The 144,179-nt window shown below is 35.7% G+C and overlaps 7 protein-coding genes and 1 pseudogene across 15 annotated transcripts; 3 read left to right on the top strand and 5 right to left on the bottom strand.

Moving 5' to 3' along the window:
• Positions 1 to 16,107: 16,107 nt before the first annotated feature.
• Positions 16,108 to 28,960, bottom strand: ATZW10 (centromere/kinetochore protein, putative (ZW10)). Of its 3 annotated transcripts, none has more exons than XR_015224146.1 (14): positions 27,851 to 28,925; positions 27,606 to 27,773; positions 26,151 to 26,300; positions 23,666 to 23,899; positions 23,434 to 23,523; positions 22,708 to 22,800; positions 21,932 to 22,027; positions 18,132 to 18,260; positions 17,955 to 18,032; positions 17,616 to 17,752; positions 16,863 to 17,013; positions 16,678 to 16,760; positions 16,462 to 16,546; positions 16,108 to 16,411 (listed from the first exon to the last, which is right to left on the bottom strand). XR_015224146.1 is itself a non-coding variant. In XM_086637995.1 (14 exons), exons 1-13 carry the CDS (start codon positions 28,544 to 28,546, stop codon positions 16,463 to 16,465), a joined length of 2,211 nt encoding a protein of 736 aa, XP_086494121.1. In that variant the 5' UTR covers positions 28,547 to 28,960; the 3' UTR covers positions 16,108 to 16,411; position 16,462. The 3 variants fall into 3 exon arrangements, 1 of the variants encoding a protein (XP_086494121.1); XM_086637995.1 differs by having other exon boundaries at positions 17,616 to 17,774; positions 27,851 to 28,960; XR_015224145.1 differs by having other exon boundaries at positions 16,108 to 16,546.
• A 7,581-nt stretch (positions 28,961 to 36,541) lies between these two features.
• LOC147544580 (ATP-dependent caseinolytic (Clp) protease/crotonase family protein) lies at positions 36,542 to 40,713 on the bottom strand. The gene is made up of 9 exons (XM_086635180.1): positions 40,406 to 40,713; positions 39,927 to 40,096; positions 39,650 to 39,724; positions 39,371 to 39,461; positions 39,199 to 39,250; positions 38,752 to 38,855; positions 38,591 to 38,667; positions 37,210 to 37,422; positions 36,542 to 36,786 (listed from the first exon to the last, which is right to left on the bottom strand). Exons 1-8 carry the CDS (start codon positions 40,578 to 40,580, stop codon positions 37,246 to 37,248), a joined length of 921 nt encoding a protein of 306 aa, XP_086491306.1. The 5' UTR covers positions 40,581 to 40,713; the 3' UTR covers positions 36,542 to 36,786; positions 37,210 to 37,245.
• A 3,894-nt stretch (positions 40,714 to 44,607) lies between these two features.
• On the bottom strand, positions 44,608 to 62,120 carry EMF2 (VEFS-Box of polycomb protein). Of its 5 annotated transcripts, none has more exons than XM_086633659.1 (22): positions 62,006 to 62,120; positions 61,383 to 61,503; positions 60,283 to 60,427; positions 60,066 to 60,121; positions 59,218 to 59,329; positions 58,957 to 59,101; positions 58,823 to 58,873; positions 57,230 to 57,369; positions 53,848 to 53,910; positions 53,619 to 53,728; positions 52,704 to 52,768; positions 51,821 to 51,873; positions 51,663 to 51,716; positions 51,517 to 51,576; positions 49,064 to 49,104; positions 48,844 to 48,980; positions 47,784 to 48,036; positions 47,198 to 47,246; positions 46,893 to 46,976; positions 46,474 to 46,553; positions 45,627 to 45,716; positions 44,608 to 45,033 (listed from the first exon to the last, which is right to left on the bottom strand). In XM_086633659.1, the coding sequence occupies exons 2-22, from the start codon at positions 61,415 to 61,417 to the stop codon at positions 44,922 to 44,924; spliced, it is 1,935 nt and encodes a 644-aa protein (XP_086489785.1). In that variant the 5' UTR covers positions 61,418 to 61,503; positions 62,006 to 62,120; the 3' UTR covers positions 44,608 to 44,921. The 5 variants fall into 5 exon arrangements, with proteins under 5 accessions (XP_086489785.1, XP_086489788.1, XP_086489786.1 ...); XM_086633662.1 differs by having other exon boundaries at positions 60,283 to 60,459; positions 62,006 to 62,109; XM_086633660.1 differs by having other exon boundaries at positions 61,880 to 62,019.
• Positions 62,121 to 66,908: 4,788 nt separating this feature from the next.
• On the bottom strand, positions 66,909 to 73,188 carry LOC147544578 (mediator-associated protein). Of its 2 annotated transcripts, none has more exons than XM_086633658.1 (6): positions 72,828 to 73,188; positions 72,578 to 72,711; positions 72,395 to 72,473; positions 72,229 to 72,309; positions 69,839 to 70,542; positions 66,909 to 66,996 (listed from the first exon to the last, which is right to left on the bottom strand). In XM_086633658.1, exons 2-5 carry the CDS (start codon positions 72,698 to 72,700, stop codon positions 70,082 to 70,084), a joined length of 744 nt encoding a protein of 247 aa, XP_086489784.1. In that variant the 5' UTR covers positions 72,701 to 72,711; positions 72,828 to 73,188; the 3' UTR covers positions 66,909 to 66,996; positions 69,839 to 70,081. The 2 variants fall into 2 exon arrangements, with proteins under 2 accessions (XP_086489784.1, XP_086489783.1); XM_086633657.1 differs by having other exon boundaries at positions 72,863 to 73,038.
• On the top strand, positions 73,162 to 102,285 carry EDD1 (glycine-tRNA ligase). The gene is made up of 36 exons (XM_086633656.1): positions 73,162 to 73,516; positions 74,765 to 74,815; positions 75,456 to 75,523; positions 76,308 to 76,389; positions 76,522 to 76,585; positions 79,893 to 79,948; positions 80,185 to 80,262; positions 80,387 to 80,461; positions 80,560 to 80,630; positions 80,787 to 80,903; positions 81,012 to 81,113; positions 81,719 to 81,845; positions 83,090 to 83,173; positions 86,089 to 86,175; positions 86,681 to 86,782; positions 87,513 to 87,576; positions 88,097 to 88,152; positions 90,525 to 90,596; positions 92,543 to 92,625; positions 94,454 to 94,502; positions 95,109 to 95,171; positions 95,699 to 95,788; positions 95,932 to 96,018; positions 96,113 to 96,184; positions 96,342 to 96,400; positions 96,655 to 96,748; positions 97,235 to 97,453; positions 97,676 to 97,770; positions 98,762 to 98,852; positions 99,044 to 99,148; positions 99,661 to 99,699; positions 100,252 to 100,341; positions 100,451 to 100,552; positions 101,472 to 101,553; positions 101,703 to 101,788; positions 101,967 to 102,285. The coding sequence occupies exons 1-36, from the start codon at positions 73,244 to 73,246 to the stop codon at positions 102,063 to 102,065; spliced, it is 3,234 nt and encodes a 1,077-aa protein (XP_086489782.1). The 5' UTR covers positions 73,162 to 73,243; the 3' UTR covers positions 102,066 to 102,285.
• A 5,194-nt stretch (positions 102,286 to 107,479) lies between these two features.
• On the top strand, positions 107,480 to 111,321 carry LOC147544576 (RGG repeats nuclear RNA binding protein A-like). Of its 2 annotated transcripts, none has more exons than XM_086673792.1 (7): positions 107,480 to 108,000; positions 108,524 to 108,842; positions 108,939 to 109,004; positions 109,188 to 109,320; positions 110,152 to 110,307; positions 110,398 to 110,454; positions 110,880 to 111,321. In XM_086673792.1, the coding sequence occupies exons 1-7, from the start codon at positions 107,826 to 107,828 to the stop codon at positions 111,060 to 111,062; spliced, it is 1,089 nt and encodes a 362-aa protein (XP_086529918.1). In that variant the 5' UTR covers positions 107,480 to 107,825; the 3' UTR covers positions 111,063 to 111,321. The 2 variants fall into 2 exon arrangements, with proteins under 2 accessions (XP_086529918.1, XP_086529917.1); XM_086673791.1 differs by having other exon boundaries at positions 107,575 to 108,000; positions 108,512 to 108,842.
• Positions 111,322 to 116,382: 5,061 nt separating this feature from the next.
• LOC147544575 (GTP-binding protein YPTM2) lies at positions 116,383 to 121,013 on the bottom strand. The gene is made up of 8 exons (XM_086635097.1): positions 120,575 to 121,013; positions 119,754 to 119,826; positions 119,193 to 119,240; positions 119,067 to 119,114; positions 117,759 to 117,830; positions 117,517 to 117,672; positions 117,150 to 117,253; positions 116,383 to 116,750 (listed from the first exon to the last, which is right to left on the bottom strand). Exons 1-8 carry the CDS (start codon positions 120,586 to 120,588, stop codon positions 116,654 to 116,656), a joined length of 612 nt encoding a protein of 203 aa, XP_086491223.1. The 5' UTR covers positions 120,589 to 121,013; the 3' UTR covers positions 116,383 to 116,653.
• A 19,209-nt stretch (positions 121,014 to 140,222) lies between these two features.
• LOC147544574 (flavanone 3-dioxygenase 3 pseudogene) lies at positions 140,223 to 141,959 on the top strand (annotated as a pseudogene).
• The last annotated feature ends 2,220 nt before the right edge of the window (positions 141,960 to 144,179 follow it).

The following is a 144,179-nucleotide window of genomic DNA, read 5'->3' as shown; positions in this document are numbered from 1 at the left end:
GTCGACAAGGTTGTTCTTTAAACTCTAGCAAAGCAAAGTTGTTGTTGGAAGTGTACTATTGAAGATGATGCATAGGTAGTGGCAGATGCTTGCTCGAATACTAGTCAAACCCATCCTAGGAAGATAAAGTACATTGTGGCAGAGATAATCAGAAGCACAAGTACCTCCATCGACAGTTTGCAGGCTTCCTTATGTCCACGAAAGGTGAACCAAATAGCTCATATACTCGTAAAATCCCGTTCAATTTAAATTTAAATGAGACTTGGCAATTACCCAATATTCCTAATTGCAATGTGAGTCATTCGGAGACGGAGAAAGTCAATATTACATTGGATTCTAATTCTTAATAAATTTTAGGCAAATGCCTACTTTCATCAAATATATAAAAAAAAAAAATAGGTGTCAATTTTTTTTTCATAACACTGTGCTTGATCATAGATCATTATTTATATTCTTAATAACTCAAGCGCAATAAATCATTCTTTCAACAAAAAAAAAAACGTACAATAAATCATAGATCATATTTTCGCTGTTAATTGAATTTGGGACTTTTGGAACTTCGGAGTAGATGCACTATCAACTAGACTAATCGTTGTTGACTAGCTTCATGATTTTGAATCCCGTTTAAAAAGAAAAAGGTGAAATATAACCCCATTGTGATCATTGTCAGATTCTAATTAGTGCCTTCTTGTTGTAATCTTTTGTTTTGTCTCAGCTTCTTAATCAACATAAAGTTGTTGTTTGATAAAGCAAACCTTTCCTTAAAAAAAAAAAAGGAAAAAAGATAAAGCAAACCTTGCCATGACGTGAGAATGCACTATAAAACATTTCTAGGTTACTTCTAAGAAGATCTAGCTAATACAAACGTGGGTAAATTATAATTAACCAATGATAATTAGGGTTTGATAAGTTTGAATTGAAGTATTGAAAAGATATCTATAGCTAGGCCCCAACAATGACAAAAACATTGCCAAGTGGGGAAATAAATACAGATGAACTAGTGATGTGGTTGGAAGTTTCCAAATTTAAAATGACAAGTGGGCAATTTGTGGGACCTTACTAAATAAAACTATCATCACGAATCTACTTTATATATTATTTCTTTGTCATGCCAATGTTATCCGTTTAATCAGATGATTGTTTGCTGATAATGACTCAAGAAATAATATCATTAATAGAGAGTGAACATGAATTATTTTAATCGGGTAATATCACATATTTCTTCAAAATTTAGTGGATTTAAGGGTGGTAATTGAGTCCACTAAGATCTAGCAGAGAAACATAAATGTTACTACTATTTAGTTGTCATGAGCTTCAAAGGGAGTGTGTTAATGTATACTTTTATTTCTATCGGTTAATTATGACAAAAAAAGAAATTTAATTGAGCTGGTAGTGCTCTTATTATATAAATCTCGAATTTAGTCCAGAAATATCTTTTCGAAAGACACCAAAAAGTATGTACACTAAATTTTACTTTAAACACTAAATCATATTCTATATCCTGGAAGTCATATTCTAAATTCTGGGGGCAGTTAATTTTGGTATAGGAAGAGCACTATTTAGTAAAAGCAATGCATTAGAAAGGTCAATTTGTGTATTTGCTCTTCCTTTACCAAATTAGTTTAAGGAGGACGTTATAAGGATCATTTAATAAATAGTGCCACAATAGAAGGACTTATATAAAAATTAATAATAAATCTAATATTTTATTCACTTGTAGTTTCTCTCACATAAACAACCAAAATCCTAATATCGTCACTACTATCAACATCACTATTAGTATTAGAAAACTTGCAAAGTTTACCATCATTATAGTCTTAGTTTTTTATGCCTCGGGATCTCATGGATGCAGGTCGTGGATGGGGGAGTGCGGGCCGTGTGCCCGCACAGGGCCCTCCACCACAAGGGCCCACCATTTTTAGTTTCTTTGGTTTTAGAGTTTAGCAGATTAAGCCAACTAAATCACAACTTGAACAGCAAAGTGGCACTAGCTCCACTGGTTAGATCCTTTATTCACGGATAGGAGTTCACGGGTTCGAGACCCCCTGTGTTTGCATTTTAGCATTGTTTTTTTAAAGAGAGAAATGCTACATCAAGAAAGAAGATTCCTTTGACTTAGCCGTAGATATCGACTTAAACGAAACCATCGACTTAAACAAGGGCATCGACTTAAACGAAGTTATCGACTTAAACAAAGACATTTATAATTAAGATAATATGTCTCAGGTAAAGGAAAAATCATTTTCTTGTCTTCCTCTATGGTTGAACACGTTATTTTTGTAAAGAATTTTCGGTTGGACCAACTGAAAAATACAACAAATTTTTGTAGAGTCGGCTGAAAAAGACAACAAATTTCGGTTGTAACGGCTGAAAAAGACAACAAATTTCGGTTGTAACGACTGAAAAAGATGACAAATTTCGGTTGGGTCGATTGAAAAAGATAACAAATTTCGGCCTGTCCCGCTGAAAATAGTAATAAATTTTGGCTGAGATGGCTGAAATTAGTTTGTTTTTTCAACCGCTCTGGCCCATTTTTTTTTAATTTTCAGTTGGTATTCATGAATTTTTATTTATGCTAAGCGAAATTCTTTTATGTAAATGCCACTTATATATTTTTCGAGCAACATCCTTGTTTGTATTCTTCATTGCAAAATTGATACTTGGAATCTTCAAAAGTTACTTTAATTAGTGTTAAAACCCTAAAAATCTATGGAGAAATCAAGCAATAACAAGAATTACAAACTCTATACGGAGATGAGTGTTGTGTTAATCATCTAGGGTTTAGGTTTCTATCTTTATATCTATCTTTTTGATAGAATCAAACAGATTTAGGGTTTTTCTCCTTTTCAAGATGTTTATATCTCTTCTCTCTCTTTGATTTGATCGAAGGGTTTAGGTCGAACACGATTCTCTCTTCTCTCTTGAAGGTTTTTAGTCGAACAGGAGGATACTCTCTTCTCTCTCTTTTGGTCCAAAATAGTTTGATGGGAGGGACCAAAGAATAAATTTGGGATATTTTAAAAAAAATGTTTGTCCCTCCCTATTCTAAAAAGAGTGCTCTCCCTATCTAATGCACTGCCTTTGCTAAAAAATGCTCTTACTATACCAAAACCCGCGGTTAATTGTGATTCCCCTTTGTAGTATCTAGCATGAAATTACTAATAGATTCATTAGAATTTAATAAAATTATACGCACGAATTTAATAAAGATGTGAATATTATGCACAACAACATAGTTTAGTTTCTCCACACTCTCTCTATTTGCTCTCACTTTACTCAGTACTCTATCTATTTAGATTTTCTTTCTCCTCTTGTCCATCTCTTACTATTGGCCAGCGCTTTGGGGAAAGCTAAATAGTTTCCGGGGTGTGAAATTTTAAAGGGAAATAAATTTTAAGGGGAAATAAAAAAAAACACTCCACCTCACCTCACTCTCTCTCCACCTCACCTCACTCTCTCTCCACCTCACCTCTCTCTCTTCTCCCACAAGGTCGCCGGCCGGAAAATTTTCCGGCCGGCGACCATTAAAAAAAAAACTATTTTCACTTTATCTCCCTCCTCTCTCTCTCTAAAAAACTTTTTTTTTTCTTCTTCTCTCTCTCTAGAACAAATCTAGAGAGAGAGGCTGTTGAAGGTCCTGTTCGGGACCTTCATCAGATCTGATGAAGGTCCCGAACGGACCTTCAACAGGTCCTCTCTCTCTCTCTCTAGATTTGTTCTAGAGAGAGAGAGAAGAAGCAAAAAAAAAAAATGAAAAAGTTTTTTAGAGAGAGAGAGGAGAGAGTTTCCGGCCGGCGACCTGTCGGAGAAGAGAGAGTGGTGGGGAGAGAGAAGATGAGGTGGAGAGAGAGAGAGCTGAAGTGGAGAAGCTATTTTGCTTTCCCCTTAAATAAAATAGTCAAACAAAATTGATCAATTTTTGACCAAGTCTTCACACCCCGGAAACTATTTTGCTTTCCCCAAAGAGCTGGCCCTTACTATTTTATGTCTTTGTGCATATGTGTATTTACATTGTCCAACGATCTAACAACAAATAACTATTCTCTTTCACAACTATATAGGCTGGATCCACAGTCCAGTCGAATGACTTGAGAGACTTAGTCAATTAACTACGTATCTTCACTGTTGTTTATATTATCTTTTATTCTACTATGTATACTTGTATACTTGATAACAATCAATACACAAAGAATTAAATTTAATTTCCTCTCCCTCTTTAGACCATGTGTTCTCTCTCGCTCGTCTAAGTTATGAACTTCACTCAAAGTTAGTTATGCAAGCAACGGCAGAATCAGGGTGGGGCGGTCCCTGATTGCAGCCAGGGGTAAACTTTTAATTTAGGGAAATTTGGCCAAAACTCCCTAAAAACTTTGGCCTTTGGTTAAAAAGGATTGGACAATTTTTTATGGGCTTCAGCTCCCTGTGGCATTTTTGTAAATTATCTAATATAGGGAAAAGACAAAACTGACCTTATTGCAAACTAGTCTGCAAACCAGTTTGCAAACCAATTTGCAAAGCAGTGCAAACTAGTTTGCAAGGCAAACCAGATTGCAAACTAGTGCAAACCAGTTTGCAAATCAGTTTGCAAAGCTTTGCAAGGCAAACCAGATTGCAAACCAGTTTGCAAATCAGTTTGCAAAGCTCTGCAAGGCAAACCAGATTGCAAACCAATTTGCAAAGTAGTGCAAACCAGTTTGCAAATCAGTTTGCAAACTAGTTTGCAAAGCTTCGCAAAATCAAACCCTAACAAAATAAGTAACTAAGAAGTAAGATTATATAAAATGTGAGGGTTTTTGGAAAATCTGAGGGTGTTTCTAAAATTTTCCTTTATACAAAGGTCAATTCAGGTATACAAAATTAAGGGATTTTTAGAATTGTCCTTCAAGCCTATTTCCAAACTTTTCATGGTGCCTAGAAGGAAAAAAAGATAACTTGTCTTTTTGACAAAAAAAAAACAAAAAATTGGGTCTCCAGCTCAATTTCCTGTTTAATTTAACTAAATTATAATTGGAACGATAACAAATGTGTGAGTGATAGCTCAGGTGGTTCACGATTGGTCCCCAAGTCAGGAGCTACTCACGTTGCAACTTTGAATCCCAACCGTCAGGTTCCTGGTTTTCATCTTCAAGTTTTTACATAATTCCGTATTAGCCCCTTATATTACATATAATTTCACTTTTGGTCCCAATTTCTAGACTAAATTCGTTTTTGACCCTCTCGATTTTTGCTTAGTCACGTTTTACGCCTTTTTTTGGGTTCCATCAAACTATATTCTTGTTATTTCTTTCTCTCGGAGTTACCAATGAACACACACATTATAAACCGTAAATGGTTAGTTTGTCTTAACTTCTTGATATTGGAACCATTAACTAATTTTACGTAAATCTTAATTTATTGTAATTGGAAGTTCTAAAATCACTTGTTTTAAATTGACAAGTTGAAATACATGTGACAATAATGATTGAAAATATCATATTGGGCAAAAAAATTGCTTCTAAAATACTAAATTCTGAGTGCATATACGCTACAAATGAAAATTTGGCTCTTTAAATATTTATAGATTAGTCCGGGCAAACTCAAAATCCTAGTCCTCCCATGGATGCAAGTAACCATGGGTTGTCAATGTGATAAATTTATAATAATCAAATATTTATATTATTAATTTTGTTAAGCCCACTATAGAGATTTGTTTTGTTTGTAAACAAATAACCCATTAAGATTTTTTTTCTTTTATTTTATCATAATTGGATACATATTTTTATAGTAACTTGAAATTTGGCCAAGACCAAATTTTTAATTTGAAGTTTTTTTAGTTAAAAAAACAAGTTATATTTTGTTTGGTTAAACTCATGTATTTATATTTTGTTTAGTTCAAAACTTACATATTCGTGTTTCGCTTTTCGCTAAAGCTCAAATGCAATGATAACAAAGCAAATATTTTTTTAGAATTGGCCGTTAATGCTCCTAGTGTGATGCAACCATTTTGAAACTTCATATTTTGTGAATATGATTATTGCACCCCAAAGCAATGTAACCTAACACAAATAATTTTAAAATTGACTACTATGCAGTCATTTTGCAAACTCTTGTACTCCTATTGTAAACTGTTGCAAACTATTTGTAAACTATTGCAAAGCATCTGTGAATGGTTTACAAACCATTGCGAATTGTTTGTTTGCAAACTATTGCAAGGTAAATGGTTTACAAACTATTGCAAGCGATTGCAAACTGTTGTGAAAAACCATTGCAAACCTAACAATCATATTTATCTTCTTATTCAAGCATTTTTTCAAAATTCTTATCTTCACCAAATGAATATTTGAAATTTGAAGTTGAATTTAAATTTTTCATCCTTCCTTTCTACCATTTTCTCCCTCTACAATGGCTTATCTAACTCTAGAATTTTCATCCACATACCGTTTTTGCTCCCGGGCGGAGATAGGCTTCTTAGATCAGTAGTTTTCATCGGCACCACCGATTTAGGAGGATCCCTCCTTTTTTGCAGTCAGTTATTTTTAAATTAGTCGGTTATTCTCTAATCACATTCAGTTACGGGCGGTTCTCCGCCTCTTAAAGTCAAACTGCTCGATTTGGATTTCATTAAGAAATCCTAAATCCTCTCATTCGTCGCTCTAAAGGAGTCTTAATAGTCGAGATTCAGTCTCTTTTTTGTTTTCAAATCACTGTTCTGTTTGAAGTTTAGTTATGGATCCTACAGAGAACCAAATTATTCAACAATTCGAGGCACTTACAACAGAGGAAGTCTCTCCTATAACTGTCGATGGAGGGGATAATCAAGTGGGATTAGCAGATCTCATTAAACAAGGGGTGCTTTGGTTTCAAAGTCCAAAAAAGATTGATATTGGCCAGGCAATGTACAGACTTTCGAGAATTATTCATGGACCAAATAAATATACAATTTCGGAAGTCAAAGATAACTTATTTCTCATCAAATTCCAAACGGCAACAGAATTGGAAATTGCAACGGATAGTTCTCCATGGATAGTCCAAGACGAACTTATAGTTCTTCAACAATGTGTTTCGGAACTGTCTCCTATGGATCATTCTTTTGATTTTGTGTGGTTTTGGGTACAATTCCACGGAATACCGCCTAGCCATCTTAACAGTACTATTGTCAACCGTTTAGCCGGAACTTTGGGAGTGTATATTCCGACAACACCGGATGATGCCATTAAATGGAGCCTCTTTGGGCGAGTTAGGATTAATTTGTGCATTAATAAAGCATTGACCCAGAGAGTGAATCTTAAACTCTCAAATACAAAACTTGTCTCGGTGGAAATTAGGGTTGAAAAACTCCCTAGGTTCTGCATATATTGTGGATTTATTGGCCATAATATGAAATTCTGCCCTACTATTTTGGCCTTTGGGGATCTCCTCAAACAAAATTTGACTGAGGCAGTTAGAACCCGTATCCTGAAGGAGATGATTCCTAAATACCCGGAAACTTTTAAAGTCCCTTTCACTATCAAGAATCCCCTAAAGGAATTGGGATCCTTCGGGCATGAATTAATTCCTAAATTTAATGAAATGAACTTAGATAATGATTGTGATAATCTAGTTGAAACGGTTTGTGCCAAAAATCCAAATATACGTGCTAATTATGGTACTTTGATATCTAGTCTTTGTCAGGTCAAAAGAAGCAAGATCCAGACCTCGAAAGGAATAAAGGCAGTATATTCGAACACACTATTTGCCACCCCAGAAGACCGACATGATTCAAGTGGGAAAGGAAGCACAAATGTAGTAGATTCCCTGGAGGATGATATACCGTTGGCAGATGTTCGGGTCCGAAAACAATTCAAAAAGACAACTCGATCAACTTCACAGTCCGATGTGGAAGGAAGGGTCACGGCAACCCAAATGCCGCCTGAATTATGAATACTTTAGCCTGGAATTGTCGGGGTTTAGGGAACACCCCGACAAGAGAAACTTTATCACAGTTCCTAGGAGCAATCCGGCCTTCACTGGTTTTCCTCTCTGAGACAAGAATTACTGATTATAGTCCTTTACCTTGTTTCAGTAAATTTAATCTAATTAAATATTTTTATGTACCGTCTTGTGGTCGTAGTGGTGGTTTATTATTACATTGGTCGTCCGACTTGGATGTTATAGTAAATTCACACTCTACGAATTATATTCATATAACTATTACTAACTCTATTAGTCCAAACCCTTGGGATATGTTATGTATTTATGGTCCTCCAAGGGTTCAGGACAGAGCATGTTTTTGGAATGATATTTTAAATAAAATCAGATCTATTAATAATTCCTTTTGTTGTATAGGAGATCTGAATGCTATCACTAATAGATCGGAAAAGAGCGGGGGTTCCTCAAACATTCCGTTCATGTCGCAATTTCAGAAGTTTGTTAGGGATGCAAATCTGGTTGACTTAGGATACAATGGTCCTGGATTTACCTGGACAAATAGTAAATCGATTCATCATTTAACAAGAGAACGTCTCGACAGAGTACTTTGTGATTCAAATTGGTTACTCGATTTCCCGGATTCCGGAGTATTTCACCTTCCAAGATATAACAGTGACCATGCCCCTATACTTTTGAAATTAAAGGTTCAGGGACAAATCATGAAGACAATCTCAAAGTATGAACTTTTTTGGACTAAACATGATGACTATGATTCTATTTTTTCAACAGAATGGGATAAAGCAGAAGGTAACCTCATGGACAAGTTTCAACTTATCAAGAACTCCATACAACTCTGGAGTAAAAGGGCGTTTGGGTTAATTAAAAATAGACTAGCCATCTTAAGGAAGAGACTGTCGGATATTCAAGCAATTAATCCTACTGACTCTTCTCTATCATTTGAAAGCTCTATTCAGGAACAAATCATCTACTTGGAGGAAGTCCAACGGACTAAGGCGGAACAGAGAGCACGATCGAACTGGGTTAAAAACGGAGATAGAATTACAAAAGCATTCCATCTCGCGGCATCAATTAGAAAACAGAAAAATTATATCCATCAGATAAAAACAAATTCGGGGCAGACAGTAACAAAAGAAGAAGACATTGCAAAGGAGATTATTGGGCATTTTCAGAACATATTTCAGGAGGAGCCAGTACGACATCCGCCAATCGAGATTTTAAATGCTTATAAGGTCATCTCGGATTATAATCAGGACCACTTCTCGAGGGTGCCAACAAAGGAGGAGATCAAAGATGTTGTGATGGAGATGGGATCAATAAAAAGCCCGGGGCCAGATGGTTTACCAAACTTTATTTTCCAGCGACATTGGGACATCATAGGGGACGAACTTACTCAATATATCCAATCGGCATTCCAAACAGGTTCCATCGATCCTTCTCTAAACCTTACAACTTTGGCTTTGATCCACAAGTGTCAACACCCGAGTTTGGCCTCAGACTATAGGCCGATTTCCCTTTGCAACTCGATTTATAAGTTCATCACTAAATTGATAGCAAATAGAATTCGACCTTGCTTAGAGGAATCAATAATGTGGACCCAGAACGCATTTGTACCCAACCGTCAGATTTTGGATAACATCGTAATTACTCAGGAATTATTACACTCTATGAGTCAATCCAAAGCTAAGAATGGAGCTTTCGCCCTTAAAATGGATATGGCGAAAGCTTATGACAGAGTAAATTGGGGTTTTCTTAAAAAAGTACTTATTGCCACGGGTTTTTCTGGCCGCCTCTTAGATCTTATTATGTCATGTGTTACTACTGCTAGGTTTAATATAAAATTGAACGGAAATTTAGTGGGGGATTTTCAGGCCACTAGAGGCCTGAGGCAAGGATGCCCCTTGTCCCCCTACCTGTTTATCCTTACCTCGCAGTCTCTCTCTCTCCTTATTTCTCATTATGAAATCAATAATCAGTTTACAGGTTATAGGATAAATCGGTCCAGCCCTAGCATTACACATTTGCTGTTTGCTGACGACCTCATTATCTTCGGGAGAGCTAACTTACATAATTTAGATTCAATATTACATATGATGCAAGTTTATGCAGATTTCTCGGGCCAAAAAGTTAACTTCACCAAATCATCTCTGTTCTTTAGCAAAGGAGTCCAAGATAATATCAAATCAGCTTTCATCTCCCAACTAAATGCTCCTCTAATGACAGATCAGGCTAAGTACCTTGGAGCATTAATCCTCAAGCCAGGTAACAGAATAAATAGTCATCAATGGTTAGTAGATAAATTTGATAAGAGTCTTGCAGGTTGGAAGGAAAAATTCATAACACAAACAGGTAAGACTGTCCTTATCAAATCAGTTTTGTCATCATATTGCACATACCCTTTCGGCTATCAAATACTTCCTAAGCATATCATTAACAGACTAAGCAAGGCAGAGAGAAGTTTTTGGTGGGGTCATTCTAATGACATTACTAAAATGCACTTCATTAGATGGGAGATTATTTGTTCTCCAAAGCATAAAGGTGGATTAGGTATTAGGAATCTCCAATTAGCCAATGAGTCTTTAGTGGCAAAATTGACTTGGAGACTCTTAACAAATGCAAATGCAGTTTGGGTTAAACTTCTAAAATCGAAATATTTTAAAAATGATGACTTTTGGACTACGGATAGTCCATCTTCGACATCCCCTCTCTGGAAATCGATTCAACACACTAAACCCACCATGAGACGAAATGTTTTATGGCAAATAGGAGATGGAACAAGGGTTAAAATAAAAACAGACCCTTGGATCCCAAACTTGGTGAACAAAATCCCCATTATCATAAATGAATTACCAAATAATGTATTCTGGGTGGCAGATTTGATAAACACAGAGAATAATAGTTGGAATCATGATCTTCTAACCACTTACTTTAATCAAGAAACTGTGCAGGCTATCCAAGAAATTACTATTCCTCACAGCACGAGAAGGGATAAACTAATATGGTGCCAAAATGAGAATGGGAAATTCAACACTAAGTCTTATTATACAGAGATTAATACTTTCCCTATTTTAAGTCAAGAGGCTATTGATTTTCCATGGAAGGAATTCTGGAAAATTAAAGAAATGAACCCTAATATTCATCAATTTATTTGGAAAATCGTTCATAATGGAATAGCCACTCTTACCAACATAGGAAAAAGGGTTCAAAGTATACCTCAAGAGTGTCTGTTATGCAACTCAGGAGACCCAGAAACATTGAATCACCTTTTCGGGGCTTGTCCTACATTCAACCAACTGTTACTACAAACAGGGATCTCGGATCTGCAACATATGGGCGAAGAGGTCATTAGAAATCTTGCTAGACTTCTACTTGATAAAGAAAACAGGAGTAATTGGTTCATTTACACTTATCTCATATGGGAATATTGGAAGATGAGGAATAACAAACACTTTCGTCATCAAGAAGTAGATCTCAGTCGCTGTTGGTGGAATACGAAAGAGGCACTCAGGTATGTTCCATCTCTCTTTGAATCAAATCCCTCATCATTTTCTCTAACTTCTGGAACAGAAAATTGGAACCCTCCAGCTACAGGTAAGATTAAAATAAATTGTGATGGCTCGTTCATGGAAACTAGAGCATCAGCAGCTTCGGTTGCTAGAGACTCGAGTGGAGTAATCATTGGGACAAAGAAGATGAGATTCAGACCAAAATCGGCACTTCACAGCGAGCTAATAGGGTTTCGGTTGGGAGTAGATTTGGCCGACGATCTAGGGTTAGAGGAGTTTATATTGGAGGGGGACAGTAGGGTTTTGGTGGATCTCTTATCCATCGACGGCCTGGAGACACCTTGGCGTTTAACGGCTGAGATTGAGGACTTGCGTGGGAGACTCACAAACCGCCATGTCCACATTTCATTCACTCCACGTTACTGCAACCAGCTGGCTCATTCTTTGGCGAGTGGAGTTTAGTCCCTACATTTGATTTGTTTGTGGTTTGACCCATTAAGGTTAACTTTTAATACTCTGTTTCAAGAGATGTATTACATTTGGTTTATTAAACATTTACCCTCAAAAAAAAAAAAAAAAAAAAAAAAAAAAAAAACTCTAGAATTTTCATAAAGCTTCTACAATTTATGAATATTAACATAAAAGTCTTCAAGAAAATAGATTTGTCCTTCTCATCGAAAGCACATATAAATGTACTTTCGCAAGTGTAAATAGAAAGAGAAATAAAATGGATAGCCTGTGTTTGAAAGCATGAGGATTCATGGGTTTTCATCACCTATTATATTTATTACAAGTATTTATAGTGGATGTACCCAAATGGCTCAAATTTGTGGGTTGGGTCAATTAGGTAATGGAGTTACAACAAAAAAATGTATACGGATCTCAAGTTGAATACCACAAAAGCATTTGATAAAGTCGTATCGTCTTTTCTATTAGCATCATGAAAAATTTGTGGGTTGGGTCAATTAGGTAAGGGGTTTTTTTCGAGAAAAAAAAATCTGATTTCTGTCGAGAGAGAACGTTCCGATTTCGGGCAAAGGAGGAAGAGATTTAGTGTTTCAGGCAAAGGAAGGAGGTTTTCTATTTCAGGTGCTTTAGTTTCAGTTTTGCAAAGAAGAAGAGTTTCAGGTGGACGAAGAAGAGTTTCGGTTTGAGATCTTTTAGGTGTTGTTTGTCTTTTTTTTTTTTTTTTTTTTTTTTTGCGTCTGAATCTGAATTTACTGAACTGAATTTGCTGAATCTGAATTTGCTGAATAGTTTTAGAAGTTAGCATGTTTGTTTTTTAATCTGAATTATTAGGTCTGAAATTGATTTTTTGACAGTTATACCCTTATTCAACTTATTAACTACAAAACCCTAATTTCCCTATTACTGTTTCTCTTTGTCTTTCAAGTGGCCTGGTGCTTTACTGCTCCCCGTTTCTCCATAACAAAAACCTAGAAAACTGTTGGTGCTCTCCATCTCTCCATAAGAAAACCCTAGAAAATTGTGTGTGCTCTTCATCTCTCCATAATAAAAACCTAGAAAACTGTTGGTGTTCTCCATATCTCCATCAAACAAACCATGAAAATTGTTGGTGCTCTTTATTTCTCCTTAAAAAACCCTTAAGAAACTGCTGGTATATCTCTCTCCATGAAAAAACCCTGAAGAACAGATGTTGCTCTCAATTTATCTCCAAAATGACTGGTGTTCTCTTTATCTTTCTCTCTCTCCAACGACTATTGTTGTTGTTGTTTTCTCTTTCTCTCTATACGACCCTCGATCATAATGTTAAACCCTCGCCAGATCCGACGAGGGTTTTGAGCAAGATGACCCTCGCCAGATCCGGCGAGGAAACCTTCCTGCGGTTGTTTACTTGATGTTTCTTGTGATGGTGTTCATGGTGTTTTCTATGGTGGTGGTCTGTGGTGGTGTATTTGTGGTGGTGTGGATTCAGTGGTGGTTGTTTAGGTGGTGCTGATTCTGTGGTGGTGGTGGTGGTGGTGGTGGTGGTGGTGGTAGTGATGGTGGTGGTAGTGATGGTGGTGGTGGTGGTGGTGGTGGTGGTGGTGGTGGTGGTGGTGGTGGTGGTGGCAAAGATGAAGATGAGGATAGGGAAGTATTTCCCTAAATTTCACTGGGGTATATAAGTCTTTTGGATGTTTTCAGATGGTGGAAGCCCATTTCAGACTTGTTTTAAAGTATGAAATTATTGGTCCCTTATTCAGCCAATTTAGACATATTGCTAATTCAACCCAAATTTCAGATTTTGTTAAATTAGAAAAAACAAACATCTGAAATCTGAATTCGTCTGAATTCAGATTTCAGATCTGAAAATTCTAAAAAACAACACCTTAGTGTTTCAGGCAAAGGAAGGAGGTTTTCGATTTCAGGTACCTCGTTATTTTGTCTCTGTTCTCTGTTATTTTCACATGGTATCAGAGCTCCAGGTTTCTTGAATCTTTTTCTAAGTTAGTATTATTATCACCATCGAGAGCTTTAGGATCCTTATTAATTCTTCTTAGTTTCTTATTCATATTATCACACATTTCCATCCATAAAGGGTAGTACCATTTTTTTTTGCTTTTTTTTTTTTAATTATTCAATCATCATCATTCATGTCTTGATTTCCTGTTTTTGGGAGTTTTTTCCAAAAAAAAAAAAAAATTTAATCGAGAAGACAGTCTTCTCTGATCAAACATCCCGGGTAGACCTTCTCAGTCTACCCCTTCCCGATCACCACAGTGACAACCTTTAAGGTCTAACCCTTTAGACTCGCCCTACGATTTCTTCCTCTTCCATTTCACGTGTTTATGTTCTTTTGATTTTCAGTTATTTCGTCATGACTAATCCATATGGTTTATGCCACCGAGACAGTTGCCACAGATACTTCTAATTTGGAATTAAAAAAAGAGGCGGTGATAGGGACGGCTTATATTCTAAGTAATACCAGAGGGTTAAAAATAAATAAATAAATAAAAACATCATCAAATCTTTCACCATCATCAAATCGTCAATGGCGTCGGCTCCTATTCACCCGAATTCAAATGAAGTTGTGGTTTTCCTCACAAGTGTTGGATCCTTGCTTGATGATAAATTGTGTGATTAGGGTTCATGAAGATTTGATTCTGGATGATCGAGATTGTTCCAATAACGGATCTGTCTCTTGTCTTGGTGGCCCTGCCTCTTCTGTCGAGTTCATTAGGTCTGATTTCTATGAAACATAATCAAGGTTACTTGCCCTAATTACTTCATTATGTCTGATTTCATGAGCTTAGATAGAAATTCAAGAGAAATTGATGAGTTGGTTGGATCGGCAAGGGTGAGATCTTTGATGGAAACAACTTTTAAGTAGTTTTTGTATTTTTCATTAGCTTTTCAAATGTGGGATCTCTTGGTCTGGATGAAATGACTTGAGCTGAAGTTGTTCATAGAGATTAATGAAGGAGAGAAAAATTGAAATAGAAAAGAAAGTGCATTGGGAGAAGGAATAAGATTAATAATTAGGATTAATTGATTTGACAACTTGGGAATTAATTTTGATTTGGTCAGAGGGACATTTCGAGTATAGGAAAGTATTGCTTACGCCTTGATGATGTCAATACTGCTCGAAAAATGGATCTTGAGACCAAAACGAACTGTCGTACACAATTGGAGGCCAAAACGATAAGTTAGTCAACAATCGGGGGTCAAAACGGAATGAACCCGTGGTTTAATCTAGTTATATATATGGATGTTTTCAAAGAAAAAGTCATACTCTTGTTGAATTGAGTTTTGGTCTGGCTACATAAACAGAAGACAAAAAGGTACCTATTTTAATATGGCTCAATGGTCAGCAGAAAACAACATAAAATGTACAAAAATATGATTATTTAATGATTAAGTCATAATTTTGACCAATAATGCTAAGTCATAATTTTAGAAGATAAAAACATAATTCAATGATTAACTATTGTTTATGTTTTATATAATACAAGATTGACCTATATTTTGGTCATCAATTGATACAAATTTCTTTCCACACTTCCAATCAACAAAGCTAAGTCTTAATTTCTTTTCTAGATGATATCTTTACTCATACTATTTTTTCAACTTCTTGCACTAGTACCGCATTTTTCACATGCTTATTAATTTTGTATCAGTAGCTTGAATGTTAAAGACTTGACCTATTCAAAATTTGAAAAGTTCTGTTTCTTTACATTTTTCTTACCTAATAAATTGTTGAAGAATTCATTCTCAATATTTTAGAAACATTCTCAAAATTATTTAATATTGTTCTCTTCAGCGGCAAGAGAAAATCTGAGATTTTCGAATATAACCAACACTTTTCGAATTCCTCCTCACTTTTCGGAAAAGAATGTATTGAGATGATATTTTCAAATATAATCAACCCTTTTATTGGAAAGTGAATGTATTGAGATGACCAACTACATATGATAAAACAGTAATCTGATATTGTGGATTGGATCCGTAACTTGATCATATTAGCAATCTTCGTCGTCCAAAATGTTTCCGATTAGGATTCAGAAATAAATTCTCTTTCTCATCCCGGACCACTGATGAATTCAGTCATGAATTTGAAGAAATGGTAATAATGAATTTGAAGAAATGGTAATACAAGCGTCCCGGGAGAAATAATGTAATTGACCTAATCTAATGTGAGCGGGAACCTAATTAGTGATTTCCATTCAAGAACCTAGAAGTTTCACACGTACCATGACAAATATTTTCGATTTCATTTCATTCAATAATATTTAACACATCATGATGAGCCAGAGGACCTTTCAATAGAATCTATTATATTTCAAACTGTCACATTCTGTTACAGAAATTAACAATCAACATATGTTTTATGTTCGCTTTCATGTATATGAGACTATAAACATCCATGTCAACAACGGTAGCTGAACCGAACACTAAATTTTTCTTTGTTAGTTATATTTGCACAAGAATTTGCTGTTGTAAAAGTAGTTGAAACATTTTGCATGAAGGTGTATTTCCATCTCACCAGAGTTTTAAGACTAAAAACTACCACTTTTTTTTTTTTTGAATGGTTCAGTGTGCCTCCAACCCTAAGAACTACCACTTTCTATCCTCCACAAGCATTCTTTCCTCAAAGGAGAATCAGTAAATATTGCTTTTATGAAGTTCTCTACCTGTCATAATAATAATCAACCAAAACAGTTTATGAATGGAATACGGAAAATAGAAATAAAGTTTAGATAGAGAAGAAGTAAGATTTCTATGATAAGGAAAAAAAACATATGAGCGTACAAGCGATTTTTACCTCCAATGATTTAAAACCACAATTAGCCAGTTCTCTGGATTCCCACGCTATCGTAATGGATTTTAAAGGCATATCTAATAAATCTGGAACAAAAAAAAGTGTCACGAGACGAGCTTCTACGAGCAATGAGATGACAAACTATAATACTGTCACAATCAAATTTAAGAGGGATGAAGTAATTGTACCTGCTAGTTTGCGGAGTTTACGTAAAGAGGGAATCAACGTATCAAGCTGATTAAATGTGGCATCATTTTCTGAATTCTCCTCATTGATTGGAGTTAGGGACTCAAACAAAGATGACAGATTCTCTAATGTCATATGGATTAACTTCTGAAGCTGAAACGCATCAAGAAAGTTTAAGTCGAGCACAAATATTTTGTCTCACAGATTTACATCATTTTTCATATATATATATATAAATGTTGATTTTCTGAGAGGATGGTCTCCTTGCTATCTATATCACGCCCATAAAAAAATCACATCATCCCGAAAACGTTGACCTCATCAAAAGTCGATTGGAAGTTTAGCTTTCTGAACTACCCATTTTTATTGTGCAACTTTTACCAACTTTTGAAGACGTTACGAGTTCGCATGAAATGACTTTTCATGATTAGAAGGAGATACTTCCCACGAAAATCAACCCTTCGATATTCTCCGTAAAGGCCTCTCCCAAATAGTGTAATTACTTAGACATTTTGTTGCACTGGCATGATTGCAACTGCAAGTACACACTAGATGTACATACAAGTGGCTCTAATGTTCGATACAAGTATCTGGCATAAGGAGACAAGTTGTAGTATCCAACTTTGTATGAATACTAAAAGCACTAACCATGTTAGGTAAGTAACTATCACTAGACAAGACATTGTCAATAAATTTGTTCTCTAATAACAAATGAAGTAAAGCCATTAAAGTCAGAGTTAAGAGATCAAAGAGACCTGTAATGTTTCGTCGGCAGCCATGTCATCTAACAGTAATATGTCTTTTGTAATCTCAGAAAAAACAAAATTGAGAACTCTGCACATACTTCTTCTGTAAGTTGACCGTGACAAAAGCGGCTCCCATATGATATGTACTTTTTCAAGAATAAAAACAACCTGATCACAATGCATGCCATCAAGCGATATCCTTGGAATAGCTTTAAAAGAGCATTTTCCAAGTACTACTATACGAATAAGAATAGATAAGATCTCGTAGTAGACAGTCCTTAAACCCAACAGTTGAAAGATATATAAATAAAAATAGTAAGTGAAACAATAACCTAGTATGAAACTTACTTGATCTATACTAAACTTTGCAGACTCATATTGTTGCACTTGGTGGGTATTCTGGAACCCGTCAGCCCCATCGATGGCCTGATACATCAGAATGTTAAGAAGCATGATGCAAAACTTCTTCGAAAGATATAAATAAACTGTCAAACAATTGCGGAATACAGCTATGAAAAACTCTACCTCTTTCAAGTTCATACTAACTAATTGGATTTGTTTCTGGAGTATTTGTTCTGCCAGATGATGAAATGGCGGTGCCATGTCAACAAAGAGAGCTTGTTCTCTAATACCACTTGGGAAGTTTGAACGATACTGAAAGAACAGAAGTGTAATGTTACGTCAGGAGCAGAGATCAATTGCATAATACAGGTCAAATGAACCTTTTTTTTTAAGAAATCGACTACGTTCTACGTTAGTCGTTACAAGGCATTGATACATCACGAAGATGTGATAAGCACGACAACCGCCTAAGTTAAACCAAGAAATGAAAGAGGCCTAAAGCCCAACAAGATGAGAGAGGCCTAAAGCCCGACAAATTTATTACATTATTCATACTTATAATAACTCAAGATCAATATTCCCTGGATTTGCACTTCCAATGGATCGAACCTGGGACCTCTGCATTGCAGAGTAACGCACTAACCAACTGGGCTACCAGTTGTTGGCTCAGGTCAAATGAACTTAAGAAATTAAAACAAGTGTCAAGGCATCAGTTCTGTCAACCTGCTTTGCAGTAAAGGGACGAACGGCTTTTCAAGACTTACAAGGCTCTCAGCATTTATCAATATATTTTTCAATCTGTAACTAAAAACCTATGATTGGCAAATCAGCATGCTTGAAAAATGCTGGGTGGAGGTTGGAGGAGGTTTTTGAGCCATACAATAGAATTTGAAATATCAGTGAAGATCTCTATGCCGTATGGTACAAATGAACCTACCAATAGTGGTCTAAGCAGAGCCCATTTTGAAAGCGGACGTACATCGGGGTCTCTTTTCTCAGTTCAGAAACTAACCAATGAAAAGGGGTTTGTAATGACCACTTGCTAATTACTTTCCTCGTGACTGTTCTTCTGAATATTGCATACACCAATTCGCTCGACATTTGAAGAACTACTTGTTCGTGTACTAGTTAGTAGTTACTACAACCAAAGAAAATAGATCTCGAACCAATAAAGCAACTATGGAGTTCCCCTCATCCATTATTAGGAATTTGATTCCATAAATATCTAGAGAAGTAGCTTTCTTGAGGTGTTGCAACCAACTACACTTCTACTTGGTAAAAAGTTGACAGAATGTTTGACAGAAAAAAAAAAATTATATTTAAATCAAAGTAAATGAAATTAAAAAAAAAAAGAGAATGATAAAGCCAATCTTCTAATGTTATATTGTTACTCATAGACAACTAATCCTGCCGCATAACAGTATCAAACACGGTCACGACACAGGTAAAGTATCCAACACAGGTACAAGATATCAGATACAATGAGTTGAAATAGGCCAAAAGGGGAATACAAGAAGCAGATGATATATTCTTGTGTTAGTTATGACTTATGAGTTCTTTTTTTCTTTTTAAACAAGAGCAACATTTCTATAACTTCGGAAATTTACAGTTATATGAGCCATAAATAACTTCGAAGACCATATAATAATTAATCAAACGTTGTGAGCTTCCAAATATAGCATCCCAATTATGAATAACCGATATTACACTATACAGAATAAACGCTAACCTAGACTAGTATTATTTTGGTGATAAGAAGGTTGTGTTCAGACACAAGATGTATATAGAAAATCTCACTTTATATTCCTCTAAGGTCTCATTTGGGTACACACATAGCTTATATTATGAGCTTTTCTATAAGCCCATAACTAAAAGCGTTTTTTAAAAATCTGTCTGAGTCGTTTGGTACGCTACATAAAGCGTTTTTTAAACATTAAATACTAAAATAAAATAATAGAATTTTTTAAATTTTCATAAACACATAAAGATCAAAATTTGAACCTAATGCAGTGATGATAGTGCTCAATGGTGGTGAACGTGTTATGGTGGTGCTCAATGTGGCAGAGTTATGGTAGTGATGGTGGTTGTAGAATGGAGGGGGTGTTGGTGGTTAGGGAGTAAAGTTACAACGACGGTAGTGAATTGGGGTTGGTGGAGGTGGTATAGTGTGGTGGTGGAGTGGTCGATTTGTGGCGATGGTGGTGAAGTGGTTGTGGTAGTGGTGGAGTTGCACAGAAGGTGAAGCTACGTCGGAGGTTGTGGAGTTGCGGGGGAGATGGTGAAGCGTTTGGTGATGGTGGTAGAGTGGTGACGAAGGTGGTGGAGTGGTTGTAAAAAAAAAATTTGATGATTGTAGAATAGTTGTGATGGTGATGGAGTTGCAGCGAAAGTGGTGGAGTGGTGGTGATGGAGTTGCGCTGGAGGTGGTATGGAAGTGGTGGAATGGTGGCATAAGGTGTGGGGTGATGGTCAGAGGTGGCGGAGTGATTGTGGTGGTAGAGGTGGTGGGGTGGTTGTGATGGTGGTGGATGTTTATTGATGGTGACAAAAAAAACTATTTTATTTCATTTTGATAGCTAGCTTTTAATAAGCAGTTATAAAAAAGCCACAAAATTGTGGCTTCTGCTTTTTAGAGAAAATGGGCTTTTCTAACTTAAAATAAGCTACATCTTTTTTGAACCAAACGCGTAAAGTTTTCAATAAGCGCTTAAAATATGCTAAAAGCTGACTTTTAGCTTTTTTTAAGCGGAACCAAACGAGGCCTAAGTGACTTTAGAATTTGACACCACAACCAAATACAGGTACCCGGAGGTCCTAGTACCATAAATGGCCACAAGTACTAAAAGGAGTATCCTATGTTGAAAAAGTCGGGACTAGTCCTAGACTAGTCCCAGACTAGTCCCCAGTCGCCATTGTGGCGCCTCGACTAGGGACCAGACCCCTAGTCGGGACTTATTATAAATAAAGCCCCGACTCGGCCCGACTAGGGTCGGGTCGACTAGTCGGGCCAGTCGGGCTTTATAATAGCAGGTCTATTTTTTTTTTTCTTTTTCATTCTCTAAACCGAGAAAGTCTAGGGTTCTTCCATCTTATCTTCTTCCCTCTTCTCCAAACACCAATCAACCATCATTGAAGCACTTTTTCAAGCTATTTTCTTCTCCAAACTTGATTCCAAGTAAGTTTCTCTCTCTATCTTCTCCATTTTTTCTTTTTACAACTCTTTCTCTCTCTAGAAATCATTAGTTGAGTTTTTTTTCTATATACATTGATTTTAATGTTAAGTTTGAGTTGTTATACTTCATTAATGTTTATAACAATTAGGTTTGACTTGTTATGGTTAGTTTATAATGATTTATACTCATAATATGGACTGATTTTAGGGTTTAGGGTTTGTTTTTTAGTGTTTTATACTTATAATGGGGTTATTTTAGGGTTTAAGGTTGATATTTTAGGGTTTAGGGTATGATTTGTACTGTTTTATACTCATAATGAGGTTATTTTAGGGTTTAAGGTTGATATTATACTCGTAATGAACTGATTTTATGGTTTATTGTATGATTTCTCATCATATTGATCTCAAATGTTAATATTTATGCATATATATAATTACATATAAAAAAACATCATATATTAATATTATACGACTAGTCCCGCCTAAATACGACTATTAACGACTACTCCTAGTCCCGGGTCTGGCGACTAGTCCCCGTTGCCGCCTTTTTCAACAGGGAGTATCAATGTTACCTAGCTAAAGGGGATCAACAAAGAGTTGATTTCGTGTTAACAGATAAGGTAAAATAACCTTGACACTGACGGAGTTCAATTTTTCTATTTTAATTGCCATATCATCAACTACGGGCATGTGATCATAGTCATTTTTATGTCACAAGTCAAGTAACTTATCAGAGAATAAGAAAAATATTGAATATGTTAGAAAAATAATTTTCAAGGATGAGCGCCGAGTGTTTGAACTTTGAAGTTACCTCAAATGCAAGGCCAAGAATCTCCTGAGCAAGAAAAAGACTATCATTGTGCACAAGTATAGCGATTTGGTTGACACTGTCAAGCTGCCTCTGCAACTGCATTCATAAGTAAAACAATCCAGACGCATGAGATTAACATGTTTCCTTCACTGGCTGACACATTCTTATATTATCATATTATACTGGTGTTTATTTTTTAGCCATCTGAATTCGACTAATGCATTTTACTTGATTAACTTGTTTGAAACTTTGAATATCTGTACCTCTTGGTAGACTAAGATATTTGCGAGATTTTAGCAAAAAAGTAAAAGCTTAATAAGAGATCAGCTTGAAAATACTGGATAACTGTATTTGTTTCTAGAAAAAATCCTTATGCTTGACGATCCTACCAAATTCAACGTTCGACTACAATGAATCTCAGCTGCTTACAAAACCAACCACCTAAGTTCCATGAAATTCAGTAACTATCAAATCGTACGACTCTTTACGTAGACAACGGATTCTTCATGAAGTGATGGCTCCTTTTGATCTCTATAAATATAAATTCCAAAATAATCTGAAGCACAATAGAATATTATAAATACACCTTATGATTCTCACTGGAATGGAATGACTAAAAACTTCGCCAACATCAACTACAAGTTTAGACACCTAATATTTTCTATATATCTATCGATATGCTTTTCAAGAATGAAATGTATATATATATATATATATATATATATATATATATATATATATTTCCATCATTCAAAAATGCAAGTTCATGTACAAACCTTCACAGGGATGATTGCTTCGTACAAAATTAGAGCATCTCGTGCAGCATGATAGAACTCCATGGCAACTCTCGGAGATGAGTGGCAAACATCCTACCAAATCAATAGAAAAAACAAAAAACAATTGAAAATTTGAATGAATATGCATTGAAAAGACTAAGGATGAAGTTACAGTTACATATTTGATTGGACTACTACTATGTTATGAGTTATGACATTATATTATCCCAATTTAGAACTATATCATGATAAGACATTGTTTTAGGCCCTACTATATTCCTGGTCCAATGATATAGCAACCATTTAACTTCTTCTTCTGCACTATCTATCTTGATTGTTCTCCTTAAAAATTGGGATATAGCAATGCCCCTAAAGGAAAAAAACTTATTTTGTTCCCAGAAACCACAATTAATTGGCTATTAAAATATTTAAATCACCCAATACCCCCCCCCCCCCCACCTATTCCCATGTTTGGTAAGTTGGGCCCAGATGTGACTAAAGATTTCAATACTCGTAAGGAAGTACTTTGAATAATAATTCGTATCCAAGTTTATATCAAATTTTATTTCTTTACATTTTGTACACTTTTGAATACTAATTTGATGCCGACATCTTTATTGTGATATTCATATTCATGACTAGAAAGCTCAGTGATAGGTCTATTGTTCGGTATGCCTCAATCTTTAGAAAATACTAAAAGAGTATCTCTTCTTATTTAATGATCACCTGAAGTGCTTGGTGCACTAATTCCATAAGATTAGATGCTGATTTAGAGACAACACACCTTTCTGGCAGAAAAAGTAAGTCAGCAGCAACCTGAAAAAAAAAAAGTGTCACCAACGTCAGGAGCCTTGAGAGTAGAAACATTCAGTATGAACTCCTGTGAGAAAATTCATTATTTAACTGGATATAAGACTAAATAGAGCAGAAAATAATATGATTATTGTAAGATACTCACCGAAGGACTGACAGAATCATATAGGAGAAGTAAATTTCGAGCCTTTGACAAAATTTCTTTCTTCTTCCTAGATGCAAAGTGAACCTCAGCATTCTGTAGGAAATTGCTCAATTTTTCATCATTGCTATCAGTTTCTGAAATAAACATTAAGCCCTTCAACGCTGCTTCAAACTCTCTTGTCTGCTCTATAGTCTTCTGAAACTCTGTTACATTTGGAGCATCAGCAGGAACAACCTGATATAAGCACTCAGAAAGTTAATCAGTCAAATCCATTATGAATAGGACAGGAAAAAAGATAAATAAGAACTGTAAGTTTATAGCATATTGTTGCTAACACTACATATTTTACCCCACAAAACCTGAAAGACTAAGCTTAGCTAAATCAGTACGCACAATTTAATGTCTGGCGGAAGACTTAGATCATGCTAATAAGTCATAACTATAGTAGGTCTAAAGTTTAATGATAACCCCATCTAAGGGCATAGCAAGCCGAGGGCCATGTGAAAAGATTATGGTGCAATCTAAGGTCAAATTTTATAACCTTTTAATTGGGTAATTGGGTATCAAACAGAAGTCTAAAGCAGCAGTTTCCATCAATCTATGGAGTCTCACTGACAAAGAATGGCACACTGGCAGACTTCTACAACACCTCGGGGGCAAGCACAGAATAGAATCCTCAGTTATGGAGAAGATTAAATGATTGGGGAAACCCTCTACTGACACAAATAATTCAAAATATAGAGGTCGCTCAACAAAGGAGGAGACCAAAGTATGGCGCCAAAGAGAAGAAGAGCTGATGGCTAAAGTATGCTACTACTCTAAAACAGGGAGGATGGTCAAGAGGACTTCACAGCTCACATATTAATCTGGAAGAAACCCATTCCATCCAGATAAGCTTCACCTTACAGGCAGCAAGCTTGCAAACTTCCCAAGAATTGATAACCTAAGAAGAAGAGGAGCTATAAGGATAAATAGATGTGAAATGTGTAAATTCGAAGAGGGAACTGGCAATCACCTGCTAATCCACTGCAACATGGCATCCTGAATATGGGTCTGTTTCCCTAACTCAATGCAGATGAAGTGGCGCAGGTCGGGTAGTATTGCAGAACGCATAGCACAATAGGAAGGCCTAAGGATACCTAAGTCAGGAATGGAGCCTTGGAAGCTAATCCCAGTAGCACCATTCTGGTGTATTACGAAGAGCTCAACAATCGCATCTTTTAAAGCAATAAGCAATCCAAGGAAGACCTTGTTGCAGCCACTGAAAGGAAGTTAGGGACCTTATATCATTGGAGCAGAGTGCAGAAAGGGGCAAGATTAAAGACTTTCACAGATTTTCTACACAATTGGGATGCCTTAATCAAGGAGTTAAGTTTCGAAATATTTCAGTCGTTCCGTTCAAAATATTTCGTCCGGGACGAGTGAAATATTTCCATTTCCACACCTACCGAAATTTTTCCAGAAACCTATCTCTAATTACTTGCAATTGACAAAGCCTGATCAAGGGATTAAATTTCGAAATATTTTGGCCAAGATGACCGAAATATTTTCATTGAAGTCTACAAAATATTGTCTGCAACTGAAATTTAATTCCTTAGCCTTAATTCATAACATGTAATTGTAGCATTGCCAGACTCCATAGATATCTTCAGTCTTTACTAATGGAGCCCATAGGTTCTTTGGAACCAAATATTGTACAGTTTTCTCATATCAATGCAATTCATCCGAAGTTTAAGAAAAGAGAGAGAAATGCTTTTAAATCTACAAATACAACTAGACATATAGTTCCATTCTATCGTTGAAAGAGCCTTCTGCTTTCCAGTCTTCAGAAGTTCACATCATTGTTTACTGATTTGTGCCAAACTCGTATATGAATGAAACCATATCAAATGGCCAAATGGGTTTGCTTGAGATATTTTGTACAGTAGTTGAATCATGTGAGATCATGTACCAGATAGCCAAGCCACCTGTAGGCTATATCTTTGAAAAGTTATAGACCTATATCTTTTTTCATTCTTATATGTTAACATTTTGAGATGGACTAAATGAATTAAACACGGGTGAAATCTCCTCTTAATGGTGAAAAATGTGATAGATAATGTATACTTGGAAAGGGGTCATGATATATAAAACAGGCCACCTGTAGGCTATATCTTGTGATGAGATCATGTACCAAATAGCCAAGCCACCTGTAGGCTATATCTTTGTAAAGATATAGACCTATATCTTTTTTCATTCTTATATGTTAACATTTTGAGATGGACTAAATGAATTAAACACGGGTGAAATCTCCTCTTAATGGTGAAAAATGTATACTTGGAAAGGGGTCATGATATATAAAACAGCTGGACTATAGTTCAGAATCCTAAGTTAAATATAAATATGTACGGATTTAAGGGGATTATAAACTATAGAAAACACCACTAGGACCTACATCAAGCATGCTAATTTAATACAAGCAGTAAAGGGAGGACAGAACCTAGACCTTGGAGAGGAAGTTGGAAATAACCAGCTCCGAAATTCTCGGCCAAGTCAGTCTTCCAAAACACTTCATCCATCTACCATTTTGGAAAAGAGTTTCGAAAATAAACTTGATAACCTGAATTAACCTGAAGTAAATAGTTGATTCTTCGACCTGCAAATATCCTGAGAAAATGAATTTGGCAATACATCTAAACAAATGTATCAAGTCATTAATCAATTATCTAATAACTACAACCACATTCCAAATAAATGTTTGGGTTAGTGATTCATCACTTCATAATTATAACATGTGACTATATATATGCGTAAACGAAGAAATGTTTTTAGATCCCCAAGTGAAGACCTAGTAAATTGATATGATAACACTAGAGCCGGATTGTATCGTTTTAGAGATGTGCTTTATTGAAACTCTAGAGAATAACAAAATCTAGGGTAATGTTTCTCAGGTGAACATTTTTTACTGCAAGAGGGACGGAGTTGGGCATGGTTCCCCTATTTTAGAAAATTTTGTATAAGATGTTTCCAGACTGGAGCCATACAATTTTAATGAAAAAAGTTTTCTTGCCCTAAGAAACAAGGCTAATGAAACACATCTCGCATGTCTTACAAATCCTCCTTCCAACAATGAAGAGATGTAATGATGGGAAAAAACAAACATGAAACAGAGCATGTTGAACTGACTCTCCGGTAAATTTCAAGTAGAGTGTTTGCAGATCTCTCGACATTTAAGGAGGTCATAAGATAGACCCAACAGCATGTCAGCAACAAACCAATATCAATACAAAAACGATAAGATATGAAACTGACAATAGTTTTGCCTTTTCCTGTTATAAAAACATAAATTAGAGGATTGGGGTATATAACTTACTTTTCTATGATATGAAACAATGCTTAGAACAAAAGGAAAATACAATTAAAAGAAGCTAGAAACTGTTCCACTAGAGAGAGACCTTAAACCAGAAAGTATAAAGTATAAACCTCTGATTCCTGAAACCTTAACTCGAAAAATGTACTGAAGGTCAATGTACTAAGATCTCAGTGAAAGATTAAAGGGAGGAAAATAGTGGATCCAAGAAGTTGGTGCACAGGTTGTTCCCTTTACCAAATTTTATAAGTAATAGGAAGTTGTCATGTTTGTCCAACAGACATGAGCTACTTTTCTACAAAATTCCACCCGGGCCTGCTCAAGATGCTAAAGTAGAACCCGAGCAGATTTCAATTTTACTTATGAAACCAGGCTACCACTTACTTATCGCGATATCCAACATTTAGAATTTTAAATTTCGAAAGTAGCCATACCCTGAAGACTATGACAGAGTTTCAATGTCAATGCAGATCAGTATAAGAATAAGATCCTTCTAATGTTTTCATATAAACAAATATATCGTGCTTAAACTACGGGAAAAAATAAGATTAAAAAGGATCGAATGAACTAGCTTCGAGTGGCAGATTATACCTCAGTATCAGTAGTACAAGGGACTAATTTCAGAATTGCTTCATTCATTTTATCCGGATTTATCTCTTCTACATGGAATTTACACCCATTACTTACTACTGGAATTATAATATGTTTGATCATCAAGTCTGCTATCTTGGCAAGCCCATAATCAAGTACACCTACAACCTGTACATTGCCACAAACAGAACAAACAATGAATTATTACTTTCAAAACTGAAAGTTGGAAAAAAAAAAAATCTAACCTCCATTGCTGTCAAAACCGTATGAAGCTCTACATTTTCTATCTGATCAGTGCTTAACCTAAACCTAACTCTCATTGTTCCCTTTCCAGGCTCAAACTTGAAAGCATTTTCCATAACCCTAGAAAGAATCTCTTGTAATTCATCAAAGCATTCAAACCATTCCTTCCTCAAGAAATCAAAAACCATGGGTTCTCTCTTGTCAACAACTTCATTATCCTCTTGAATTAGCAAATCCTTCTTCAAATCTCTAACAACTTCTGCTGCATCAATCAAACGCCCAACCTTTAAATTCTCCCTCCCCAACTTCAATCTCACAATTAAATTAACAATAGTTTGAACCAAACACAAAAATTCCTTCTTCTCCTTCAATTCCCTCTTTTTACTGCAAATTTCCGCTGCCTGATCACGAATCTGAATGTCAATTGGATTGTCAGAGATGAGATTCACAAGGTCGGAGATTTCAGTTGAGATTTGTTCAGTCTTGGAAACAGTAGCGGAGCAGCAAGAGAAGATCTGAGCAAAGTCATTTTGATGAGAGAGAGTGTAATTTTGAACTTTGTCTTTGATGTGGAGAGATCGAACTTGAAGACGATCAATAAGGAGACGAAGATCTGGGGCTGAAAGTGGAGATGATTCTTCAAAATCTTGTGAAGAAAGGAGTTCCCTAACATCTATTGATCCAAATAGGACATCCATTCTTGACTACTATTATACCTTGTCAAGTAAAGAAGGAAACGAGATAAAATGAATAATGTCTAATCTTATAGATGATGAAACATACTATCTATTACTGATCTCCATTTAGAAAAACCCTAATAATTGAACCATTGTTGATTGATGCCCCAATTCAAGAGATGAAGATCACAGGGACTGAATGAGAGAGGCAGAAGTAATTTGCATAAATTTAGGGTTTGTGAGAAAACAAATTTTTAAAAAGTGTAGTCTGCGGTTAGGTTTTGTGGATATCCTCTTCAAAAACGTCAATCTTCAAAATATCTTGTAGAGTGAAGAAATATGGTGAAGGAGCATCCAGAGATGGCGCAATAGTAGAGAGAGAAAGTGGCGAGATGAGAATGATGATGGGTGGGAAACGGGTGGGTACAGGTACCCACTGCTAGGGCTGGGAAAACGGTCTGAAACCCCGGGTTCCGGCCCGTTCGGCCCGAACCGTGAGAGACCGATGACCGAAGCCAACCCGAGCCGGGCTTACCCGGTCCGATGGCTCGGGTTTATAGGGCCGGGACTCGGACAGGCTCTCAAATCCGAGTCCCGGCCAGAAAAGCCCGTTCGCTACCCGCCCGATAGAGTCTGTCTGCTACCCGAGCCCGAGAACCCGCGATCCGCGTGAAATTCTTTAGATCCAACGGCTGAGATTGGGTATCTCTTAAAATTAGAGATCAACCGTTGGATCTAAACCCATTTCCCTTCATCTCTTATATAACCCCTTCCCAAACACAAACCCTAAAGCTAACCCTAATCCCTCTCACTATCTCTGCGGCTCTCCCTCTCTGCGCCTCTCCCTCTCTAACTCAAACAGAAACTTCACTTAACCCAACTTCACTTAACCCCTTCATCAACAAATGTTGAAGTTCTTGATGGTGATCTTCTCGGGCAAGCAGTAGTTCCTGATTATGTTTGGTGGGAAAACCTTATTTTGGGTTGTTGAAGCAAATTCGAGTTTGGTGGAAAAACCCTAATTTGGGTTGTTAAGCAACTAAGGGTTTGGTGGAAATGCCCTAATTTGGGTTGTTGATGATTTGTGCAAGTTCGAGTGGGATCTATAGCTTTTTTATTCCTTTTAATTAATACTTGCTTTCTTTCATTGTTCATAAAATTGTTCTAGGTTTGGGAGTGTATTAGGAGAAAGGGTTTGGATTTTTTTTCTAGGTCTTCAACTGCGATTTGATAATTATCCCGATCGGAGAGTTTGGAAATTGAATTTCAGATCTTCTGTTTAAGCTCAATAATGACGAAATGGGTATAGGGGGAAAAGGGCGATTTTGTTGTTGTCGGAGTTGTGATTGTTGATGATGATACAGGAGACAATTGTTTATTGAAAACTTGAAAAATTAGGGTTTTTTTTAGAGTTAATTCCTATATGGCCCCCTACTTTGTGACCAGCTTTCTTTATGGCCCCATTTTTTTTCGTAAATTCAAATATAGCCCCCTATTTTCAAGTAAATGTCATTACTACCCTTCTTAATTATAAATTTAAGAGTTAATTCCTATATGGCCCCCTTTTTTTCGTAAATTCAAATATGGCCCCCTTTTTTTAGGTAAATGTCCTGATTACCCTTCTTATTAATATTTTTTCAACATAAAAGAAAAAAAAAATTGAATTCCACCTCACTTCCTACTCCCACACACATATCTCTCCACATCATCTCTCTCTCTCTCTCCATCTCACCTCTCTCTCCAACTCACCTCTCTCTCTCTCTCTCCAACTCATCTCTCTCTCTAACTCACCTCTCTCTCTCTCCAAGTCACTCCTTCTTCTCCGACCAAGGTCGCCGGCCGGAAAATTTCCGGCCGGCGACCTTAAAAAAAAAAAAAAAAAAAATTTTACTTCTTCTCTCTCTCTAAAAACTCCGGCGAAGGGGTTTCCCCTTCGCCGGAATTTCTAGAGAGAGAGAGAAGAAATAAAAAAAAAAGAATATTTTTTTTTTAAGGTCGCCGGCCGGAAAACGGCGTCCTTGGTCGGAGAAGAAGGAGTGACTTGGAGAGAGAGAGAGATGAGTTGGAGAGAGAGAGAGGTGAGTTAGAGAGAGAGATGAGTTAGAGAGAGAGAGAGAGGTGAGTTAGAGAGAGAGATGAGTTAGAGAGAGAGAGAGGTGAGTTAGAGAGAGAGATGAGTTGGAGAGAGAGAGAGGTGAGTTGGAGAGAGAGGTGACGTGGAGAGAGATTAGTGGTGGAGAAGGAAGTGAGGTGGAATTTAGGTTTTGTTTTTTTTTTTTATTTTGAAAATACATTAATCAGAGGGGTAGTAATGACATTTGTCTGAAAAAAGGGGGCCATATTTGAATTTACGAAAAAAAAGGGGGCCATAAAGGAAGCTGGTCACAAAGTAGGGGGCCATATAGGAATTAACTCTAAATTTAAAACATTCAAAAAAAGTTATTTCCACCTCACCCCTCTCTCTTTCTAACTCACCTCTCTCTCTTCCCAACTCACCTCTCTCTCTCTCTCCAACTCACCCCTCTCTCTCTCCAACTCACCTTCATCTTCTCCGATTGAAGTCGCCGGCCGGGAAAATTTCCGGTCGGCGACTTCAAAAAAAAAAAATTTCTCTCATCTCTCTCCCCCTTCGCCGGATTTTTAGAGAGAGAGAGATGAGGGAAAAAAAAAATTTTTTTTTGGAAGTCGCCGGCCGAAAAAATCTCCGGCCGGCAACTTCAATCGGAGAAGATGAAGGTGAGTTGGAGAGAGAGTTGACATGGAGAGAGATGTGTGGTGGAGAGGAAATGAGGTGGAATTATAATTTTATTTTTAATTTTGAAAAAAGATTTAAAGGAAGGGTAGTTAGGACAATTACATCAAAAAAGGGGGTCATATTTGAATTTACGAAAAAAAGGGGGCCATAAAGGAAGCTGGTCACAAAGTAGGGGGCCATATAGGAATTAACTCTTTTTTTTACTTGTAATTGAATTGTGAAAGAATTTGGAACTTAGGGTTTTTTACTTGTTTATTTTACTAAATTTTTTTCACTAAAATTACCCGAGCTCGTCCGGCCCGCGTTCGATGGAGCCCGCTCGGGCAGTCGGGCTCGAACGGGTTACGGGCTCTGATATTGGGACTTCTGTCCGGCCCGATCCGCCCGACTCCCTTTCGCGGGCTCGGCTCTTCCGAGCTTGATCCGCCCGAGTCCGGCTCATAGTTGTTCGAGCCCGTCCGAACCTGCCCGATTCCCACCCCTACCCACGGCTACTAATGTCACCGGGTACGGTGGCGTACTTTTCTCTATGGCTAAATGATTATTTAGGTCAGAATATTATTAGTAATAACCAAAAAAGCATGTAACTTTTGTTATTAACTAAAGATTACCAAAATATTTTGGATAATGATGCAAAAGGTTGAAAATAATACACAAAATTATCAATCAGGTCATTTTTTTAAAAAAATCTTCCTGAAATACCCTTACCAACTAAACTCATATTCTCTCTAAAAACTCTCATAAGATTTTAGGTTTTTTTTCATTCTTCATCTTCTTCCCGATTCATCTTCTTCACGATTCATCTTCAACTAAACTCCTATCTCGATTGATGATACCTCGGATCACGAAATTCATCCACATACGACCAAGTTTCCATGGTTTCTTCTCCACCAACATCTTCCCGATCAAAGCAACAGTAAGATTTATTCTTATTTCATCTCTCGTGCTCTCTGTCTGACGGAGGAGTAAAGAATTTCTCAGTCATCCTCGACTGTGACATCAGTTTGCTGCCGTCACTGTTGGTGGTGGTAGTGGTGGTGGAGAAGGAGGTGGAGGAAATGAGAACTTTCAGAACCCATTAATGGGTAATCATCAAGTTCTTTGTTCTGGAAGTAACAACCAATCTATGTTGCAGATGGAAGTTGCCCCTTATGGAGTTAGTAACAAAGAGTACAGGTACTTTGAATTGTCACTCTCAATTATAATATCAGTCTGAATCTTTATTGCTAGAATTAGCTTTGTTTAAAGATTGAAGAATACTAAAAATGAAAAGGGATTATTTGTTATTAAGGAATTCAGACAACATGATTATGTGTTTGTCGGATAAGAGATGTTCTTGGTAACTGAGGTGATTAATCAGAAGAGCTACATATGAGATGTTTGATGAAATTACTAAGAGAGATTCATACCCCTTTTTCTGATCTATACTTCGAACAAAGGCCTGTAGGGATATCTAAAGCCGATAATTTCAGCTACTTAGTCACGCTACATATGAGATGTTTGATGAAATTACTAAGAGAGATTCATACCCCTTTTTCTGATTTATACTTCGAGCAAAGGCCTGTAGGAATATCTAAAGCCGATAATTTCAGCTAGTTAGAGCTTGTTCCAATCTTATCTCAATCACCAAGACAAAAACTTGTTGAAAGTCTATGATTACAGTAAGCAAGCATGGGTGTTCAATACTCTTGTGGCTATTAAGAGGCTTTGCCTTCCATGATGACTATGTGATTATAAAAAACCCAGTTTATGAAGTTTGTGAAAGAATGTTTTGTGATGGAAGATACTATTTGTGGTTGAGATGGATTATGGTTCTGTGTGTGAGTTTGGTAGCTTTATTAGTATCTAATTTTGTTGATTTCTTGTCATTGGTGGGGAGTAGTTTTTGTGTTGTATTAGGGTTTATATTACCATCTTTGTTTCATTTGATAGTATTCTACACTATTTAAATAGTTATTTTCTCTTTAAATTATGTGATTTTTCAATTTCAATCCATATTATGCAAACACATATTTACATATTACATTATGCAAACACATGTTTGCAGAACAGATAGTTGCAAACAAGTGTTTGCATAACTTGTTTGCAAAACAGATTGTTGCAAACACGTTTGCATAACAGATTGTTGCAAAAACGTTTGCATAACAGATTGTTGCAAACACGTTTGCAGAAAAACGTAAAGGAAAAAAACGCCGTTTTTTCTGGATTTTTTTTTTGAAAAAAAGTATTGAAAGTGGATCTTGTTAGAAAGCTAATGAAAAATCATTTCTAAATATATAATTTTTATAGAAATCCGACATCTCAAACAAAAGTTATATCGATTTAAAGTTTAATGAAAAATAAAAGAAATTAGTTATACAAAATGACAAAAAAGGGTATTTTAATATTTGCACACTTTTTGACCTGAATAATAATTTTCAAATGTTTTGTGCTTTTCTACTCATTTTCAATATTATTTTGACCTTTCTAGAAATTACCTCTTTCTCTATCCGGCTTAGGGGTGGGATAACGGCCCGGAAGCCCCGTACGCGCTTGGTTCCGCCCGGGTCCGTTAGGTACCGCGGGTACCCGATACCCGTGACGGGAAAAGCCCGACCCGTCAACTGGGTAGTTAGCAGTCGGGAAATGGTCATAGCCCTTTGACCGGGTGACCGTACCGATTAACCCGTCCGATTAAAGACCGATGGTTAATACCGATAGGCCCGACCATTAAGTACCGAATTAACTACCTACCCGACCGACTGCTCGCTGCCCGTAGTAAATTAAGGTTAATCCAACAGTTGATATTTGGAGCCAATCGAGTATGATGCACAACCGTTAGATTAAAACCCTAGAGTCCAGAACATTCTACCTTCCTCTATATAAACCATTTAAACACCTCCTTCCTTTCATTTGCCGCACCTTCATCTGAATCATCTCTCTCGCTCTCTGCCTCCATTCATCACTTTATCTGTTCTAAGTTGTAAACAACTAACCCTATTACGTTCTTCACTTCAAGTTCATCTCTTTGCCTTCCCCTTTCGTATCTCTCGACTCTCTTCTTCACTTCAAGTTCATCTCTCTGCCTTCACTTTTGTGCTTTTGTAAATTTAAGTACCCCCAATATTGTAATGTTACTTTTTTTTGTTGAAACTATTGTGATCTTACTTGTAAATTGTAAGTGACTAAGTGACATTTAAAAGTATAAGAATAGTTAATGAAATCTCAGAATTTTAACCTTTCATTTAGGTATTATTTAATTGTAAATTAGGTGGTTTGGCCCGATACCGTCCGACAGATACCGGTGAGTCCCGACCAGTCTCTCGGTCACAAGCGGGATTTTCAATGGAAATGTTTATTTTGACCGGATCGGACCGACTGAGTAAATAGGCGAACATTGATTTTGAGTGCCCGACCGAGACCGACCGATGAAGTGAAGGCCCACGGTCAGCCCGACCGGACCAATTCCCACCCCTAATCCGGCTATTAGGGTAGTGGCGGGCCTATTTTTTTTATATTGACTACCATAGTCATTACAAAGGCTTAAATTGATACGATGTGATAAGCACGATAACTGTCAAATTATCACTGGTCTAAAGTCCGACGAAATTAAATGGTCTAAAGTCTACAGAAACTTTAGTTACATCCAAGTTCAATGTTTCTGGATTTGCACCTCTGCATTACAAAGTAGATGCACTTACTAACTGGGCTTCGAATTTTCAACAATTAAAAAAAAATGGCCTACGAGTTGTTGGCGGCCGTTATAATGTTTTGTTGCCCATTGCCCACCCATGGCCCCCCATGTCCGTCCAAAAGGTCGGGCTTGTCGAGCAACGGGTAGACGGGTCGGCACACAAAATAAATCTGATTAAATTCAAAAAAGACTTTACTTCAAAGAAAAACCAGAAGAGATTTGTTTAAGATAGTTTTCATCAGATTCATACCAGAAGAGATTTGTTTAAGATAGTTGTTTGATGGAAATATATATTTCATCTAATCTGTGTCTTCATCGCCTCTCTTTTTCGTTATCTTTCCCTATCTTTCAGGATATCTTCACTAAATTCTTCTTCTCTTCATCATCTTCTTTCCTTATTGCTTTTCAAGAATAAACTCTCTCTCTCTCTCTCTCTCTCTAGAGCCCTCCTCTCTTACAATCTTTGAAAGATGAAAAGATGAGACATTTGGTCTCTATTTGGATTAGGGTTACAATGTGCCAGGAACCAACCCTACATCCAATGGTGACGGATTTGCACGTCCCTCTCATTCGACCACCTACATCGTTACTTTTCTGCGGGTTGGTAAACTTTTGGGTCGAACGCGAAGCCACACTATCTTACCCGAGCCCGACCCACTAAATCTAACGGGTTGGGCGAGTTGCTAACGCGAAGGTAATGGGCTCCCTTCTGGGTTGAACGCGAAGTTGGGCTATCTAACACGAGCCCGACCCACTAAATCTAAACGGTAGGGCAGGTTGCTAACGGGCGATTAACGAGCTCCCTTCTAGTTCGAACTAAAAGCCAAGCTATCTTACGTGAGCTCCACCCACTAAATCTAAAGGGTTGGGCAAGTTGCTAACAGGCGGTTGAACGCGAAGTTGGGCTATCTAACACGAGTCCGACCCACTAAATCTAAACGGTAGGGCAGGTTGCTAACGGGCGATTAACGAGCTCCCTTCTAGGTCGAACTAAAAGCCAAGCTATCTTACCTGAGCTCCACCCACTAAATCTAAAGGGTTGGGCAAGTTGCTAACAGGCGGTTTACGACTGGGTCAAACACGAAGCCGTGCTATCTTATCCGAGCCCAACCCACTAAATCTGACGGGCTTGGCAGGCTGCTAACGGGCGGTTAACAAGTTGAGTTCTGGGTCGAACGCAAAGCCGGGCTATCTTACCCGAGCCCAATCCACTAAATCTAACGGGGGGCAAGTTGCTAACAGGTGGTTAACGAGCTCCCTTCTGAGTCGAACTTGAAGCTGGACTATCTTACCTGAACCTGACCCACTAAATCTAAAGGGTTGGGCGGATAATACCCTCCTTCGGTTTGGGCGCCAAAAGACTTCATCGAACTCGAGTCAACAATGGCAGCCATTATACTTTTAGTCCTACAACTCATTTTCTTGTACTTTTGAGACTCATATCTATTTTTTCCGTTTTGAGTGGAGTTTTTGCTAATAAAATAAGTTATTTTTCCACAATTAACAAAATTTTTCCTAACACTATTTTACGAATGCTTCGAATTTGGAACAAAAAATTGCAGCTTGTGAACTATTATAATTGTTCTGATTTTGGAACCAAACAATTTCGATTGGCAACCACTTTCCCCTAGAGAGTTTAACTTCTTATACAGATTTATATATACAATAACCAGGAATCATAAATAATAGAACTAAAAGCACTAGATTCCTAAACAACATGGGTGACAACTGAGTGCTCGAATCAATGTAAATCCTGACCCGTTGTAGTTTATCGTTACTGTGCCCAATAGCTAGTACTTTAACACTCAAATCGAAAACAATTTGTTGCCACACCTGGAAGAAAAATATTTTAGAAAAGAAGTTAATAAAAACCGTATAAGTTCGGAGAAGAAAAATAAAATTCAAACAGGGAGAAATACAGTTTCACGGGTTTAGGCTCAAACTGTGATGTTGGAGATCGAGCTAATGACCATAACCCGAGATTATTTGGCTCTAACTCTAGTTTATGAGCTTTGAGCTCACTAAATCATGGCTCAACAGTATAAGAGACTTCCAGATTATCTGTCAAGTAATTATTTCTAGGCTTACCTTATACTTTTTTGTGTTCTTAGACTAACCTTTTTTCTAGATGAACACTAATAATGTTCTCAGTTCTCACTCACACAAACTGTATTTCAAGACTATATAATTCTTACTAGACGACAGAGTTCAATAATTGTTTTAGGTTTTTGCAGAAAATGAAGAAAATAGTAATACCTTATTAAGATTATTCTTGGCGTTCTTCGCTTGTTTTTATTCGCCTTTATATTTTGGCTTCCGCTTCTCAGAGAATGCTGCCAAGCCTTCTAATCGATCTTTTGTATTCAAGAGTGGCTCGTAACACTCTTCTTCTAATGCTAAAGCGGATTGAATATCAATCTCCATTCCTCCATCGATAGAACGTTTTGCCATCCGAATAGCTAACGGACCCTGTCAAAGATTACAAATTTATTAAATCAAAGTTTTCATAAATAACATATATGCATACAAGATTAATTGCATTACAGAACAGTTGGTACTAAAAACTCCAACAGCTATACAATAAGATTCCTATGTGGACACGGTTGTCTTCACGTAATTTTATTTATTACTTTTGTAATCCCTTGTAGATAACCAGGACCATACAAATAGTATTTGTTGAATAACTGTTGTAAGTTTATTGTATAAATAAAATACGTCGTAGTATGTTTAGAATTAACAACTTAAATATGACAGGAAAATGTCTAAAGAGAACAGGTAGAATTACAAACTAAAGTTTGCATTTGAGAAGTAAAAGAGGGAAACAGTACTTAAGAAAGACAAATGTGGAAACATTAGTGCTCCAAGACCCTCTAGTTGACCCTTTTAGATCATCTAACAGATCAATACTAACGCTTCATTGAGGTCTTCAAATATCGGAAACAGCGAGAGCAACAGTAGCGTTTGCAGAACGGGAAGGATCTATTTATCTTAGATATCTCAATGTGGAACTACTTCTTAAAATAACGGTTTCTTAGAAACGATCATAAGATCCACTAGGATCTTGTTGAACCACTGGTGGCCACGTAAACACTCTCAAACTGTCGAAGGATGATGTTAGGTTTTCAGTGATCACGTGGCAAAGTTCTCATGGTCATATAGATGGTGAATTTACAAAAGAATTCACATCTATAGCAACCAAACATCAAACATCAAACATCAAGTACTTAATGAACCAAAACTGAAGGAGTATTTAATCTTCACAACTTGAGTAATTTAGAGTTCCATTTAAGTAAATAAAATATAGCATTGACTAGACAGTTAAGATCATTCAATTAACGTGCATCAAGATTTATGCAAAATCACAGGGTGAGCGTGAACGAACAAGATATAAGTTCAGACATTACCAGCAGCAATTGAATCTTGAACTATGCCTGGGTAGAATAAAAACCGTAAAAAAACTGCCCTGCGGTGTGTAGTCTGGAAACCGGCGAGGCTGCCTTTTCGAGCTCAGCATTCAACTCTTTTATATTTTACTTTCTTTTTTATCTTGACTACAAAAACTTTGACTATATAGAGACATGTGGTGAAAATGAAAATCTAATGTTATTAAGGATGGATGATTTTGAGTTTCTGTTACCTTCTGATTTATATCTCGTGCAACTTCGAGAGCCTTCAGATGAGCCTCGCCAGAATGAACAGAGTAATTTACAAGACCTGTCTCATTTTGCACTCCGATTTTTTGAAGTAAATATGAATTGGCAGATTTTCAAACTTGGAGTTTTTGTAGTGTGTAATTACCTATTGAGATTGCTTCTTTGGCATCGATCTTTCGTCCAGTGAAAATGAGTTCCTTAGCAATTGATTTTCCGACCAGTCTAGGTAGACGTTGGGTTCCACCTGCACTGCAAGTAAATGAAAATTGCTAAGAACATTAAGTACACATGATTATATAAAACATCGTCGCATTAAAACAAAGAAAATATTAAGAAATATGTAGACAATTAAAAAACATTTTTCAATCCCAAAGAGAGTCTTCCAACTCAATTTTTTTTTGTGATGATGGGAATAAAAATTGTATTTTTGCCTTTCCAGGCTTCCTGGAAAAACATTGAATTGAATACCCACCACATTAATTAGTCAATCAGCTTCAAGAAAACTTCAAGCAAGAAGTGCAACTAAAAGTAAAGATATTCTAACAAGAAAACTGGATTTGTACTCTCGTAAGTAGCATCATTGATTACAAACCCGGGGATTATAGCAAGTCCAGTCTCTGGCAAGCCAAATACAGCAACTTCTCCTAAACTCGAAAAGATGCAAGATCCAACTTAGAAGGAATACAGAAACAGAACTCTAGAGGTAATTAAGTTAGCCAATAGAGCAGAATGAGAACATCTATTCAGTTCATCATTGATCATACCACATATCCGAAGATCGCATGAGAGAGCCATTTCAAGTCCACCACCAAGTGCTGCTCCTTCAATAACAGCAATTGTGGGAATGCAAAGTCTCTGATTAAAAGATGATTCAGTAAAACAACAACGCGGATAAAGTAAAGATTACACGGCAAAATCAGTGAAGAAGTTAAGTTAGCCAGGAAAAGGATAAATGACAGAGAAAGTAAGTATACAAGAAGAACAATGAAAAAACTAGAGAAAGAGCATCAACCTAATGACTCAACTACGTGTATAATGCATACCTCTAAAAATGAGAATGTTGACCGCAAAGAGTTGACGAAAGCCCTAGTGTCAGACATAGTCATTGTCTTGCGCTCCTGCCAAAACACTTGTTCAAAAATTAATAAATTTAAGTCGTAGAGAAAGTTGAAGCTATAAAGCAGGTACAGATTACATTTCTTGTTGAAATCAAACTGAAACCTCTCACGGGTCTTGAATGGATTCCTCTCAAACTTCAAAATCTTAAAATATTTTTCTAGCACTAGAATATTGATGATGTTGAAACTGGTTGAAATTTACCTTAAGATCAGCACCTGCACAAAATACCCTAGGAACCGAGCTGCAAACCATAACAACATTAGCTGAGGAATCCACATTAATAGCTTCCAAAGTATGTCGTAAACCTTTTAACATATCCTTTCCGATCGCATTTTTAGCTTCTGGTCTATCTAACCTCACCTCAACAATCCCTGTATATCAAAACAATCATATTGTTTTGATAGTATAAAATTTGGTGCATTCAGGAGCCAAAATGATTATGCTAAGTTACTAAATGAACCAAGTTATCAGTTTTCGTTGGCGTTAATGTATAATATATACTACGACAGACATAAATACGAGTATCATAAGTTCATAACCTAACATAGGTACCAGTTGTGGGTATCAGAATAACCCTAACTGACATTAGTAGGTTTGCTCTAGGGTTCAATAGGTTCAGCTCTCATAGCTATACTAGATAGATCCACAATTGTAAAAATGGAAGAGAGAAAGATAATTACCAGAATCAGAATCTGAGAGTTTCTCTACTTTGACAGATTGAGAAGCCGATTCCAACAAGAGACTTCTGAAAGAATGTTTTCTCCATGGATGAAAAGTTTTCCCTAATTCAAGAGAGAAGTAGGGTTTTGAATTTCTTTTGCTTATCGTTCTGGTGATCAACAATACAGAACTCATTTCTATGTTTTAGTGAGAGAGATATAGAAGAGGGAGAGGGAGAGGTATACTATGATCGATCATTCGTGCCAAATCAGTTGAAGGACCAAATAGTAATGCACGAGGCATTTCTATCTACTATATAAAATAAGAGGGGGTAGTGGAGCGGGACTTTCACAGACTTTTATAGACAAAATGTCCCGTAGACATTTCAACACATTTCGGATGAGTTATTATAGACAACATGTGTTCATAGACATTTTCAAGACATTGAGAGTTTGTAGACAAAATGTCTTTATAGATATTTCAAGACATTTGATCCATAGACAAAATGTCCTGGGGACATTTTAAGATCTTGAGTCCATTGACAAAATGTGTAATGCATATTATATTTGTGCTAATCAAAAATATATTTTCGACTTTTGTAGACATCTGTGAATATTTGTGGACATTGATGAACATTTGGTAGACATTTATTATTTTAATATTATTATTATTATTTAATCACATGAAATAATATATTAATACTAACATTTCAAAAATATATTTTTCGACTTTCGTAAACATCTGTGAATATTTGTGGACATTGATGGACATTTGGTAGATATTTATTATTTTAATATTATTATTATTTTTTAATTACATGAAATAATATATTTATACTAACATTTCAAAAATATATTTTTCGACTTTCGTAGACATCTGTAAATATTGTGGACATTGATGGACATTTGGTAGACATTTACTATTTTAATATTATTATTATTGTTTAATCACATGAAATAATATGTTAATACTAACATTTCAAAAATATATTTTTCGACTTTCGTAGACATCTGTGAATATTTGTGGACATTGATGGACATTTGGTAGACATTTATTATTTTAATATTATTATTATTGTTTAATCACATGAAATAATATATTTATACTAACATTTCAAAAATATATTTTTCGACTTTCGTAAACATCTGTGAATATTTGTGGACATTGATGGACATTTGGTAGACATTTATTATTTTAATATTATTATTGTTGTTTGATCACATGATGGACTTCAAATGTCTCTTGTTTTTTGAAAGACATTTTGGCTTCCAAATTTGTCCCAAATCCTTCACAAATTCATCAAACTATGAAGTCCACCAAAGTCTGGGACATATTTTGTCTACAATCGAATGCCTCGGACTTTCATAGACTCTCAAATGTCTGGATTTGAATGCCTCAGACTTTCGTGGACTCTCAAATGTCTGAATTTGAATGCCTCAGACTTTCGTGGACTCTCAAATGTCTGGATTTGAATGCCTCAGACTTTCGCGGACTCTCAAGAGAAATAACCGATTCTCGATAAAGAATCCAGTTCGGATTTATGTCATGACTCTATCCAAACAACAAAGAAAGATAACACTCAGATAATTATATTATTAGCCAACCACTAGTCGCTAAGTTGGTCAGTGCATATACTCTGCAATGCATAGGTCTCAGGTTTGATTTCGTGGAAGTGTAAATTCAGGAATTGTCGTGGTTATTACATCGTCTCGATATATCAATATCTTGTAACGACTTATGTAGATCGTAGTCGATTTCTTAACAAAAAAATAATAATTATATTTTAAATAATAATAATAATCATATTAAATAATTATATTTTATTATTAAATAATCAATTTGTATAATTATTTTAAATATTATTTTGACTCAAAATTCTAACACTGTACACTATTGATGTAATTATTTCTATTACCATAGCCGCGGTGGACTCTATGGGCAAGCAGACAAAGCCTCACTTCGGCCCCTAGGGCCAAAATGCCTTACACAAAGACTGCAAATAAAGAATCAAGGGGGTTCCGACTTATTTTATTTATATAACATAATTACTGAAAGCAACAAATAGTCTAATTTGGTTCAATTGGTAGAAAGCATGTTCAAGAGTTCGAAAAACCCAAATTCGATCCCACGCATAAGCCTCAGTACTTCTACCACCGACACAATCACTAAACCTCCACACTCTACCTCCACTATCACCACCATGATTACTAAACCTCTATCACTATACCTTTACTACCGCCACCATTATTAAACTTCAACACCACAACCACCACCATTAGTTATTTTAGTTTACACTTCTACCGCTACCTCAATTACTAAAACTCCACCATTGTACTTCCACTACCACCACTAAAATTACTTAACCTCTACCTTTGTACTTCCACTACCACCACTTTCACCACCATGACTAGCACCAATACTAAACCTTAACATCACAATCACCATTACTGAACCTCTACTACCGCAACCAACATTATCACCACAAGCACAAGAAAAGAGGCTGAAATATGTGGTTCTTTTCTCAGAGAATCATTTTCTAATACTTTACTTTTTTGATTTAAAAAAAAACTGAAGAAGTTACTGACTCATCGAGTTTTGAATTCGCTGAACCACTTGATTGGGAGATCGACTAAGGACCAACGAAGGCTTTCGCGAACCCGAACCACTTTCCGAGTAACTCAATCAGATCGTTCGATCCAGACTAAGTTATGTACACAAGTTTCATGTTTAAACTTCACGTATGTGTAAAGAAAATGTATAAAGTTATGATATACAATCTTTTTCTTGTAAAACGTGTGTAAGTCACATTCTTAAAACTCGTTTAGGGCCTCTAAAATCTGATCAGGACCGGCTAGGGGTGAGAATCGGTCGGACGGGCGGGAAACAGACACTAACTCAACCGGTTCGTGGGGAACGGGCAGAAGTCTTAAGTGTCCACTCGGACATCTGGAAAAAACAAGCGGACAATTCAGATTTTTTTCCAACAAAGTGTTCGTCCGTGATCGTTTTGATAGCCGGGCAAACCGGGTAACAGTCGGTCGGGCACCGGTTACTAATGAACAAATAAAGAAATTTCTTATTCGAAATTAAACAGTTTTGTAGCTAAATACAACTTTCTAAACTCCCACTTTACAATTCCAAAAAGTAAATGAATAAAATTAAAAAATAATCATCGAGATTTTTCATGGATTACGATCGGTTATATTCTTCTTCGGATTACAATCGGTGTATTGTGGATTCTAGGGTTGCTATTGAGATTTTGGAGGAGAGAGACTAGACAAGTGTAGAGGCAAAGACAAGATTAAGAAAATGATTTCTAGAATTACATATTTTTACTCCTGAAATCTAAAAGTTGTAGCTAACCCTGCAAATCTAAAGGCTTAAAATCAATCATATAAGCGGACGGGTATAATAGGTAGGATACATGGACGGGCATAACGGGTAGGATAAACGGACGAGTATAACGGGTAGGATAAACAGACGCGTTCGGTCTGCCGGACTATATAAGCGGGCGGACTCAGTCGGCACCGGGTAAAGACACATGCCCGCGTCCGTCAGCTTGAGCTCTTTCAGTCGGGCGAATACAGACCGATTCGGACATCAGATGGTCACGTACACTTCAAATTAGGACGGTCGTGGGCGGGTTCCGGGTCAAAATCCCACCTGTGGGACCGGCCCTGACCATGCCCATTTTAATATTGGTCCTCTTGTTTAAAACCGTTTGAGAAAAAGTAGCCTTAAATTCATTTAGTATAGTTATGTCAAAATCTCAACCCATATGAACAAAAGAAACAAAACGAAAACTCATTTCATCTCCACACATTTCAAGTGTATAGGGCACTTTCAACAAATAAAAAGAAGAATTTCCAAAAAAAACAAATAAAAAGAAGTAAATTGCACTAATTTTTATGGTAGACGGAATATTCCAACAAGCACCAGTGGTCTAGTGGTAGAATAGTACCCTGCCACGGTATTCCCGGCTGGTGCAATTTTCCATTTTTTTTCTTCCATAAACTATTCAATTCCATAGGAACATGGACTTTTTAATCTCTACAGAAAATTTCAAACATGGATTTATGAGTATACCGACTTTTTAATGAGTATGAAAAACTACCAAAGAAATATTCTCAGCTAGTGAGATTCCACAAAAAGAAATGAGGATAGCTGATGTGATTAACTATTAGCTCAATCGGTAATAGATAAAAAAAATAGAAAAAAGTCATTGTCACACAGATTAAATCGCATAATTAGTATTCAATTAGTATGAAAACCAGATCACTTAATTTGTCAGATCTAAAATTAGACAAAGAAGTAATGATACATAAAAATTGAGTTTCAGAATCTAAACTATAAACTTCTTCTCATGTGATTTTTCTACTTCTGGCAGATGTAGAAGAATAAGAACTTGACTTCTTGACCACTATTGAAAGATAAAACATGAGGAAGAGAAAAGCGACGAACAAAACGTAGGACATGAGATTAGTATATCATCTGATTTGCTTTTCCACGTTCTATCGGTTTGCTTGATTTCTTTGGTTAAGAACCTATTTCTCCTTCATACCTTTCAAGGATTCTGTTGCAGATGTCCATGCTTCGGCCGTCCAGGAGGCTATGATTCCATAATTTGATCATAAATAGTCTCCAGCACCTGAAATATCAATAAAAATGTTAATTAATACTCTGTTTCTGAACGATCGGTCCGGGTACTTGTATATTGTTTCTCTTTTTTTTGACAATCAGAGGGTCCAAAATATGTTGAATAAAGAACAGTATATGAGATGATAAATCGCCAAATCAAGGGCCAATGGAACTCTGGCAAAACCAGGAATACAGGACACTGGCCCGTCCTGAAGTTTGCGTGCTTGCAATTGGTTCCTTATTGTCACTAAAGATTTGTTTATGCAATATGGATCACAAGCTGACACACTAAAGTAGTATTTCTACTGCAGATTTGAATCTGACCCGAGGTCTAAGTAGACCTAATTCGGGTTATTCCGAGTCGCGGAATCTAGCTCGCTGGAAATATCTTACTTAACGCTATTTTGGACCCATGTCTGTCCTAATAATTTGAAATCTGTGTTCAGTTGAAATTACTATTTTATCTTTGATCAAATTATATGTGGATAAGAGATATTTAGATGATTAAGACTTGAGAGGAATCAAATCCGTACCAGTAAGATGCAAAAATTTGAAGGGAAAAAGCTAGCACTAGCCAAGTAAAATAAGGCAATAAAAAGGTACCAAATTAGTTTTGGAGAATGAGCAAGGTCTTTGCCATGAAGTTTCGAGAACGCTTCACAAGCCCACGGAACATGACCATCTGCCAATACCCTGCACCACAAACAAGCAACAAACATGCTTAATTATTAAATGAAAGGGAAAAGAGACAGCTTTCCCCACCGAACTGGTAATGATTATCAGCCAGTATATAAGGGCAATAGAATTAGAAATGAAAGAAACCAATTCATGGAGAGGAAAGCAGGAACAAATCTGTTTTCCCTTTATTATTTGTAATATCTACTAAAATATCATGTTTGTCTAAATGCGATTGAACATCAATAAAAACTCCAAAACTCATAACATATGATATCAATTTCTAGGAAAGCAGGAACAAATCTGTTTTCCCTTTATTATTTGTAATATCTACTAAAATATCATGTTTGTCTAAAATATCATGTTTGTCTAAATGCGATTGAACATCAATAAAAACTCCAAAACTCCAAATCTAAGCAACAGCTCCAGCATTTTAAGGGTGACACATTCTCCTTTTTCTGAAACTACAGAATCTACAGATAACACGTTCTCATGATTAGGGATTATATTTGAGCACATAAATCAGGCATCATCTTTTTCTCTGTCAATTTCATAGGGAAAAACTATAATATATTTAATCACCAAAACTTCCTTTCCCTTGAACTTGCTTCAAGATACATACCCAAATTTACTGGTTCCAAAATATGTTCTTACAGATTTGCAGATTGATGTTAAAACTTAGAGTGTGATGTTTATACAGCCACATAAGACATAAGAAAAGCTCAGATACATTAGCTTTGGGTAATTAGTAAATAGAAATATGATAAGGGTTTACCGTTGTTTCCTCACAAATGAGTTCCAGAGATGCATAATCTGTTTTTCATCTTTGGTCACGTCAACGAAATCATCAAGCATCTGCAAAATATCCAGCAGTTTCAATGGTTATTCATTTCTACTCGATACTGACTTCTTATGTAAACAACCAGCTCTGTTGCCTAGGTTACTACTTGCTATCTATGTAGTGCGAATTGCAGATTAACGATGAGCTACTCGTAACTCAGGATACAACCAATGTGACTAAGAGTTGCCTTTTGACCCAGTCCGACTAACAACTTTGACCGGTTATGCCAGCAGGCACGTAACTGAGTCACGACTCAAGTTATTAGTGACAGTTATTTAATTAATTTGTGCTGATAGAAAAAGAAAGTAGAAACAAATAAAGAAAAATTAATTAGTCGGAATGGCCAAACATACCCTTCGATCTTCAAAATCTGCGACATCGTCATCAACTTCATCCTCGCTATCTCTATCGGACAAAACTTGCTCCAATGCCATAGGCTTCAAGCATAAAAAGTATGCATTATCAGAAGATTTTATTCATGGTTAGAGCAATATAAGGTGTTAAAATCATTTCCTTGATTTCTGTGTATTATTCGCACTTTACTCTGCAACTCTTTAAAGTGTATCAATGGTAGGCTGAGTCAACTGATTCAAATTATAGTTTCTATTTATGAACAAGAGTAAAGTTATCATAAACTTGGAAACAAGTTATTTATTACCTGAGCTCTATGAGAGTGGAAGAATTGTCGCTTCTGCAGGAGTACACGGCTGCAAAAGATAATAAGATCATTTAAGTAGAAGTAAGAATCTAAATTTCAACTTAATAAGAAATTACCAAAATCAGTAACAGAAAGTGCATCAATGAAGAATAGGAACAACTGTGTGCAGTCAGTTTGGCACCTAAATGTCCAATTATCACCCTTAAGCAACATTCCATTTTATTGGTAATGATAGTGTAATTGTGCATGGGTCTGTGGAGAGAGAGAGAGTTCCGAGCTTGGAAGTTCCAATCCCAGAAGAAACCGATTTATGCACATATTGATTCCTTAATGAAGTGTTTATTAGACATGCAGGGAACAAAAAGCACTTGCTAAGTGTCAAATCCATGGTAAGCATCTGCTTAGTGTTCAAGGTTATAGAATGATAATATAGACACGATATATCTACGCAAAAGCAGCTATGGTTCATATTTCATAGACAAAAAAAAAGAGCAATTACTAAAATAGAGGTGGTCCCTATCCACGGGGCGATTAAAAAACATTCGGAACAGAAGAACTATACGCCCATATATTTAGACTCCCATACTTTCTTGGGTCAGATCGTTCAATTGATAACTTCCTCGTCTTCGCAAATTGTAGCATAGGAGGTGCTTGCTGACTGCATTCCGGAATTCCCGGAGCTGTAGCAGTTGAAACACCTGTAACATTTTGGCTCGATCCAACACGCTCCATGACCTCGGTAAAGGCAGTCTCAGAGCCATTGCTTTCTGCATTCTGCCAATCATTTCCACCGAAAAAGGGATTCGGATTCTTCACCCTTTCTTTACTTGAACTAGCATCTGAGCAAGATTTTAACGATGTTAAAGGAAGATTTTAACGATTTAGCACACTCTAAAACAGATACAGTAAAAAAGGAAGATTTCAGGATAAAACAGATACCATCCACCAAGCAAGGTAATACTGCACTATAGCAACAAAGAAAGGAAGAACACCTGCTATTTTATTGTTCTTGCAATCAAAATATTTTGGACCACAATTGCTCGTATAATGATTATCTAATCTAGATTGTACATTTCGTAGGCTCGATAAAATTGATGATTCTGAGCAAGCACGCTTGGTGCCTTAACCTAATCTTTAAGTTGAACAGAAGGCTACCATGGCTTGTACACGTTGTTAACTTGGATTTAGAGCTTTACTTGTCTATTGAGTTCTTTATCGAAATCATCATTGATCGCCAAAACAAAGAGGACAACTATAAAATAATCTTATGGAAGTATCCAACAAACTAAGTCCCAAATGAAAGAGAAAAAAGGCATTACAATACAAAATGAGAAAAGACGAGTTCCACCTATATTCATTGTGATTGCTACAAATCTACAATCCTGCCAAGTTCAAGATGTTGGGCCATAAGAATAGGTCATTATATGTTAACTAAAAAGGTGCTCTTACAACTATCTCAAATGCATTCATCTTTTTATATTGCATATATGTTTGACAGCTTGGTCACTTTTCTTGGAAACGCAAGATCATGAGATGTGTTGCTACCATTTTAGTCATCCAAATCATTCTCAACTTTTACTGAAAGAGTAGAGTTGTAGGCTTAACATCCATTAGACATGCTGTATGAATAGGATCTAGACACATACCAGCATCCATGTCCATTACAGACTTGCAGGAACGTATACCATTCACTTCAGGCGAGTCCAAATTCAAGATAAGTGGACGCACATGGTTTTCGTTTTGATATTTGTTCTTCGATCTTCTCCGTCTTCGTGAGTTGGAGCTACAAATTGACAACTAAACCATTTAACCAAATAACCATACAACCAACTTCCAAAGCCAAGTTTAGCCAACTATAGAAGTTACCAGAATTTAAATGGTTCTAACTTCGGGTCGTCCTCAACGATCTAAAAGAGAAATTAAAAGAGGAAACTTTCAGAGAAACAAGTGCAAGTTTCAATAATTTTAATCAGTAATATAATGTGGTTTCCATTGAGAATGAAAGAAAAAAAACAAAGATCTGTCTAACAAACTAATTGAGCACGAAACTGATGCATGCAAATGCTAGGTGCGTACACCCCATAGGGGATGCAACACTCGACCAGAATAATGAAACTAAATTTTACTTACAATTGCCCCTTGTTATTCACTTCATCCTTCATAAACATTCTTAGAAGCTTCCTCCTATAAGTTTACCCGATATTGCCATATTGGTACGCTAGTATCACTTATATTGACCTCAAAGTTAGACCTCTTTTTTGCTATTTTAATGTTGGAAATTTTATATACACTCACCTGTTTTACCAGCCAACATCACATTCAGGTTGACTTGGTCAATTTGTCTTAACCAAGTTGAATTTCACTCACACTCACCAGTCACCATTAAGTCAATATTGGTAAAGCTCATTAAAAAAATTCTCAAAATCTTCCACCACTCCCAAAATCCAGGTACTCCATTAACCACACTCTCTACCTCAGAATTTCTTTGTAGGTGGAAACATCCGGAAATCAAATCATTATCTGTCACTAAGATCATATTTTAATTATTGAAGCTTTGTATTGGTGTTTTAATGGTGAAAATTATGAAAAAGAGAGAAACTTCAAATTCTTCTTCTGATCCAGACAAAACTACGAAGACAAAAAAATATCACCTACTAAAATGGTATAGAAACACCCCATGAATCTTCGTTTTAAGCTTTCTTTCAACGAAAATGGTGTTATATTTGAAAAGCAAAAAACAAATTCATGAGGCTATCAATTCCATAGGTTGCATTATGACTCGATAGGAAGCTACCGATATACAACGGAACATATCGGTACGCTCCATAGCGATATAATGTGTAACCGGTTGGTACGAATATCGCTGATGCCATATGTTACACATCAGTGGCATCTTTCCGACAGTAGAGTGCCCTATCAGTACCTTCCTATGAACAGGAAAAAATTTCGAACTTGTAAACAAATGGTGCTCTTTGTTCTCCGTCGGTAGGACATTTACCGAGGGCATATCATTACACACATCAGTGGTGTCTTTCCGACCTTTGGTGCACAACATCAGTACTCATCTTACTGAAGAAAAACTTACCAAATTCTAAGCAAATGTTGCTCTCTGTTATCCATCGGTAACGCTACCGCTGACTGAGGCCATAAGTTACACATCGATGGTATCTTTCCGACCTTTAGAGTACAACTTTGGTACCCATCGTCGGCAGGGCTATAACCGAGACGATACGTTATATGTCGGTAGTATCTTTCCGACCCTTAAAGAGAGAACGGGAGAGACGAACAACCTGATCCGGAAGTGAACTTTTGGTCAAGCCATTTGGCCAAAATGTGTGTGTATAGGAGAAGGGAGTGTATGAGGGTAAAAATGGGTCTATTTTGTGAGTGTGAATAACCGTGAGTGTGGTTAGGTAAAAATGGTAATTGTATATAACATGCTGTTGTCAAAAGCACATGCTGTTGTCTCATTCGAAAAAACTACGGCCTATAGGTTGCTGGAATGACGATAAGATAAAACTGCAAAATGGAATTCAAGAGACAAAGAAGGGAAATCAAGCCAACTTTCATGGAATCCCCAAACAAACAACTTATAAACTGAAATCAGACTCGTTCTCTTCAAATATTTTTTTCTTTGCACATTCAAGCCAGCTGATTTCTCACCTTTTCTCTCTCTTGATAGTTTCTCTACTAAAATGAGAGCTTAGTATTTATGTAACCTTCCCCAAATTGTTCTTGAGAATGGGTCTTCTTTCGAATGATAGATAAATATCTTTTTAGTCTTTTCAAACCCTGAGATATTGTAGGGATTAAATCTAAGGGTGATGTGTGTGTGTCCTCTTTGTGAAAAATCTTATTTATGTGGTGCCTTCAGCCAAAAATAAGCCTTGGTAATTGTTATTTAGTCAAACATGAAAATTAGGATTCCATGAACAATCTTATTTATCTCTTGTATTATCATTCTTTGTCTTTAAATTCATTCCTTTTCTATTTTATTTTTCAAATACCCCTTCCTTGTCCGTCATCTTTCCTAACTTAGATTTTAACTCCAAATTTGGTTTTTTATTTCACTACTCTCTTTCGGATCGACCTCACTTTTTGTGCTATACTACCCATGTATTGCAGACTTTTGAGTTTTGATTTGATTTAGTTAGTCTATTTTTTTTTTTTTTACGTTAGTTAAAATCACATCAGATTCCATGAACATTTCTACACAACTACAAATTAAATAATGGCAAAATTGATTATAACTGCAAGAGTAGTTTTTAGATAGATTGGAGTCATTTTATCAAAAAAAAAAGATAGATTGGAGTCCTGACCTCAGAGTTCCAAACATCAGTTTTTAACGAAACATCTACAGCTTGGACGTCGTCTGTCAACTATAAAATAATAAGACAAAGTTCAAATTGAAGGTCAATTGGAGTCCGAAGATTTGTATTTCTGAAGATTCCAGAAGTTTACCAACCCAAAACTCGAAGTTAAATAGATCATGGCATGCATCCAAGTGCAATTTCAGACCCTACAAACCCAATTAAAAGCACAAAATATGAAATATCAGATGATCCGTTATAACCAAAAAGAAACAAGAAAAGTTAAGATAGATACAAAAGTAGATTGTACAACCTTGAAGTTCCCACACTTAACCAAGCAAAAAGAACAAGTGAAATCTTCAGTAACTGCATTTGAAAATAATTGGGTTAGAAGATTATGTAGTCGAGGGCTACATTAAAGGGATCTGCTGTATTTCATTATTATATCATGTAATATTAGAGTTTTTTTATTATTTAAGGAAATAAAATAATTAGAATTTCTAAATAATAAAGTGTAAAGAATATTGAGTTTTACAAATATTAAAAAGTTTAGTCAAATAAAAGAAATCATTCACCTCTTCCCTGTAACTCCACCAAATAGTTTAAATTATTACATCAAATATTAGGAGTTTTAAAGATTCACAGAAGAATGGTGGCTTCAATATCACTCAATGTCTCAATGAATGAAAAATCGCCAAATGGAAACTCCTTTTGGCTTGGGCATTGGAGAATGAAACTTCTTCAAGCATTGAAAAGGTCACGGCACTAGACGTTGAATGAAGTTGAACGTCCTTGGGTTAAGGGTGTAGTCATGTTTTTTTTATGTATCACTATGATATGGATTATACTTTCCAAGAGGCCAGATCTAGAAATAAATACTTCTACTTTTTTAGGTAGGAACGAAACAAAAAAGTAAAATAGAATTTTATAGAGTTTTGACAACTCGGTTGAGTCAGCTCCAAGAGAAAGAAATGACTAGACAATAAAGAATTAACTACTTGCAACACGTCCAAAAAGAAAATAAGATAAAGAAAAATCTATATCTACTATGTAGTCAATGCCACTAGCATCCAAACATGGTTTCACGAGTCTTGGCGAAATTTCACTGATTCATGGGAATGGACAAGCCAACACCTAACCAGACAAACAAAAGATTCTCAAGATAAGATAATTCAGCAAAGTTGAGATGACCGTACCTTCTGTCTGTCTCAAAGTTTTATTATAATAACTGTAATGGAAAAGGACATTTCCAGCTCTCAACCTGACGCAAGTACCAAAAACATTTCAGACACTCGGTGGAAGCAACAAAACGAACTAAACACGCTCTAGAGAGAAACAAAATGAGGTCTCAAGTAACAAAAACAGAAAAAAAAAATAAGCATGAATGTTGGTTTTCCTTTTCTTATTCAACATATGTGTATGTTGAACAATGGAAAATCCAACAACTAACATGGTGTTTGGCCCAACAACTTTCAATTAATAACTACCCACTATTTTGCCACGAAGACTGCAATTAAGTTGGTTTGCGAGACTGAAGTGTTGTAGATGTGTGTCCCAGTGGCAGCGGTGATAACCGAAAGGACAAAAGCTATAAGGGCATCCAAAGATAAAGTAAATTCTAAGGAAGACGTAAATTTGGCCCATTTATCCCCCTCACACCCTGCTCCAATAGTTCAGAGAAGCCTGAACAATTACTACAATCTTCCCTGCCTTGACTTTATGCCCTTTGAAGATCGCACTAATCCTAGACAAACTTAGACTCTACCTAAACAACTTAACCTTATCCATATCCCATTACAGCATCTCTATTCACTCCTAAACAATAATATTGATGTTGAGTGAGCCTCATTTGTAGTTGCGTGCTACATCATAGACACAATTGTTGAGAAATTAAGTTTTCCAGCACATGATGACTGGAATCACAACATGCATTTTTAGTTTAGTCTTAAATATCACAAATTGCACCATAACAAGTTTCTAGATTATAGACATCATATATTACTATTAGAAGAAAACCCACTAAGTTTAGAAATAAATATCAAGGTAACTGAACATTAAGGAAAACGATAGGCAATAGACTAAAAAGAACAAAATGGCCCTGACTATCTTACCTCATTATTTCAGGTAATGATGAAGCAGGCACGTTGTCGTAACTGTAAGAGTCATAAGGAGATCTCTCGTTATTCCCAACCTCTTGTGCAGAAATCTTAACTTGCAATTGCTGTACCCACTCAGGAAACATATAGTTCATTCAGTAGAAAACTCGTTCACTTTCTTAATCGTGCAATCCAGCAAAACAGTAGGTCAACTACATGAAAACAATAAGCTAGAAGAACAAACCGTAATTTCCGAGTTATGGGGAATCTGAAAGGATATACAACTGCCCTCATCCAAATAACTTGCCTGCAAGAAAACAACAAAGTTACAACAACAAAACCCCGTAAATAAGTTACAAACAGTCAAAGACGACAAGCTGATCATTTCACGACACACACCAGTTAGGGTCTTAAACAGAACTGAGGAGAAAGTATTAGAACTCATAATGTTAGCTATATGATTATACAGGTGTTGATTTTCTTCCCTTTACGACTATGGAGTATGGACTATCAAGCAAATTGTCTACCAAACTATCATATATGCAGTATCATCATAAACAAGATTTGGTATTGATCTATGCATGGTAATGTCTTGAACAACATCCATAAAAATCCTGCCTGGTCACATGAGTAAGGCTTGGGACCACTTGAAGACTAAAGCTATCCTAACAAGTACCAAGACAAATACAGAAATACAACTGGTGACCTACATATTTTCCATAGGAACTAGAGCAATGACTCAAATCAACAAAAAAAACTCTCTAATATTAGTTCATCTTACATGAACAAAATAATTACAAGAGAAAAAAAATAAGGCTTGTATAGTGTACATGTCACAATGTTGTTAGATTTACGTTTCAACACCACATCGGCTACAAGATCGTTAGTAGGGTTGAAGAAGGTGTCCCCCAGCTAGCCACGACCTATGACTGCTCATGAGTCATGAGTCATGAGTTCCCCTAGGTTCCCACGGTTCTCTATCACACGCTTAGGCAAGTGCCTCAGCTCGCCAAATAGAAATTCCCGAGCCGAAACAGGAAACAAATATACAACATACTAAGTAAAAAATAATATATCAATGTGTCAACTAATGGAGCTCATAGTCCACCACCCTTTAGTGTAACGGTTGGACACCCCTCTTAAGCCCATGAGGTCGTGGGATCGAGTCTCGGTGGAAGCAGTTTGCCATCAAGACTTATCCTATGTAATTTAGGCAATATATAAAGTAAACAATTTAATAAATTTGTCGGGCTTTAGGCCTCTTTCATTATGTCGGGCTATAGGCCTCTTTCATTATGGTTTAAATTAAGCGGTTATCGTGTTCATTACATCTTCATGATGTATCAATGCTTTGTAACGACTAACGTAGATCGTAGTCGATTTCTCAAAAAAAAGGGTTATTTCCCAAATAGCCCCCAACTTTGTGACCGGTTTCCTTCCTAACCCCTTACTTTATCAAAAATACCCAGATGGTCACCTTTTTTAGATTCCGTTATAACACCGTTAATTAGTCATCATCTCTCTCTGCCACCTCATCATCTTCACCGGCGAAGGTCGTCGGCCGGCCAATTTTCCGGTCGGTGACCTTCAAACATTAAAAAAAAAAAATTATGTTTGAAGGTCGTCAGGCCGGAAAATTGGCCAGCCGGCGACCTTCGCCGGTGAAGATGATGAGGTGGCAGAGAGAGATGATGAGATGGAGGAGAGAGAGATGATGAGATGGAGGAGAGAGAGATGACGAGATGGAGGAGAGAGATGATGAGATTGAGGAGAGAGATGATGACCAATTAACGGTGTTATAACGGAATCTAGAAAAGGGGGTCATCTGGGTATTTTTTATAATGTAGGGGGCTAGGCAGGAAACCGGTCACAAAGTTGGGAGTTATTTGGGAAATAACCCAAAAGATAAGAGTTTGAGCATGAACTTATAAGCATGGCTCTTGTTTTTGGTAGGAAGTAGTCAAGTAGATGAACGCAAGAGCCCCCTCGCCTCGCTAACCTCCACAACGACATAGACACACCCATGTACTAAATTTCAATATAAATTTTTGTCACATAATATTTTGTGGGAATATTTTGTTTAGTGTTGAAATTTTAGTAGAAATGATAGAAAATTTGTATAAATGATGAATATATATTGAATGGTTTGGTTGGAAAGTTAGCAACCAATTAAAGAAGCATAAGGCTTGTTACGAGATGTTTAACAACAACTCTGGTATATAAAAATGAAAATTAATAGCATTTTGTTAGATGTAGTATAAAAATGTGATAGGTGCAATGCTATTATCAGAAATAGGTGAAGTCAGATATTCTATTGAGTATTTACTAGTTAACACAATGGAAAATGATGCAACATAAAGGTCAAATGTTCAATAAGATCAAATAACTTTTTTAAATTTCGAGCAGTGATGTCCACCGAAAATAAAATAATTGCTATATTAAAATTTTGATCGGACGCACTACAGTTGTCATGAAATCCACTGAAACCTATGTGGTTGGTCTCGGCCGAGATGGCCGAGAATCTCGGGTCTCGTCTCGGCCCCCTCCCGAGACGAGACTCGGCCGAGACCCCGAGTTAGGGTTCGGCCGAGTTTCTCGGATATCTCGGCCGACCCGAGACCGAGACAGGAATTTCTAATTATTTGCAACTTTTTTTTTGGAGAACTCTTAAACCTAGTTGTGTACTACTATTTATTATCTTCTTAAATCTTAACTACTTATTATATTCCCAATGAGTCTAATATAAATAGCAATGATACTATATAGAATTTTTAGGTTTTATGCCTTATAGAAACATTGAAAATTCTTGCTGTCTCGACCGAGAATAAATTTAGTACATATTACTTAGTAGTTATTACTTAGTAGTAGGCCATTAGCTAATAGCAACACTTGATGTCTCGTCCGAGAATCTAATATAAATAGCAATAATTAATTTAGTACATATTACTTAATAGTTATTACTTAGTAGTAGGCCATTAGCTAATTGCTACACTTGCTGTCTCGGCCAAGAATCTCGGTCCGTCTCGGTCTCGTCTCGGTCTCGGCCTTCGGCCGGACCGAGACCGATACCAACTACATAGACTGAAACATGCAAAAATGATACTTCGTTGAATCTTTGAAGATGACACTGAGACCAGAATGTTTTAGTCAAGTTCAACGAAACACTTCGAATTCTAGTACCAGGTATAACATATTATACAAACACTGTCAAATAGTCACTGAAAAATTATAACTGATTAATAAGTTATTAGCTTGCCAACTCCAAATGTATGATACGACTGATCGATTATGCACCTCCAAGATATTATATCATACGGTTAGATTTCAAATTAACAAAAAGAGATCGGCTTACAAAGTAGCAAAATTTTTTGTTAACCCACACCAAGAGACTGTCCGACTGTGTCTATCTGAGGTTTCCTATTAAACAATAAACGTATAGCTGGCTCTTTAACATAAAATAAAATTTGAATTTATATCAACTATTATATTGCACTTTAAGCATCGTAAATAATTTAAAAGGCAATCATACCAGTTAAAATGTGATCCTTGATGACATGCTAAAAAAAAAAAAGACAGTTCAGAGAAAGATTGAGACACAACAGAGCACTAATATCAATTTGACGTACCTCCACAAACGAAGAGTGCATAGCCACCGTAGAGGGAATCTCAAATATATTCCCCAAATTCAGGTTACCACTCTTTTCCCATGACGAATAGAGTGATTCCACCGAAATTTTGCCCCATTTGCAATATCCACCAGCATTTTCTGTGAGGAGATGTATAGGATTAAAACTCAACGTTTAGGTGGTCTAATAATGTATATAATCAAGAATACTGCAGTGTTTTCTGGATATTTTTATTTCTTAACAAATGTTGATGCATTCCTTAATGCACATAGAATTTCAGAAGTGTAACATGAACACTCCTTAATTGTTTTGCGTTTTGGGGATACTTTTGGTGGCTAGTCCAGACACTTCTGTAGGTTTAACGTGAGTGTTTGTATGTACATTTCATGTAATACCATTCTAAACATTTTTTTTGTTTATTACCAAAAAGCCTCTGCCACCCAGGTTTATATATTTAAAAAGTATGGTACAAACTGGGAGATTGGGGAACAGAGATGTGTGTCTGTGTTTGTGCGTATGATGTCACGCCACAGAGAACTAAGCAGTTTGGGTCGGGATCGACCAAGATACGACTTACGAGCCAGCCCGAGTTATTCAGACTAGTCATTGTTAATATAGATGAAAGGAAAGGAAAGAATTAAAGAAGTTCAAGAATAAAATAAATGAAAAAAGAAAAAAGGAGTGTTCTCTCATCGTAGTACAGCAACAGTGGCTCAATTTCAGCCACTGTTGCTGTAGTACAGCAGAACTGTAAAGTAAAGAAGATCAAGAAAATGGGGAAAGAAAGCTTACACTCTTACTAGAGTACAGAGAAGTAAAAAGGTTTTGCAACACTGCAACACTATTTTAGTACGTCAAAACAGAAAAGGAGAGTAGGAAAAAAGACTCTTGGTTACTACAGCTGTAGTACAACAGAAAAGAAAAGACCGGAAAAAGTCTTGTTTTATTACCACTTAGTGGAAAAGGAAGTGATCCCGTGATCACAACCAGGGGAGGAAGACCGGGGTGGATTTGGACGATTCACAATGATTTGAATGATCTTCTATTTGGCCGGGACATCCATATCCCAAAGGGTTGCAAAAAGCTTTGGGATTTGATATGTTGATCCATCACTCAAAACTGCAGGGCTTATGGAAGACTCATTATGAGCTACCTTTGAGGGAGAAGGGGTAGATACTAATAACATAGACGTGGTGATTCACACATTGCTCTACTTTAGACCTAAGAAAAATACTTGGATGCTTTTGGCGACCTATAGGGATTTTACTTTAAATTGGAGGCCATAAGCAACATCGTAACATTATAGCTTTTTCATTCAATTTCCTGATTCTTGTGTATTATACATGTACCTCCCCACATCTTAATATAATTATTCCTTCTTTTGTTAAAGTAATAATATTAACATAAACAAGATGCCAGCTAGAAAATCCAAAAAAAAAAAACAGTCAATGGCGAATTCAGATCTATAACCGACATGGTGTCAGCTTTTGACCAATGAACCAAGTACATGCATATTGCTTAAAGAAAGAAGTTACAACAATTTTACAGTAGATCTTCATCCAAGAGACATTGAACAGGGAAAAGATATCATACCTAAATGCTCTTTGAGTGGACTTCTTCTACTTGAAGCACTTCTGCTCTCCCCTACAAGAAAAATTGAGAGGCGATCTAAGAAAAACTGCCAAAATAATTATTGGAGGTAGTCAAGTTCTGATATTAGTGTCTACCGCAGTTGACCAACAAAATGGCGAGTTTGTTGTCTTTGATCTGTTCTAATAACTTATGAAGCTCACGTAGAATGAAGTGTGTTTCAGTCTGTTCCTTGTAATCAGCTATTATGCGTTCCCTACCGACGCGATAAACTGCAGAATGCTGTTCCAAATCCATCTCAGAACATATTCCAAAAAAATATATTTACCAAATGACAGGGATTGAGGGAACATACTCAGAAAGAAAAACAAAAAGATGCATTCTTTACACTATCATACCCCTGGTCCTGAAATATCAGAAATTGGTCTTGCCAACATCACATACAAAGGCGAAAAGTTTTGTTGCTGCACTCCATTCACATGCTCATAAAGAGACACAGTCATTTGTATCCTACAAAAGACATCCACAAACAAACTCTTTGAAGTATTATTCTTTTTACTTAGAATCAATGTATTGAAAAATATTTACAGTGGGAAATTCTGTGAGGCTACATGTTACGACATTAGCGCCTCTTAGTTATACATGAAATCTGTATACAGTTTATGTTTAGCCCATTTCTGAGTTCTACTCCAATCATACAAGGTTCCTGTTATGTCTTCCAAATTGTTCTTCATGTCTTGATCTTTTCCCTTGAAAATTTTGTTGTTTCTCTCTTTCCAGGTTGTCCATATGATGGCCAAGGAAATTAAGTTTCAAGTCTCCTAATTTAGGTTTCCTTAGCCTGTCCTATTTCTCTATTACTTCCACGACATTCCTGGAGATGCACCGAGCGCTTCCTATGGAATCTAAGAAGTAGTTCCAGACCTTCTTAGTTACTCTACAATGCGTCGATACTCGATAGGTGGTTCAACGTTTGTCTTACTCCTTGCACATTATTCATCTACTAGCCATGATGCTACCTCTATGCTTCAGTTGGTCGTCGGTTGGCAGCTTTTGGTGACATCTTTCCCATATAACCATGAGATAGAAAGGCATATGATGTGTGATATATACTTCAGTAAGTTAGTTTTTTATATAATTAAGTAATTAGTTTTTTGTATGTTAAGGTAGTTTGAACTTTGAATTGGCAAGTGCTTACAGAATCCAGTATAGGAGAATAACTTGAACACAAAACAACATATGTTACCTCCTCGCATGTTTTGCCTCTATTTTGTAGTCTAAACATCTTTGGAGAAACAAGGGCTGCAACAGAAGAACAGTTCTGTTCAAAATCAGGTAGAAATACTGCCTAAAAAATGTTGCTACTAAACCACAAAGAATAGTTCAAAATTTACAGTTTCTGGTACACATTAACAACGTAGTAAGAAAAATTGAAGGAAATAATTAAAGATATAAAAGCTTACATTGCTTGCAGCACGTCTTTGAATAATATTGTAGAATTCAACAGGCTTGCAATAGATAGAAAAGCTTTCTTCTGCTGCAAGTAGCTCCTCTGGAGATAAACGAACCTGAGAATGATGGCACATCTGGTCTGCACTTCCAGAATAGCTGCAATAGCAACCAGGATTCATGTCAGGCGACTGCACAAGAGTAAAATATTTCACATGTTCCATCTAAAATCCAACTTTCCTGTGTAACATGGACAGTTTTTTTAGTATTGAACGGTCACACACTTGATCACACGGTACGCCTGTCTGATAATGAAATACTGCAATTATTTTACTAGATATAATGTGAGATCTTGTACGCGATCTTGTTTGCACTTGTACGAAATAGTGTTAGATACATAAAACACCACTCTACGTGATGTCTTGTTATGACCCTTTTGTGTATAACAATGCTTGCTGAAAAAGTAAATTTGGAGGACAGGTTATTCTATCAAACACATCAGATCATGCACTGTTGCTTTTGACTCCGCAGGAAAGCTCTAGGTTTAAACATCCACTCAAAATGGAGGAGAAATGGATGCAAGACAAGGAACTTTTACCTATGGTGGAAGGTCTACGGATGTCTTTCAAAACCACAATTAGGACTTGGTCGACAAAAAAAATCGAGCTATTGTTTCTGGAGTAAGCTTAATGATTTCAAAACCACAATTAGGACTTGGTCGACAAAAAAATCCAATGTCTTTCATCGAGGTATTTACATTTTCCCATGAATTGTTGAAATCAAGAAAGAAAAACAATACAAACTTAATAAGATATAAAATATCTCTATAGAGCAACACCGAATACTTACTTCTGAACTCTTATGAAACTAATTTAGGAGCTTAATTATTTGAGAAGGTTATTGTTACTATTTTCCATCTTCAATTTATTGATTAAGCAATCAATTTCTAATGTATAAATCAGACTTGTTAACCTAACAGCATTCTCTAGATGAAATAAAACAACGCAAATGCTGATACAAACCGAATGAGTATAAAACCCTAAATATAGAATAAACAAGTACTCCCAAGTAACGAACACAAAAAAAAAATATCATTGAGGTGAGAGGAACATACGTTGTTTCACGGGTCACTAAAGGTAAGCCTGGCATTATGGTTCGCCTACTCCAACCTTGAGTAGATGTCCAGTATAAGATCTCCAACTTCAACTGTAAGCTCCAGCTTCAGAATGCTCTTTCTAATCCAGCGGAAACGATAAGATGAAAGAATTAGAGCAGCAATGAATCAAAAACACCATGCAGATGCCTCATTTAATAGATAATTAAGAAGAAGAAGAAACTACTCAACTGGAGCTGATTAAACAGAGAGAATTTATCCTAATGACTCTAAATTTGACTAACCATTAAACCCAAATTAGTAACAAAACTCAAGAACTTGCAGCTGAATCCTTCAAAATCAGCTGAGAATGTAAATTTAGGACAGAAATCTAAAATGATAAGCTATTCAGAAAACCTAGCAGCTTAATTCAAGCTGATAAACCATTATTAAACAAAAACACACAAAAATCAAAAAGGATAGAAATGAAAAGGAGATCAGGCATAAAAAGAGAAAACCTGAAACATGATCAACTGATGAAGAGATCAAACATGTATTGAATCAAAACATTGAGACGAGCAGAAATGTACAAAAATATATTTCAGAGAGAGAAATAGATGAGGAGGAACCGAGGAATTGCATACCAATTTTTTGCCCTAGCTGGATGAGATAGAAAGCCCAACCTGCCCAAAAAGCGAAGATGTAAAAAGTGAAAGAAAACGGATTAAGGAGAGAGATGAGTTTTTTTTTGTTATTTCCTGTTTGGCCCCCTACTTTGTGACCAACTTTTTTTATGGCCCCCTATTTTCCGTAAATTCAAATATAGCTCATTTTTTAATGTAAATGTCAGAACTACCCTTCCTATAAATATTTTTCAAAATAAATTAAATGCAAAACATGAATTCCACCTCACATCTCTCTCTCCACCTCACCTCTCTCTTTACCTCACCTTTCTCTCTCTCTCTCTCTTAGGGGTGGCAATTTGGTCCGAACCGGTGGGTTTTTGCCCGAACCCGCCCCTAATGGAACGGGTTTTACCGCCCCGTTTATTAAATGGGTTGGTAATGGTATGAAGATAAAACTATTTACCAGGTTCGGGGCGGGTTTGGGATTAGGTAGTAAAACCCGCCCCGCCCCGATTAAATATGTTATGTATTATATATACAATAGGTTTCTAAAACTTTTTATCTTATATCATCAATTTAACTATTTTATATTTTATATTATGTAATAAGTTGTAGTGTTTATAGTTGATAAAACCGAACTGTTATAAAATTTTGTTTATAATATCTATATATTTTTTTATTAATATAACTTATTTGAAATAAAAATATAAAATTTATGTTTAAATCCGACCCACCCCGCACCGTTTCATGTTAAATGGGGTGGGGAGGGTCGGTAATGGTTAAGTAATTTTTAGTCGGGGCGGGCATGGTAAATAATTACCCACCCCGATAAACTATCGGGACGGTAACGGTAAAACCCGTTTACTAACGGGGCGGACTTGGGAAAGAGATAACCCGTCCCAAACCCGCCCCGTTGACATCCCTACTCTTTCTCCACCTCACCTTTCTCTCCAACTCACCTCTCTCTCTCAAACTCACCTCTCTTCTTCGCCCGACGACCTTCAAACATAAAAAAAAAAATAACTCTCATCTCTCTCTCTCTAAACACTCCGGCGAAGGGTTTCCCCTTCGTCGGAGCAAGGTCTGTTTACGAACAGATCAGGTATGTTCGTGAACAGATCTTGCTCTGGCGAAGGGGAAACCCCTTCGCCAGAGTGTTTAGAAAGAGAGGGAGATGAGAGTTTTCTTTTTAAATGTTCGAAGGTCGCCGACCGAAAAAAAATTCGGTCGGCGACCTTCGTCGAAGAAGAGAGAGGTGAGTTAGAGAGAAAGAGAGAGGTGAGGTGGGGAGAGAGCGGTGGCGTGGAGAGATATGTGAGGTGGAGAGAGAGGTGAGGTGAATTTATGTTTTGTATTTAATATTATTTTGAAAAAATATTTATATGAAGGATAGTTATGACATTTACATTAAAAAGGGGGGTCATATTTGAATTTATAGAAAATAGGAGGTCATAAAGGAAGCTGGTGACAAAGTAGGGGCCAAACAGGAAATAACTCTTTTTTTTCCGAGGAAGATAGAGAAATCTATACGCTGATTTTATTTTATTTGAGAAGTTTTATTAGGCAATGTCCAAAGTTGTTAAAGGTCAGTTTGATACGTGGGAAAATCTTGGGTAAGAAATTTAACCTTTTCTAATGGGAAAGAAAAATAATATTTTCATATGTGAATTAGAGTTTTAAGTGTTTGACAAGAACATGGAAAAATTAGATGCTACATTTATATTTTTTGCCTTCATATCTTCTTATAATCCTTCAAAGCCTAAATCAGTAGAGAGATAGCAAATTGTAAAGAGAGAGCAAATCGGGAGAGATAGCAGATCCCTGACGGGAGGGAGACATATAAGATCATTTAATTTGGCAACAAGCTACTTGTTATCAAAGATTTACATTAATTACAGATACTTATAAATAATTGTAAGCAAAAGAAATAACACATATTGGACCAAGGGTTTATTTAGTTTATCTGAAGCTGGTTTGATTTGGAATATATTTGTATTAGTCGAATTAATGTGCAAGATGATTGAAATCCAACAATGATGGTAATATTGGTAGTAATTGTCGGTTGGATTTTAGGATTTTAATTTACAATCATCTGAATGAAAACCCTTGAAGAACAATGGAGATTTTTGTTTTTTATCAAGAGCATATAGGAATGGAAGTTAAAGAGAGAAACGAAGTTGGGTAAATATGGAGAAGAAAGTCGGAGCTAAAACCAATTACTTCTTGAACCGTCATGGATGGTGGCTGGAATCAGAGATTGAGATAGGGATACCAGAAATTAAGAGGGAGAAATCAAAAAAATGAGAGAGAATAGTGTGGGAAGAGATGAGTGCGGGAGGGGTGGAGAGCGAGCGTGTTCATTGTGATCGTGGGAAAACCATTTTCTTGTCATTTTGATAGGAAAATTAAAAGACACATTTCCATCCTTTTTTTCTGACGGGAAATCCACTTTCTTCCCTTATCAAACAGCGGAAAAACGATTTTCTTACGAAAAACGATTTTGCCAGTTGATTTTCCCACGTATCAAACGGACCCTAAAGTCAATATGTTTTTCACTCATGCCTTGGTCGAAGTAAACTGACAATGTATGGGTAGAGGTAGGGACGTATGTATGTTAGGGTCAGGAGGGGGTCAGGCCCCTCTTGGGCCTTAATATTCCCTGACTACCTTTTATAATATTTAAAATATTAATTGACGTCACCTTTAGTGGCCCCCATTTTTAACCCAAACCAACTTAATTCTTACCAAATCCAACTGATATTACTTCCCACAATCAGAAATCTTAGCACTAATAACCCAAACCAACCCATTACTTTCAATTATTTCTATTGCTTCTCTATTTGTTAATTTATATTGGTTTCAATTGACAAAATTCTCTATTTTCTTCTTCATCTAGATCAAATAGAAACCAAAATTCATAATGTAAAAGAAAATCAAACCTCAAAAAATTAAACATCAGATTCAGGGTTGGTAGATTAGAAAGCAAAATGGTTAAAATCAGATCCAAGATCAGGAACGCGACCTTCACGAGCATATATATGATTTGAAAGCAGTATCACTAACAGAGGCAACAAGTGTTTGTTCGTTAACAACTAATCAAATTGGTTCATTATCCAACCCATTTACAGTAATGAATAAATCATCCTCCCTACCCTTGTTGGGTATTCTTGTTAGTCTTCTGCTAACAACAATTTTTGGGGGTTTTCTCTTTGCACATTTTTCTTTTTGTACTGGGATTGGGTATTGGGTAGTGGTGGATGGGTGTTTTGTTAGAGAGAAACTCAGACAAGTTAAAGAGAATAAAAATGGATGTGAAGAAAGGATCAATCAAGTGAAAAGGGAATGAGGAGTATAAAATGTAATTGGGGAAAAGGGGAAGAATCAAAAGGAGAAAAAAGAAAGAAGAAGACAGAGAAATAAAATAAAAAGAAATAATAATAGGTTGGAAGTTGCCAACCGAAGGTTGATGGTGGTCGCGCGGGGGTTGATGGTGGCTCGCTGGAGGTTGGTGATCCCTGACCAGAGAAGAAGGAAGATTGTCATTGCCTTCGAGACTACATTACCTCTAGCCATTTGTCGGGTTGCCTTTAACAAGTTTGGCATTGACTATAAAATCTCTCATTTTATTTGTTAAAATCTTACAGTATTTACTAGTTTTATTTACCTAAATGCCCCTTGGACACTACAAATGGGCCAAAAAAAATTTAAATACACCTAAATGTCTCTTTTCTAGGCTGTTTCTTTCTTTTGTCTTCATATATAGGAAAATCTAGATAGTTCCTTTTTTTGGAGATTGGACTCCAAGAGTCTGGATGACATTGATACATCATGAACATAGTATATAATACATCATGAATTTGGATGAGCATTATAATCGTCATATTAAGACATCTTGGACTCTAAAGGCCATATAAAAAACCTTTAAGGCCTATTATAGAGGGCCTGAAATCTCATCTATTCCTAGATCTATTTTATTTGTTATCTAAATTACACATGCTAAATCTTAATGATAAACTGCTTACACTGAGACTCGATCCCAAGACCTCATGGGCTTAAAGGGGACATGTCCAACCACTGCACCGAAGGGTGGTGGACAATCCAGAAAGGTTTTAGATGAGCATCTCCAATCAAAAACTCAACTTTAAAAACTCTTATGCCACATAGATTTTTTGGAGTTTTTTTTAAATCATCTCCACTGCAATGTTCAACTAAGATCTCAAAGAGGAAACTCTAGAATAGAGTCTCCGCTTGAAATATCTCTAATTGTTCAACTCATCAATATATGAATTTGAATCAATTGAAATTAAGCCTTCATATATTTTCAAATTAACTAATTATATTTTAACATAAATAATCATGTCACGTAAGTTAAAAAAAAAGAAAAGAAAAACAAGTTTAGAGTTCGACATTAGAGGTCTATAAGAATTGAGGATCTCTATTTTGTAACCTAAAAATGAGAATATCAAGTAGAAATTGACAAATAGAACTAATTGAGAGTTTTTTTAAAGGGCCCTTTTTTAAATTAAGTAACTAAAACTCATCCAACCTCACCTTGTGCTACTAATTTCAAGTGAACACTTATCAAATGTTTATCATACTCCTGTGATTTTTAGGATAAATGTTTGATAAGAAATAGAGAATTATTTTTTAGGTTATTATGCACCTTGATGGAGATCCGAATATTATGTAAGTTGTGGGTTTAGAAACAAAAAAGTTCTAAGAGTATGCCCACTTTTTGTTGGAGATACATGCGATTTCTGTTTCTTGAATGACCATTTATTAGTCCATCGAATGGACCAATAGACTATACTTTAAATATACTTGAAAGACTGATTCGAACAATATCATGTATCCAAAGCATTTGCTATAATGTCCAACATAATCAACTTAACTAAAAAAATTAGGAACTTGGTCTGTTACACAAAATTTTAGTGAACTGCAAAATAGGGCATGCTTGGCCAGCATATACAACACGTACAAGAGAGAGAGATTCGCACAAGCCAACCCCTCTCATAATTGAGGGGTTAGGCAAAAGGTCCGTTTTTTTCTCCAAAAAAAGAAGCAGGCCCACTGTCCATTAAGAATGAGGGGCAGGTCCACTAGTCACATCATTAGGGGAAATTACAACAATAACTAAATTTTTATTCCTATTTACATAGATTGCCACCCGAAATTACAGAAATGCCATTAATAAATCCCGTGTTTTCAGTTTCTCTCTCTACACTATGTTCTCCACTTTCTCTCTCCACATTAATGCCGTCCTCTCCATCTCTCTCTCACTCTCTCAAATCTAAACTAATTTTTTTTTTCTCTTTTTACAAATATTTTCTCTTCCTGTTCAAATACTTTGTATCTTTGTGATTTTTTTTTTCTTTTGTTTTAAGTATAGTTTTTTCTTAAAATCTTAAAGTTCTTTTACTTTTTGAAAATATGTAATAGATATTACTTCTAAATTTTTTTCTTGTTTAGTAACAATTACGTTTTGATAACAGACTGTATAAAGAGAAATTTTTCCCATTCTTGGTAGTTTTTCGTTAGTTTGTTTTCATATATTTTTGGTAGTTTCCCATTGATTTGATTCTATCTCTATATATTTTTTAAAATATATTTTCTCTCTCCAATCTTAACTTCTTTCTTTCTCTCAAATATTTTCTCCTTATATGATGGAGAGTTTATAGGACATCTCCTTCCAAAACGTAAATTACTTTCAAAGAAAATTTATGGAACATTTTTGTTTGTACTGTACATTATTATTATTTACTGGACACTTTTGTACTAGGAATTGTCTTTTGTACCGGGAATTTTCTTGTTTAGTACTAATCTGGTTATGTACTAGACACTTTGTATTGAGATTTTTCTTGTGTACCCGGAATTTTTTTCTGTACTAGGCATTTGGTTATGTACGAGAAACTTTTGTTATGGGATATTTTTGTGCTCCAGGAATTGTTTTATGTACCACTCATTTAGTTATGTATTAGACACTTTTTGTACTAGGAATTTTCTTGTGTACCGGAAATTATTTTATGTACTGGGCATAGTATAACTTTTTATGTACTCTGCCTTCTTAACATGAACCAGGAATTTTTAAATGTACAAGACATTTTTGAATGTATTGGACATGTTCGAATGTATGGGACATTTGGTTATGTACTAGACACTTGAAAAATATTCGAAAGAAACTTTAAGATGTTAGGTAACGGGAATTTTCGTGTGTACCGGATATTTTCTTGTGCACTGGGAATTTCTAGTAAAAAAATAAAATATTCAAAGCAAATCAAATTAAGGATACCCCCATATGTAGTTTTTTCTTGTGCACCGGGAAACTTTAAGTATAGTTTTTTCTTAAAATCTTAAAGTTCTTTTCTTTTTTGGAAATATGTAATAGATATTACTTCTAAATTTTTTTTCTGGTTTAGTAACAATTACGTGTTGATAACAAACTGTACAAAGAGAAATTTTTCTCATTCTTGGTAGTTTTTCATTAGTTTGTTTCCATATGTTTTTTGGTAGTTTCCCATTGATTTGATTCTATCTCTATATTCTTTTTAAATATATTTTCTCTCTCCTGTCTTAACTTCTTTCCTTCTCTCAAACATTTTCTCCTTATATGATGGAGAGTTTATAGGACATTCCTTCCAAAACGTAAATTACTTTCAAAGAAAATTTATGAGACATTTTTCTTTGTACTGTACATTAAATTTATTTTTATGTACTGGGCATAGTATAACTTTTTATGTACTCTGCCTTCTTAACATGAACCAGGAATTTTTAAATGTACAAGACATTTGTGAATGTACGGGACATGTTCGAATGTACGGGACATTTGGTTATGTACTAGACACTAGAAAAATATTCGAAGGAAACTTTTAGATATTAGGAACCGGGAATTTTCTTGTGTACCGGAAATTTTCTTGTGCACCGGGAATTTCTAGTAAAAAAATAAAATAGTCAAAGCAAATCAAATTAAGGATAACCCCATATGTAGCGGGAACTGAGGAATGTACACTACTTTATATCCAGATTTGTTGTTTTAGATCTCGTCAAATCCGCATATAATTTCCCATGTAGACCAAACTAACAGATCTTGGTTCTGATTTAAAAATACATGACTTTTTGAATCTAGAAAAATCACAGGACAAATATGTGAAGTAAAAAACAAAAAATAGTAAAAGCAGATTAAGTTAAGGATAACTCCAGATCTGATTTCTTCACCATGAATCTCTGCTAAAGAAAAAGATTTCTTCCCTATTAAATTTTCACTGAATCTGATTTTTTCAAAAAAGAATCATGGTTAGTATTTTTCAATATCTCTTCACCATTAAACTTTGACCAAACCTGTCCAAGAAATCAAACTATTCCAAAAACAATAACCTTAGGTATTTTAAACCATGTCCTTGTAAAAAGAGAGCCAACATTTGGTATTTTAAACCCTAAATTCGAATTTGTTGCTTCAAGATCTCTGCGAATTTGAATTTAAGGTTTCTATCGAGAGAAAAAAGAGTGTAGAAATGTTTTAGAGAGAGAAAGAAGATAGAACTGTAGAAATTTCTTGTATAATGAAATCTCATGTGGTGATTGTTGAGGGTGAAAAATATAGAGAGAAAAAAAAATGTTGCAGAGTTGAAAAAGGTGAAAGTTTTTAGAGAGAGAAAGGCAAATAGGAATGAGGATATCCGTGACTTTTACGAAGGGCAGAGAGAGTATTTAAAAAATTTGGACATTTTTTGTTGCACTTTTTAAATTCTGGTGCCCACCAGTCGATGAATCATTGGACCTCATCCTTATTTAATATCCACCCTGGTTCTTAACCACAATAGGGAGGTCCTTTTTGGACCTTTGACTCAAAAAGGCCTCATAATTCCCTTATTGCAGACAACGAGGGTACAACAAGAGTTTCTTTGGCTTATTAAACCATGAAAACTTGAATTTTCCCAACTTCTTAATTAATTTCACATACTAGCTGATAAGGTTCTATCCCAACAAGGAAAATCAAGTAAACGAAAACGCAAAACTTTATGGGGATAAAATGATCCTGTCACAATATTTCTTTGTTTCACCATTTTCTTCCAAAACAAGCAGATACCAAAGATGTATTCACTTTGCTTCTTGCTTCATCTTCGGCGTCGATTTCTCCGAATTAGAAGTGCCAGCTGAACCTAACGATGTAACGCCACTCTTACGCCCTTCTGAATCTTGATGAGATCGTGATACAGATCTTGTTGGTTCAGTTACATGCCTACTCTTAGGACGCTTCGATGATGGTTCTCCGCTATCAAAAAGTGAAGTTCTTTGATTCATACTTGCATGAGATATTCCACTTGTTGAACGAGAACTTTTTTGTATACCAGAATGAGATAATAAACTTGGACGAGAACTTCTCTGCATACTGGCTTCAGATATTCCAGTACTTGTACGAGAACCTCTTCGCCTACTACTCTGAGATGGAGTCGAGTAACTTACTGAAGATACGTGATTCAACTGGGTAGAGTTTGCTTTCTCAAGTTCACTTGGTTCTGGGTAGTGCACTAAACAAACCCTGCGTGAAACTTTGCCAACTGCAACAAGAAAAAAGTCGCAGACAAATTAACCACCTAGCTTGTAAACAGATGTTTAATTAACTAAGTAACCAATTTCCATTTTTCGAAGTGTTGAAATCATTTCCCGATTAACTAGAATTACAGGGTTTTCACACCACAAATGATGGTAGGAAACAACTCAACACAGAAAATGATACATAAAAATATTCTTATGATATAGAGATGGATTAAAAAAACCATAAATAGCTGACCCGCTGGGGTTAAGATTCTTGAGCTGGAGCCAGAAAGAAAAACTACTCATTGTCTGTTGGCTCAATTAATATCTCAGTGATAGGTACATTTCAAGGAATACAGTTTAAGATGGATGTTAGTTATATTTTACGTTAGAGAGCTGAAAGTTTCATCTCTTTCCAATTCTATATGCAATATATCTCCACAACAAAGACTGGGGGTAATCCTTCAAACAACCTATACAGGGGGCAAATTCCCAATAAAATCAACCACAATCTTTTGTCACATTCACCTTATTCGATGGAATGCCAGAGTATAGAACCCAACACCCTTTACTTAGTACAGATAAAAAAAGGTTTCGCTTACTACTACTCTCCACATCGAGCTAACCAAATACAATCCGGAGTATCTCAGTGAAAGAGAAGATCAAATGTGTTACTACGTCTGCGAAACAATTTTCTCACTAAAATTTGTGTGAAATTTATTCCTCAAAATACAAGAGCACTGATATTTTCTGGTGATTCTTCCACGAATTCTCAATCACCAGTCCTAATTCCTAAAGGATGACCACAGCACCTAACTTCCTCTTCAACATCAAAATGGGAGAGAACCAATAGACAAGGGAAACCTACTCCAATATGCTAAATTGCTAAGTTGAAATTTATCATGAATTGATCTGATCCAGCCTCTTCAATTTGCTAAATTGCTAGGGGTTACGAAAATGTGACAAACCAACAACTTTGCCGAACTAACAGAAAAGATTGGTACTCAGATTAACAAAATAACGTTAAATTTAACTCTCCACTCATATGCAGTCCAATGTTGTGCTTCTGCTCTATAGGGCTTTATTTTATTTTTTGGGCACCTTGATTACTAGAATTAGGACATTTCAGGGTAACCACAGAAGCATAAACTTCATGTTTGGTCATTCAAATCAACTGGAACTCAATTAGCCCCATTATGTTTATACAATCAGATCCTTTCCTTAAACAAGATCTATCTCCTATGATGCACATACAAAAGAAACTTTTTCTCAAACAATTAAATCTCCATATAACTTTCAAATCTTATAATCTAAAGATAACTAGAGGTTCACTACTCAATTAGTAACTCCAGTACCAATTTTTCTTTGAGTAATTTAAGCTACGTTTTTTGGTACCTAAATTTAAAATGTTGGATCTCCTCGCCATACCAAAAAAAACACGGGGAACTTGATACTTGTAGAACCATTGACTCAAATAACTATATTATATATTTCTTAGACTCCCCGAAGCGTTTACAACTTTGACAGAGAAACTAAGAGAGGTCCGATAGTTTTCTGTATCATAAAGGTAAACCTGATCACAAACAAACACACATCCTTCCATCCCATGGTGTATATAGTTATATATTCAAACATCTAAAATTAGCTAAAACGAGAATTATAAATAGACAAAACGCAACTAAAATAAGGACCTCGAAATTACTACTTACCAACTTTTGAGTTAGATGAAGAAGATAGAAATACAGTCGCATCTGCGTCTTGACTAGCACAGCTTACCAGCTTATATGTTCCTAACAAATAATAACATTTAATCACATCACTAACAAAACAATGGCGGAAATTTTTCCATTGTCAAGCACAAAGATTTAATTTTACCAGATGAATTCTCAAAGTTACACAACTCTCCATCTGCACCCAACTTGAGTGAAACTTCCTGCCCATCAAGATCAGGAGGCTGGTATTTGCAGAAAACAATATAACATACTCAACTCCATGAACACTAATAAAGCCACTGAAACCAGTTCAAATAAAAGCACAGAATTGAAAAGGATATATTACTTGATTTATCGGCCATTGAATAAGCCAAAGCTCAGTTGAATCTGTCATAGGAATTTCCAAGAGTGGGTCCTTTCCATCCTCTTGGAATTCTTTAGCAGGTTTGTATTCTTCCACCAAAACCATTTTACTGAATTCTGCAAACAGATTGATGTAATAATTTGTTAAAGCAGTTAAGAACCCTAACAAATTGAAAAATGAAGTATTGGAAGAGAGTAGAACTATTAACGAGGGAGAAATGAGATAAGCTTACTGATCAGTCAGTGGTTTCAAATAGATTATGCTAACCTGATTGACTCGCCGGATTGATTATCGACTGAAGGATAAATGGAAGCGGACTAATTTGAATCAATCTATTCGAAAGTTTTAAAGCTAGATAGGTTTCCGTCGTTCGTCGCCTTCTCTCCCAAAACTTCAAACATCTAAACCGTACAGACCCTAAACCCTAAAAAAAAAATTAGAACATTGAAATTACAGAATTATCCTTACTAATATAAAAAAACTGACCGATCTGGTCAAGAAACGTTGACCAAAATCCACTTATCATGGGTGTTCAAATGGAAGAACGAGGGGGTGCAAAAATCTCTATAAGATAGATAGACTTCACTGGATTAAGGTTTTTGTTTGGTTTTCTCTTCATCTTCAACTTCATCTTCATCTTCCCCCACCATGGCAGGCATTCTCGCCTTTCCTTTAGCTCTAACTTTTCTAAAACCTAATGGAGCTCATTTTTCAATTCTATTTGGCGCCAAGAGAAACCCTAGCCCTTTTTACAACTCAATCCATCGTTGTACTTCATCTCATTCTTTTCACTTCAAGAAATCAAGTACAGTTTCATGTTATAATACTTCTGCAATTTCCAATCAATCGTCATCTGATGAGAAAAATTCTTCAACTAAAGCATCTATACCTACATTTCAACAAGCGATTCAACGTCTCCAGGTTCACCTTCCTTAATTTCACTTCTTCCTTTTTCTGTTCTTAATAAAGAACTTCCTTTTGCTGGTTTAGAGTTGAAAGAAAGGTTAAAGAGATTGCATTTTGAATGTTCTTAATTGAAAGTTTATAAATTGAGTTAGAAAGTGATGAGATTGGCATTGGTAATTGGAAACTGAAGCTGAAATTTTGATTATTTTTTTTTGGATATTTGTTAGTTGTTCTGAAGTTGTTATGCTGAATTACTGTTTAGGAACGAAAAGTGTAATATCTTGTTTTAGCTTATGCTAAAATCGTGCTCGATAAACAGATGCTACCTGCAAAATAGGTTTAGGACAATTAAGTGGAATCTACTAACACTGGAAATAATGTAGCTAGTTAGTAGTTATGTATTGATAAATCTCTATTTGTGTTTCATTTTAAAACCATGGTTGAAATGGAAAGGTTGAAGATAACTCTGTCATGGTTCACACGAGATGTACATACAAAATCACACTCCATGCCAATCGAAGTGTCCAGAGTATATGAAAGGGTATCTTACTGTGGGATACAAGTATTTGAGTGTTGAACTATCCGACCCAAAAAATATCTAGAAAGGAGTAATCGTTTTACATAAATATATACTATGTAACTATAATAACATGTTCAAATTCTTATAATAACATTCTAAGAAGATGTTACGCATTTTTATTTCTACATCCCCAAATCCGTCTTAACTTAGTTCACGTATTTGCATCTAAAAAATTGTCAATATTCAATAGATATTCGTGGTTTTGGTTTGATTAAGGATCTCTTTGTTGTAAATATATTTAAAATCAATATAATCATTTTTTTCTTTTGTTAGAAAGAAAAAAGTTCCCCATGAAATTTATATCATTTGTACAACATTTTTTTCTTTTTCATGAATTTTTGATAATTTCCGCGATAACCGGATTATATCCGCTGATCAATTTGATCTAGAAATGGGACATCGAAACTGATATGAGGGATGTTCTTAACCAAAAGTAGCGACGGTATCATCATTCATATCCACTTTTTTTATTACATCTATTTTTGTTTTCTTATTTTGTTTTTTGTCAAATGCTAAAAACCTTACTTTGAGTTCAAGTTTTATCATACTTTGAGTTCAAGTTTATACATTTTTTCAAGCACTTGTGATGCTTTTGTTCGCCCAAAAGCACTTCAGCACCAACCTTATGCTGCCTTGGTAGTTTTTCTTGTATCTTTGTTTATGACTTTTCTGCTACTGTACAGGCATATTGGGCTTCTGTTGGATGCGCCATAATGCAGTGTAGCAACACAGAGGTGATTCTTTTTTCTTGACGTTATTCATGCTATTAAATGAGTAAATGGCTTTTATCAAGGTGTGTTTTGTTTCCTGGGAACTATTGAAAGATTATTGCTCGAGAGTCTAAGGATATGATTTTCTACTTTGTTTAAAAAAAAATATGATTTTCTACTTGTAATTATCCTACTCCTTTAATATAATTTTTTTCTAAAAGACCTTTAGTTTTTTGTTCATTGTATGTAAAAGAACCATGTACTAAGCTTAAATTTTATTTTACACTTAGGTGAGTAATATGACATGAAATGATCCAAATCATGACTCTTTGTGAGGTGCACGAGCTTCCTAAAGAGAAAAATCTGTAAAAGCATGAGATACTATTTCCATCATTTGCAATGTATATCTAGAATTTGTGTAATTTCTTATTACCTCAGCTTAAAGCTGGTATTATCAGAACCTGTTTCTTTCACTGAATCACTAGCAGGATCGGACTCGAAATTTAATACCTTGGCTAGGTTTTGATAGGTCCAGAGGTGGCCTATCCACCAATGTTCCCTACCTGATCCCTGTGGTGTCAAAAATATTCAGCACGTTCGTCTTATTTATTCATTTTAAGATACTTTTCACATGGTGAATTGAGATTTGAAGTATATTATTCAGGTTGGAGCCGGGACTATGAATCCTTTGACGTTCTTGAGAGTTTTGGGCCCAGAACCTTGGAATGTTGCGTAAGTATAACTTGGGAATGAGTGTGTTGTATGAGTAATACCCAAGTAGAGTTGTAATTCATATTTTGGATAATCTATATGTTACTTTAACTCTTTGATCAACCACTGTTCCATTACAGAAAGGACGTTAACCTAAACTAGTAATTTATAGGCCTAACACAATTAGATGCAAGTAAAGAAAATATAAATACAAAATCTGGTTGCCTAATTGAAGTCATTGTAGTGTTTGGCATATGAATATTGCTCTCTGGTGGCCATACATGTATAGTTCAAAAGATTGATTTGAAACTGATGAAGTTTAGGTTTTGAAATGACGCTGGAACGGTATGATAGAGCATAGAGGCACCTGATACTTTTAAACTTTTGTTAATAAAATACGCTTTATAGCTGTGTATGGAAGTATGATGTTTAGAACGATAACTTCTGTAGCATGTGAACGTTTGGTTTAGGGGTTGTGAATGTTTTTACCGACTCAATTCTATTGCTTACAAGTATGCTATCCCAAAATCATCTTAAGCATTTTCGGCAATGAGATTGGTTTCTGAGACTACATTTGGCGGAAAGGAAAATTATGAGCTGATCCACCTCCGATTTTACTTAAACATTGCGTTTACTGATTGTTTTATATTAGATGAGGTGGCATTCCCTGCTTAGGATAGTTTTGAATATGGAATCTTGTTATCATCCTTAGTACATATATTCGTGTGCTCTCATTTTCTCACATTTGCATCACAACTTAATGAAAGTTTTTAAGAAATACTTAACTGGATATTTGTTTTGACAGGTATGCTGAACCTAGTATTAGACCAGATGATAGTCGTTACGGGGAGAACCCAAATAGGCTCCAAAGACATACTCAGTTTCAGGTTAGTTTGTACTTGCCTGAATCCTGATATGAAGTTATGTATTAATTATATAATTTGTATGTAACTTTCTTAAAAACCTGATTTTAAACCAACCTTTATTTGAGCATATATTGTGCATGATTCCAATTTCAGGTAATACTAAAGCCAGATCCAGGAAATTCTCAAGATCTTTTTATCCACAGCCTTTTGGCTTTAGGTACTTCCTCTTAGTTTTATATGCCAGCAACTTCCTTTGTCGAATATAACCATACCTTATTTTTGGAAGATTCATAGGTTTCCTTCGCTTGTTTTTTGTGTTTTTGTACTGTTCCCTTCCTGCGCATTGGGAGGCCATGGTATTTCTTTGAAGTAGATCTTGAACTTGAAAGAAAATAAGAAAGCAACTTAAAATGACCAACAGTTTTCTGTATTTTCTTTGTACTGGGATGAAAGGTAAGCTGTTAAACTCTGCTGACTTGGTGAGTAACACGGGACTCGGCTAGGGATCGTCGGTAGCCCGACCAGATCCTCGCCGAGTCCCCAAGTCTATGGTTTGGCTGAGTTACTCGGCCGAGTCACCTCGAGTTCCGACCCAGCTGTCTGGGAAAGTCATTGGCTAGTTGGTTCTTCTTGACCAAGAAATTCCTTTTTTTTTGAGTCATTTGAATTAATAATAAAATAGGAGGTGATAGTCCACCGAAGGTACATAGAGATTAGGGTTTACGTTACATTGTACTATTCTCCCAATTGAAAACAAAATCATAAAACGACACTCATCACAGACTTCATTCTTCTGAAGTTCCTTTATTATGACGTTGTGTGAGGGTTAACAAAAAAATGTTTTACGAGGGAAAGAGAAAAACTAAACAGAGAAGTGGAGAAAGCTAAATATGAATACATTGGGTTCAGGTCTTCCTTTCTTCACTCGTTTACTTTCATCTTGTTTCTTTTCTTTCTTTCTCTTCTTCTTAAGGTTCTTCTTAAAGTTCATTTTTCCTTGTCTCCGGTTCTCTGGTTTTCTTTTGAAATCTCTTATTTTTTCTCTCTAGAGCTCTTGCTTTATCTTGATCTCTGATGTTCTCTATCTTAATCTCCTTTTCTCATTTAAATCGTTGGTTACCTAGTTTTCAAAAAAAAAAAATCGTTGGTTACCTCTCTCTAGAACCCTATTTCTCTTTCTTCTTTGTCTTCTTCTATTAATATATTTCTCTGTCCTTCTTCCATATGAAGTGCGTTACTGCAAAAACTGCATTTACTGTTGCAGCTACTACATGGTAAGCTAAGTTGACCATCATTAGCCTTTGATAATAGTTTTGAATGGTAATAAGGACTCAGATGGCCTCTTTTAACTCAAAGCAAGTGCTTCTGAGATAGCAAGGCTTGGCTACACCGACTCTTTTAATCATTTGAAACACCACAAAAAGCAACTAACTAATTGAAACTTCTAAATTACTCTTGAAAATCAGCTAAAAGCTAAATTGGCAAAGCGTTAGTACGCACTTTGCCTGTACTCTTTAGGTGCAAGGTGAACTACGCCTGTATACTTGAGGTGCTTGGCAAAACAAGCTCCTGAGTGAAGCAAGTGCGAAGCCAAGGAAGTGATAAAATCATAGTAGACATGTAAATTACTTTAGAAGCTTCAACTAACGAGGAAAAGAGAGACGAAATATATAATCCGATACTGGGGATCAATTATGATGATCGAATCCTTCGATTCACTTTTATTCAAGGAATGAAATTTCAATTCGGTGGGTCCAAAAGTGGAAACGTTTCGGTCAGTGTGGAAATGTTACAAATCTACATAAATGATAGAAATATGATGCAATTATGTATAACAAGGTTGTTAAACCATAATGAAACATATAAATGATGTGTCTAACGGAATAACATTACTTTAGTTTGACGGAGTATTAACAGTTACACAGTTACGTCCGAGGTAAATTGAATAACTTGTTGGCTCTAACACCCAAAGATAACATTCTTACTGATAATATTAATAGACTAATAGTTAACAAACTATTTTAGTTTGACAAGGTATCGTCAATTACACAGTTATATCAGGGGTGTTACTAAGACAAAATCAATTTAGGTAGTTAAGTCGGCTCGTAAATCATTCAAATAGATTTAAAAACATTAAAAGCAACATAAAAAAAATCAAGAGATATCTTTGAGAAATGATGAAGGAAGAGATATGTTTCTAGTATTAGTTTCTCCATATTTTTTTGCTAGATTGTTATATGTCGGTCGAAATTTTCATCATGTCGGTGGAAAACTTGAAATTTCGATGGAAAATTCGAAACTTCCAACAATTTCGGTAGAAATTTCAACAATGTCGGCGGAAATTATGCAGGAAATAGTTGTAAGTGTTACTTCGTGCCGCTAATCTAAAGTTAGGAAACGTTTCACAAAATTTCGGTGAAATTTCCCTTGCTTTTATTTCAGCAATGCGTGTAATGAACCGTTATGGTTCCGATTTCGGGGTTTCTAATCTGTATTTGTGTTGGAAGCACTAAGGCCTGAGCCAATAAATATCTAAAGGTTTGAAATAATTGAAATTTATGAGTAGAACATGATATTCTTTTCCCCATTCTATATTTTAAAGCTATTACATTCTTACATGTTTCTTAAAAAAATGAACTTAGTTGATGATTAGTTTGATTCTTAGTATCTAGTGAAATAATATTTTCAAAAAAATTATCTAGTGAAATAATTCTTACTAAAATAATTATTCTGGTATTCCTTGTATAATAGTAAATGTTTTATTTGCACATTTTTCTTACCTAAAATTTTCATAGTTTAGTAAGGCTCACCTTTATTTGTGCCTTACATCTTATTCAAGAGGTGAGTAAGAGGCATGCTTTTCTGAAGTTGCATTTTGCCTAAGATTTGGAGGTTTAATACCCTATATAGCTTTTATCGTTCAACGAGTGCATGAAAAATTCGCATCATGTTGCATTGACTATGATGGGACTTGGGACATATGCTTGTAACAAGTTGTGCTTTCGTTTAGATACTGGAATTGATTTATTCCATTATAGATCAGTAAACATGATAACAGATGAGATCTGTCCTGTATCTTGTTTCTCTGCCCAAAAAACTAAGAAGTCTTTATAGACTCAATACCAAGAAGGAAAATGAACTTCAGATGAATTTTATTCAATGGATGGTGGTCACAGTTATCACACAATGACCTCGTTTGGGAGTTAGTACCTGAGGCCAGTTCAGTTTTTCACTTGTTACATCAAGAATGGCTAAATGTTAAGCATGTGATAGAAATTTTGTGAACCACATTGGTTCTTGAACTTAATGTTTTACTCTTTGAATGTAACACCTGATACCTATTCTGAGAGAAATGGCTATATACGCTAATTAAACTACATAAAGTGAACTGGTCAAGTATATAAGCATTCTCCTTGGAGAAGAATTATCTTCGCGAGTAGAAGATTTACCGTTCTATGGAGTCCTTTCTTGCAGTTACATCTCATTTTTATCTTCGGAGTTTTAATTGTGAATTGCAATTGCAGGTATTGATGTCAATGAACACGATATACGCTTTGTAGAGGACAACTGGGAAAGTCCAGTAAGGAACCTGTCTCAGTTGTTAGAAACTTACAATTGATTTTTCGAATAGCTTCTACACCTATCAGATTAGGTTTCTGTTGCTAGATTTTGCAGCAAATATTTAAAAGCAGTAGTTATTGAACTCTTTATCTATTAACCTATGTTATTTATGTTGTTTAATTATACTTATACATCACTGCATTTGGTAACAAAGTAAAGATGTTGACTTCCCCTCTCAACTAATTTTTTTTCCAGGTTCTTGGTGCCTGGGGTCTGGGTTGGGAAGTTTGGATGGACGGAATGGAGATTACACAATTCACATACTTCCAGCAGGTTGGTTGTGTTTATATGGGCATCAACATTGTTCTTTTCAACCATTTTATTATTTATGTTTGTGTTCTTTTAGGATCAAAATTCAAGTTTACTTTAGCCTACTAAGTTTGTTAATTTCATTCAGTGTGGAAGTCTTCCATTGTCCCCTATATCGGTGGAGATAACATACGGCCTTGAACGTATTCTGATGCTACTACAGGTCGAGTTTAATGAATAAATATCTTGTCATACTCCATTTTGTAATAAGACGAATATTCTTTGACACTTAATGCTTTTTGGTCGAAACCTAACTTACAGGGAGTTGATCATTTCAAGAAAATCCAATATGCCGATGGAATTACATACGGGGAGCTCTTCTCCGAAAATGAGTAAGACTGTATTACAAATAAGTTTTCAGACCATCTTGCTATTCTTTCTTAGATTTGTTTGAATGCCCACCTGGTCTAACTTTTGCTGCATGATAAGTGAAAAGCGTTTAAATTACCTTGAAGGATCCAACATAATAGATCATTGTCTTGTTGCAGGAAGGAAATGAGTGCATATTATTTGGAACATGCAAGTGTTAATCACATCCAGAAACATTTCGACTTTTTTGAGGAAGAAGCTCGGTCCTTGCTGTCACTAGGTCTTGCAATACCTGCGTACGTTTATAGACTAAACTTTGTCAATTGCAATAACTACATGGTCCTGAATGTAATAGATTATGTAATTCTGAGTGTTGGTTAAATTGACTTCTGCTCACTTGCTAGGTATGATCAGCTTTTGAAGACATCTCACGCCTTCAACATTTTGGATTCTAGAGGCTTTGTGGGTGTTACGGAACGAGCTCGGTATTTCGGCCGAATGCGTAGGTGCGATTTGTGTGAATATTTTCCTGGTTACCAAGAAGCATAATAATTGAATAACGTCACACCTAAGAAAATAACGATGTTGTGTTGAGTTCAGAGTAAATGCTAAGATAGCAACAATGTAGCATATCTATCTTTTATGATAAGATCTATTTTTTCAGTTCATGCTTGTCATTCAAGTTATAGATTTACACACTGTCTAAGAATTAGTTGATATATCAAGTTTCTTTAGTTCTAGTGGACATCTTTGTATGTTATTGCATATGACTAGTACGTTGCATTAAATGCCAGCTCAATCGCACACTCTTTTTCATATTATTAATTCAAATTATTCAACAAAAAAAATGCAAGATCAATCTACTTATTATATCAAATTTGAACTATTCGTTCAATCTTGCTGTGGATATTCATTTCTTAGAGAAGTTAAGCCTTTGTGTGCATATCAACTCACGAAAATAGTAAGTACTACATTATTATCATTTTATCATCTAACTTCGAAATTTAACATTTTTCGCTTTTGGGGTTGTTTGAGAAAGAGAGAAATGAAGATGAATTTTGTTATGAGAAGTTAATAAAAGCATTAACCTCATTTTTTCCCCATTGAGCAGTTTAGCTCGTCAATGCGCACAACTATGGGTCAAGACAAGAGAGTCTCTTGGGCATCCACTAGGCATTCTTTCTGAGGCCAACAATCTGGTTTTTCCCAGCGAAGTTCTGGACGCAGCTAAAAGGAAGGTCAGTGTTACTTCAATGGGTTTTGCCTTTGTTTAGTTGGACTAGTATCTAATATTAAACTTAGACAAAGATGATGATTCGCGAGTTAGATGAGAATGGGTTTATTATAATAAAATCTCACCATTTAGCATCTCCTACAACACGAAGAAACCTAATCAAGTACAAACTGAACTCAACAAAAAATATTTAGGGAATGGAAACTTTCCTTGAGGCTTGACTGAAGAGCCAAATCTGGGGTGTATATGCAATTCTGTCTAGTGCAAGCATCCCAAGGTACTCAATTTCGGCTTTAGTATTTTTTGGGATCCCAACTCGTGCAAATGTTTTGTTGTTGAGATATTTATAAATTCATGATAACGAATTTTGTCAAACAATTGAAAATTTAAGGGGTTTTAGAAAGTTAGCCCACAACAAAAAAAGCATAAAGCATGTTTGCAAGTTCTAGCTAAAAGTGTTTACTTGGATGTTTTGAGAACTCAAGAGTTTGTTACAGGAAGTATGTAAAGTCATTGTTCTATATACTAACAAAATTAGTAGCTTCTTGCTAACCCCGCCAAGAAATGATTCAAAATTGGCAGTCTAGTATCCAAGTAGTATTCCTTTTCATGAGAACTTTTTATAGTTTTTTTCTTCAATCCCTGCTCATTTCGAAGTGAAAAGTGTTTTTGACCAAAATAAGCACGTAACAACATTGTATGTTGGGAGTCTTGTCGGTGCCCAACTGCCCATTGAAACCGAATATGGCGTCTATTTGAACATAAATATGTAGGTTTTTAATACCATGGTGCTCCCATATTATGGAGAGGCCACCTTTCTCATGTTATTTCAGCTACTGTGCAATGACAGATCACTGGCCTGAAGTGCAAAATTTTCCAAATGACAAACTTTCTTCAGTTCTACAATTACTATCTTGTCGCTTGCTAGGACAATGACTGTTTAACAGTACACTCTGACCTCATATTCGGGTTGTATGCTTTGATATCTGAAGCCAGAAAAATATTTGTCTAGAAAAAAAAAAGAAACTTTGGGCGAAATAGCAGTCATATATAATGTGGCACTTCTACGATATACCTTAAAGCTGAATGATCTTTATGAAGTTTTTTGTAGTAGTTCGATGAAAATTGTAAATGGTCAATTTTACAACCTTCTTTACTTTTAGGTTGCTTTCTTATTTACGGTTATAAGGCTCGAAACTATGATGGTTTATGACTTGTCATCTATATAGAACATAATGTGTGTTGCAGGTGCCAGATAATCCACGAGTATTTGCTCTTGAGATTGGAACAGAAGAGATGCCGCCTCAAGATGTGGTTGATGCAAGTCAGCAGGTATAGTTTTGTATAGAGCAAAAGAGTGTATATTCTTGATTCATCATTGATGAAGTACGAGGTGGATTCATGAAGAATCTCTAGGCCATAAGTTCGTTCACGTCTGAAATAGGAGGTCTAAATGCATGAGTAATTGCATTCGAATTATTTCGTGCTTTTAGACTTCAGCTTCAGGTCCAAATTTCCATCATTAAGGCTCTAACTTCGTGCTACTAAGATGGAAATTATCTAAGACAGACGATCTTTTTTCGCACCCCTTGTACATGTTTGGGCCTTGAGGTGGAAATATTTTGGTTTTGAGCCTTAGTGGGGCTGACACCTTGGTGTTCCATCAAGTTTCTTTTGCTTACCAAAGAGCCTCGAGGCTTATAATCTTTTGTGTACAAGCATAATATAATGATATATAGGTCTTTTTACCATGTGCCCTAAGGGCACTTGGTAAATATTATTCCCTATTTTACCATGTACAAGCATAATATAATGATATATATGTCTGTATTAAAATTTCTCCATAAATTAATTCTTTTTTCTTTTAATTTCTTTTTAACCAGGAATGTTTTCCCTTTCTTTCTACTCTAATAAATTTAATCTTTTCTATTCAATAAATCAACTCATCTTCACTTCATCCCTGGTGTATCTTTTTATGTTATTCTCAAGACAATCAGTTTTTTCTCCTCTTAAATCATTTACACTATTTGTCATAATATATTATTACGAAAATGGTATATAATTTATTCAACAAATCTAAAAAATATATATATTTCAATAATGAAAAACATATCTTTGTGTCCCAAAAACATATAATAATTAAATTCTGTTATATTAAATATCAATCGCTAAACTCCTCTCCAAATTACGTTTATATGTCCTAAAAACATTAATTTGCCTCACTCGATCTCCAAAATTTGGATGAGATAAAAATATATCTCATTGTTTGTATAATTTAGAACCATTTGGCAATCTAGGAGAGAATATTTAGTTGAAAAATATATTCATCGTAGCTAAATAAAATTGAGAAGGTCTAAAAAATGTTGTAGTAAATTTCTAACCACATATAAATGTATTTTGCTCAAGTTATGACAATAGGCTTGATTGATCTTCAAACTTTTGTTATTAAATTAGAACTTAATTATTCATATGTTTATGAATCAAGAATATAGTTTTTCGTTATTAAAAAATATTTTTTTATTAGGATTTATACCATTTTGGCAATAAAATATTATAAAACAAATGCAAATGATTAAAGAACAAAAATAATTTATTTGTAGAGAATGACAAAAATTACAACGATATTGTAGAGACGATGAGTTAATTTATAAAGAAAATGAGTTAATTAATAGAGTAAAGAAAATATCGGATTTGTAGAGAATTATTGGAAATACAACTAAATTATAGAGAAGATAAATTAATTTATAAAGATCAATATATTTGAAGTAAAGTAAAATAATGAATTAATTAGAGTACGGAGAAGCAGCTAGAGAGAAGCAGTTTTGGAAGGGGATAGCAGCTAGAGAGAAGCAGTTTTTTAGCCTGACTAAGTGGGCGTTGGGTGATGGGAAGTGTATAAGATTTTGGGAAGACGTATGGTGTTCTCAGATTCCTCTCAAGGAGAGATACCCATCTATCTTCTATATTTCGGTCTCCCACCAGGAGTCGGTCCATAGCCACTTTAACCATACATTACGCTCTTGGGAGATCCGTACGAGGAGGAGCTTAAATGATTGGGAGATCCCTATTTTTGCTGACTTATTGAGAGCCTTGGAGCAGTGTAAGCCAGTTGAGGATAAAGTCGATGTAAGGGTGTGGGTTAAGGATGGAGGGGTGAAGCTATCGGCGAGTAATTGTTACTCGAGACTTAACCCCATCTCAGCTCAGTCTTTAGACAGCTTCGACTTCAGTTCTCTGTGGTCCAGCTTCATCCCTCCTAGGGTGAGCTTTGTGGTTTGGTAAGCTTCTCTGGGTAAGCTGCCTACGGTGGATAACCTCAAGAGGAGAGGCTGGAGTATTTCTAACAGGTGTGGGAGGTGCAAAGAGGAGGAAGAATCAGTGACCCACTTGTTTATTCATTGCTCGGAGGCTGAAAAACTTTGGAAGTTCTTTCTTAGCTCGGCTGGGGTAAGTTGGTGCCTTCCTGGGACTTTAGTCCAGCTCATAGCCCAGTGGGAGAAAGTACATCTGAAGAAGTCCAAGAGAAGCCTTTGGTCCCTTGTGCCTTTTGCTATCTGTTGGTGTATATGGAAGGCTAGGAATGATGGAGTCTTCAAGGACTCCCTTCCTTCCTTCATGGTGGGGGAGGAGGATGTATTGGGGGTCTTGTATCATTGGAGTAGGTCATTGGTGTGGGCTAGGGCTTATTCGTACTTTGATTTTGTGTCGAATTGGGGGGGCATATTGAATATGTAATAGTGTAAGCTACCCCGAGTCACCATGTACAGTCTTCGTTTTCTTTTTCCTTCTAATATTAATTCAAAGTTTTCAAAAAAATTAGAGTACGGAGAAAAAAAAATCCTAATTAACACGAAAAATAACTCAAAAAGAAAAAAAGAATTAGTTTGTAGAGGGAAGATTGACAGAGTAAGAGAACAACAGTAGTTAGAAATGTTAATACTTACTGAAGGGTAAAAATGGAAATTATATCAGGTTGAAAAGAATAATGAGATTAAGTGAAAATTTTACATTTCCAATATAGAAATTAAATGCTTACTATGTGCCCTTAGGGTACATGTCGTATATATATTGCTTATAATCACTTAATCAGTTAAGTTTATCTTTTTTTGCTTGACTAACTCAAATTATGAAAATTCTTTTGGTTATGGTCATTCTTCATTGTTATTTCCAATGATGGCCTGCATCAGTTGTTCACTACGATCTGATCTGCTATATAATGTCTTACTGTGATTTGCTGGTGGTTGCAGCTTAAGCATCTAATCATTCAGTTGCTAGAAAAACAAAGATTGAGCCATGGAGAAGTGTTTGCATGTGGTACCCCTCGCAGAATAGTTGTATGTTTTCCAACGCACATTCCTTGCCTTCCATGTACACTTGATATCTGTTTTTTGATATAAATGTTTGTAGACTAGGCAACATTATACTGGTTAAAGGTGGGTCACCAGAGATTGTCTTTGGCATATTTTATTCCACTTATGTCATTAGAGTATGGCACTTGCTACTTATTGTCATTGCAGTATCATAACTAAAATCTCGTATTTTGTTTCTTTCCCGCGTTCTTTTCTGTACTAACTTTGCACAAACTGATGGCCATTGAGACAATGAGACCACATTCTAATCAATTCCTACTATGTTATGATGCTGATTTGGATGATCTATAAGCTATGGTTACTGACTACACAAGGTCTTTAAGGTGTATCAGGAGTTGAGGTCAAAGAATACTGCAGTTTTATTGGTTTTCCAGAATTCGATTCTTCAAATGTTTCCTCGTAGTAATACATTCACAAAATCCTTCGGCATTGTCTTGATTCTAATAATCCTTCACCATTGTTTTTGTAGGTTCTTGTCAAGAACTTGTGTTCTAAGCAAGTGGCGAATGAGGTTGAAGTTCGGGGACCTCCTGTAGCAAAGGCATTTGACCAACAAGGAAACACCACTAAGGTCTACACTGGTTTGCTTATGTTTGTTTTGGTTTCCTGGGTGTTTGAATCATCTTGATTTAATTCCTTGCAAGCCATGGCATAGGTCTAGTTTAAAGCAATTCTTGACTTAGTTGTTACAAGTAGACAAATTTTGCTCATCTTATTACCAATTCATATTAATTCGGTGGAGACTCTTGAGTCGTCAGAATTTATTCTGACTATGATATTACGCTGAGTCGCTGACTAGAGTGCTTTGTTCCTTTTTAGTATTTAGTAGTTTCTAAAGATTGAAGGTTTTCCAAGTACATTTTGCCGTTGGACTCCGACGGGGTCTCGTTTCTTCTTTCTAACTTCATAATATCTTGATAATAGGGGAAATGTGTGCAAGGAGTCAATAAAACTTTATTCTCCTCTTCCCTTGTATTATTCTTTTTCTTCTTTGTTCTGTCAATTTGTCTTTTCTCCTGACTGAATTTTGGTCTAACCTTCTACAAACTTGTAACTGGAATAAATAGATTTGTTTTGGAGCAGCTATATGCAATGATTTCTTTTGCTACATTTAAGACTTGTTAAATCTTTAAACTGATAATAAAATACTGGTATAATGGTATTACAGCTCCATCATTACCATGATTGAAACACGATTTTAAGGGATTAATGTGTCAAGTAGCTCTTATCACTTTTTCCTTTTTCCATTTACAATATCTGAATCTAGTTATTGATCTGCTTATTCTATTCCCCTTTGTCAGGCTGCTGAGGGATTTTGTCGTAAATACGGTGCATCAGTTAACTCTATTTATAAGAAGACTGACGGTGAGTTAAGTCGGACTTGTTATAAAAAGTACTTGTATGAGGTTTTTTTTAATAGTAAACTAAAATTGGAAGCTTACCATTATAAATCTATAGATGTAACAAGAAATAGTATCTGAACAAATTAAAAAATTGGAACGTCTTTCCTTCAGTAGTTGCAACCAACTCTTAAGGAGGGCCTTAAGGTTTTGGTTCACACCATTTCTTTAATTGACACTTTTTCTATGTTCAAACGCATTGTGTTCCTATCCTGCAATCAAAATCAGAACTTTGTCGAGTTGCTTTATTAACGTGATCACCTAACGACACAAAAATGGACCTAAGGCGACTTTGTCTACTATTTTACTTCTTCGTTCAAGTTCTTAACCAAAATTTTTGCTAGAAGGTGTTACTTTCCTAGTGAGTATATGGAATGACAAGTGAATGTTTTGTATATAACACATACATATCAGATTCGGTTATATTGGATTATATATTGTTCTCCATAAAAGTTTTGACCCTCGTTATATTTTTTATGTGGCAGGGAAGACAGAATACGCTTATGTTCGTGTGATGGAGTCGGCACGACTTGCTGTAGAGGTACATGAGAGATCCTTTACATGTTAATTATTTGTGAATATGAGTTATTTGTAAGAGTTTAAAAAGATTTGGTTGTCCTTGAGGACTGAAATTGTTTTTATAATAAACAATAGCATACCACTTTCGGGGACTGTTATTATGTCCCTGTGAAGTTAAACCATGCATGCGAAATATTTCGAGTGCAAGATGTGTAATTATTAAGAGACGAGCTCCTTGAGGATTGTGACATAGAGAATCCGAAATTGAGGGTATACAAAGTTACAAACTCTTTGTGAAACTAGAATCTATCTGAAGTAGAAATCAGATTTGCAGAGGCCGGAAGGTAGAAGTAGAATGTGATGGAAAGGTTAGGTTGAAACATTGAAGCATATGACAAATAACAGAGATGGATGGAATTAGCATGCCTAGAATACTGAAATGCTCTGTTTCATTTTAGGTGGTGATTCAAATTGGAAAGTTTAGTTTTCTGGAATGGTTTGATTTATAATTCCCAATCTCGAAGTAAACATGTGTGCATGACATTTGGATTTTGCTAGCGAAAGTCACTAAAGAAGAATCTGTTGGCTATTATCTGATTTTGAATTGGCATGACTGCTTCTGATTAATTCCTATTGAAATCCAAATAAGTAGTAATACTAGCATAAATTCACCCGAGCTTCTTCGGATGATATTAAACGTAAATTTTCTAGTCCCTGCTGGTCCAGAATCACATTAGTATTGCTGAATCCAGTTTTTATATCCACAGTGCTTGATTAGGACTTGTTGTCTGTGATTACCTCCAATTTCCTTACGAGCTCTTGCTATTCAAGAGTCCGGAATACGAAAAATTAGATATTTGCCTAGGTTACCTTGGATTGTTGAACCCTTTGAGGAGTAATGAGAAACTGGAGAATCAAAGTTTTAGGTAATGCAAGGTTTGTGGAATCCTTTGGAGAGGTTGAAGATGAAAGTGACCATTTCAGCCCTGATGAGCTCAATAAGTAAGTACACTAATGGAAGATGTACACTAATGGAAGATGTATGCACTAATGGAATCCTCTGTCGAGATTTCGTTTCAGAATGCTCATGCTAAGTCATCTCATCATAATGCCAAAATGATCGTCACTCTTTGCATAAACCTTTAAGGTGGCCCACCTTTCCTGTTTTTTTTTTTTTTTTTTTTTTTTTCTTTTTTGATAATTTGCTTAAATTCAAAAAGAGGAGAAAAAACACGCTCCCGGAACCTAAAAAGGCAGAACTGGACAGGAGCAGACTCAGTCTGCGACAAAGAGCCCCGACACTACATTGTGCTAACCAACGCCTCCAATTTACGCTGTAATCTAAGAAAGATAAACTTAGTGCGCAATTGAGTTGCCTACTCCAGTGTATAGAGACACTCGAAGCATATGGGTTGTTTCTAATTTGTTACTACCTGTATTCCGAAGGGAATTTAGTTTTTGTCTTTCCTAATCCCCCTAATGATTGCATGGAGGATGAGGGCCCATGGCTCTCTTCCTTTCATTAGGAGATACAGTTGTGTAAGCTATCCGACATAAATCACGGGATCTTCAAAGAACTTGGAACGAAGTCCAGACCTCCTTTGCTGCTGTGCAATGCAATAAAGGATGAGGATTACTCTCGACTGCCTTTTTGCATCTGGAACACCAATGGGACGGATGATCCCTCTCTTCGTCAGGGCATCTGAATTCTGAAGTTGGAAGCTTCTCTTTAGTCGTGGCCCAGATTGTCAAAGAGATTCGAATGGGAATCTGGTTGCACCAGACCCCCTTTGGATTAAAATCTTGAGGCCGCTGGGCACCTGTGATTCTCTTATAACATTGATTGGGTCTTGATCATTGATCGTCCATCTAGACTGGTCTTGATTCTCGTTAAGAGCTACCCCCTCTAGGATAGCTAGGAAGTTAGAACATTCTTCCATCTCTCAGTCATTTAAGCCTCTTCAAAGGAATAGCTTCTAGCTGACCGGCCCATTCAAGCAGGTACCCATCTGAGCTACTTCCAATTCTTTTTTCTGGAGATATTGAAATTTTTCAGGAAGAGGTCCTTGAGCAAACTATCCTGGCACCACTATCCAACCAAAAGTTGGTTTGCCTCCCGTTACCCAGCTTTCTCTTTGTAATTTCGGACAAGGAGTCATAGTGGTTTCTTATACCCTCCACACGACAATTATAGGGCTCGTTGTTGCGCTTAGTAATCTGCCATTTTTCGTGGACACCATACTTCTCCGTTACGATCTTAAACCAAAGTTGGATTTGCTTGACTTCAGACCTCCAAATAGAGAAGCGCTCAGTTAATTGTATTAAGATTTTCTGGTTTAATCTTGTATCAAGCTTCACCACTCTAAATTACAATTTCATGTGCTCTAATGCCAGGTTCTAGCTGAAGATTTGCCTAGTACCATTGCTAAGATATCATTTCCAAAGTCAATGCGGTGGAATACTCAGGTACACGCACATTTAGTTTCTCGTCACTTAGTTTTTGCTGAAAATTAGCTTTCCTTCTGTGCTTCCATAGTTTTTTCATATGCTTTTTGTAATAGATTACACATTTGTTTTTACGAATTGTAGTCTACTTTTTTTTTGTTAATGCTGCAGAAGCCTTGGAGTTAACTAGAACTACTACTAGAAAGCAATAAAAGAAAACAGCACATGAGATAAAGTTCAACTCCGTTATAATTTGAATGGTGAAAAGAATACATACGGAAACCCTTTTAAGATTGGAGCAGCCTTATGAGTGCTAAAAAGTGAAAAACATGGAAATCTCTAAAGACGCAGTAACTTATACTGTTATTGCTTTACGGCCTTCTTTTGCCCAATTTCTCAAATTATAATACTTACCCATTTCCTTGCTTTCTACTACAATCTACAAACATAGTGATACGCCACCGCTTTGGGGAAACAAGAAAATTTTCCGGGGTATAAAATTTTGACCGACTTTTTTTTGTTTGTTTCCCCCTAACCTCCACCACCATTCTTTCTCCACTTCTGTAAGGGTCACCGACAACCTTTAATTAATTAATTTTTTTTGAAATCTTTCTCTCTTCCCCTCTGCCGAGTGCCGGCCACTACCTCCACCCAACACCATTATTTCTCTCTCCTCCTTCCTCTCTTCTCCACCTCACCCCTATCTCTCTATCCATTCTGGCGAAGGGGTGGACAGGTGGTAGTGTTGGAAGGAGAGGAGGAAGAAAAAAGAGGAGACGAGGAAGAACAAGATGTATATTTCCCTTTAAAATGTGTATCCCATAAAATTTGACAAAATTCGCAATTCCCTTTAAAATTTTGTACCCCAGAAAATTTTCTTGTTTCCCTAAAGCGCCGGCCTAATGATAGTAGCGCAGATGCAAAGAAGGGCCTAAAGTAACAACTAGCAACCATCTAGGACACGAAGTAATTGGCCAGTTCCATGGTTTTAAGACACGTAGTGCTAGTCGTAATCTGTAGAAGGTCCTCTTTGCTAAGTAGTACGACTCGGACTCGGACTCGGCTCGGCCAAGATCCGAGTCCGAGTCAGGGGGCGAGTCAGCCGAGTCACTCGGCCGAGTCAGCCAGAGTCGATCTCATTGCTTCCCATAAGTAGTTACTAATGTATGTACTCCATATAATATGATTAATACGGCAATTCAAAATGTAATCATGTTCAAACTTCAAAACTGAAAATTAACAACTAATCTGCAACTTTCTAAAACTATGTTTTGGTAGTTTAAATATTTTATTCAGAAAATCCTTTGGTATATTTTGAATACTTACTACTAATAATTTTTTCTTTTTATGTCTAAAAAATCTTTTGGTATTCTAAAGATTTTAAATACTTACTACTAAATTGCAACTTTCTATAACTATGTTTTGGTATATTTCTTGAAAATCTTTTGCTATTCCAAAGGTTTAAATACTTACTACTAATAAACTTTGTAATTGCAACTTACTACTAATAATCTTTTGAAAGAAACGGAAAATTTTGGTATTTCTAGAATATTTTCAAAAACAGATTTAATATGTGACAAATAAAGGAAGAAAAATTGGCATATACTAGTAACGACCCGAGTCAGATCCGAGTCAGGACTCGGCTCGGTGTATGTCCGAGCCGAGTCCCGAGTCACTAGGCTGACTCGGCCAAGTCGTACTGCATAGCCTCTTTGTGCATTTTTTTCAGAATTCGAGTTAAACTAGATTCATTGCTTGCTTCTTATCTTCTTCATTGTTTTCTTGATTGCTTTCTACTAGTAGTTCTAGTTTATTTAAAGGCTTTCACAGCGCTTACATCTGTGAAAAGTCACTTGTCCATGTCCGAGGAGCGTTTGTTGACGTCTCAGAGTTGGTCAAGGTTTTATTGAATCTAAACTCGAAGTAAAATGCTTTTTTTGCTGCTATGCCTTTACCTTTCCTTCCAGGTTATGTTTAGTAGGCCTATTCGTTGGATATTGGCTCTCCATGGAAATGTTGTTGTACCGTTCACCTTTGCTGGAGTTTTGAGGTAACTACTTGTAGGATACTGCTTTTCAACATTGGCAAATATTGGTTCTGATTTCAAAGGCGGAGGTGTTCTTGTTGGTCTGAACTAGTCTAGTTTAGAGAAATAGGGTCTTTTGGCATTACATCTTGATAGCCTTATCAGTTGTGAGATGTTCCTTTACAAACTATTGAGGTTAGAAAATCAAACTGCATGGTTCTCAAAAGTCTTTAAGAAAGAGAATAGTTGAGTTACGCAGTCTTTGAAATGGTTTTATGCAATCCCTCCAAATCGTCCAAATTATAGCATAGTGTGTCCTTTAAGAATTTTAGTTTAAAGTGGAAGGCAATGATCACAAGATTGTGAATCATGACTAGCCTTCGGGAAGCATTTTCGTTTGTTAGGTCCATGCTTTTCTAATATCTTGTATACTTTGCACGTATTTGTAAAATCATTTGACTCCAAAAAAAGAAATATCGTTTAATTACTTCTTTTTGTTCTCCTGTCCCTATGCAAATTTCTTTAAGCTTTATAGTTTATAGTTTATACTGATCTTAAATTTGAAGTAATTCAGAATTTAGAATTTAGAGTAACACTACGTCACAGGTAAAATTCACAATACATAAATTCACGTTCGAGTTAATAAAATTTGCATCGTTTTAGTATTTCATCAATATTAGCCGACGCCAATAATGTGCATGTCTCGCTATTCGCTAACCATCTATCGCGACAATTTTTGTGCTATCGGTGCTGGGACCGGTGTCACCTCCTATCTCTGCAATCAACACTTTCTTTTTATTGGCAGCCAATAATATATCTTGGGATCAATAGCCAAATATCGATCTTTGGAAAATCATCACTACAATGAGAACTTGACCACGGATCTCAAAGTCTTCTTCACTAAGTCTACGTAAACCACATGGGTATCAAGCAAGAAACATTTGCTGCTTTGCAAATAATTTGAAGCACCTGAACCACCATAATTGCAAGGAATAAAATTTCGGTTTCGGTGGAAATTTCAGTCAGTCCCCAATCGGAAACGTTTCTTCAAAATATTTCGGTTAGTGTGGAAACTTACAAATCCATGGAAATGATATGAATACGATGCAATTGTATATAACAAGATTATTAAACCATAATGAAGCATAAAAATGATGTTTATAACGGATTAACAAAATCTATTAGTTTGAGGGGGTATTGACAATTACACAGTTACGTTCGGGTGTAAATTGAATAACTTCTTTAAAATAAAACCCAGAAGATAACATATTTACTGATAATAGTTAACAAACTCTGTTAGTTTGAGAAGGTATCATCGATTATACAATTATATCAGGGGTGTTACTGAGATAAAACCAATTTAGGTAGTTAAGTCAGAGGGTAAATCATTCAAAAAAATTTAAGAAACATTAAGACATAACATAAAAATAAAGAGACATCTATGAGAAATGAAGAAGAAATTGAAGATGAAAAAGATAAAGGAATTGATATGTCTTTAATTACAGTTTCTCCGGACTTTTTTGTTAGATTTCCATTATGTCGGAGGAAATTTCGAAATTTCCAACAATTTCAGTCGAAATTTCCATCATGTTGGTGGAAACTATGCAGGAAATTGTTGCAAGTGTGATTTCGTGCACCTAATCTAAATTCAGGAAACGTTTTGCGAAATTTTGGTGCAATTTCAGGAAATTTCATTCCTTTCATCTGTGTCCTTGGCATGTTTCACTTATGAATTTGTAGTTTTTCTTACAAATAATTGATAATAGGGTGAATTTGTTGAACTCGATGGATGATCTACGAGGGGTTTTTTGATGAAAAAAATTGTACACTGATATTTACTTGTCTATTATAGTGGGACCCGATCTTATGGTCTTCGCAATACTCCTTCAGCTACTATTGAGGTACTACAGTACACTTTTAAGAATGTTTTTATATAGGTTCTGTGTGATGTTCTCTATTTATGTTGTAAGTTGTAGCATTTCTAGTTCTTTTCATTTTGTCATTGATTCCTTGAGCACATTCTCTACTAGAGGTTGATATCAGACTGGCTGTGTACAGCTATGAAAAAAAGACATACTAAAGTACGATTTGTTTTCTTTATTAGTTAATAAAGGCCTTCGGTTTTATTTCTCTTAGCTTGTCCATTTATATCCTTCCAATCTTAGTGGCACATTTCATCCTTTAGAAATTTATAGAGAAATACTGCTGAAGTGCTGATGAACTTACATCACGGAGCATCAACCACAGTGCAATGAATTTAAAACTTTTACGCCCATCTGGTTGTGTTTGAAGATAGAAAGAGAGGACATTTAAAAAAAATTCTAGGTAAAGAGTTATTGGTGTCTTATTTTAGGGACTTTTATCTTTTAGATGTTGCTGCTTCTCCTAATATTTGATATTTTCATCTTTGAATTCTTGTTAACTTCGTAAAGTTTTGTTTCTTTCTTCTTGTCCTTTTTAAATGAATCATCATGTTCTCGTTTATGTAATGGCTTAACTTTCCACAGGTTGAAAATGCCGAAGCATATTTAGATGTAATGAAGAAAGCAGGGCTCTTAGTTGAAATTGAGGTATGTTTTAAATGATCTTTAATCTAATGTATTAAACATCCGCATGTGAAATATTGGTTTGTGAAAAGGATAGAATTTTATGGACGGCTCTATATGGACCACGTATTGGTATTGTAGATGGTTCCTAAGGGGGTATTTGGAAAGTCTGAAATTTTATGTGGGCTCTTTGCTTGGGGGAGGCTCAGTTTTTAGGTTACAATTGGACTCAAACTTTTTATAAAGGGGTCTTAGTTCTTTCTCTTCCTGCCCCTGAGGAGCAAGAAGTCCACTAATATTTCATAGACCACCCCAGAAACAAACGTTGAAGAATGAACATGGAAATCATCCGTTAGGCATAAAAATAAAAACTAGTCCAGAGATAAAAATGTTTTTGTCAACTACCTTTTTCTGGAAATTTTTAGAATCTCTATAACCAAAAAGAGCGGCCACATGGCGCCGGCCAATTTTACAGCTGCAGATATTTAGAAACAGATTGAAATGAATGATTGTTATATACTTTCAGTTTTTGATTACATTTGACGGTACAGGAGCGCAGGAAAATAATTTTAGAGCACTCCAATTCTCTAGCAGAAAGTGCTGGTGGGCGTCTGATTATGCCTAAGAACTTACTAGAAGAGGTGTCTTATCCTTTTTTTTTTGAAACTTTGAATGAATATATTAGAGAAAAACATGTTATTAACATCTTATTCTATATCCCCAAGTGGGTAAGCTGGAAACATGTTATTAACATCTTATTCTTTATCAACATTGAATTTTGCAGGTTGTGAATCTCATTGAGTCACCAGTTCCGATACTTGGAAAGTTTAAAGAATCTTTCTTAGAGCTCCCTAAAGAGCTATTAATAATGGTAGGATATCTATTTTTAGCATTTGCTAGGCTATTAATAAAATATGTTTGTGCATTCATGAGCTCCCTAATAATTTCCTCCACTGCCTCTGCAGGTAATGCAGAAGCATCAAAAGTACTTCCCAATAACAGATACCCACGGAAGACTACTGCCTAACTTCATTGCTGTAAGATAACCAGACTAATATTGTGATCTTTTAAGGCTCTTTTATGACTTTTTATTGATATTCTTATATATATATATATATATATATATATATATATATATATATATATATATATATATACATTCCTAAAATTTGAAGTTCAATATTTTCCTTATAGGTGGCAAACGGACCAATCAATGAGAGTGTAGTACGAAAAGGGAATGAAGCTGTACTAAGGTACATCTGTCCTGTTTATTCTACATGTTCTGGCACAAATTTACTTGTAGTGGTGGCTGGTCTCCTCACACCTAAAGTATTTCTTGAAGTGATTTTGCATAAGTGCAAGAGACGTGAATTTTCTTTTTTGAAAAATTTGAATTAATATTAAGAAAATGTGATATAATGTCGGGAGATGTGAAATTAATTTTTACACGTATAAAAGATTTATATAGAAATAAAAGATTTCTTGAATATCTATGCTATTGATGCAGAGCTCGCTATGAGGATGCTAAGTTTTTCTATGAGATGGACACAAATAAAAGATTTCTTGAATTCCGGGACCTGCTGAAAGGGATCCTTTTTCACGTAAGTCTGCTCCCTTGATATTGAATCACCAATCTCATTCTTGTAGTAACAATTGGGGAACTCCTTGAATTTGTACATCTACTTGAGTCAACTTATTATTCTTTTGTAGCTCTATGATTCTCTACAGTAACAAGCAAAATAAAAACCTTTATTTCATCATATTTACTTTCTTACAATGAGAAACTCTTGTTTTGAGCTTTATGGTAGTATTTAGGACTTAGGCTGAGTAAATCAACTAGACTTTCGTTACAGTGTGTTTTTTATGATTTTAAGAGATTAGAGTGTCAGGAAACATGAGTTACAGCCAATATGTGTTGCAGACTACCTTGGCCTTGACCCTGACCCTGATAACTTAGGAAGCTTTTGCACTGGACTTGCTCTGAAAAAGCCAACTGTTGAGATGCTTTGAGTAATCTCAAAAAGTTGCTGTTAGATTTGATTTTCAGGGATCCCAATCATCTCTAACTCTCTTTGCAAAATAAATAGGAAAAGCTAGGGACAATGCTGGACAAGATGACACGCATCCAAAAAACAGTTGCTCAATTAAGCTTGGCAATGGGACTAGATGAAGATAAGCTACCAAATGTTCAGCAGGCTGCATCATTAGCTATGTCGGATCTTGCGACTGCAGTTGTTACAGAATTTACTTCCCTCTCTGGAATAATGGCACGCCATTATGCATTGAGAGATGGTTACTCAGAAGAGGTATGTATGTTATTTGTTATGGTTGTTTTTGCAACATTCTGGAGTATGTTAATTTGATATAATTCGAGTCGAGCATGTAAGTAAGGTTGCAGCCTAACAAACAACTTCCTCGCTGAAAATTCCAGTTCATGTTTACGTCAGAATGATACCAAGAATTATTTCACATGATTGAATGCCATAATAAGAATTGACTGATTTTCTTTAAATATTTCTGCATTACAGATTGCAGAGGCTTTATTTGAGATCACACTGCCTAGATCTTCCGGAGATATACTTCCAAAAACAGATGTAGGAATAGTCTTGGCAATTGCTGATAGGTATCACATTCTGCTTAGTACCTATTCTTTATTTTAGAACACGTAGTGTTTAATTCTGTGCAAACCTCCTTGTAAGGTATGGTAATTCTGTGCAGAGGGTTATTTAAGTTTGAAAATGGAAGGATCTTTTGCATTGCCCGTGCATAAGGAATTCCATTGACTTATATTCACTAAACTTACTATTTTTTGGAGAAAAAGTTTATTACTTTATTGAAAAACAGTTGCTTATTGACCCAGAGAGCTGAGAAATGTAACTGAGAGTTGATGAGCGGTGAGCCTGTGGTATTATAATCCTGCGTACTCCCAGGGTACTCATGAGTCATGAACACTTCTCGGTTACACTAGTTGACAACCCACTAATTCAACTAAGAGATGTTCCTTTACTTAGTTTCCCAAAGTAATGAATTCTATGAGTATGTATTAACAGAGTTGGCCGTCTTACTAATTCCTGAATAAATTGGTATTTTACTATCTTCCAATAATGTAATACTAGACTATGAATCTTTACTAATAATGTGGTGATTTTATTAGTATTTTGGTTCATTTTATAAACTGGAGATTCTTTTGTTTTGATTTTGTAGTAGTAGTTTGTCAGGAATGTATATAAATATATATATATATATATATATGCATTAAAATTTCTCTTAATTATATATGACCGAGCCCTTATATTGACTTGCCTCTGTCAACAAGATTAGCAACAGAGGGAGAGGGGAATTCCCCATATCTTATTATCATGAGCAGTTGATGCTCTGACTGCCTAGCTGTGTAATTTTTTGGTCCACAAACTTTGCTGTAATATATAACATTGACAGAGAAGCACATTATTATGCCTTAACTTTGTCGTTCTTTTGTTCATGAGTTGTTGCAAGTTTGTAACTTTTATTTGCTAACTATTATCCTGTAGTGTTCTTTTGCCTCTTCTGTAAGTGTGAATAAGAGTGGTTCCGTTAGAGTTTGCTTCTTACAAATCTTCCTCTGCATTCTGCAGACTTGATAGCCTTGTAGGCTTATTTGGAGTTGGCTGTCAACCAAGTTCAACTAATGATCCGTTTGGCTTGCGAAGGATGTCTTATGGTCTTGTAAGGCTTCTTTCCTTTTCTCTTGTATGATAAAACGGTACAAAATACAAATTTAAGTAGGGTAGCTACCTACAAAGAAAAGTTTTCCTTTTAAAAAATTTAGGTAGTATGCCCTTGCATATGGAAAAATTCAACAAATAAATCACAAACCTTGCCCGATTCGCTTCATTAAAATATGGTGCTACAAACAGGTCCAGATACTGGTGGAAAATGACAAGAACCTGGATTTGAAGAATGCCTTGCAACTTGCAGCAGAAGTTCAACCTCTCCCAATAGATGGAAGTATAATTAATGAAGTGAGTATATTTTGCTTTAATTTTAGGAATTACAGGTCACATGGTGAATTATCTACAAACGATTCGATGTTGTATGCCTCTAAGTTGTTACTATCAGATTCAGCCAAACTCAGTGGCTATATACATAAATGATAAATATAATATTTCTTATATAGAAAAATACAATATTAACTTTCTACTACAATTCAAAGCTCCACCAATATGATGAAGAAAAAAAGAATAACCATAGTTGAATTATTTTCAAACTTGCTAAGGCATGAGCTGCCACAGAGCCTGATCCAACTCGCTAACCCAACTACGCGTGTATATCCACTGTCTGATGTTTTGTAATAATTTTTACCATTCTCTTGGAACGGATGATCAGCCATGGTGCATTAGCATACTTGGTGCTCAGTAGGATTCCATGGCACATTCACTTATGAACTCCGATTATTCTAAATATATCTGATCTCAGCTTGTTTATTTCTCTTGGTATTCCACCTATCTTATGTGGTTAGTGTTAATTCTTTTAGGTGCAACAATTTGTGACACGTAGACTGGAGCAATTTTTGGTATGTGCTTTTAGATCTCTTTCCTTTTAACATTATCTGTACCTTTTGACCTTCATGCGAATATGAAGTACAACATCATAGAGAAACTTTAGGACCTTAAGCGTTCTTATGTTTAACCTTAATTGAGAATTTTTTTTACATCATGAAGTAGTTCTCAACCTTAAGGCGGCGAGCCTAGTATTATACAAACATCTCATATCACTATTTCTTTTCTTTGTTGCATTATTTATTGTCTTCTAGTTGATCTTTTAAGTTTTCGTTGTTTTTCAAGCTTCTGTATCGTTTTCTAATCAGGTGGTATGAATAAGAAGAAACTGTCGTTTTGATTGTAACTCCCTTGTACGGCATTGTAGTAGGACATGAGTAATTGTTTTCAATTCCAAGGTTCACGGCTTACCCTAGTCGAGTGATCCTTACTGAAGCTCCCTTGTCTTTTTAGTGACAACTTATTCTGTCTTTAGCTAATCTTAGACCATGGTATCTAAAGGAAGCTTTTCCATGGTGGGAAGCTGAGATGACTTCCATTCATGTTACTTTATGTATTTCTGACAGGTAGATAAAGGTATAAGTCCTGAAGTTGTAAGATCAGTTCTGTTGGAGCGTGGAAATTGGCCGTGCCTGGCTACTAAATCAGCAGTTAAGGTACATTAATTTGCGAGTGTGGAATAATACAATGCAGTTCCCTCATCAACATCATGAAACATATCTCAGAAGTTCCTTTTTCTAATTATGGACCCAATGTTGACCATAGATGGAAACCCTGTCAAAAGGTGAGCTTCTAAGTAAAGTTGTAGAAGCATATTCTCGTCCAACAAGAATTATCCGCGGCAAAGATATGGATGCTGATTTGGAGGTACTTCAATTATGACTAAAGACCTACTTTTAAAGCTCTAATGTATAAACACAAAAGTCGTAGTTGATCAGTCTTGAAACTTGTTATACACTGATCAGTATTTATTGCGAGTAACTTAAAAGCATTTACTAGAACGTGTTCGCTGCAGAAATCATCACATTTGCTGTCGTTTTCTTGTTTATCCTGCTAAATTCCATCTAAGAGACTAAGACCCAACCTGGTATTTTTCTGTTTGCATATTTCAAGTAAAATGCTTATACTGTTCTTAAGATCTTCTTGGAACAGCCTTTGTGAAAATGTCATTGCTTCCAAAATAAGCATTTCTGTTTTACTTAACTAAAACTCTCTGAGAGAAGTATTTGCATGTATGTCATACGTATTTGAAGTAGTATATTGGTGGCTTGAAGAAAGCAACATTTGAAAGGCTTCTGAGGTTAACATGTCGTTCTTCCTCTGATTAAGATGTTTATGTACTTCTCTTTCTCTAAACTTAAATTGTCATTTATTGGCCCGGTAGTTGTGCAATGCCCCTCCAAAACCCAGTAGATATTGCTTTCAATTCTTGGGACCTGTAGTTTACTTTGTAAAATGTGTAATATGTATATGAATTTGAGAAAACATAAAGGTAGGTTTCGGGTCTCTAGGGCACTTCCTTTGGCTACAATGGTGACAATTTTTCCTGACACTTATTAGTCCTTAAATCTAATCCTTGTCCAAGCAATGTTTTGCTAGTGTCATTCATTGTGCAAGGGCAATAATCCCTCATAAAGATAAACTTTCAAACTGTAGTATCATATACTTCAATTTGTTTCTGGAGGTTTTTTTTCTCATATTAGACTAGAGTTTGTTTCTTTATAATGTGTCTTCATAGAGTAGACTGAGTGGAGCACCTTCACTAAAATTTTGTTTATCTTACTAGGTAAACGAGGAAGTTTTCGAGACGAATGAAGAGAGAGAATTATGGAATGCTTTCTTGCAAGTAAAATCCAAAGTTCATCCTGGTACGATTATCTCTTTGAAAATGGAATGTATAGGTCCTCCATCCTTAATACCACTTTTTAGTTGTACGAATTTTCCTTTTTAGGTGGATTAAATTTGGTGATGAATAAGGGATGACCCTTGAATTTGCTTTCTGTGTATTCCTTTCCAGGTGTTGAGGTTGACATTTTTGTTGAAACATCATCGCAACTGTTGCAACCACTTGAGAATTTCTTTAACCATGTCTTCGTAATGGCGGTATGCTCTTTCCCATTGTACTGTCTAACAATGGTTTCATTTTACCATCCTTGATAGTTGATAGTTAATATAATCGTAAGAAAATGTTAAAATGGTTCTGGAACGTTCTATGCTCGTTACAGTTGCCACGAGTAAGATAATCACGTAAAAAAATCCACTTTTGATTGCTTGGATGCAGGAGGATGAAAGAGTTAGGAAGAACAGGCTTGCATTACTAAAGCAAATTGCAGATCTTCCAAAAGGGATAGCAGATCTCTCAGTTTTGCCCGGCTTTTAGGCTTTTGAGTTTATTATCATTTACAGTACATTTTTCCAGCAGCATTATTCTCCTCATAAATTCCAATATCTGGATTTTGTGCACTTTTTGTTTCTGTCAAGTATATGTTCTCTCAACATTTTTTTTTATTAAATTGAAATTTGTGTAATTTATTAACTTGTATGGATTATGTAATTTAATATCTCTGAAGCAAAATAAAGTAGAAATTTACTGATCCAAAGGATGAAGTTTTTCTTTCTTGTTTGATATTTGTAGGGTTAATTCTATTTGCCCCTTAATTTATGACAAGTTGTCCTTTTGGCCTCTTAAATTATGAGAACAACACACAAGAAAAGAAGGAAAAGGATGTTGATTCATTTTCTTCGGTTTCCCCTTCATTTTACTTGCTGGGTTTTCTTGTCAAATGGTATGGTAAACAAGTACCTGCACTTATAATCCATTTCATTTTTGAACAACTCTACACTTACAAACCCGACATTTCAAACACTAATCTCCGCCATCATTGTTTCGTGACGAGGTAAAATTCCAAAACATCGAACTCCCGGCAGCCTCCTCGAAATCAGATTTTAAATCAGTCAACCGCTATTATGCCACAGGCTACAAATGATTGTTATTGCCAATTGTGATGGCCAATATTGAAGGATTACTGCATAATGAGCCCCTCTCATCAGCCTATTTCTCCACAACCCAAGCAAAATCTCATTCATACTAGTACTCTGTCATCTGCTTGAGATTAATTGAAGATTATTATCATGTGTGGAGTGCCACTATCCATAGCAATTCCACTATCACCATCTTGTTCACCATCACACCTCCATCCTTGTCACTAGGACCAGTATCACACCTCCACCCTCACTCAAACCAGTAGGGGGGTCAATGGATGCCTAAGGATGGACAATGCAGTTTGTGGATTTGTTTCACATTACTCAAACTATCTGATATGGAAGTATATTTACCGCATGCATCTGCACTCGCAACCAGGAGTTTTCGGATATATCAACGAACTATCTCATATGAAGTGAATATTGATTATTATGTATCTATCTGATGTCTATTATATGTATTTAATGATTATATGTTAAGCACATTTTTGGATCTGCAATATTTGTATTTGATATTCAAAAAATATGTGATAATATATTCGTTTCTGATATCTGAATTTTTGAATATTTCGGATACAAATCCAAGATCGAGTACAGATATTCGAGTGTCCATCGACATCCCTCGCAACTAGTACTATACCTTGATCACCAATATGTACGGGCATTTTTTTATATACTAGGTGTAACTTTGTTAATAAAATAGTACTAAAAACCAAATAGTAAGAGCAGAATTTAAATAAGCAATAAACAGTAAATTAAGTAAATGACTTATCTTTTTGCAGAGCTTAAATCAAGTAGTAATCGAACCAACCAGAGAGAATGAACCTGCAAAATAGACCGTAGTATAGTAATGGTGGAACAGAGGCACAAGTTTAACTCGCTTTCCTGAAGACTTTAAACGCCCCTGCTACCGTAGAATTAGGTATTGCTTTTGCAGTATTTGAACGTAGTCCCCTAGGATTCAACTATTCCTTATCAGAAATTGAAGAAGCAAACTTCAATTCTGATCTCCTGATTTTGACAGAACTTAAAGGCAGAGAGAAGAAAACAAGAAACTGAGAGAGAGATAGAAGACGAATTGTTTCTGTGTATTTTTCCTTCTGGGAGTTTATCCCTATTTATCGGGTCCGGATCCGAGTTCCGGGTCGGGTCGGGTCGGTGACCCGACCCGCGAGGGTGTGAAAGATATAAATCTAAGTGTGCCTAAGGTAAGGGTGCCTCTAAAAAGTGATGGGTCTCTCCTCCGGAGAACTCTATTGTAACCCCAAGGGCCACACCCCTTTACTCCCAACTTTATCCTTATAAACACAAGCTTGTTTTTCTCTTTGAAAGATGTGGGACAAAACATTACTACTAACAATCCAAAAGTAGTTTGTGGGTGAAAGTCTCTTTAGCTCAATAGAAGTAGTTATTAGATTTTATTCAAACACTACTACTAACAAACTTGTGTTCATAGAGCACGAACAATTTTACTTTGCATATTATGATAATGACCATTTACCGATGTCAAACAAGATAAGTTTGTGCTATAATGTCTCTTGAGTGCATTACGGAAGCGTACAATTACTTTGATCGATCACATGAGGCCAAAAGATAAGGTATTGATATAGAGGGTGTCACTCTCTCTCTCTTCCCCTTTGTTTGAGTAAGAGACGGGAGAGAGGGAGAAAGATGTAGGTAAGGAAGAGAAAGAAGGCAGAGAAGAAGGTGGAGAAAGGAAGAATAGAGAAAAGTAACTCGCCCAGCAGATGGTCGATTGACCCTCCCGGGTAATCAACTTCAGACTAATTTGAGAAAAAAAATTAGAAATAAGTTGTTTTGAGAAAAAGGGAACAAAACTAGAAGTTGCTAACCCTTCACAACGTAGTTACAAAGTCTTTTTTTTTAGCAGAAATATCCATTAAATGATAAAGAGTTACAATATATAGTTTCTAGTTTTTCTCTTAACTCAATAAGACAAGAAAAAAACAGTAGAAGGTCTAAAACGTAACTAAAATTTAACCGTATTGGTACTAAAACCGCGTGGTGCGATTAGTCTGGGGGTAAAACCGCAACCGCCAGATCATGTGCCTTTTTGTTGCAATTCCAAGGGCAGAAACAGAAAATAATAGGGGTATTTTGGGTGATATGACGAAGTTCATTTATCTCCGTTGATATTCGCCAGGGCACCTCCAGATCGACGTCTGAGATGAGTTCTAGGGCATATTTAGCATCTCCTTCCATTATATAATGCTCAAGCCCTAGTTCAGCCGCAAGTAGCAGTCCCTCTTTAACACCCATTATTTCACTGTGGATCGCCGATTTTGGATGGAGATTTCTCGATCGAATCCCTAATATATTACCTTCTTCATCTCTAGCCAGTGCTGCACATGATGCTTTTCCTTGTTTATAAGCCCCATCGAAATTTATCTTCACTTCTCCCTGTGATGGAGGGCACCATTGTTCTTCCTGAAAAACTTGGTTAGTGGAAGAGATAGGCTGAAGTTCAGTTATATACCTTAGGTTTTGCTGTTTATTTCCTGAAAAACGTAGTTACAAACTTGATTTCCACCCTTTAGGTTTTGGGTTCAAGGTGTTACGAGTACGGGTTCATACGCTAAGTATGTGATCAATACAAAAAAGTTAACAAAGATTAAAAGTTAAAATTAGGTGACTGTTTATTTTTTTGAGAATTCAACAACGATCTACGTTTGTCGTAACAAGGCATAGGTGACTGTTTATTGAATAAGAGAGAATTATGTAAAGTTGATCATCTTTCTATGGTTATTTTCGCGAGACTGTCATATTTTAGGGGTAAAAGTGAATTATAAGAGTTCCTAAAACAAAATTTGGTTTTGAGTCCCTCCTAATCGTATTTAATTTTCTCCCACCCTTTGATGTATAATGACTTCGATTTCTGCAATTTCCTCTTCTATCAATATTGAAAATATCTTATTGTAAGTTGACTATGGATAAATTTGAACCTTGTGTTTATCTAAATCAAATAAAGTTATTTTGTTATATTGATTTTTCAAAAAATATAATATAAGATATTAATATTAATATATTATTAAATTATTATCATACCTTACTCCATGAACTGATCCACTACGCTTCGATCACAACCGGTATGATACTTCATGTCTGGGTTGCTGAGTTTAATTGGGTATAATTTGGATGGTAAATTAATTTGGAATAAAGTTTAGGTTTAATTTGATTTAATTATAGGGTAATTAATGGAGTAAAGTGCACCAAATTGTGACTGCTTTCCTTGTGGAAAGCGCACCAAATTGTGGAATCCCTGAGACATTTATCTTCTCTGTTACAGTATGGTCGATGAAGTTTACTGCAATTTTCTTTATCCGCACTTCCAAAATTTCTTCTCTCCTTCCAGTTAACGAGGTGTACTCACCATACTCGGGTCTTGTTTTTCTTGAACCAGTCTTTGTCGTTGCGACATCAATCTTCTTTTCTTTCTCTAGTCTTTTTATATTGATCTCGTTCCAACTGAGATCGGTGTCCCTCATTTATCTCTGGAGCCTTTCTTCAGTTATTAACCCAACTTTACTTTACTAATTGTAAAGTCCAAATTGGTATTCGGGCCATTCCACCTTAAGGCCTCCTGGGCCCAACCAACTTGCCTACTAGTTGGATACTCTCCAACAAAGAATTCGACTCACTAAATTTCCAATGGCTCTGATGCCCATGTGAACGCCCATCTAGATTAACACGAGCAAGCTACTCTAGCCGACAGATCAACGACTAGAATGATCTCCCTTGGGTACGAAGTCATCCTTGGCTCCAAATATTTCGGATTTGATAGACTCCACGAGTCTAGCAAACACCTATAAATAGCTTGGGACCTAAACTATATTAGACATCGATTGTCAACTACAATCGCACAACTCGATATCCTCTCAAACACTATACTGATCTAATCTTCTTTCTCGCACTTATATCTTCTAATCGATTACTCTAGACAGTGATAATTTACCTTTAAACTCTAGACCCCTTGAAGCTCTTCTAGCATCTTTGATGAAGTTGACCCTTCGACGTGTTCGAGGAGACTAATCAGACAAACTACTCCATAAAGTCGAAGCTCCAACTGCTCTACAACTCGAGTCATCCTCAGACGATACAACATGGTGATACCCTTAGCATTTTATTTCTTCTATTTTTTTTATCTCTCTAAATTTCTAATTTGACCGTCAAAACCCCCTTGGCCGCCATGATTCCAGTGTCCACGACTCCACGATTCAACTTAAGTTTTATTTGTGCATAGGTCTAACCATAACTTTGTTTGCATGGAGGTCTAAAGCCTGAATTATTGGTGCCCACCTATCGACATTTCTAATCGTGTGATTTTGTACCGTCCACAATCATCTCTAATGGGGTAACGAGCTCTTTGTCCGCTATATCGTGAATTAGATAATTACTGAGAAAATTCCTCTCTTCATAGCTATTTTGGCGAGATCTCCACCATTTCGTCTGACAAAACCTCTGCATTTATTGTGAATCATTATCGTTTGTCGTTCTTACTTATGCTTTTTAATGCCATAAAACTAAGTATAACTCTTACATAAGAAGAAATCATAGGATTGGGGAACTTATAAGTGGTATGTAGGTGTCTTCTACTAGGTGATGTGACCTAAGGTAACATTGGCATTAGGTTTTTTTTTGATAGTTCAAAACTTTGAAACCTTTTCCACTGATGGAGTTGAACTTTGCCTAGGTAAAGATGGAAAGAAAGAGCATATGATCTAAAATGTGTTCGGGCAAATGTAAACAGGGCGCATGGTGTGTAAATAGCATTTTCCATAAGGAATGTCATTTACGAAATTTTCTGGAATAGAAAGGGCAATTTATACGCTTATACACGTTTAGGTTTTTTCTTTATAATTCTTTGACAAAAGGAACGTAGTAACTCACGAGCGCCACCAAATAGATAAATAGGTTCGGAGATTAGGTTTTCAGTCAGTTCCTTCTCTTCACTCTCTATCTACTTGCGGCTAGGGTTTTTATCTGTCTCTCTACTTTGTCTAATCTATTTAGTGTTTTTTTTAGATCTCAATACATAAATCATGTATACTATGAAGAACTAGTAACTAAGATATCTTAGGGTTGCTGAACAAATTTTTGTTTGAGATTAAAAAGGGTTCTTTTAAGTACAGTTTCGGAAATGGCGAGCACTAACCCTTTTGATTTGTTGGTTGATGATGATACCGATGATGTTTCACAGTTGATTGCTAAGAAAGCCCTAGCTACGCCGACTGTATCTGATCCTAAGCAGGACAAGCAACAGGCTAAGCAACAACCCAAGTTGCCATCCAAGCCTCTTCCTCCTGCTCAGGCTGGTGAGGTTTTGTTTCACTATTTTTATTCAAATTAGTTATCTTTATGATAGGAAACAATTCATTTTCTTGATTTGATAGAAGAACGATGCAAGATATGATTTTTTTCCTTTTGATATTTTTTGCTTTTAGATTTTACAGGAAGAAAGATCTTCTTTTGTTTCATTTAAAATGGAGTTTAAAGTAAATGTAGTATTTTTATTCTTTGCCGTGTATTTACTCATATTATATTCTCTGGACCAATTCATTCTATCAAATATGTACGATTGGTATAAAAGGTTTGATAGTTTGCTATGAATTGTTGGAATTACAGTTTAAGATATTATTTGATCAGTCCACCACCAAATCTGAAGCCCATAAGCAATTATGCCCCCGACATTTATATCATGTAAAGTAGGCAATAGAATAAAGTAAAGATAGATTAGATGGGCTTTAAGGCCCCTTAGGGTAGTCTTTAAGGGTTCAGATATCTTAAATCAGATTGTTGTAGTGCTCACTTTTTTGGTGTTTGTATTGCGTCTAACAGTTAGGGAAGCCAAGACTGATGGGCGTGGTGGAGGCCGTGGTGGTGGACGTGGATTTGCACGTGGACGTGGTGGTGGTGGTGGATTTAACCGCGAGCCACGAGACTTTGGGAACAATGAAAATGCATTTAGCAATGGAGGCTCCGGATTGTATGGTGCTGCGCCAGATGGAGATCTGAAGTCATCTGAAAGGCGTTCAGGGTATGTTGTTGGTGGTTCTCGAGGCCGCGGTGGTCGTCGAGGTGGTTACAGCAGTGGGGAGGGGGGTGAAGGTGAACGCCCTCGAAGGGTATTTGAACGTCGTAGTGGAACTGGACGTGGGTAAGTGAATATTCATCTCTGTTTGCTTTTGTTGTCTGACACTTTATGTGTGTTGTAATTCATCTGTGTGTTGTGACAAACCTTCTGTATTTGCAGGAATGATTTTAAACGTGATGGCGCTGGTAGAGGAAATTGGGGAACCAACACTGATGAAGTTACTCCGTGAGTAATTTTTCTTGTATGTAGAGTGTTTTTATGAGAATTTCTGTTGAGAGTCATTTAGCTAGAGGTATATTACCCAATCTATTGCCCGGTGATGAATGTTTTAGTTCCAATTTTCCATAGTTGTGAGCTCCACTCATATTTAACAAACACAGAATGCTGATTGTATTTTTCTCGTTGCAGGGATTCTGAGGAGGTTGTTGGTGGAAATGATAAGATTGTGAGCTCGGAGAAGCAGCCTGGTGAGGAAGAAGTCGTAGATGCGAATAAAGAGAGCACTGTTGCTGAGGCTGAAGAAAAAGAACCTGAAGACAAGGTGAACTTGATTATAGTTATTACATCTGATTTCTTGCACTATGTTTGATAGGCCCTTGTTTGTTTTTAGTTTGAAAAATTTTGGATGAATATATTGCGAAGAGAAGAACTATACATAGAGTAGTAACAAGCTCCGTCAAATTTAGGAGCTCACAGCTAGTAAACACAGATTCAAATAATAATCAGAATCTCTCAAAATTGCGGCGAGTGACTCTTAACATATCCTCCAAAGCAGAAGTAAAATAGAGAAAGTATAGATGCTTAGACAATTCATCCCACTTCCGCACTGATATGGTCCTTGCATATTCTGTTTTAGCATTTTTTTTTCTGAAACTGAAGCACATTCTCTGTTACCTGTTTGATTGGCAATGAAGAACGTCGTTCAACATCTTAATCCGAAACAGTGCAATGACTTTAACAACTTAAATTCTCCTCTTTACAAATGTTTTACTTTAAAGTTTCATAATTTTTAACTAGGCTTCTGCTGCCAGATATCATATATATTGAAAAGCTGTATTACGATATGCAAAGCTATGTGATTCAGTTTTTACCCAGTGCAACTTTGAAAAATGTGCTAAAATATTGTTTAGAGCTTTAGTGAAGTTCGTAGAAGTACCTTATATCTCAAGCACAAAGGCAAAACAAGTGTTTTTCGAGAGTAGTAGAACAGGTCTTTAGAGAAGATTGTTTATTATATTGCGGTAAGTTGGTTACCAAGTGAGACACGTGAAAAGCTATGGAATATTTTGTTGTTTGAAGAAAACTGCTGCCCTATTCTCCTTACTCTGCTTTTCATTCCATTCTAACTGAAATGTTACTCTTGTCGATGTAGGAAATGACTCTTGAGGAGTATGAGAAGGTACTAGAAGAGAAGAGGAAGGCTCTTCAGGCACTGAAGACTGAAGAGAGAAAGGTTGATGTGAAAGAATTTGCGTCAATGCAACAGATCTCAAGCAAGAAGACGAATGATGAAATCTTCATCAAATTGGTAAGCTTGGATACCGTAGAACGTATTTATGCCAAAATCCTAGATTTGCTTTAGTGATTCTTCTAAAATTCATTCTTTTATTCTTTTTAGGGTTCTGACAAGGATAAGCGAAAAGAGATTGCTGACAAGGAAGAGAGAGCGAAAAAGGTTTGACCTTTAGACTAACCTTTTTCCTTACTAATAATATATGTTTTTCTTGTTTATTGAACTTGACATTTTGTTCTAGTTTTAATAAAAGCGGATTTGACATTTTGCTGCGCATTACATGTTTCTCAGTCCAAGATCCATGTTTATGTTTGTTACTGCTCTTTTGCATTGAAGTCTCTCTCGCGCTCTTGATTTAACCCATACAATGCTCAATGCCTGTTCTCTTATTGAGTCTCTTGCCTTTGATGAGGCGAGTAGTATAGGTGTCCTTTTTGCAGTACTGACTGTCTAGACTTGAGAGGCCTATACAATAATAGCAAGGTTAATTTGCATTTGGACCTATTAGTTCATTAAGTTATTGCGACTTGATTTTTTGTATATCTGTAGTAACTGTCTCCCTCTTCTGCTTGATTTGGTGAATATAGTCTGTGAGCATAAATGAATTCCTCAAGCCAGCTGAAGGTGGGAAACACTACGGGGCAGGTGGACGTGGCAGGGGCCGTGGTCGTGGTGGTGCCAGAGGAGGCTACACTGGAGGCAACTCACCCAGTGTTCCAGCTCCATCCATCGCAGATCAGGGGCAGTTCCCAACTCTAGGCGGCAAGTGAGATTTGGCCGACTTATGTCTCACTCTCAATGTCTCTTTGGTTGCCTTCTTTCTATCCAATTTATTTTAATCTTTGAGCATTGATGAGTGGGAGAGGACTTCTTCATAAAACTAGTTTATCCATCCTGAACCATCAGTAGATTTATTTAAAGAACTTATTTAGTGCTTTAAAGTGTAAATTTTCTTGGCGTTTAAGCTATGTTTAACTATTTAATGGATTATGATTATCTTGCCCGACATGATTGAATTGCGTTGTTAAATGTTGGGTATCTGGCTTTAATTATGCATTTCAGATATGTTTCAGAGTTTATTTTTGTCCGGTAAATGGCTTTAATTTTACAGTTCATTCTGAGTTTCTTTTGTAGTTGGCCCAGTCAGCTTGGAATCATAAAAATAGGGTAGGTTTTGGGCTGGGCTTGAGGTATAGCATCTTTGAAGCTGGTACTGTCTTAAATTATATTCCGAACAGTATAAATTCTTTGAGCATGTTAATACTGACAAATATCTTAACTTCCCTCACCTTTGTCTGCTCAAAATTCAGCAGTTTCTGTAACTAGGCAATCTTCCATGACGGACTAACCCATCTCAATATGTGGTGTTGATGCACCTACATAACTTTCTAACCTACACAAACTTAGATAATTTGCCTCATCGATTCAGGCACCTCGTACCTGTAACTTCTTCAATTTAGGATATTATTCCCATTTTAGTAGTCTATCCTAGTGTCACAAATGATTTAGGCACCTCCATTTTAGTAGTCTATCTTCTCCAATGTAACACTCTATTTGGATATCTAAGATGACGTGTCGAGGGTGGAATACAGATGTCTCAAGAAGGCACTCTATTCTTGAAGTGTCTTTTAGAGATATCTCTAATTGTCCAACTCGTCAGTATTGAATTTCAATCAATAGAGATCGAGTCTTCTATATTTTCTAAATAACTAATTATTTGTTTACAAAAATAACTATGTAACATAAGTAAATAAGACAAGTTTAGAGTTCTGCATTGGACACACAGAGGATATCTATTTCGCCATCTAGGTTTTGCGAACCTCGTTTATGGTACAAACTCGAAAAGAAAAAAAAAGAAAGAATGGAGAAGCAATTAGGTGATTTGGCGGAGAAAATGACTGAAAAGACGGTAAATCAATCATTATTGATTGAGAAGATTGTTAATTGGTCAAAAGTAGAGAGATTTTGTATCAAAGAGGTGATCGTTTTAAAGTTTGCGAAGAGAAAGATACTGAAAGACTTCAATCGCTTAATTAAGTGCCTGACTGGTCTTTTGTCCATGGTGGAAGGTTATATTTTACACGGTTTGGCGGTTCAGATGTGGAAGGATGGATTTTTCAAGCTGAATAATATTTTGAGTTCTATAACACTGCACAAGACCAGAAGATTTCGTTTGCAATCAGTTACTTGGAAGGAAAAGCATTAGAATGGTATCGTTGGGCTAAAGAGGTAACTATTTTTGTTCATGGGAAGAGTTTGTCAAAGCAGTTGTAGGTTGCTTCGAGAGAACGGCGTATGAAGATGCAGGGGATGCACTAGCAAAATTATGAAAAACAGGATCCTACTTTGAATATCAAGAAGAGTTTGAGCGTCTTTCAAACATAGTTAATGATTTACCAGACAGTTCTTTAATGAGTTGTTTCATGAGTGGATTGAAAGATGAGGGTAGACTATAAACTAAAGCCTTTAGTCCAGTAAACTTACATGATGCAATGTCTATAGCTATTACAAGATGAAAAAAGTCTCTTTGAGACGCCAAAGTTATATAAATATTACAAGACCAAAACCCTTTATGAACGCTGAACCACTGAACTCAAGACCACCAGCAATACCAAACCAGATTAATAATGAAGCACCAGTAATTCGTCGACTCACGTCAGCTGAGGTCGAAGAAAGAAGCAAACAACAATTATGTTACAATTACGATGAGAAGTGGCATCGTGGCCATCGATGTAAGATACAAACTCTATTCCTCATTGAGAGCGAAGAAGAGAATGACGATGCAAATCAGACTAAAACTGAGAGAGTTGATAAAGAGATGAACACACAAGAATAAGAACATGTAGAGATTTCTATGCATGCATTGGACGACTCCCCCGCACCACAAACTATGAAGGTCGAAGGAGAAATTAAAAGAGGTCAAGTTATCGTTTTGATTGATTCGGGTAGCACACATAATTTTATTGATGCTTCCCTTTCTAAGAGACTAGATGTTAAACTTGTACTTGACAACTCTCTTAAAGTTATGGTAGCAGACGGATCAAGAAATTGCTTGTGAAGGGCAATGTGTTAACCTAGAATATAAAACTAATCAGTATGCCTTCACGGAGAATTTTTATATACTGAAACTTGGTGGTTGTGATATGATATTGGGAGTAAGTTGACTACAAACACTTGGGCCAATAACTTGGGATTTCAAGTACTTAACAATGAAATTCGCTATACGAGGTAAAAATTTAGTTTAGAAGGTGTAAGAGGAATGAAAGCGAAGATCACTAGCAGCCATGCCATGCAACGATTCCTCAAGCAAGGATCATTGGCAGTTTTGTGTCCAATTCTTTCTAACCTTTTCATATCACCCAAAATAAGATGAAACATTATGTTGATAAAGGGCGGAGGGATGTAGTGTTTCAATCAGGAGAGTATGAGAATTTAAAGTTACAACCGTATCGGCAAAGTTCTACAGTGAGAAGGGTGTCTCTAAAGTTATCTCCAAAAAACTATGGTCCATATAAAATATTGGAAAGAATCGGTTCACTAGTGTACCGTTTGGAATTGCCATAGGGAACTAAAATTCATCATGTTTTTCATGTTTCTGTTTTGAACAAGGCACTTATCCGCAATACTGCGATTGATGATGAAATACCAATTGTCGAAGATGAGGGAGACCCGGTGTTAACTATGATCGAGACCATCCTTGAGGGCAAGGATGTTGTCAAGGGAGGAGAAATGATAGAGACAGATATTCCACAGCTGTTTAAAATTAGAAGTTTATATATTTTAAAGTATTAAGGTCATTGTTGAAGTCTAATTAGATATTCTATAATTATTTAATATCAAGAGTTTTTATATTTTGGAGTCTCCATGTAACATTAGGAGTTTTTATATTTCTAAATATTGAGTCATAGTTCAAGTCTAATTAGGTATCCTAGTTGGAGTCTAAATTGTCTAGTTGTAGCTATATATATGGCTGACTTCATAGTAGTTAAAATATGAATCTCGAAATTATTAATAAAGTTTTCTAAGTATTACGTTTATTTTTTATTGGCCTTGTGTAAGACCTGAAGGTTCTTATCAAATATATTAGTGTTCAAACAAATATTTGTAATTCATGGAATGATAAAATAAAAAGATAAAAGAATCGAAATATAAAACTTTACGGAAAATCTGTAAAGTTTTATTACTGATAAAATCATTTTGAGAGTAACGTTATTATATTTGTAAAATATGTTAGAATGAGAAAATAAAAAGATAAAAGAATCGAAATGTAATTCTTCACAAAAAATCTGTACGATTCTATTACTAATAAAATCATTTTGAGGGCAACGTTGTTATGTTTATAAAATATGTTATGTTTTGTCAGAGTTTAGAAAATGTGGTAAAATTTTAACAATTTGTGCGTAAGCAAAGAAGTGCCACAACAAATTTAAGGGCGTTGCCGACTGCCTAAACAAACTCGCTTATGCAAAATTACAAAGCGTAAATAATTTCTGAGTAAGTCAGAAAATTATAAAACGTAATATGTTGTTATAATCAAGAAAATGATATGAAAATTTACAAAATGTTAGCAAAATATCTAATTACTTTTCATGTAAATTTTCTGAAGAAAACAAGATTGTAGAGAAAGAAACAAAAGGACAAGGTCTGATGGGTTTTTTTAAGAAGAACATTGATACCCCAATTTTAAGAATAAAAACAGCAAAACCATGCACGATGCAACAATCTAATCGTTGAAAAAAAACGAGGATGTGGTAAAAGAAGAAATTTAATTCATTGGACATCATGTGCTTCTAGGTTTTCTTTAGGTGAAGACTAAGCAGTGTGGATGATTTTTCTCCGTGATTTCTCTAGGTTTTCTCTCGGTGAACTGAAGAACAGAGTGTTATAATAGACTTTTTTTGGATAAAAAAAAATTATGGAAACATTCATTTAAAAAGAAAAGAAAACTTTTTATAGGGATGGAAACTTCTTGTTGATGAATTATTTTCGTGAAACCAGAAAGATATTTATATCTTCTAATCTAGATAATTTTATTTAACCTGGAATAGGTTTGGTAGTAGTAGAAATAAGAGAGGTTAGACAAGTTACTCCCAGTGGATTTATTTCTATTTAATATTATCTTTAGACTCTAAATCCATTAGGCCACTGTTTTGGGGAAAGCATTAAAGTTTCCGGGAAAGACGGTGGAAAACAGAACATCCCTTTAGTGTCGCCGGAAATAGTCGCCGGCCGGATGTTGCCGGTGACTTCACCATCTTCTCTTCTCTTTCTCTCTCTTCTCCCTCTCATCTCTTTTTCTCTTTCTTCTCTTTCTCTCTATTTCTTCTCAATGTCTCCGGCGAAGGGGCTGTTTGAACAACTAGACGAGATCTGGTTTGTTCAAACCAGACGTGTTTGGTTGTTCAATAACAAACCAGATCTGGCCTGATTTCCAGACGAAACCAGATCTGGTTTCGTCTGGAAAACAGGCCTCCGGCGAAGGGGCTCCTCCCCTTCGCCGGAGATGGAGAGGAGAATCAAAAAAAAAATTGTCGCCGGAGATGATGGAGTCGTCGGAGATGGTGGAGTCGCCGGAGAAAAGAAGAAGCTGAAAAGGATTTGGTTGTTTGGGGGAAATAAAAAAAATCTATTTTTTTTGTTTCCACCAAAACTTCACACCCAGGAAACTATATAGCTTTCCCCAAAGTGCCGGCCATCCATTAACCCTGTGATTTTGAACTTAAAACTTATCCCCTAAAATTTATTTCCCATGCCCATTAGATAATATAACGGTAAACTAAAGTGGATCAATTTTTGTCAAAACCTTTGCACCCCAATACTTTTCTTATTTTCCCAAATCAGCAACCCTCTCTTAAACATTGATCAATACAACCGAAGGGGCCATAAATAAATAATGAGACTGTACATATAGTCTTCCACGTTCGTAATAAAGAGTCATTTAAAATTTGGCACCGGGCGTCAATTCTCAATCGCATCCTGACTATCAAGAGTCTCTCTTTCTCATCATTTCATCCTCTTACCATTTTATACATTTAGGCCGAAAACTATAGAGTGGTAACTCACCACAATCAAAATAAGAGAGCATGAGAATTCCAACAGAAAATCAAATGGTGATATTTACTAATGATGTCTACTGATTTGTACAAGCCCTTGTAAAGAAATAGGAGAGAGCAACAAATAGCCAAAAAAAAAAAATCAAACTTCAGCACTAATTGAAAACAGAAGATGAAAAAGAGCAGCAAAAGTCAGAATTGAGTCTGGAGATAAAAGTAAACTGCATTCAAATAGACTAAGTTTACATACCATGGGTTAAACACAAGACATGGCTAGGCAGAACTTCAAGAAATCTTGATTCTTGCCTTTAAGAAGAACAACAGCCACCATTTTGAGCAACGGGTTGTCCTCGGATCTGAACTGTTGAAGGTCTAGCATTGTTCACTGCCGGTTGGCTTGCCATCCTGTAGTCCCCAAATGAAACACAATAATAGAAGTAAATGATCCAAGAAACAATAACCAATGTCAGGGAAACAGCAAAAAGGAACACTAACAACAGCCTCTTTAAATAAAATTTCCCCTGAAAGAGTTGTTTCACCAAAACAGGGAATGCCTAAAGGCAATTTTCAGTTATAACGGCAATCACCCGCCATTGTTACTCTTCATCATTCTTTATCTTATTTTGAAGGCATAAAAATTGTTTAAAAGACTAGAAAACTTCACAGGGTATGAAGTCGTATGTAAGGGAAAGTAACGGTAGTTAGACTACGTTATGGTAAAAAACGTTATTTTCACTAAAACCACCCCATCGGACAGTGCTACAACTGATAAGATAATAATCATGAACGTGACACAAGGATTACCTGTTCTTGATCTCGGCAGCCATGGCCATAAAGGCTTGTTCAACATTTGTAGCATTTTTGGCACTGGTTTCCAAGAACGGGATGCCAATCTCATCAGCAAATGCCTTCAGAAAAAGAGTTTCAAGTTAATAGATTGCTGATGGAAATCTAATTAGCTAATAGCAAAATTGATATTTACGCAAAAGTTAAAGTTACCACGTGACCGATTGTTTAGATGGAATGTTCGTACGAGATCTACTTACTTGGTAATGGTTTCAAATCCCGTACTAGTGGTGAGTAAATATAAGATGAACGATGGAAAACGCATGCTTTCTACAGAAACAAATTTTACATGATAGGCAAGTATTGATAGGTTACTTAGGTTTACCTTAGCTGTTTCATATGACACAACTTTATTTGCAGTCAAATCAGATTTGTTTCCAACCAAAAGCTTGTTCACATTATCATTTGCATAGCGATCGATTTCGCTCAACCACTGCTTGACATTGTTGAAGCTCTCTTGGTCTGTCACATCATACACAATCTGCAACAAAAGCCACAGAACTTTAGCCAGCTCAATGAAAGAAACACACATTAAAGCCACGAAAACACAGATACCAGTCTCCTTACTATAATTCCATGTGCACCACGGTAGTAGCTGCTAGTGATAGTCCTAAAACGTTCTTGCCCAGCAGTGTCCCACTGCATGATTCAGAAGAGAATTGATTACATAAATATCGTTGAGAACATAATGGCCACAATCAGAATATGCTCAAAAAAAGGGGGTTGACATATAAAGAAATTGAAATGCCTTCTATCATATTTGTGTCTTCCTATGGATTACGGACAAGCCACATCTCTCTGTAAGGAACATTTATATAGAGAGGAAACACAATTTACCGATGAAACAGTGCGAACCCAGGAAAACAGCTAGGTACATCTTAGGACATCAATCCTCTCGAATAATAACCCCAGTCACTTCTATCTTTATAATTTTTTGGATTAGTTCAAATTTAACACATTAAGAGGGAGGCAGGGCTAGACAAGTCTTTGGAGTGCCCAAAGCAGAGATAAAAATGGCTCTTTTATGCATTAACCAATAAAGATACACAAATTTTCCAACTAATCTTAACAAATACCTAGAGAAAGAGGGATACCTAGAGAGAGACAGATTTGCAGAGACCTAAAGAATAATAAATTAAAGCCCAAGAGCGAGAAAGCGACCAACGGAGAATAATAACAAAAAGAGAGACAGGGAAGGGGAAATATGATGATGATGAGAATGGGGCTAAGAGAGTTGGATTGTCAAAAATCGAAAGGCAGATAAAGAAAGACAAAGAAACTAAGAAGGAAATTGCAAGAGAAAAGAAACTCGAGGACTCAAAACCTCTTTCAAATTTAGGTATTTGTTTTTTGCTCCCTACGAGTATTTCTGACCCCAGGAATACTTAATCAGATCCTCATTAAACCGTGGCTCAAAGTAGGTATTTTGGGTGCTTTGGGCCCGCACTGCCCCTCGGTAGTAAGGGAAAGCAGAATGAGACGAGGTGGCACAAAAGCCCGTGCAACTTGTGTTCATGGCTCACAAGACGACAGAGAAAAACTCTATCCTGTCGTCTGAAGGCAGTCACCTCACTTATTCAAACAAGTCAAAATTAAGGATAACTCTCACTATTGTCTGAGCTCCTTATCGATGTAATTCACAAAATTAAATTTCGAAATCTTTCAGCTGAAATAACCAAAATATTTCTATTTCCATGCCTGCCGTAATTTCCACTGAAAACGAAATTCCATTACTTTCTCTTAACAACTCCTGATCAAGAAATTAAATTTCGAAATATTTCGGCTGTAATGACTGAAATTTTTCCATTTCCATGCCTACAGAAATTTGACTGGAACCGAAATTTCATTCCTTGATGTAACTAAACACAAACTTACAATCTGGAGCTTGATAGTCTTTCCATCCTGCTCCACAGTGCGTATTTTCTACATATCAGACATAACAATGTTATAGCTATTGTAGATCGATGCAAGCACAAATTACCAGTGTAGAAGTTCTCTTACAAAGTCAACGCCAATGGTACTGATATAACTTTCCAGGTATGAATCATCCTGCATCAAAGATATGAAAAGCGGCCAAGCCTTATTATGATCAGCTTCACTAGTGCAATGGCACATGTGATTATAAGGCAATAAAAATTTCATGCAAATCAAACCATATACAAGTGCAAAAAGAAACCCCACGTCCTAGAAAAAGATTACAACTTCTATATTCAAATTCGAACTGATTCTGTATATCATCTTGGTATACTTCCCTCTTATAAGTAGTAATCAAGGACAATACGAAGTGTAATCAGTGTAAAACACAAAGAAGAGGTGTTGAGTCAACTATAAACAAATATATAAAATAGGGAGAGAACTGAGATGGTCAACTCTCCCTATGAATTACACAAAATCAATAACTGGTAAAAGAATATAACAGTTTGTATTGTGGTGTCTGACATGGTAATTAGCAACTTTACTGGCTTATTCCTTAGGATAACTAGCATAACGTTATATTATGGCTAAGCACCCATTAGAAAATATTAAATAGTAAAATAATGGCTAAACGCCCTTAAAACTTACAGCAAATCTCAGAAGCAAACAAGATTTCCCAACACCTGAATCTCCGATAAGTAAAAGCTTGAACAAATAGTCACTGCAAAAGGAGACAGATTTATCCTTTGTAAGAACTAAGTTGTATGTGGCAAACTCAAAACCCGAACACAAATAGAAGGTCATCATCATCATCTTATAACAAAGCTCATGAATATCTTTTTAACACTAAACCCATTGAAGTCTCACTCACAAGAAAGAATTATCTGCTTAAATATGTAAACCCGAGCGGCAACTATGTCCCCTAAAACAGCAAAAGGAAAATCATATTCCCCCCCCCCCCCCCCCCCCCCCCCCCCCCCCCCCCTTTTATTAGTATAACCACAACTTATCATTTCAAAACTTCACAATTGAGATAAACAAACCCAAGGATGAGTTACTAACTAGTAAATGATCTAGATTTCTTGGAACAAACTTCACAGTAAAAATCTTTCAACAAGAAAATTGAAAAACGACCTTCCATGGATCACAATTAACATGCACTGTTCAATATATATGTACCCACAAACTCAAATTGGGTGTCACTAAAACAACCGATCTTGACCTAAAATTTTCATCTGGAACTTTTTAAGTTGAAAAAACCTACCAGTTCAAACAACAAAACTGATAAATCTGTACTAAAGAGTAAGAAGAAATGCATAAATCTATCATAAAATAGGGTACAAGTGATTCGACACAGATCTAACTAAACGAATTTGAAACAAATATAATTCAAGTTCAATTTTGTTATAAATTTCTAACGCGTTAAATTTCTAAAGGAACACAAGTTAAAAGGTTATAGGAAAACTTACTATTCTGGATTCATGATTATCGAAGAATTGTTGTCTGTTTTAACAAGAATTAAGGGTTAATGACGCCGTATGTCTATACAATCTGGATGTCGAAATCAATGGAGAGAGAGAGAGACAGAGAGAGAGAGAGAGAGGGGAGATTATTGAAGCGTCAGAACGGCAGGTGAAAAAGGGTGTAGGTGTTACTTGATACCTATTTAACCAGTCACCGACGGGAGCCGAAAGCGTTTGTACCGATTCTAGTAAATTCTTATTTAGCCATCGAAATAAGGATTAATAGCTTTTTTAGTACCTAATTTATCTGAATGCAAATTTTGCTCCTTTTTCACCAATGGTTCCTTTGTTTTTGACTCTCCAAAACTATTTGTACTTGTGCTTCACTGACTATTTTTCTCATTTGTTTTGTTATATTATCCTCTTTATCTCTTCTTCCTTCTTTATTATCTTTTGTTTCCTCTTATTTCAGAAAAATAGAAATGGCCAAGAAGACCTTTTTTCCTAAACCCCTTCGACAATGAGAGTCTTCCTCATGAACCAAATACGATTTTGTGGGGTCTAACTTGAGAGGCCAGCGAGAAATTAGATAAGAAATGAGAGCAAAAATGTGTATAATAAATAGGTATAAAGCTAGCCAATAACGGTGAAAAAATAATAGCTAGTAGAATTTAGATAGAACCGTGAAAAATGAAAGTCAAATATGCACTAAAAAAACATAGAGGACTTACTCATAATAAAATAAAGGCTAAAGATAGCATCTTTGCCCATTGAAGTTTTGTGATGCACTAAGCTTTAGCAGTTAACGACATTGTCGCTACTTGTAGCACCCTTGACCCAGGGTCGGCCCTAGTGGTTAGGAGGCCCAAAGTGGTGGACAAAATTGAGACCCCATTAGAGAAAATTATATAACAGCTCTTATCTAGTTTTTTCACATTGTAAAATTTGCAAAATGAACATCTAGCAGTAATTTAATTGCAATATATCTGCAAGAAAAAAAAACGAGCCTTCATTTAGATTTTGGATTTAGAAAGTTCTCTTCAATTTATACTTATTTCATTGATTTCTTGCTTCGACTTACTTAAGAATTTACGAAAAAATAAACTTAGTAGATTATAGTACTTTCTTAACATATATTCAATGCAGCGTTTATATGCTATTATATTCTAACATAATGGAAAATCGTAATAAGAAAATAACAATTTCGTAAATGTTGGAAAACCCAATCATTAATCTCAATTCGTTGTAATGAACTGTTTGCAGCATGATTTGCTTAATATATAGAAAAAGATTAAAAAATCATACATCCAATGTATTTATACTAATTGAACCCGTCCCAAGTATAAAATAATCCATTGACAACTAGTTCACTTTCAACAAAAAAAAAAAAAAAGCTAAATGAATGCTCCTTCTAGAAAATAAATGTGAAAGGAATGCTATAATTGTGTTTGTTAAAAACGGAGGGTAGAGAGACTTGAACACTGGTCTTGTGGGACATTTGACAAACATTAAACAACTCCACTGTAACTCCTTTGATGTTTTTACAGACTTGCTCATTGTTCGTGTACGCAATAACCTACTGTTAGCATATGTATGGGCCAAAATCCGTCATCAAAGAGCGCCCCTGAAAATCCACGATTAATGGGCCAACGAGGTAACAAAGCCCATGAACTAAATAATAGATGGGTCTGACCCATTCATATTCGGACACCCGGAGCAACAAGAAAATACACGCACAGATCGGTCGTTGTTTCCTAAGCGGACCTGCTTCCCATATACCCGTTGAGGGGTTACTGTTATTCAAGATGACAGTTGGTCCAAAAATATCATTAATATATCCGTTGGATGGGAGTTACGATATTCTCATTCATGGTAATAGCTCCGAGCGTTACCACAGTCAAGGCAACAACTCACCACCAGGTGACAATTGACCAAAACAGACAGTTGACTCCGAAACTTTATATAAGGATCAGCTGGCAATCGACTAAGGCATCGAAGTACGGATCAGAACACCCGACATCCAATTCACATGCAATCAACTAACCACTCGTTTTCTCTCTCACATCGATCATCCAAACTTCTGGCAGGCGACCATCGACTGCTGCTATCACCATCTCTCCAAACGACCACTAGATCAAGTAGCTGACGGGTGTTATCTCTCTCCAAACGAAAACTTGATTAAGGAAGACAAGTGGTATTTCTCTCTCCTGACGACCACTTGTTGAAGGAAGGCGACTAGTCATTTCTCTCTCCACACAACTAAGGGGTGCAAGCACTTTATCTCATTCGACGATCAGAGAAATAGGCAGGCATACAACAAATTGTACCACCTTTTCTCCTAACGATCGTCTCTCTCAAACAACATATTTAACTCGATAGCTCAAACATTGGTTTACAATTCCTATTTACTATTTGCCAAGTTTACTAACTTGACCGTCGGAGTCCCCTTAGGCCGACACCATCCCGGTGGTTAAGCCCAAAGACGTCGTCGGCGCCCGCAAAAATATTAAACAGGTGAAGGTTCTATTTCCGGTCAACGACCCGCTCCTCTTGACTTCTTGACCGATTTCCTATCCTCACAGAATACAGGGCCCTTTCCAACCTTGGGGCCCAAAATGATGTTTTAGTTGCTTTGGGCCAAGGTCGCCCCTGCCTTGACCCCAATTCCAGAGTTATGGGGTTTTGTTCTCGGCGAAGACTCCACATGCTCACATAACTAGAGGGTATGTCCATATGTGCACTACTCTTAACCCATGTCTGGTGTGCGTGAATGAAATGCAATTATCAGAAATCCCATTCCACGAGGATGTTTAGTGCGCGGGAATGCGCCATGGCCCATGAGTCTTATTCTCAAAAAAATTATTATTCTTGCTAAAGGGGAATCACAAAACCTTGATGGTAGTTGGATTAGTAATTACCATTATCGCATAATAGTTTTCATCAAAAGTTACGCACTAAATAGTCTATTATCAATTAAAACAATTGTTCCCTTTCTCAACCAGATAATTTTATATCCGCAGATAATCATTCTCGTTTACCCTACACCACGACAAGGTTATTTCTTCTCTTTCTATCAACATTTAACGTAATTAATTATTAAAGCAGGTATATGTGATATATTTCTTCCAAAATGATCATTTTGATTTAGTTTAGTAACTTAAAATTCTTGTTTTAGAATTTTAAAAATGATATTGTATTTTGGAGTTAAACTTGATTCATTTAACAACGAAATCTAGAGATAAACCTGACCACGTAAGTGGGAGGTTTACAACCCTTCATGACATGAATTGTTATGAAGTTGTTTGTTTTATCACATTATATATAATTTCTTAATAAATTGAATTAATGGAGAAGTAATATCATAATATTTTATAGAAATTAGCTAGTCGAAATAATCAAACGTCAAATATCCCTAGAGGTCACTTGCCAGCTCATTACACTCTTAGTTCAAAGTATAAAATATAAGAGCATAGCCTTAGATCACATGATTTATTAGATAAAATTCGATAAAATTACACATATTAGTATCACAAAGTTGATGTGTCACTTATGTATTATAATTAAGGGTATCATAATAGAAACCACACAAACATTGTTATTCTTATTCCTAAATGAACCAACAACCATGTGTTAGGAATCCATAAAGACTGGTAATCATATTCCCGATCAAATCAAATGTTAAACTAAAGTAATGCGGTTATCACGAAATTACATTTCAAGAATGCGGTTCGCATCCGCAGTAGTAGCATTCTATTCTTGCGCACCAAACGTAACTATAGAAATGGGTAATGTCAAAATTCTTTTTCTTTCTCAAAATATTGAAACATGGCATGCATCATTATCTTTTACAAAGTATCTTAATTTGACGTTTTAGAAGGTCAATCCCCCACATTGAAACAAACAATGGCACATTAATTTGTCAAAAAATAGGTTTGTTACTAACAATTAACCACATCATAAACACCGACGAAATGCTTTACCATTTTAAATTGTTTGTGAACTGTTGAGTTTAGCAACTTTTGGAAATGTATCCAATAATTATAAATCGTTTTATAACTTCTCCTAGTAGATCAACGATCTCAAACAAGATTGTATAAAAGAAAATTGGTAATTGACTGAACATGTCACGTTTCACTTCTTCGTGTGTAACTAAACTGAAGTAAGATGTGTCGCATGTCAGTGTTATAGTTGCTTTGTTTCCGATTCCTCAAAATCACTTCACAAAAAAAAAACTAATTGAAGAATCATGAAAGTCTAACATATATTTAATTTGGGTTCTTGCTAGGAGGGTGTTTGATTTTCACTTATTAAGTGACTTTCACTTATAAGCGTGGGCCACTAATCTTTGTCTTTTGTTTTTCACTTAATAAGTGAAAGTCACTTGGAGCATAATTTTTTGCACTTATTTTCTGTGTTAAAAAAGACATAAAAGACATAAATAAAGTTTAGAAATTACTGATACCTATTAAGCACCAAAAATCCTAAATATTGAAATCCAAGAAAAAGTTTGTCATGGGAAGAGGAACAGTCTGTGAAACAGAATTCTAGAGAAAATAAGAGTTTTAAAGAGAGACAAAGACTTTTAAATAAAATACCTAAACAAAGTTTAGTAATACTAATACCTATTGACCACCTAAAACCCTAAATATTTAAATCCAAACAAAAGGTACGGGACAGGAAAATGAACAACAACCCGTAGAAGAGACTTCTAGAAAGAGAAGAAGAATTTTAGAGAGAGATGAAGAGTTCTAGAGAAAGAAAATAGGCTTCCAAGGTATGGTTGTCCACTTGTCCTTAAGCTTTTCATATTATCCGTTGTTTTATGTATTGTTTGATTGATGTTTTCATCATTATATTTCTTTACATTAAATAAATTATGCCACATATAATAATATTTATGTCAGCCATTCATCATTTTATCTGACATTATTCATTGATTCATATACAAATAACTTCGGTTTATCGGAAAATAATACAGTATGTTTTTTCATTATTCTTTCATTATTGATTTTTCGAAATATTCATTAATTAATATAATGTTTTATGACACCAAAACAAAAACACTCAAAATGACTTCAGTAAAATAATTATATCTTTTCGCTATTGATACTTCTATAAAATTCTTCTCAAATTTATTTTCTTCATACACCAAAAATCAATTCTTTATTAACTATTACTGTATAAGCGTTGTAACACAACAAATAAGATAAAAAATTATCATTGTTTTAAAAGACAATCCCACTTCGTAGACAAACTTCAATTCTAACCCTTATTGTATAAAATGAGTTTTAAAATAATATTTTCAAAAATTTGAATTGGTTGTTAAATATCTTTTTTTGCTTACTTTTATTGTCTGAGAAGAATGTCGAAGCCAAATATTGTACGTAAAGAGTCTATTGAGAAAGAGGAAAAAAATAATCAAATTTGGAAATTGAACCCGAACGTAGAGAAAGAGTTCATTTATTCATGTTGGAGTCGGTTGTGGTGTTTGGTTATGGTGGAAGTTCTCTAAAAAATTGGTCTAACATTATGAAGGGGTTGAACACCAAATATGATCAGAAGACTCTAAAGATCAGGTATATGGTCTGGAGACAACTCACACATAAGACTGACCATGGTTACAACATTGATCATGGATCATTCATCTGACCTGATGAGATATGAAAATTTTAATTGAGACAAGTAACATACTCCCTCCGTCCCAAATTAAGAGTCCCATATTGGGACTCCAACTTAATTACATATTTTTTTCTTCTTTCATGTTTGCCCTTATTTATTTCATAACCTTTCTTGAAATAATTCAAAGATTAAGTTAATTAAGACATATATTGGAAACATATAGGAAAGGGTATTTATAGAAAAGTTGGGGATTTTATGTGATATATAAGGAATGAGACTCTTAATTTGGGACATCTAAAAAAGGAATAGTGGACTCTTATTTTGGGACGGAGGAAGTATTTAAGATAAAGACTAGTTTATCATGTTTAGTATAATGCAAGTATTACTTCAGTTAATTTCTTTATTCATATGTAGAAAGACAAGAGGGTCGCAAAGTTTAGAAGTCAACTTTAAAACATTTCAATGAGTTGGAGCTTCTCTTTGAGGGTACATCCTCAACCAGAGAAACTGCTTATAGTCCAACTCTTTTTTATCTAGATGTGGACGATGATTCATTGAAGGATGAATATGAAAAATTCACTACTAATGAAAGTAATTTTTGTGTGTATCTTAAATGACTATTTTCAAAAGATGATGATATTTATGTGGAAGATTTTACTATTTCAACAAGTTCGATTCTTGAACTTTCAACAAAAAAAATCTTACTCTTGAAAGGTCTCAAGGTTTAGCAAAAAAAAAAGTAAGTACGAAATACTATGAATTACTCTGAATAATGTTCTCTCATATTGATTGAAGGATCCAAAGTTGATAGAGAAATTTGTATAAAGAAAACCGGACACGAACTTAAAGGTGTATGAAGCCAAAACTTATTCTGTTAATGAATGTTTAAGATCATAATGCAATGAAGATCATACCTGGTACAAAAAAATTTATGTTGCTGTTATGATCATACTTTATAAGAATATCGAATTGCGAAAGACTTTCATGATGCAAGAAGACGTATATGATAAAGTAGTCTTTTTTAACGAACTAGGGAAACATTCATAGAGTTGAGATATAGTTTAGTAATTATTTAGTTGTCTTTTTTTATTCTTTAAGCTTTGTTTACATGAGATTCTTATTACATTTAGTGTCATAAACTAGAATTTTATCTTTATTACCTTTTTTCTTTCATGACATTTAGATTTTCATTTCAATTTTAACGAATGTTTGTGTTGCTTATGATTTTATATTCTTCTCCTTTCTAGATTTATTAAATTTTGGCGGTGTGGTATCAAATGCGGATATTCTACATTTCATTAAAGAAGATGAAATATTTTTTTTTTTTTACATTATTGTTACTCATATGATTCAAACCTAACAAAGTTCGTATTCCCAACATTCGTCAAAATTTATGTGTTTGTTTGTTCAATAGCAAAATGTTCATAGAGATGTCCATCTATAGTGATGTATCAATTATTAAAAATGCATAAACATGCGTTTATTGTGTTGTCTTCTCATTTAAGAGATACTTATGCATAATAAACATGTAGATGTTGAAGAAAAACTTATCATGTTCTTAATGACAATCAGCTATAAAGAAATAAATTGTATGATTAAATTTCTCTTTTTCATCTAATTGCATTGATCAGTCATGACTTATGAAACTATGATTCCTTCTGACACGATGTCTCTAATGTGTTTTCTACAATAGAGATGAATGCTTCGACCTTGGCCATATCTGAGGCTTACCATATTCATTAATTGGATTACCCGACTTTCGTGGTTTACTCCTTAGCTCTGGAGATTATTATGCCCTATGGGTTCGTTGCATGACCATGATCCTAGTCGTTAAGAATAAACAAGGTGATGGCTTTCTACTAAAGCCCACGGGTCCTACTGCAGCTGCTTTATGGACACGTTGTAACGTTATGGTTTCTAGTCAAAACATAAATTTCGTGTACCCTAAAATTCGGAAGAGTAATGTGCAGTTTCCTTACTATTTGTAGATCGCAATTTCTTAAGGAACATAATGCTCAGTCAAAGAACCCGTACATGTTCCAGATTCGTAAGAACATCGCTGCACTTTGCAAAGGTACTTTGACTATTACCTCTTATTTTTTGAAACTAAAGTCCTTCTAGGATGAACAAGACATAGTAATGCCTCCACACCCTTGTGTTTTGTGGTGTTGTAAGGTAATGCTTGAATATGTTAACACTGTCCATATCATTGAATTTCTCGAATGCCTTCTTGATCGCTCTTTCTACTGTTCAGAGTAGTAATTTCCTTCTAGACCCACAACCCTCCTTGAGTATTTTATGCTTAATTATGTTAACACTATCTGTATCACTAAATTTCTCAAAAGCCTTCTGATCATTTTTTTCGACTGTTTAGCAACGTAATATTTTACTTCTTGACCCATTGCCCATTTTGAAAGGGTGTATAATTTGATTACGCAAGAAGAAAAAGAATAAAAAGAAAAACAACAGCATATCACTGTTGATGCTCCCTTTGATTATCCAACTCTTACTACCAAACTGACAACTTCTTCCCTGTCACAACCTTCAATTCCCTCTTACCGAGGTAAGAAACCTCGTCCTTACTGCGATGATTATTAATAACAGGTCATACTATTGACCGTTGTGTTTTTTTACCATCGTAAGAAAATCGGTCACCCTTTGTTTGATTCTCCACGGTAGACTTAGTCGTTCCCAACGTACTTATCGATCTATGGCGATTTGTGGCCCTTCTACTTTGAGCTCTTGTCCCTCTCTGACTAATTCTAGAGAAGACTATGATAAAATCATGTCTCTTATTCCTGAGCCTTCTCCAATCCTCATTTTTCTACAATTACTGTACTGTCACGTAATTTTTTAACACTTCCTGTTTCATAGATTGTTGATAGTCGTGATTTTAACCACGTTTGTCCCTTATTGAGTGTATTTATTTCTTATCAAACTGTTCCCCTTCCCATTATCTTCAAATTCCTACTGGGAACAACTTTATAGTTCAACATGTTGGTAAAGCAGTCATGGGTAAAAGGGTGCCACCGGCGCGATGGCACAGGGCCCACCTTTACCCAGGGGCCCATTCTATATTCCAGTAGTAAAAAAATACCCAACAAATAACTATAGCCTGAATTCACCAAAACAGGGCACTTTCTTAAAAAAAGAAAAAAGTTGTTTTGTACCTTGTACGGGTGGGAGTTGTGCGACCCGTGAGTAAAGGAAAGTGAGATATTAATGATTTTCTCTCTCTAACGGTATTATTGATTTATTAAAAAAACGGTATTATTGCTCAAGAATTGAATAGGGAATTACAAGCCTATTAAGTAGGCTACCAGACTTTTGAGTTTATTGACTTTCTCTTTAACTCCCTCTCTCTCTCATCCAAATTAACATTTATAAATAGACAATATCTACTAAGTTTAATTTCAATCTCAGATTTCTTCTCTTTTTCACTTTTTTTCTCTCTTCTATGGTACTATCCAATCACAATCTATACCAAATCTAAATTTACAAAGTTCATTATATAGAGAGAAATTAAAGGAAGACAACATCATCTCCGAGATTTTCAACCTCCCGTAATGTATTCTACTCATTTTGTTCCCCAATTTTATTAAAACTTTTTTTCTTCTAAATATATGTCATTTATTATTCACTTATTTAAAATTGTCTCAACTTTTTTCGCACAATAAACAACATATATTATGTTTTGTTGACAAATGAGTCCTAATTAGTATATTCTCTATATACAGTTTAGTCAATATGGCACCAAAGAAACAAAAACCAGGGTATTCCTAACGTCAAACAAAAGCAAAAGGTCAACAAATGATACCGTCACAAAGAGGAACTCTTGATAGATTTGTTGTTAAAGAACAACCAAATCTAGTTGGAGAGTTAGTACCTGAACAGAATAATGAAGATTGTGCACAAAATGAAAATGATAGCAATGGTAATGAATTTAACGGTGACATAGACCATAGTAAGAGTCGTTATAGTTACTTTAGTGATGAACACTTAAATGATGAAATTTTAGTTGATGGTGCTCCTGATGAATCTCATGAAAAAGAAAATGATCGAATATCCGAAAATATATATGATCCAAAACTTTGGGATACTTTAGATGCAAAATAAAGAGACCTACTAATTGAAAAGGTCCTGTAAGAGATCTATCAATAACTGATGGTCCCAATGATAGTACAAAAAGACACTTTTGTTCAGAATTCCACACTAGACACTTATCAAATAGAGAAAAACATCATCGAAATTGGCTTCCGTACTCAAAAGGTGCAGATAATGTTTTCTGTTTTTGTTGTAAATTGTTCAAGAAAGGACATTTGATAAATAAATTAGCAAATGAAGGATACAGAGATTGGAGACATCTTACTGTGAGGCTTAAAGAACATGAAATTAGCATTGAACACATTGTTAATATGACTCTTTCCATTGAGACACAAATTCGATTCAAAACAAGCCAGGTAATAAACGAAGTTGTGCAAGATGTAATTAGAAAGGAGAAAGAACATTGGAGATTATTATTGTGAAGGTTAATTTCAATAGTAAAATATCTTGCCAAGTATTCTCTAGCATTTTGTAGAAGAACACAAAAAATTGGTGAAAAAAGCAACGAAAACTTTATGGGTCTTGTTGAGATGCTTGCAGAACATGACCCAATTATGGAGGAACATCTTCGTCGGATTAAGAATAATGAAATTCGATGTCACTATTTCAGTAAGGTAATTCAAAATGAGTTAATACAAATGTTGACGTCTGAAGTCAGAAATGCAATTCTTAAAAAGGTAAGAGAAGCTAAATACTTTTCAATCATTCTCGATTGCACTCCTGATAGTAATCACCAAAAGCAGATGACTTTGGTCATAAGATGTGCGGATATGAGTGCTACTCCTGTAAAGGTACAAGAATATTTTCTAGAATTTTTTAATGTGAACAATACATCTGGAGTCAGATTATTTGAAGAGCTACAAACTGCCTTAAAGACTTTTGATCTTGATATAGATGATGTGAGAGGGCAAGGATATGATAATGAATCAAATATCAAATGGTGCAAGCAAGGGGTACAAAAAATACTCTTAGATATTAACCCTAAAACATTTTATACTCCATGTGGTTGTCATAGTCTTAACTTAACTCTTTCTGATGTAGCAAACTGTTATGATAAAGCTAAGGATTTCTTTGGAGTTATACAACGAATCTATACGTTGTTTGCAAATTCTACAAAGCGTTGGAAAATTTTAAAGGATAATCTAGGAGTTACTCTAAAATCATTGTCAACGACACGTTGGGAAAGTCGTGATGAAAGTGTCAAAACAATTATAACACAACCTGAACAAATCAGAGAGCTTTATTCGAATTAGGAAGAAGTGACAGAGAAACTAAAACTAAAAGTGAAACAAATTCTACTGCACGAGCTTAACAATTTTGAGTTTTTATTGGGCACCACTATTTGGTACAGGATATTGGTTACATTAAACAAGGTCAGCAAAAGTTTGTAATCAGAAGATATGCATATTGATGTCGTCATTTAACTAGTAAGAGGCTTAATTGCCACTTTACTTTAAGCAATACAGAGAATCTGGATTTGAAGAGGTCATGGTCGATGCTAAGAGACTTACAACTGAAATGGAAGTTGATGATGTATTTCCCGAGAGGTGTGACATTCGTTGGAAAAGACATTTTGACGAGATTGGTAATGGATCATTAGAACTAGTTTCACAATCAGGTGAAGAATATTTCAGAGTTCATTATTTGATTTTCTTAGCAGATCAAGATATTGGTTCATTAGAGAGAAGATTCGACCAATACAAAGAATATGAGAAGATCTTCATGTTTTTGTTGAGACTGGAAAAGTTGAGTGGTTATTGTGATGGTGAATTAAAAAAGCATTTTGCGATAATCTTTCAAATAATTTGAGAAATGGGGAACATTTTGATGTTGAAGGAGATGAATTATTTATAGAGCTAAGACTCTTGCAATATATTTTGCCTGGTGAAGTTAAGAAATCTAGTTGCATATTGAATTTCTTGAAGAAACTGAATTGTTTTCTAGCTACTAGTATTGCTTATAGGATTTTATTGACGATACCGGTCACAGTTGCATCAATAAAAAGGACCTTCTCAAAGTTAAAAAAAATTGAAATCATATTTGAGATCGACTATGTCACAGGATAGACTAAATGGATTAGCTCTTCTCATTATCGAAAGTGAATTTTTGGACCAGATTGATTACGAAGACTTAATTGATGATTTTGCTTCAAAAAACGCAAGGAGAAAAAAATTTCAAGTAAAAATTGTTTCAGAAAAACACATAAAATGCAAAGATTGTAGTGTTTTTTGTTTATTTTCTATTAGTTTTTGTTTTTTAGTTCAATATATTTTGGGTTTGGACAAGTTATCAGTTTAATATCAATTTTGCTCATTATTTGATGAGATTTATTAGTTTTATTTATCGTATAAGAGGCCTCTTTGAAATTTGGCACAGGGCCTTCAAAATCTCAGCCACGCCCCTGTGGTAAAGTAGTTTTTCTAACTCTATCTACGTTGAAAATGTCTATCACATTTTAGTCAATTGAATAAATCTCATAATTTTTATGTCACTTTTAACCCCAGTCGTTGTGTTTTTCAAGCAGTCTGGATGAACCATCTAATTGGTCAGACTGATGAAGATAGGTGTGCTACTACTTACATAACACTTTTCCGACACTTGCTTTCAATAAGTCGCTCGATGTTTGACATCGTGGCCTTGGTCATCCTAGTTTAGGTCGTTTATGTTATCTTTCCAGTGTGTTAGTTTTATTTTCTTCAATCATTCAGATAAATGTATTGCTTTCCCATGACAAAACAAACAAAATTACATTGTAATAACAGTATTTCTGTTAATACTTTTCCTTTTCAATTAGTACATGCTGATATGTGGGGACCATTTCCATCTCTATCAAATAAACGCTATTTCCAGGTCTGAAACCAAGTCTTATTTGGATTTTTTCTTCAACTTCACCATTAAACATTATTAGACATCCGTTAAATATATATCTTCTAATTTGGACATTCTAAACACTTACCCTATTCAGACATTTCGTTTTGATAACAGAACTAATTTTCTCACAAAGGAACTTCAATCCCGGTTTCAATCAAATGACATTGGCCACCAACATTTTGTGTTTGTATTCATGGAGTTGTTGATCGCAAACATCGCCAGTTACTCGATGTTGCTCGTGCTTTACGTTTTCAATCAAACCTCGCCCTTTCCTTTTGGGGTGGATGTCTTAAACTCTTACCCCTCTCATTTCCGATAAGTCGCCTCATGAGATCTTATACGGTACCCTGCCTGACTGTTAACTTTTTTAAGTGTTTGGTTGGCTTTGTTTTACCCACAACGTTCATGTTACGAACAAAATTGATAAACAAGCGAAATCGGGCATATTCGTTAGGTACCCTATTGGCGAAAAGCGCTACACCATTTATGATCTCGAGCGAAAGACTTTATATGACTCACGTAATGTCTACTTCTTTGAGAATAATTTCTTTTTTCGAAGTTTCTCTTGATTTTTTAGAATCACAATTTTACCTCCCTTTAATGTGCATATTTTGGACGATCATATTAATTATCCCTACCGTTTTCCTGTTTGTCTACCTTAGTTGGGTCTACCCCGTCTTCTTCTGCGGGGTTCCACAATTCGTCCACTCTTAGTCGTGAGTAACCAAAAGTTATCTCCCCGCTTGCGTATGTTTCAGAGGATTCTCCACCTTCTTCTGAGTCGTTGGATAACCTAAACGAGAAACCCGCTTTGCATTCCTCTTGTTATGGTTCCTCATGGCCTAAACATCTACTCACTTTTGAGCAAATCGCTTTTCACTTTATTCGGAAAAGCCACCATTCAGGCTATTTGGCTTATTATATTCTTCTGAGTTCTGAATCTTCCCTTTCAGGGACTCCCTGTCTGTTAGTTGATTATATTGCTTTCACAAATTTCAACTCGTCTCATTGACCCTTCCTCACAACGGATGAACCCAAGTCTTACAAAATCGCTTTCGCTTCTCCTACCTGGCATGCATGTCTATAAAAATTTCTGCATTCGAGGCCAACAATATTTGGACTTCAACTCCCTTGACTCATTGCAAGAATCCCATTGGTTGTTAATGGGTTTACAATATCAAATGTTTAATCGAAAGTCATAAGTTATGGCTTGTTGCCAAAGACTTTATCTAAATAGAGTGTGTGTTGTCTATCATGACACTTTTACCCATGTAGCCAACTGGCCACAAGCCGTGTCTTATTATCCCTTGATTCAATTATGGCACGCCCTCTGCTTCAGTTAGATGAGAATAGCGTTTTCCCTTCAACGTGACTTGGATGTGGCGGTTTATATAATCATCTTGTCCAGTTTCAGTAAAACTTATGACAATATTGTTTGCTGCTTGAACAAATATCTTTCTGGTTTGAAACAGACCTTTCTTCAATGGTTCGCCAAATTTTCTTCTAAATTACGGGATGACGACTTCACTCCATCTTCCTTCGACCACTCTCTTTTTTGTTTTCTGCGGTTCGAAGTCTATCTTTATCATTGTCAACGTTGATAATATCATTATCACCGATAATGATACTAAGAAAAGTCATTCCCTTTGGCTTCATCTCGAGAAACATTTTTCTCTTAAAATCTGGGTCATCTTCAATACTTCTTTGCCCTTAAGATTTCCCGACCCCCCAAGGGAATTTTCCGCTGTCAACGGAAGTACACTAGATATTTTACGCGATCTGGTCCCACTTATTGACAAACATAGTTCCTTTCCTATGGAACAACTCTTAAAACTTCTACCTAGAAATAATCTCTTTTTGGACGATCAAACTTTTTCGTCGTCTAATAGGGCACCTTCTCTATGTTACTGTCACTCGACCGATCATTTCTTTCTCTGTGAACTATTAAAGTGAATTAATATAACATCTCAGGTCTGTTCATATGGATGTTGCTACTGCATTCCACATGATTATGGGATTCTCCTTTCTTCAGTTAGTTCTCTGACTCTTTCGGGTTTTACTCACTGTTATTGGGCAAGTCTCCCTGTTACCCATCGTTCCACGACTGTTTTTTTCCACAATGCTTGGTAGCATTCTGTTGTCTTGGTGTTTTTAGAAACATCCAACTATTTTTCGATCTTCTGTAGAGGTCGGCACAACACCGCGCTAATCGCCTCTATTATGGCGGAGCTCCAATGGTTAGAATACCTATTTCATGATCTCCGCATTTCCATTTCAACAACATTTTCATTTTTTGTGACAACAAAGTGGCTATGCATATTATTGTAAACCCGGTCTTTTATGAACGAGCGAAGCACACCGAGCTTGATTGTCACTTTGTTTATGAAAAACTTAAGGGTCTCATATAAACTCATTACCTGCATTTTGTTGATTAAGTAGCTAATATCTTCACCAGAACTCTTGGTTTATATCAATTCCAACGTCTACTATCCAAGTTGGGTTTTACTCAGATATCTTCTCCTTCCCAAACTTGTTAAACTATCACTTAGCTCAGCTGGTAAGGTGCTTCAGCTTCATACAAGTGACGCAGGTTCGAACCCTTTCCTTTGCCTCTTTATTTTTTCGGATTTCTAGGATACAATTGTTAAACACATCTTTGTTTTTGCTCTGTTACACTTTTTCTTAACTATTGTGTCATTTTGAGAACTTTATCTTTCATATTTTGAAATGCTTTAATAAAGAAAGATCTCCTTTCAAAAAAAAAAAATCTAAAAGTTTAAAAATAATTCCAAGAACGTGTAAAATATATGTGTAAATTGTGATACAAAACATACCAGAAATCGCCTTTATATTCTAAATTATACCTTGTACAAAGAAATATGATATTATATAAAGCTCTACATTACATGGATTCATTTGTAGTTATGAACTTATAATTTAAAGATATAATAAACATATTTTTTTGCTCACAAAGTGATTGGAGATTTTTCGACTAGATTTTCTATGAATATGAAATTTTAAATTTGAAAGTTTTTCCAATGATCACTACTATCTTCACATCTATGGTTTTCATCAAACTATTGATCAATGATCTTGCATTCTGTTCATTTTTACTTTTAATTTTTTTATCGTACGATATACCCAGATTCAAATTTCGCACAGGGCCCCTGATTTCTCAAGCGCGGCCCTGATGAGGGTTGGCCAAGTCAAGGATGCATGGAGAAGTTCATCCGGCTAAAACAACGTTTACAAAAAAACTGAAGAAAGAACAAGGAAGAAGAGGAAACAAGTTATCTCTAAGAGTGGGGTTGAACCCCCTAACAGGGGCGGATCCATGGGGGTGCGAGGGGGTGCGGCCGCACCCCCTTGATCCGCCCGAAAAAAAGTATTAGTAGTAGTAATTCTTTTCTATATATATGTATACGTATAGGAATATTTATTGTCGGATACAGTATAATGACACCAAGGAGCCGTTGGCTTAGTGGTTAAACAGTAGGTAAGTGGGAGGTTCTTACCTCGAGCGCACTAGTTCGAATCTCTCTCTCTACGAGCAGTTTAAGTTCTTTTTTTGATATATATGGGTTTGTTCCTATATAAATATATCCAGCCGTGTATAAATGACATCAATTAGAGCTTAGTGGTTGTGATATTGAGTTGTGGACGAGTGGGAGCTTGAGGTTTTGAGGTCGAGTCCCACTATATATAATCAATTTGAAGTATTTTAACTTTTTAACTCGAAAATATTCAATTCAGCTATCTTAAGTTACTTAAAATTCAATTCAACTACTCTAAACCATATAAAATTCAACTTATCTACCATAAATTCTACAAACTTTAATTCATCTTTCATAAATCCTACAAGCTTCAATTCGTCTACCATAAATCTTATAAAATTCAATTTATATACCTTCTATTTTCGACGCGTTTGAGTTCATCTAAAGATTTTGTCATTTTCGACAAAAGTAAGTTGATGCGCCTTACTGAATTTTATCTCTCATATTCCAATAGTCTTGACTCTTGACATTATGTTACTTAGTTCTCAGCTTGATGATTACATTTACGTAATGAGGCAGAATGATGATTTCTCAAATTTAGATGGGATTGAAACTCTTGCTAGAATATTGGTGGAAACTAAGAGAGATAAAATATATCATTTAGCTTATTTGTTTATCACTTTAGCACTAATTTTGCCGGTTGCATATGTCTTCGTTGAGAGAGTTTTTGATGCTATGATGCTAATTAAAACAGGTTTAAGAAACAAGACGAGTGATCCGTTGCTGAGTGCTAATTTAGTAGTCTTTATTGAAAGAGAAGTTTTTAGTGAAATTGACAATGAGTCGATTATACGAACATTTCAAAATATATACTCTCGTATTGGCCAATTGTGTTTGTAATCGTTGATTTATTAATATAATTAATAAATATAAATATTTTGTTAATTACCGTGTTTGCAAATAAAAATTTTGTTTAAATATATAAATTCGCACCCCCTAAATAAAAATCCTGGATCCGTCCCTGCCCCCTAATCCTCAATAAATCAATCGATTAAGGAACTTAACAAAGAGAGAAAAACAAATGCAAAATAAAATAGAAACCAGATGAGATATAAAGACTACAATCAATGCAATGAAGGCAGATCTAAGTTAAGAAAATTGTTGGTAGTTCAAGGAGATATCACCATGCAAGTAGTGCAATTAGTTCAGATAGGAATGCGACTAGTAAGTTTGTTGAGGAGGGAATCGCTCAATATTTAAATGTGGTCGTTGTGAGTGGTGACGTTCTTTTATAATATATATTTACCTACAAGTGGCAGCCACTCAATATGGTAACCACATTAGACTGAAATTTTGTAGTATCTTCCTGACAGCTTTTTGAGTTTAATTCCAAAACCGTGGGTGATGTCGGTTAAAGAAACAAACCACTTTTCAGACAGTATTAGATCCTTAAAAACGCTATAACTATTTGTTTATATACAGACATATGACAGTCCTGAACAGGAGAGTGTTTGAGGGATGTGATAGAATCCCTCAAGAATTTAAATCTAATAATTTGACAGTCTAAAATTATTCAAAAGAAAAAGAATAATGATACGGAACAAGAAAATCTAGACAGATTTTGGACATACATGATACATCCTATGTGATTTTCTATGATTCGTGTTTTTGATGATTCTAATCTACTAAACAACGAATCACGGAAAGCCGCAAATGTTGTATGTCCAGAGGTTGTCTAGTTTTTCTCGTTTCCTATCATTATTCAAAAAAAAAAAGTTTCATTGGTTAACATTTGATACAACAAGAATTAGGTCACAGGATCAATACTCACTCTCGTCAATTTTTTGTCTATTTTTTCAACTCATAATTATCTCGAACTATTGTGTTCTTATTTAGACATGAAACATAGGAGTAGAATTTTTTTCAAACTATGAACATTTTATTATTTATAATATATCAGAGTTTACATAATGAGAAACAAAGTTAAAACTTCAGAGTAAAAAATTACGAGATACAATTGGTAAGTATACTCTCCATATTGTAATCTTCACGGCTGTAGTAAAAACTGCCTCATAAAATTTCTCAAGACTAGCAGCCTTTCCGCCAACCTGCGACCATACACACGATCGCCCAAAAACATACGTGCCTATTAGTGAACAACTGCCAGGAGACTACCTCAACCAAAACCACCACTTGAAACCCTGAAATAATTCAAAACCCACTAGAAGAAGCAAGTGGAAAAAGAAATATTGTACAAAGCTTCAGGAAAGTCTTGTGGTTTCTCAAAAGCAGAATCCGAAGATTCTAGAATACCAATCCAGAATTCTCTTGAAAGAGAAATTATGTCCCACCACAATTACAATTAGAAAGAGATTGAAAAGTATTGGTTTTTCATTGATTAAGAAACAATACAAGCAATCTCTACTTATAAAAGTCTTAGAGAGAGAAAGTAACTAATCAAAAGTTAGTTACAAATTACACCAACATTAACTAACTATTTCTGTTTAACAAGAACTCAAGAACTAGTGTGAAACACTCCTGTGTGCAGAGGTGCCCATAACTATTCCTTGATAAATCTATTTCAGATTAGGTAAGTTAGTTACTCCTTGACCACTTCTTTACTCTTTGACTTGAATATCTCTTCTCTCTCAGAGAGATCTTAATCAGACACTTGGTAACTTGGGTTGCTGACGGAGCGCAAGTCATAAGTTCGACAAAACCAATAAAATAATGCAGAGAAACTGCAAAGGGTGGGATTTAGTGTTAAATTTACTAGATTTGCATGCAGATTTATGGAAAAGTATATCTTTGGACTTATCTTGAGTCCCCATCAAGACTCTTCCCTCTCTCACCCATAAACCTACAAAACAAGTTGTTAAAAATCTTATGTCATGTACGAATTCTCTCTAAATGAAAAATGCTTCTTAATAACCACATACTTTGTTAATTATTTTATGAGAATCCTGTGATTCAAAATTCAAGATACTTGTATAGGCAATGCCTTTAAGGGTAAGGCTAAATCAAATTCTAAGTGATTGTAACAATCTCCTTAATAATAAATGTGGAGTCTGAGTACTAGGAAGTGAATACCAGAAGGAGTTTCCAAGTACCATGGTTGTAGAAACCCTAGTTTTTCTAGCTAGGGTATGGCAACCTATTTGGATATCTTAATAGTGAAGCTAATCCATAACAAACCAAATAATAGAGCAAACCAGCTAACATATGTGCTCTATGGAGGCTCAGGTGTTCTATGTATTTAGAATAGATTCAATGTAAAGTAGTCATTATGGATTTGCCATGAAAAGACAGATTGTTATAAATGAAAGCATATGCAATTAGTAGAAATTCATGGAAAAGTTTATATTTGGTTTTGAACAGGCCAGATTTCCAATCAATACTCTCTTTCAACTTGCTCAAGAATTTATGTCATGAGTACTTCCATCTTCTTTCTTTTCCCTATAAATTCTCATATTCACCAAGAAAGGTTTCATTTCAAAATCCCACACCTTTGTGTTCTTGTTTGGGGTACAGAGAGAGAGAGAGAGAAGGAGATTTAATTTGTTGAGACACTGGAGATGGAAGATAAAAAAAATTTTACAATCGGTAATAGTGCACAAGAGAGAGGATTATCTTACGTTCCTGATTGTTACGTAATGCCTGCTTCCCAACGACCAAGTGAAAATGCCGAGACCTGCAAGGTCCCTATTGTCGACCTGGCTCGTGAAAGATCTCTTGTAATAAATGATATTGGTAGAGCTTGTCGACAAATGGGCTTCTTCCAGGCAAGCTGCCAACATTCTTTGTTTTTGTTTTTCCGTTTGGGGCAAAATTTACATCTTATATTACAAACTTAATTAAATGGAAAGGAGATCGAATTACGAGTTATACTTTCTTGTATTCTTCTTGCAGATAATTAATCATGGGATTTCTCAAGCGGTTCTAGATGGAGCTTTAGAGGCAGCTTCGGGTTTTTTCCACTTGCCAAAAGAGAAGAAAGAAGAATTTATGTCGAATGACGTATACAAGCCAGTAAGATATGGAACCGGTCTGAAAGACGGATTAGATAGAATCCAATTTTGGAGGGTTTTTCTCAAACATTACGCGCATCCGTTGTCCGAATGGATTGATTCTTGGCCTACAAATCCACCAAATTACAAGTATGTACTATTCTCCAATATAAATCTTTTTCTTTTCTTTTCCTTCATTTATAGCATCTCAAGGTAGATAATATTGGTCTCATTTGGGCTTGATTCATCTCATCCACCTTTGTTATGAACAAAATTTTGGAGTATTCTAATTCAATTCTTGTTTTTGTTGTTTTTATAAATTTAGTATGGGCCGAGTAAATGGATCTTGTTTGTATCTACATAAATGAAATAGGCTATAAATGACCTAGGTGAATGTATAAGGTCGGCTCTTCTTGCTTGTTCAAAATAACCGCTTGAACTCTTAATTGTCTTACTTGTAGTAAGATGAATTTTGGGATAAAATTGTACAGAGGAGCAAGTAATACCTTCTCATGCTATCTATTTCTCCTTAGAATGCCGCTGACTAGCCTTAGTCTATTCTACCCACAGTTGTTGACATCTTAAATTTTCTTTTTGAGATAAACGTGAGCCGATAAATTTATCCACGATCGTATTATACTATATAGTAAACTATTATTTCAATGCTCATTTCTTCACATAATTAACAAACAGTCTTCTAACATCTATAGAGAAAAAATGGGAAATTATGCTGAGGAGGTACGAAAATTAGCCATTGAAATAACTGCAACTATCACAGAAAGCTTAGGGTTAAGCCCGTCATACATAACCAACAAACTCAAAGACGGAATGCAAGTCATGACAATAAACTGTTACCCTCCATGTCCTCAACCCGATCGTGTTTTGGGCTTGCCACCACATTCGGACTATACTTGCATAACTATCCTTCTCCAATCTCATACGGGCCTTCAAGTAAAAGGGACGGGTGAAAACGAATGGAGACTCATTCCAGAGGTTCATGGAGCTTTACAAGTTAATGTTGGTGATCATCTTGAGGTACTAAGCAATGGCATATACAAGAGTGTTGTTCATAGAGCTACTTTGAGTAATGAGAAGATGAGAATATCTATTGCTAGTCTTCATAGTTTAGGCATGGATGAAAATATGGAAACTGCCAAAGAATTGGTGGATGAAGAACATCCAAAAGGATATAAAGGAAGTAGCTTTAGAGATTTTCTTAAATTTCTTGCCACCAATGATATAGCTAATGGGAGTAGCTTCATTGATACACTAAAGCTCAAAACAATGGATGCTTGATTGGTTAGTTTTAAGTGGTATTAATTTATTTCTTCTGTCTTCTATCATTTGTCTCTGCATGTGTATGACGATCATTTATATATGTTGTGACGGTGATATTATGTTTGGTTAAAGTAATTTGTTACACGCCGAATGACCCTTTTTCTTTTGTTCTTATCTTTCCGTACTAGTAGTTGAGCATTGGAATATATATTGCTCATGATTATCTTATTTCATTTTTAAAATCAGGAAATTTTGAAGTTGAAAATACAAGTTATATTTTGTTTAGTTGAAAACCAAACAATTATATTTTTCCATTCAATAAAACAATTATATTTTGTTTGGTTAATAACATAAATATTTATTTTTATTCAGTTAAAAACTAAATAATTTTGGGTTATTTTCCAAATAGCCCCCAACTTTGTGACCAGTTTCTTGTCTAGCCCCCTATTTTATCAAAAATACCCAGATGGTCCCCTTCTTTCAGTTACCATTAAATGTCCATTACTCTCTCTCCTCCATCTCATCACCTCTCTCCGCCACCTCATCTATCACGCCACATCATCGTATTCACTGGCGAAGGTCGCCGGCCGACCAAATTTCCGGTCGGCGATCTTCAAACTTATTTATTTTTCTCTCTCCTCTCTCTCTCTCTCTCTCTCTCTTCCTGAACACTCCGCGAAGCGTTTCCCTTCGGCAGAGTGTTTAGAGAGAGAGAGAAAAGAGCGAATGTGAACACTCCGCGAAGCGTTTCCCTTCGGCAGAGTGTTTAGAGAGAGAGAGAAAAGAGCGAATGAAAAAAAAATTTAGAGAGAGAGATAGGAGAGAGAAAAAATTAAGTTTGGAAGGTCGTCGACCGGAAATTTGGCCTGCCGGCGACCTTCGCCGGTGAAGACGATGATGTGGCATGATAGATGAGGTGGTAGACAGAAGTGATAAAATGGAGGAGAGAGAGTAACAATCAGTTAACAGTAACTGAAAAAAGGGGTCATCTCGGTATTTTAAATAAAGTAGGGGGCTAGGTAGGAAACTGGTCACAAATTTGGGGGCTATTTGAAAAATAACCCAATATTTGCAACCTTTTTGTAAGAAGTTCCAATTACTTTGCAAGGAGTTGAAATTCTTTTGCAAAAAAGTTGCAACCTTTCAGCAAACTTTTTGCAAATTACGAACTTTAAGAACCAAATATTAGATATATTGGAATCTTAAACAAGAACCTCTTGATTTTGATTTTAGTTGATTAGACATTAGTTTTAGATTTGGGATTTTATCGTATGGGTTAGTTTCGAGGACTTCTCTTTAAATTTAGGCCTTTACTTTTAAATATGAAATAGTTTTTGGGTTATAGTTTAAAACCTCTGTAAATACTAAAAACAAACTATTTAAATAACCACGTCTATCGTTAACCCAAAACTTACTCCGTGAATACCACTAACCCGAAAACATTTATAGAGAGAAAAAAAGTTATATAAAAGAAGAGCACAAGTACACGCCTCATTTAATTTAGATGCAAATTCAACGTTTTAGTTACCAACATTTTTTTGACCACTTATTTTGTGACCGGCTTTTTTTGGTTTTTTTTTTTGTAAATTCAAATTTGACCCATTTTTGTTAACACCGTCAGTTTTTTCTATAGTTAATTTTCTTGTTTCCATATTTTCCTTTCTTATAAAAATGATTCTTTAAATTCAAAATTGATCCCTTTTAAGTTTGGATTAATTCCCAAACATTCTAACTATTTTAGAACAAACTAAGGGGGTCAAAATAGAATTCATTTAAAAAAAGGCTAGCGCTTTGGGGAAAGCAAAATAGTTTCTGGAGTGTAAAGACTTGGTAAAAAATTGGTCAATTTTGTTTGACAATTTTATTTTGTAAGTTGTTAGAGGGAAAAATAAAAAACCCCTCACCTCACCTCTCTCTCTCTCCACCTCATCTTCTCTTTCCACCTCATCTTCTCTCTCTCCCTACCATTCTCTCTCTCCCTACCATTCTCTCTCTCTTCTCCGATAAGGTCGCCGACCGGAAAAAATTTCGGGCAGCGACCATAAAAAAAAAAAATTCACTCACACTCTCTCTAGAAACTCTGCCGAAGGGGTTTCCCTTCGCCGGAGTTCCGGTCTGTTGAAGAACATACCAGAACTGGTCTGTTCTTCAACAGACCGATCTGGTCTGTTAAAGAACAGAAAAAACCCTAAACATATATCAGTTTTTTAAGAGAGTGGGAGTGTGACTTGAAGCAGG

Source organism: Eschscholzia californica, unplaced genomic scaffold, assembly GCF_041429995.1.
Source record: "Eschscholzia californica isolate CP2 unplaced genomic scaffold, dmEscCali1.0.p SCAF_4, whole genome shotgun sequence".
Classification (NCBI taxonomy): domain Eukaryota; kingdom Viridiplantae; phylum Streptophyta; class Magnoliopsida; order Ranunculales; family Papaveraceae; genus Eschscholzia; species Eschscholzia californica.
This window is presented reverse-complemented; position numbering and strand designations above follow the sequence as displayed.

What these genes read in the sequence shown, in the direction of transcription:
- EMF2 (XM_086633659.1), bottom strand. Translation starts at nt 61,417, where the DNA reads ATGCCAGGCTTACCTTTAGTGACCCGTGAAACAAC. An exon ending in TGTAATGGACATGGATGCTG is followed by an intron (nt 48,037 to 48,843) that starts GTATGTGTCTAG and finishes AATCTTGCTCAG; the next exon opens with ATGCTAGTTCAAGTAAAGAA. An exon ending in CAGATTTTGAAGATCGAAGG is followed by an intron (nt 46,554 to 46,892) that starts GTATGTTTGGCC and finishes GATATTTTGCAG; the next exon opens with ATGCTTGATGATTTCGTTGA.
- LOC147544576 (XM_086673791.1), top strand. Translation starts at nt 107,826, where the DNA reads ATGGCGAGCACTAACCCTTTTGATTTGTTGGTTGATGATGATACCGAT. An exon ending in AACACTGATGAAGTTACTCC is followed by an intron (nt 109,005 to 109,187) that starts GTGAGTAATTTT and finishes TTCTCGTTGCAG; the next exon opens with GGATTCTGAGGAGGTTGTTG. An exon ending in AGGAAGAGAGAGCGAAAAAG is followed by an intron (nt 110,455 to 110,879) that starts GTTTGACCTTTA and finishes TGGTGAATATAG; the next exon opens with TCTGTGAGCATAAATGAATT.
- LOC147544580 (XM_086635180.1), bottom strand. Translation starts at nt 40,580, where the DNA reads ATGAGTTCTGTATTGTTGATCACCAGAACGATAAGCAAAAGAAATTCA. An exon ending in GGACTTGCTATAATCCCCGG is followed by an intron (nt 38,856 to 39,198) that starts GTTTGTAATCAA and finishes ATTTACTTGCAG; the next exon opens with TGCAGGTGGAACCCAACGTC. An exon ending in CAAAGAAGCAATCTCAATAG is followed by an intron (nt 38,668 to 38,751) that starts GTAATTACACAC and finishes AAAATGAGACAG; the next exon opens with GTCTTGTAAATTACTCTGTT.
- LOC147544578 (XM_086633658.1), bottom strand. Translation starts at nt 72,700, where the DNA reads ATGGTTTTGGTGGAAGAATACAAACCTGCTAAAGAATTCCAAGAGGAT. An exon ending in TTCAATGGCCGATAAATCAA is followed by an intron (nt 72,474 to 72,577) that starts GTAATATATCCT and finishes TGCAAATACCAG; the next exon opens with CCTCCTGATCTTGATGGGCA. An exon ending in TTCATCTAACTCAAAAGTTG is followed by an intron (nt 70,543 to 72,228) that starts GTAAGTAGTAAT and finishes TTCTTGTTGCAG; the next exon opens with TTGGCAAAGTTTCACGCAGG.
- LOC147544575 (XM_086635097.1), bottom strand. An exon ending in AGACTATCAAGCTCCAGATT is followed by an intron (nt 117,831 to 119,066) that starts GTAAGTTTGTGT and finishes TGAATCATGCAG; the next exon opens with TGGGACACTGCTGGGCAAGA. An exon ending in GCTGCCGAGATCAAGAACAG is followed by an intron (nt 116,751 to 117,149) that starts GTAATCCTTGTG and finishes TGGGGACTACAG; the next exon opens with GATGGCAAGCCAACCGGCAG.
- ATZW10 (XM_086637995.1), bottom strand. Translation starts at nt 28,546, where the DNA reads ATGGATGTCCTATTTGGATCAATAGATGTTAGGGAACTCCTTTCTTCA. An exon ending in TTTCCAACTTCCTCTCCAAG is followed by an intron (nt 23,900 to 26,150) that starts GTCTAGGTTCTG and finishes TGCTTATATCAG; the next exon opens with GTTGTTCCTGCTGATGCTCC. An exon ending in AAGCAATCATCCCTGTGAAG is followed by an intron (nt 22,028 to 22,707) that starts GTTTGTACATGA and finishes TTATGAATGCAG; the next exon opens with TTGCAGAGGCAGCTTGACAG.
- EDD1 (XM_086633656.1), top strand. Translation starts at nt 73,244, where the DNA reads ATGGCAGGCATTCTCGCCTTTCCTTTAGCTCTAACTTTTCTAAAACCT. An exon ending in TGGACGCAGCTAAAAGGAAG is followed by an intron (nt 81,846 to 83,089) that starts GTCAGTGTTACT and finishes TGTGTGTTGCAG; the next exon opens with GTGCCAGATAATCCACGAGT. An exon ending in TACTGCCTAACTTCATTGCT is followed by an intron (nt 96,185 to 96,341) that starts GTAAGATAACCA and finishes TTTTCCTTATAG; the next exon opens with GTGGCAAACGGACCAATCAA.